This window comes from Bos mutus, chromosome 8 (genome assembly GCF_027580195.1).
Source record: "Bos mutus isolate GX-2022 chromosome 8, NWIPB_WYAK_1.1, whole genome shotgun sequence".
NCBI classification, from domain to species: Eukaryota; Metazoa; Chordata; class Mammalia; order Artiodactyla; family Bovidae; genus Bos; species Bos mutus.
In genome coordinates, this window is record NC_091624.1 from 79,738,536 (window position 1) to 79,882,714 (window position 144,179).

Sequence of the window (144,179 nt, forward strand, 5' to 3'; positions counted from 1 at the left end):
GGCTATGGTGATGGCTCCACTCCCTAGACATGACTCAGTAATATTGCCTTGCTTTCATAGCTGGCCGGCTTTCCTCCACAGGCATTTGCCACCATGATCTCCTCCCTCACATCCCCTCAATCTGTCTCTCTGCAGTCAACAGCAGCCCTCACCCTGGGATTGCTCCACAGTCCCTAAACTCCAGCTCCCAGCTGCTGCACCTTCCAGGGTACCAGCCTTCCTGTCTGAGACATATATGGCTGCAGCAAGAACTGTCTGATTCTCATTCCATTTAGGCTGCCACAGATCAGCTGTTTCACTCTCAGCCTTAAATGTTTCTCCTCTGACTCAGGCAATTGCCCAGTGTGGGGTTTGGACCCCTGCTTCAGTTCCCATATCCACTGAAGGCAGGTTCAGTCCTACTAAGACTGCTGTTTTTCCCCAGTTCCTTCATCCCACCGAGTTTTTCATGGATCTATATATTCTTTTCCACTGGTCAGGTACTCCTGTATGTTCTCAGCTGGTGTTTTGCATGCACTTCTCTGTCTGAAGGTGCATTCCTGATGTATCTGTGGAGAGAGATGTACTCCACATTAACCTACTCCTCAGCCATCTTGTTCCATCACCTGTTTTCATTTTTATTTGTCTCTAGGTTTTGTATTTTTCTTCTTTGATTTCTTCAAGTTAAGTAGCATATTAGTCTCCAAGTGTTTACGGCTTTTGCAGGCACTTTTTAAAACTGTAGCTGATTTCTAGTCTCATATTTCTGTGATCAGAATAGATGTTTCATGATTGCAATTGTTTTAAACATACTGAGCTTTGTTTTGTGGCCCTGTATGTGATCTATCCTGGAAAATGTTGACATGCACTAGAAAAAAAGAGTCTACTGGAAGGACTGATGCTAAAGCTGAAATTCCAATACTTTACCCAACTCATGCAGAGAGTTGACTCATTGGAAAAGACCCTGATGATGGGAGGGATTGGGGCAGGATGAGAAGGGGACGACAGAGGATGAGATGGCTGGATGGCATCACCGACTCGAAGGACGTGAGTCTGAGTGAACTCCGGGAGTTGGTGATGGACAGGGAGGCCTGGCGTGCTGTGATTCATGGGGTTGCAAAGAGTTGGACATGACTGAGCGACTGAAATTATTGACTGCCTGACTTTCATATATATATGTCTTGCCTTGAGAACCCCATGAACAGTATGAAAAGGCAAAATGATAGGATACTGAAAAAGAAACTCCCCAGGTCAGTAGGTGCCCAATATGCTACTGGAGATCAGTGGAGAAATAACTCCAGAAAGAATGAAGGGATGGAGCCAAAGCAAAAACAATACCCAGCTGTGGATGTGACTGGTGATAGAAGCAAGGTCCAATGCTGTAAAGAGCAATATTGCATAGGAACCTGGAATATCAGGTCCATGAATCAAGGCAAATTGGAAGTGGTCAAACAAGAGATGGCAAGAGTGAATGTCAGCATTCTAGGAATCAGCAAACTGAAATGGACTGGAATGGGTGAATTTAACTCAGATGACCATTATATCTACTACTGTGGGCAGGAATCCCTCAGAAGAAATGGAGTGGCCATCATGGTCAACAAGAGTCCGTAATGCAGTACTTGGATGCAATCTCAAAATTGACAAAATGATCTCTGATCGTTTCCAAGGCAAACCATTCAAAATCACAGTAATCCAAGTCTATGCCCCAACCAGTAACGCTGAAGAAGCTAACAGTTCTATGAAGACCTACAAGACCTTTTAGAACTAACAACAAAAAGCATGTCCTTTTCATTATAGGGGAGTGGAATGCAAAAGTAGGAAGTCAAGAAACACCTGGAGTAACAGGCAAATTTGGCCTTGGAATACGGAATGAAGCAGGGCAAAGACTAATAGAGTTTTGCCAAGAAAACGCGCTGGTCATAGCAAACACCCTCTTCCAACAACACAAGAGAAGACTCTACACATGGACATCACCAGGTGGTCAACATCGAAATCAGACTGATTATATTCTTTGCAGCCAAAGATGGAGAAGCTCTATACAGTCAGCAAAAACAAGACCAGGAACTGACTGTGGCTCAGACCATGAACTCCTTATTGCCAAATTCAGACTTAAATTGAAGAAAGTTGGGAAAACCACTAGACCATTCAGGTATGACCTAAATCAAATCCCTTATGATTATACAGTGGAAGTGAGAAATAGATTTAAGGGCCTAGATCTGATAGATAGAGTGCCTGATGAACTATGGAATGAGGTTCGTGACATTGTACAGGAGACAGGGATCAAGACCATTCCTATAGAAAAGAAATGCAAAAAAGCAAAATGGCTGGCTGGGGAGGCCTTACAAATAACTGTGAAAAGAAGAGAAGTGAAAAGCAAAGCAGAAAAGGAAAAACATAAACATCTGGATGCAGAGTTCCAAAGAATAGCAAGAAGAAATAAGAAAGCTTTCTTCAGCGATCAGTGCAAAGAAATAGAGGAAAACAACAGAATGGGAAAGACTAGGGATCTCTTCAAGAAAATCAGAGATACCAAAGGAACATTTCATGCAAAGATGGGCTCGATAAAGGACAAAAATGGTATGGACTTAACAGAAGCAGAAGATATTAAGAAGAGATGGCAAGAATACACAGAAGAACTGTACAAAAAAGGTCTTCATGACCTAGATAATCACGATGGTGTGATCAATCACCTAGAGCCAGACATCCTGGAATGTGAAGTCAAATGGGCCTTAGAAAGCATCACTACGAACAAAGCTAGTGGAGGTGATGGAATTCCAGTTGAGCTATTCCAAATCCTGAAAGATGATGCTGTGAAAGTGCTGCACTCACTATGCCAGCAAATTTGGAAAACTCAGCAGTGGCCACAGGACTGGAAAAGGTCAGTTTTCATTCCAGTCCCAAAGAAAGGCAATGCCAAAGAATGCTCAAACTACCGCACAATTGCACTCATCTCACATGCTAGTAAAGTAATGCTCAAAATTCTCCAAGCCAGGCTTCAGCAATATGTGAACCGTGAACTTCCAGATGTTCAAGCTGGTTTCAGAAAAGGCAGAGGAACCAGAGATCAAATTGCCAACATCCGCTGGATCATGGAAAAAGCAAGAGAGTTCCAGAAAAACATCTGTTTCTGCTTTAGTGACTATGCCAAAGCCTTTGACTGTGTGGATCACAATAAACTGTGGAAAATTCTTAAAGAGATGGGATTACCGGACAACTTGATCTGCCTCTTGAGAAATTTGTATGCAGGTCAGGAAGCAACAGTTAGAACTGGACATGGAACAACAGACTGGTCCAAATAGGAAAAGGCGTACGTCAAGGCTTTATATTGTCACTCTGTTTATTTAACTTATATGCACAGTACATCATGAGAAACGCTGGACTGAAAGACACACAAACTGGAATCAAGATTGCCAGGAGAAATATCAATAACCTCAGATATGCAGATGACACCACCCTTATGGCAGAAAGTGAAGAGGAACTGAATGAAAAGCCTCTTGATGAAAGTGAAAGTGGAGAGTGAAAAAGTTGGCTTAAAGCTCAACATTCAGAAAATGAAGATCATGGCATCCGGTCCCATCACTTCATGGGAAATAGATGGGGAAACAGTGGAAACAGTGTCAGACTTTATTTTTCTGGGCTCCAAAATCACTACAGATGGTGACTGCAGCCATGAAATTAAAAGACGCTTACTCCTTGGAAGGAAAGTTATGACCAACCTAGATAGCATATTCAAAAGCAAAGACATTACTTTGCCAACAAAGGTTTGTCTAGTCAAGGCTATGGTTTTTCCTGTGGTCATGTATGGATGTGAGAGTAGGACTGTATAGAAGGCTGAGCGCTGAAGAATTGATGCTTTTGAACTGTGGTGTTGGAGAAGACTCTTGAGAGTCCCTTGGATTGCAAGGAGATGCAACCAGTCCATTCTGAAGGAGATCAGCCCTGGGATTTCTTTGGAAGGAATGATGCTAAAGCTGAAACTCCAATACTTTGGCCACCTCATGCGAAGAGTTGACTCATTGGAAAAGACTCTGATGCTGGGAGGGATTGGTGGCAGGAGGAGAAGAGGACGACAGAGGATGAGATGGCTGGATGGCATCACTGACTTATGAACGTGAGTCTGAGTGAACTCCAGGAGTTGGTGATGGACAGGGAGGCCTGGCGTGCTGCGATTGATGGTGTCGCAAAGAGTCGGACACGACTGAGCGACTGATCTGATCTGATAGGTATATGTATATGTATATATAATGTCTGTTTTTTCTAGTTTATCATGTAAGGCCAGTGTTTCTTATTGATTTTTTTGTTTTCTGGATAATCTGTCCACTGAGTAAGTGGGTTGGGGTGCTAAATTCTCCTACTATTTGGTTACTGCCAATTTTTTTCCCTTTGTCTATATTTAGTTGCTCCTATATTGGTTGCATATATATTTATGATGGTTGTATATTCTTGGCTTGATTCCTTTATCATTATGTAAAATATTTTTTTATCTCATTACACTCCTTGTTTTAAAGTCTGTTTTGTTTGATGTAAGTATTGCTCCCCTGACTTTATTTTCAATTCCATGTGCATGAAATACACTTTTTTCATCCTCTCACTTTCAGTGTCTTTAGATCTGAAGTGACTCTATTGTATAGAATATATATATATATATATGTTTTATTTTTATATCATTCAGCCACTCTGTTTTTTGATTGGAGCACTTTGTCCATTTACTTCTAAAGTAATTATTGATAGGATGTACTTATTGCCCTTTTAATTGTCTTGGGATTGCTTTTATAGTTCCTTTTCTTCCTTTTTTTTTCTTTGCTCTTCTCCCTTATTTCACTATATTTAATGTTATGCTCCAATTCCTTTCTCTTTTTTGTGTGCATGTATTATTTTTGATTACTGTGATGTTTATATATAGCAATATCTCTCTCTATATATTAATATACATATACATATATAATTACTTTGGAATATTGACCTCTTAAGTTTAGATACATTTTATCAACCCTGCATTATTACTCCTCCCCCTGAAGTTACTGTTTTTACTTCATATTTTACATCTTTTTGTGTATCCCTTAACAACTTATTTTGCATATAGATAGTTTTTGTCTTTAAACCTTCCTCCTTATTTTATCAGTTTTCTTTACCTAACCACAGTTCAGCTGGAAACCTTACAAACTTGTGAATTGTATATAAAAGCCACCCAGTACTTACTCCCACCTCACTGGGCAACATATATCTCCTAATAGCATTGTTTCTGTCTCAGATCACACTTTTATATGTTACCAAATCAATCCTACTTTGAATATGAAATCTTCAGTAGTGATTTCTGAACATTTTTCAGCTAAATTTTATTATCCGATAAGATCTTTCAAGCTTAACACTAAAACCTGTATGATTGTAGCTGGAAATTGCATTGGAGGAAAAAAAAATCAAAAATATTGCCCTGGGAAATTAGTCCTTCACCTTGATGCCTAAGCCTTTTTTGCCTTTTTTTCCAAATAGTTTTTCCAACAGTATTTTTCCATAGCATATTCATTTTTAAAGTGTATATTTTTTGAGAGCTTTCAGTATTTGAGCTGTTGTCACACTTGATTTAAAATCATGTTTTCAGTAGCCTTAGGGAAACACCATTTCCCACCATTCTAATTGACATGTTTTTTGAGAGTATATTTATGCACTAAACCAAACATCCCATTACACAGTTTAAATGTGTCATTAAAAGATGTATGTCCTTAATAAATGAAGTATAATATCCATGGAGAGGGTGGTAAAGAAGAAAGAAAATATTTTAAAATTTGTGATTTGGTATTTCCTAGACTTGCTGCTTATGTGTTTTCTCAATATTTTTAGTGGAAATATTGCTAGAATATAGAAATAATATAGTTGTTGAGGGGGGCTCAAAGGAGATGGGAGAAAGGAAGAGACATTTACCTAGGACTGATGTAATGATAACAAAAACATAAATCATGTTTTCATTCAATAGCCTGAGAATTTGCTCTGCCTGTCAAGGTATTGTCAATATGTTTGTGATATGATTCTCTAAAATGCAAAAGATAAGCAGTCTATTTACTTTTTGAAAACTTGAAGTTTAAGAATATAATGTCATTTAGAGTTTGGGGAATTATTTATACCATTTGTTCACAATTAGTCTTCAATAGGAAGTGTCATTCTGATGGGGTAAAGGAAAATAAAAAGTTGTCCATTTTATTACCATTTACTATAGGAATGAATTGCTGACATTAAAAATATCTCTCCCATGTCACATAATAATAACCTAAGTTGGTATTGCCAAAAGATGCTAATGGTAAAATTTTAAATTTGTTAGTAAGAAGTAGCTTGTTTTTACTTCCTTTTAATATTATTTCATTATATCTGTGTTAAATATATTTCATTACATGTAAGTACAAAAATTTTGAAACGGCAAGGTTCATTTCTTAAAGAGAACCATCAGGAATCCAAAAAATTTGGAACAGTGTTGTATAAAATAAATTAAGACATTTTTGGCCTCATGATTCATCAGAATCATTTACTTCTTGAATCTACTTAATGTTTTATCCTAATCTGTTGAATTAAAAAGTCTTTGGATGCTTCACGAGTTTTCATGTTACTGTTGCTAAGTTTATAGTTCTTCAAAATTGGGCAATATAATGGAATAGTTTTAAAACTAGGAAAGCAAAATAATGTTTTATGTATAAAAGTATTTTCTTTTATATTTTAAAAGAAATATTTAAATATTTCTCAAGCATATATTTTAAAATTAATTGGGATGTGTGTGCACATCAAATATCTTTAGTTGAAGAACATATCTCCTATATGTCTAGGCAAATTTTAAGGAATTAAAGAAGTTAAAAAAATTTTTTTTAATTAATAAATGCACCCAATATGAGATCATATCAATATGCAAAGCACATACTAACAAATCTAAAAGACTAAATTGATAGCAGTACAACAATAGTAGAAAACTACCCTATGTTCAATTATAAATAGAACATTCAAGCAAATGTGAATAGCACTATATAAACCTAACAAATACAAGTAGAACTTTGCACCCAACAACAGAATAAGACCTATTCTCTTCAGTCACACATGGAATGGTCTCAAGGCTAGATCACTTGTTAAGTCACAAAAAAGTCTTAACAAATTTATTAGAATATAGGCTTTGACATTTATCCACCTAACACCAAGCCTAAAATTTACTTGTTCCAGTTACCAACTTATTTGAGGAAGCAATGATTCAAAAATTTCAAAATTTATGAGAAATTCACCATAATTTGAAGAAACTAAACAATATGTAATTTAGTGATTTTTAAATTTTTCATTTAAAATTTAATATTCAATTGAATATTGAATAATACAATATTGAATACAATTACAAAAAGTATGATATTTAATACAAATACATGTAAATCATATAATGATTTTTTGTCAGTGTTAGGCATCCTGTGAAAATTTCTGTGTATTTCTACAAAATTGTTGTTATTTTACTCATTATTCAGTACTATATCTCACAGTAGGAGACACGTTATGCTCAATTTATATCCAAATGATTATTGAAATACAGAAGCTTTGAATGCACTCTATATTTGCACATCATTTGGGGAGTCCTGTTCTTTCCTATCTGTATAACTAAGAGCTGCCACTGTTACACTGTAGATACCACTCTACAAATATTAGAGAAGGTTGTATGAGAATACATAACAACTGTAGCCAGGACTGAATCTGTCCTGTGGGGTATTTTTTCCTAATCCACAGAGAGACTAGTGACACAACTCAGAATGTCATCAACAAAACTGAGATGGAAAAGGGATGTGCATAGTTCAAGGTACTGTCTACCAGTTCAACTGGCCAATTTCTGTCTTAAAATTAGATACATTGCTCCTAAAGGAAGGCAAATGCTTGCTATATGAGAGCCATCATAGATAATATTTCATCTATCTGTTTGGTAATAATTATAACTTTGAGTTTGGGAAAGTTTGGAGTAGTTTTCAAAGTAGAAAGCATTTAGATTATGTGGTATATTTTTTACAAAGTGATTTCTGTTTTAATATCTTAATCCCAGATTTCAAATTTAATTGGGATGCTCATAGAAACAAATATTTTATGCAACTGTGCTTTTAGTGCTTGTATCTCTGTTAGATACGTTTCTTGAAGAAACTTAATGTGATATAATGAGCCAGAACTAATTCCATAAGCAAGACAAATTCTCTTAACTTGTATGATATTTAATAACCAAAATTAGCATCATGAACTCATGCACTTCCCAACTGTAATGTTTTTCTTAAAAATAGATTTACAGTATTTTAAGCAGATAGTGAAACATATCCAACATATCTGATAAAGTATGTATTTTAATGTGAACAATCAATGAGTAATAAATATGATAATCTTATAAATACTTTAACTTCATTGCCTTCCATCTATATGTAATAGAACATGAATTCATAATAGCATCTGAAAATATATGCATTTAGTCAAATCACTACACTGTAAAAGTTAGTGAGCTGAAACCCAGAGAAGCTATGATCTGTAACACTCCTAGGCAGTGGAATTCTAATACTGGAATACAGGTTTCTTGGCCAAATCATTTTATACAGTGCTCACAAATTGCATGGAAGGTAATTTTCATTGACTAAATCTCCTATGATATGCATTTTAAAGTTACATTTATTTATATTTAGTAAGATTTTCTTTAGTAAGCTTTATTAAATCATGGTGATAGAGTGAAAAAATTATTTGTCCTAATAGAGAAATGGTGCATATGAATACCAAAATAAGGTTTGGAAAATATCTTGATAGGCTTTTATAAAGTAGGCATAATAATTGATGTTTTCTTGGGGAGAAAATTTAACAATTCAAATACTACTTTACCTGATTCAGGACTCCTTAAATACTTTACTCCATTATTTCTGATGTGTTTTGTTTTTCAGGTGTTTAAAATCTAGGTAGCCAACTTCATGGCCATAAAGCTTTCATATATTGTGATGTTTGAAATATCTTACATATCTCCTTTTTCTTTACTAATTTTGATGGGTGTTTTTAGCAGTTTAATTTATTGATATTGACCAAATAATCTATTTTTTAAAATCTCCCCCATATGACTTTGTTGTGAATGTTTCATTTCTGAAAAATAAATTATTTCATCATATAAAAGTGTTTGCATGTTTTAAAATTTTGGAAATTAAAATGTGATTCTGCTTTTTTTCCTAATTTCTATTTTCAGTTTTGTGCACTTAATCATTTTATTGCATCCCCAGTACAATTTTAAGACTTAAAGAATTTCCTCTGGAACTTCTCTGGTCTTTTTGGCTTCCATATTTTTGTTGAAAACTCAGCCATCAATTCTATTATTGTTAATATGAAAAGAATATATCTTTGTTATTCAGTTGCCAAGTTGCGTCCAACACTTCGTGATCCTATGGACTACAGGATACGAGGCTTCCCTGTCCCTCATCATGTACCATAGTTAACCTGAGTTCATGTCCATTGCATCAGTGATGCCATGCAACCATCTCATCCTCTGTCATCCTCTTCTCCTCCTGCCTCAATCTTTCCCAGCATCAGGGTCTTTTCCATTGTGTTGGCTCTTCACCTCAGGTGGCCATATTGTTGGAGCTTCAGCTTCAGCATCAATCCTTCCAATTAATATTCAGAGTTGATTTCCTTTAAGATTGACTGGTTTTATCTCCTCACTGTCCAGGGGACTCACAAGAGTCTTATCCAGCACCACAGTTTGAAAGCATCAATTCTTCAACACTCTGCCTTCTTTATGGTTCAGCTCTCACAACTGTACATGAGTACTGGAAAGACCATAGTTTTGACTATATCACTTTATTGGCAAAGTGATGTCTTTGCTTTTTAATATACTGTCTATGTTTGTCATTGATTTCCTGCTAAGAAGCAATTGTCTTCTAATTTCATGGCTGCAGTCATCATCTACAGTGATTTTAAGACCACAAGAAGAGGAAATCTGTCACTACTTCTACCTTTTCCCCTTATATTTACTGTGAAATGATGAGACTGGATGCCATGAACTTAGTTAATTATTTTTTTTTAATATTTAGATTTAATCCAGCTTTTTCACTCCCCTCCTTCATCCTCATCAGCAGCTTCTTTAGTTTCCTTTTGGTTTCTGCCATTACAGTAGTGTCATACACATATCTGGGTTTGTTGATAATTTCTCACAGGAATATCAACATCCACACTCCTGGCAGTGTCTTTACCACCTACATTCTTTGATGACTTAAAAGATTTTGAATACACTTTTAGTATATAAATATATACTTATAGTAAATGCCATCATGTTAGTATTATAGACATTGGACCACATTCTATTTATGCCAAGCATCAATGTATTTCTTTATATGCATATGAATATTACAACTTCTATAACATATTACTTCAGATATATAATACTAAACATTATATTGTGCTGACACTACATATTAATTAATTTCTCCAACACACCATTTTCTGCAATTTAATCATAGGGAGTGTGTGTGTGTGTGTGAGACTGATTTGCTCAAGGTTTATTGAATTTATGAAATTTGTGGGTTTCTCTCTTCTATACATTTATAAAATTATATAAAATTTTCTTGTACTCTTTTCAAGCAACTGTTTTGCTTCATTCTGTATATTCTTTCTTTACACATATTACAAATTCTGACAGTATGCCATCTGTCTTTCAATCTTTGCTGTTTTTTTTTTTCTATTCTTAACTCTTTGTGCTTAAATTTCAATTATATTAATCTATTTAATTCTATTTTGCAATATCTGAGATTTAATTAAAACCACTCAATAAAATGGTGGTCTTAAGTACTGTTTTATAACTCAGGAATGTCGAGCTTCTATTCTATTCAAATTCTTAACCAAATTCTTCATTTTAACAATTCAGTCTTCCTATACTTTATTCAGTTCAGTTCAGTCACTCAGTCATGTCCAACTCTTTGCGAACCCATGAACTGCAGCACGCCAGGCCTCCCTGTCCATCAAAAACTCATGGAGTTTACCCAAACTCATGTCCATTGAGTCGGTGATGCCATCCAATTAAGTTATCCTCTGTCGTCCTCTTCTCCTCCTGCCTTCTAATCTTTCCCAACATCAGGGTCTTTTCAAATGAGTTAGCTCTTCGCATCAGGTGGCCAAAATATTGGAGTTTCAGTTTCAACATCAGTCCTTCCAATGAACACCCAGGTCTGATTTCCTTTACGATGAACTGGTTGGATCTCCTTGCAGTCCAAGGGACTCTCAGTAGTCTTCTCCAACACCACAGTTCAAAAGCATCGGTTCTTAGGTGCTCAGATTTCTTTATAGTCAACTCTCACATCCATACAGGATTAATGGAAAAACCATAGCCTTGACTAGATGGACCTTTGTTGACAAAGCAATTTTTAATATGCTCTTCAGGTTGGTCAAAACTTTCCTTCCAAGGAGTAAGCATCTTTTTATTTCATGGCTGCAATCACCATCTGCAATGATTTTGGAGCCCAGAAAAATAGTCAGCCACAATTTCCCCATCTATTTGCCATGAAGTGATGGGACCAGATGCCATGATCTTAGTTTTTTGAATGTTGAGCTTTAGGCCAACTTTTTCACTATCCTCTTTCACTTTCATCAAGAGGCTCTTTAGTTCTCTTCACTTTCTCCCATAAGGGTGGTGTCGTCTGCGTATCTGAGGTTATTGATATTTCTCCCAGCAATCATGATTCCAGCTTGTGCTTCCTCCAGGCAAGCATTTCTCATGATGTACTCAGCATATAAGTTAAATAAGCACGGTGACAATATACAGCCTTGATGTACTCCTTTTCCTATTTGGAACCAGTCTGTTGTTCCATGTCCAGTGCTGATTGTTGCTTCCTGATCTGCATACAGGTTTCTCAAGAGGCAGGTCAGGTGGTCTGGTATTCCCATCTCTTTCAGAATTTTCTACAATTTATTGTGATCCACACAGTCAAAGGCTTTGGCCTAGTCAATAAAGCAGAAATAGATGTTTCTTCTGGAACTCTCTTTTTTTTTTTTTGATAATCCAGCGGATGTTGGCAATTTGATCTCTGGTTGCTCTGCCTTTTCTAAAACCAGCTTGAACATCTGGAAGTTCACGGTTCACGTATTGCTGAAGCTTGGAGTGTTGGCTTGAAGTATTTTGAGCTTGGAGTACTGGCTCGGAGTATTTTGAGCATTACTTTACTAGCGTATGAGATGAGTGCAATTGTGCTGTAGTTTGTTGAAGACTATTGAGATTCCCTTGGACTGCAAGGAGATCCAACCAGTCCATTCTAAAGGAGATCAGCCCTGGCTGTTCTTTGGAAGGAATGATGCTAAAGCTGAAACTCCAGTACTTTGGCCACCTCATGAGAAGAGTTGACTCATTGGAAAAGACTCTGATGCTGGAAGGGATTGAGGGCAGGAGGAAAAGGGGATGATGGAGGATGAGATGGCTGGAGGGCATCACCGACTTGATGGATGTGAGTTTGAGTGAACTCTGGGAGATGGTGATGGACAGGGAGGCCTGGCGTGCTGCAATTCATGGGGTTACAAAGAATCGGACACGATTGGGCGACTGAACTGAAATGAACTGAACTTGAGCATTCTTGGCATTGCCTTTCTTTCTTTTTTTTTTTCTTTTTAATAAATTTTAACTTTACAATATTGTATTGGTTTTGCCATATATCAAAATGAATCCTCCACAGGTATACATGTGTTCCCCATCCTGAACCCTCCTCCCTCCTCCCTCCCCATACCATCCCTCTGGGTCGTCTCAGTGCACCAGCACCTTTCTTTGGGATTGGAATGAAAACTGACCTTTTCCAGTCCTGTGGCCACTGCTCAGTTTTCCAAATTTGCTGGCATATTCAGTGCAGCACTTTACAGCATCATCTTTCAGGATTTGAAATAGCTCACTGGAATTCCATCACATCCACTAGCTTTGTTCGTAGTAATGATTCCTAAGGCCCACTTAACTTCACATTCCAGGATGTCTGGCTCTAGGTGAGTGAGCACACCATCGTGAATATCTAGGTCGTGAAGATCTATTTTGTACAATCCTTCTGTGTATTCTTGCCACCTCTTCTTAATATCTTCTGCTTCTGTCAGGTCCATACCATTTCTGTCCTTTATTAAGCCCATCTTTGCATGAAAAGATCCCTTGGTATCTCTAATTTTCTTGAAGAGATCTCTAGTCTTTCCATTCTATTGTTTTCCTCTATCTCTTTGCATTGATCGCTGAGGAAGGCTTTCTTAATCTCTCCTTGCTATTCTTTGGAACTCTGCATTCAGATGCTTATATCTTTTCTTTTCTCCTTTGTTTTTCGCTTCTTTTTTCACAGCTATTTGTAAGGCCTCCTCAGACAGCCATTTTGCTTTTTTGTATTTCATTTTCTTGGGGATGGTCTTGATCCCTGTCTCCTGTACAATGTCATGAACCTCCATCCAGAGTTCATCAGGCACTCTATCAGGTTTGCTCCTGCTGCTGCTGCTAAGTCACTTCAGTCGTGTCCGACTCTGTGCAGCCCCATAGACTGCAGCCCACCAGGCTCCGCCGTCCCTGGGATTCTCCAGGCAAGAACATTGGAGTTGGTTGCCATTTCCTTCTCCAGTGCATAAAAGTGAAAAGTGAAATTGAAGTTGCTCAGTCGTATCTGACTCTTCCCGACCCCATGGACTGCAGCCCACCAGGCTCCTCTATCCATGGGATTTTCCAGGCAAGAGTACTGGAGTGGAGTGCCATTGCCTTCTCCCTATCAGATCTAGTCCCTTAAATTTATTTCTCACTTCCACTGTATAATCATAAGGGATTTGATTTAGGTCATACCTGAATGGTTTAGTGGGTTTCCCCACTTTCTTCCATTTAAGTCTGACTTTGGCAATAATGAGTTCATGATCTGAGCCACAGTCAGCTCCCGATCTTGTTTTTGCTGACTGTATAGAGCATCTCCATTTTTGGCTGCAAAGAATATAATCAATCTGATTTTGGTGTTGGCCATCTGGTGATATCCATGTGTAGAGTCTTCTCTTGTGTTGTTTGAAGAGGGTATTTCCTATGACCAGTGCATTCCCTCTTCTCTTTACCCTGCTTCATTCTTTACTCCAAGACCAAATTTGCCTGTTACTCCAGGTGTTTCTTGACTTCCTACTTTTGCACTCCAGTCCCTTATAAAAAGGACACCTTTTTTGGGTGCTAGTTCTAAAAGGTCTTGTAGGTCTTCATAGAACTGTTCAGCTTCAGCTTCTTCAGTGTCACTGATTGGGGCATAGACTTGGATTACCATGATATTGAATGATTTGTCTTGGGGATATGAAAACCTTAATTAAATTATACATTGTAGTATCTGGGACTTGAATTCTAAACTCTGTCTGCTTTACATTTTAGCTGTCCACCTCCTTTTATAAAGGAGTTTCCTTGATGTTTCTCTCTCAACATATGAAGAGTTTGGACATTTTTAGATGTAGAAAATGACTTCTATGCACAATTTGAGGCTCCCACCATGGAATTCCTCCTTCAAAGCCTCAGCCTCCACATCAAATTTCTCCTCTTATTCCTCATTCCAAGAGGTCCGTATATTCTTTTTAGAGCTTTATTCTCGGATGTTCCTATGAACTGACTGAATTATACCTCCACACAAAAGTACCTATTGTTTCAAGAATCATATATCCTTCAGTTGCTGTTCACTACTGCCTTTTCAAATTTTTAGCTTTTATTTTGTTTTATAGTAGAAAGCTTAATTCAAAAGATAAGCTATCTCATAACTAGAACTGGAATTCCCCAACAAACCTGCCCCTTTATTGTATCAGTGTCCCACCCAAATAAGCAAAAACAACCAACTCTCTAAGTAAGAAGGAATGTAAAGTATATTAGAAACAGTTGGGAAATTTGTTAGGAACTAGGTGTGTTTGCACAACCAGAAACATTTCATGACAAGGCAAAAACTAAACTTTGAATTAAAGGTAAAAAATACTGTAATTAAATGACAAGCATCATTCCCTGGAAGACAAAAATCAGACATTCCTCAGATAATGTCCATTCTTTTTTATTCAATAACAAAGGATATTTTGGAAGAGTTCATTGAAAAGAATCTGACTGTGTAAGTTGATTTGTCCTACATTTGTAGTTATCCAACTCTAAGCATTTCAACCAGTAATTGATGCTATCATAGAAAACAATCAAGCATTAGACAGTTGGTTATATGGTGTTCTTTAAGTAGACACTCATAGATTTGCTGATTTTGCAACTAAAAGAGGGGAATATAATAAATTATACTTGTGTTTCTAGTACCTGGAAATTTTGAACATCACTTTGGATTAGAGATAATGGAAAGAATAGGGTAGACAAACTTCTAACCCAAACTTAGTAAAGGAATTATCAGAAGTATAAATAGTAGGTATTCTAAGAATAGATCAGTTCATAACTAATCTCAGCATTCTCACATTTCTTTTTTCTTGTAAAGTTGTATAAAAGGAAAGGGGAAATGAAGAGTGCTTTTATTTGGGGACAAGTAAGTTTATTTATTTAGATGATTAGGAAGGATGAAGTATCTTGTCCTCAAAACATCAAATATTAAAATTTGTTTATTTTTTAAGATCTCATAAAATGTGTATGGAAACATTTTGATAAATGATAGAGTGAATTTATTTTCACCTTATTTCACAGAATTTCTACATGCAGTAGTGGTCTTATATGTTAAATATCCCTGCTGTTGGGAAAGGCTTAACTGATACATGTAGCTGTGTGTGAGGATTTTCTTGCCCCAGATCTTTCCTCCTCATACTTCAACAGTAGCATTCCTGCTATAAGATCATTGTACAATCACAAAAAAAAAAAAAAAAAAAAAAAAGCCTAATTTAAATCTCCTGGTTCATAGTAAATGGTTAATTAATTCTAATAAGATACCTGAAAACATTATCAAAAAAATCCATACCAACATCTGAAGAATTCATAGTGTAATCCATAAATGATAGTGTGGCAATGTTGTTTGTTTGATTTAAAGTTAAAATTTGTTGAGTAATACTAAACCGGTCTCACTTGTTCTGTATTTCCGAACTGAGAATAATATGTAAAACAGTGCTATCCCATCAGTAAAATAGAGAACTAAAAGGTATGTAAATATCTCAACAAAATATTGAATGTCCTGTCCTAGCATTTTGATGTAGGTTTAAGTCTGTCTGGATCTAATATCTGGTTTCTTCTTGGACTATCAATATTTAATAACCTGAAACTAAAGGGAAAATGGTAAATGTAGAAAATATTATCTTGGTGTGTTCAGTATATTATGCTCTCTTTAGTTAGATCACATGTTTATCTCTTCATATGTGGGGAAAAAGTACACTGAAGAGCATTAGCCATTTCTGTCAACAGAAATAAAATGTCCTTAAGTTGCCAGGACTAACTTCATTGATATCCACAATTGCTGGAAGCATTACCCCAGATCTCAGTATATTTTTAGTTTTCCCTTTCTTCTTTTTCTTTATTTAAGCCAAGCATCATTAATTTTATGGCTAAGGGCAGAATATTATCTCAGTGAATTGCAGTATTTTAAAAATTCCATGTAATTGAAGATTGTACTACTTGCTAAAAAGTATACTGAACTTATTTAAAAGTACTTTTGATGCTTTTTACTATGTTATAATATTTAATAAAAAGGGAAATTTAGCATATTTAGTAAAAAAGAAAATTTTATACTTAAAACACAGTTGTTAGCTTTATGAATGCATGATTATCTTTCAACTAACATAAAAACCTGTCTTATGTTCTTATATATTTTGTCTATCATTACACACTGATTAATTTAAATATAACCTTGAATTTCAGTCATTAGAAATTTAGCAAATCAGGATTAGTTTGGGTGTGTCTATATATGTATTTACTTATAAACCTACTTGTGTCAACACATGTAAATGTACATACTGTGAGATTTTATACAAATTTTCAAATGTATGAGAGAAGACAGAAAGGTATAAGGGGCAAAGCATAGATTTTTGGAATTAGATTGCTTAAAGCCATCATTTCATAACTTACTAATAAATTACTAGCAAGTTATTTAGTACACCTCCACTGAATCATCAAAAAAACAAGAGAGTTCCGGAAAACATCTATTTCTGCTTTATTGACTATGCCAAAGCCTTTGACTGTGTGGATCACAATCAGCTGTGGAAAATTCTGAAAGAGATGGGAATACTTGACCACCTGACCTGCCTCTTGAGAAATCTGTATGCAGGTCAGGAAGCAACAGTTAGAACTGGACATGGAACAACAGACTGGTTCCAAATAGGAAAAGGAGTATGTCAAGGCTGTATATTGTCACCCTGCTTATTTAACTTATATGCAGAGTACATCATGAGAAACGCTGGACTAGAAGAAGCACAAGCTGGAATCAAGATTGCCAGGAGAAATATCAATAACCTCAGATATGCAGATGATACCACCCTTATGGCAGAAAATCATGGGAAATAGATGGGGAAACAGTGGAAACAGTATCAGACTTTATTTTTGGAGGCTCCAAAATCACTGCAGATGGTGACTGTAGCCATGAAAGTAAAGGACGCTTACTCCTTGGAAGAAAAGTTATGACCAACCTAGATAGCATATTGAAAAGCAGAGACATTAGTTTGCCATCAAATGTCCGTCAAGTCAAAGCTATGGTTTTTCCAGTGGTCATGTATGGATCCGAGAGTTGGACTCTGAAGAAAGCTGAGCGCCAAAGAATTGATGCTTTTGAACTGTGGTGTTGGAGAAGACTCTTGAGAGTCCCTTAGACTCCAAGGAGATCCAACCAGTCCATCCTAAAGGAGATCAGCCCTGGGATTTCTTTGGAAGGAATGATGCTAAAGCTGAAACTCCAGTACTTTGGCCACCTCATGCGAAGAGTTGACTCATTGGAAAAACTCTGATGCTGGGAGGGATTGGGGGCAGGAGGAGAAGGGGACGACAGAGGATGAGATGGCTGGATGGCATCACCGACTCGATGGACGTGAGTTTGAGTCAACTCTGGGAGTTGGTGATGGACAGGGAGGCCTGGCGTGCTGCAATTCATGGGGTCGCAAAGAGTCGGACATGACTGAGCCACTGAACTAAACTAACTAAGCCATATTTTTAAAGCATTGCTATGAAGAGCAAATGATATATTACATGCAAATTGCATTATGTATAAAATAAAATACTTTGATATCAAAGTTACTGATTTTGAAAAATATTTATAACATATATAATAGTTACACTTTACTTTCATTATGCTCTCTAACCCATTTCCTGACTTTGCAATTTTTCTGGTTAGAAAGCTAGCACAGTTATTTTTTCTATATATAGCTAAGTTATTCTCTAGCCAGCAGGCAAAAAGAGTTAGTGGCACATTGTGTCCAGAGAGTTTATTATACCAGTCTTTTAAATGAGAAAAATTTTAGCTAGAAAGAATTGACATACAATAAGAGTGAACATTTTCTTACATCCTTGCTGGCATGGTGACTGTAAAATTTTATTTTGAGCGTATATATCTTATAAATTATTGATATGTAAAGAAACAGCAAGTTAATGGCTTGACTGGAGCCATCAGTTGAGGTAGGTAAATAGATGATAGGTATGTAGATAGATACATAGAAAGAATGTTTTGTCAATATTTTCACTCCCATTATCATGGATTTTCCTTGCAAGCCATCTCGTAAGCAAGTTACTTGCTAGAACAATTCTCATTTTCCAGGTGGGAAAGTCACTTAGAAATGTAAATGGAATTCCCAGAACTTCATCACCACTTGATTCTGAAGTGGTGACAATTTTTTAATTGGATAAAATAGTATTTCCATTCTAAATAAAGTAAAAGTTTTTTTTTTTTTTAATAATACAAAATGTGTCATCCCATGGCTTCCCAAAAGGCTATCCAAAGGACAAATATTTTACATAAATGAATCACACTTATAAATACAAAAGATCTAGCTTCTCTCTCCCATTCTTTGCCCCTCATAGAATGTACCAAGGAGCCTCTGGGTACAGTAGGGGGTTGCTTTTACAGACAAGTCAAATCACACTCCAGTTTACAGTTGTATTGAAAGAGTAGGCTTCTGGATTAAAACCAAACACTGAATACAGAAAATCAAATCGGAAAATGCCTTCTTTCCATAATGCTAAAAATACTACTTTATCTGAGTTTTCTGATAACTGCTTTTTAGAAATGTTGGCTAAGTTTAATTAAGTCATGTTATAACTAAAGCAGCTGATGTAACTATTGATGTCAGAATAAATAAAATATCAAATTATATTTTTATTGGGAAAACAAAGTTACACTTCTATAATCACCCCCACTTTACTACCCATTCATATGTGTTCATTTTATGATTAGGGCAACCATTTAAAAGTTAACGGGTGCAGTGTTAGCTACCTGCTGCTTCCACATATTTATAAGCTAACATACACAACTTACACTCCTAAATATTGGAGTAACATCTTATAGAAATACCCAAATGAACCTTTTGGCCCACATGATAACATAAGATTTAGGGCCCTGAGCAGGCTAAATGTAACAGTATTAATATATTTTTTAAAGTGTTTTAAGTCACACTATGATTAGTTAACAAAGGCATTTACTGTGTTAATGAAGGGGAAATTACTTGTACTGAATTAGTTGATATTTTTTCTAATTATGGCACTGCAGGTGTTTGTATCTACAGATTGTTCTGATAAAGTAATTAGGTCTAGCAAGTGTGTGAATTACATTTGGTTAAATTAGTTTATTACCAGATAGGAATTTAATGAAGTGGAAATGTATCTTTCCAGGTTATGCACTAGTCATCAGAGGTTACAATGACCATTTACTATGATGTTAGGAAGTAAGTTCAAATTAGGTAGCAGAATTGACTTAGGACAAAATTTCATTCTTGAAGAGACTTTTATTTTTCTTTTGAGAAATATAAATCAAACAATAAGCGGTACAAATTTCTAGTTTTTCTCTACCACCCAGTCACTTAATCCGATGATCTTTCTTAACACCTGTAGAGTGTAATCAGACACATGTTAACTCTCTGTGTTCAGGTAAAGTATTAAACCATTATCTTGATGCAGTTACTAATTTAGCTACAAGGAAAATTTAGTCAGTTTCCCTGGAAGCCAAAACAAGACACAAAAAGACTTCAGCCAGTGATGAACTGCCTAATACACAGATACACAAAACTAAGTCTGGTCTACAATTCTGATTTCTCTAACAGTCCACATTAATTATATGAGGTAAAAGCAGGTTATATTTTTCCTTTTTCTCATGTAAAAGTAGCACACGTATTCATCATGATTCCATTTTCCCCTGCCTATCAGGAAAACCAGATCTAAATTTCATACTTACTTAAAGTTCCCCTTAAAATCATTTCTCCCACAAATATAGGTCACACACCAAGATCCAGGAATTAAGAAAAGCTAAAATTAACACAAAAATGAACATGTGCACACAGCATTCAAAGTCTAAGTTCGTGAGTAGACACAGTGTTCTGCTTCCTACCATCCTCTAATCCCCGTTTTTATGATTGAGATTTTGCTTTTCCCCCTATTTTGCTTTATACGATTAGTCTTTATTACATGCTTTAAAATAATCATATTTAGATGGTGATTGCAGCCATGAAACTAAAAGACGCTTGCTCCTTGGAAGAAAAGTTATGACCAACCTAGATATCATATTAAAAAGCAGAGACATTACTTTGCCACAAAGGTCCATCTAGTCAAGGGTATGGTTTTTCCAGTAGTCATGTATGGATGTGAGAGTTGGACTATAAAGAAAGTAGAGCACCGAAGGATTGATGCTTTTGAATCGTGGTGTTGGAGAAGACTCTTGAGAGTCCCTTGGACTGCAAGGAGATCCAACCAGTCCATCCTAAGGGAGATCAGTCCTGGGTGTTCATTGGAAGGACTGATGTTGAAGCTGAAACTCCAATACTTTGGCCACCTGATGTGAAGAACTGACTCATTTGAAAAGACCCTGATTCTGGGAAAGATTGTGGGCAGGAAAAGGGGACGTCAGAGGATGAGATGATTCAATGGCATCACCGACTCAATGGATATGGATTTGGGTAGTCTCTGGCAGTTGGTGATGGACAGGGAGGCCTGGTGTGCTGCGGTTCATGGGGTCACAAAGAGTTGGACGCAACTGAGCAACTGAAGTGAACACTACCTAATCAATACAGTATTAAGTCATGTACTAACTTTTGTTAACTGTTTACAATGTTGCATTGGTTTCTGCCACACAATGTAAATCAGCTATAAGTATACATATATCCCTTCCTTCCAATCCCACACCCTATCCACCCACTCTGAGTTGTCACATAGCACCTGCTTGACCTTCCTGTGTTTTACCGTAACTGCCTACTAGCTGTCTGTTTTCCACATGGTAATATATATGTTTCAATGCTGCTCTCTCAATTCATCACATCCTCTCCTTCCCCCACTGTGTCCACAGATCTGTTCTCTATATCAGTGTTTCTATTCCTACCCTACCAACAGGTTCATCAACACTGCTTTTCTAGATTCCATATATATGTGTTAATATATGTTTTTCTCTTTCTGACTTATTTCATCTGTATAACAGGCTCTAGGTTCATCCACATCAATTCAGCTGACTCATATTTGTTCCTTTCTATGGCTGAGTAATATTAATTGTATATATGTTCCACAACTTCTTTATCCATTCATTTGTCAAGGGACATCTAGATTGCTTCCATATCCTAGCTTTTGTAAATAGTGCTGCAGTGAACATTAGGGTACCTGTGTCTTTTTGAATTCTGATTTTCTCAGGGTCTATGCCAAGTAGTGGGATCTCTGGGCCATATGGTAGACTTATTCCTAGTTTTTAAAGAAATCTTCGTAGTGTTTTCCATAGTGGCTGTATCAATTTGCATTCCCATGCACAGTGCAAGAGGGTTCCCTTTTTACCACATTCTTTCCAGCACTTGTTATTTGTAGGTTTTTGATGATGGTCATTCTGACTGGTATGAGGTGATACCTCATTGAAGTTTTGATTTGTGTTTCTCTAATAATGAGTGGTGTGAACACTTTTTCATGTATTTATTGGCCATCTGTATGTCTTATTTGGAAAAATGTCTGTTTAGTTCTTCTGCCCAGTTTTTGATTTTTTTTTTTTTTAATACTGAGCTGCATGAGCCTCTTGTATATTTTGGAGATTACTCCTTCATGCCTTTTGCTCTTTATTCGATGGTTTTAAGATATACATCCATGCATTTTATTATTCACCCCCTATATTCTAAGTATGTGAACTACAACTGAATTTTTACCTCTAGTGCATGTGTGTTTTTTTTTTTAAACATTCAAGTCCTAATCCATAAGGGAAATATAGGCCATCAGTGAATCATGTGTTCTTTGACACAAGAACCTTTTACAGACTTTTCTTCTACATTAAAATGGCTGTATTAACTTGAATGTCCTCATAAAAAGATTGATAATATAGGAAAGCTACCAATTAAATGACACTAAACAAAGCAGCTGGTTACACATTATCAGAAATCTTGTTAACCTTAAAGGAGTGTTAAATCTTCAGTAAAATCAGAAGGAAAACATAGAAGAAATATGCTCATTAGGACTGCATAATGCTCTAGCCTGAAAAGTCTACATGAGGGGACTTTCCTTATATTTATAAAATGCTTAAAGGGATCATTAAGAAAGGATTTCTCCTAAACAGTAAAATCAATTAAAGTAGCTTGGTACAAGGCTGAAACTCATTAGTGCATAAGCTATTTCTTTTTTGCTGGTGTTTTATAGAGGAATTTTTGCTACCTCATCAACACTATGAACTTGAATGAGACCAATTATGGATGTAAAGCTACCATAAAAGTAACTTATTAACAATATGCATAGGATCACCCATCAGTATATGTTATTTACTCTAAAAATGCTTTCAAAGTTATTCTCATTCGATCTACTCAGCAACTCTTAAAGGTAACTGGGTTTGTATTGGAAACAGAGAGAATTACAACAAAATGATTGAATGACATATCTAAGGTAATGAGATATTGGAGGTTGAACTGCAATAAAATCTCATGTGTTTTCAGTTCTAAATCCATGACTTTCTTGGCAAAGTGTACATACATTCCATCTAGACAAAATAAATTCTGTTTTCATAAATTTTTACATTTTTTAAAATGTGTGTTTCTCTCTGTGCAAGTACTTAAAATCAAACAAAAACACAAGACAAAAACCTGGAGTTCAGAGTCTAAGAAAAATTCTAATTTTACTTCTGAAACTGTTACTGTTATCACCTGAAATTTGTTTTGCAGTTTGTTTTACTTCTCTCACTTTTATTTATGAAGTAGACATGACAAGAAAAACATGTAACAATATTATCTTATAGTAGTACAGTGCTTTAAACATGGGAAAAATGATCATTCCCCTATGCACATAATTCTTTGTAGACTAACTTTAGCTTTTAAAAAAGTTCTCATTTATGGCTTCTTACAATTACTGCTGCTGCTGCTAAGTCATTTCAGTTGTGTCCGACTCTGTGCGACCCCAGATACGGCAGCCCACCAGGCCCCGCCGTCCCTGGCATTCTCCAGGCAAGAATGCTGGAGTGGGTTGCCATTTCCTTCTCCAACGCATGAAAGTGAAACGTGAAAGCGAAGTCATTCAGTCGTGTCCGACTCTTGGCAACCCCATGGACTGCAGCCTACCAGGCTCCTCTGTCCATGGGATTTTCCAGGCAAGAGTACTGGAGTGGGGTGCCATTGCCTTCTCTGTCTTACAATTACAATCCCTTCTTATTGGTAAGGTGAATAGCAGTCAACTGACACCTACATATATACTAAATAAATGAATATGAATTAAGCCGTCTCCATAATATCCCTTGCTCCACATCATATTTAATCTTATCCATTTGTTGTTTAGTCACAAACTTGAGTCAGACTCTTTGTGACTTGATGGACTGTAGCCCCCCAGGCTCCTGTGTCCATGGGATTTCCCAGACAAAAATACTTAAGTGGGTTGCCATTTCCTTCTCCAGGGGATCTTCCTGACCCAAGGATCGAACCCACATCTCCTGCACTGGCAGGCAGATTCTTTACCACTGTGCCACGTGGGAGGTGCCAGGCTTTTCCATAGATACCTCCCAATATTGAAGACAGGGACTGAGTAACCCAGTAGAGAGAGAAGCCAGACACAATGCTCTGAAAAATATTATGAGAGAAAAATATTAGGATATCAGATTGAGTATATATGAGAAATAATGCTGGATTATTTTCATAATTCATCTTCATCACAGTGGTGCTGCAACTAATTAATAGTTAATGAAATACATGCAAATTATTAATGAAACACTTTCTGATTTAAAAGCAATTCTGAGAAAATTAAGACATTTGCAAACACTGTTAAATGAGACATGTAGTTCTAAATGTAATAGATAGCCAATAAATCCTGGCATTTGTATTCTTCGGGGATTAATAATCATGAGAGGGAAGAGTCAAGTAAAACTATTTTTTTCAAGTTCTTAATAAGAATTCTGCATGTTGTTGCTGCTTTCAATTCAGTTCAGTCGCTCAGTCATGTCCGACTCTTTGCGACCCCCATGAATCACAGCATGCCAGGCCTCCCTGTCCATCACCAACTCCCAGAGTTCACTCAAACTCATGTCCATCGAGTCGGTGATGCCATCCAGCCATCTCATCCTCTGTCGTCCCCTTCTCCTCCTGCCTGCAATCCCTCCCAGCATCAGAGTCTTTTCCAATGAGTCAACTCTTCGCATCAGATGGCCAAAGTATTAGAGTTTCAGCTTCAGCATCAGTCCTTCCAATGAACACCCAGGACTGATCTCCTTTAGGATGGACTGTATCTCCTTGCAGTCCAAGGGACTCTCCACAATCTTCTCCAACACCGTTGGAAAAATTAAAAAAAAAAAAGCATCAATCCTTCAGTGCTCAGCTTTTTTCACAGTCCAACTCTCACATCCATACATGACCACCAGAAAAACCATAGCCTTGATTAGACAGATCGCTGTTGGCACTCTAATGAATCTGCTTTTGAATATGTTATCTAGGTTGGTCATAACTTTCCTTCCAAGAAATAAGCGTCTTTTAATTTTATGGCTGCAATCACCATCTGCAATGATTTTGGAGCCCCCAAAAATAAAGTCAGCCACTGTTTCCACTGTTTCCCCATCTATTTCCCATGAAGTGATGGGACCTGATGCCATGATCCTAGTTTTCTGAATGTTGAGCTTTAAGCCAACGTTTTGACTCTTCTCTTTCACTTTCATCAAGAGGCTTTTTAGTTCCTCTTCACTTTCTGCCAGAAGGGTGGTGTCATCTGCATATCTGTGGTTATTGGTACCTTTCCCGGCAATCTTGATTCCAGCTTGTGCTTCTTCCATCCCAGCATTTCTTGTGATGTACTCTGCATGTAAGTTAATAAGCAGGGTGACAATATACAGCCTTGACGTACTCCTTTTCCTATTTGGAACCAATCTGTTGTTCCATGTCCAGTTCTAACTGTTGCTTCCTGACCTGCATACAGGTTTCTCAAGAGGCAGGTCAGGTGGTCTAGTATTCCCATCTCTTTCAGAATTTTCCACAGTTTATTGTGATCCACACAGTAAAAGGCTTTGGCATAGTCAATAAAACAGAAACAGATATTTCTGAAACTCTCTTGCTTTTTCTATGATCCAGTGGATGTTGGCAATTTGAACTCTGTTTCCTCTGTCTTTTCTAAAACCAATTTGAACATCAGGAAGTTCATGGTTCACATATTGCTGAAGCCTGGCTTGGAGAATTTTGAGCATTACTTTACTAGCATGTGAGATGAGTGCAATTGTGCGGTAGTTTGGCATTCTTTGCCATTGCCTTTCTTTGGGATTGGAATAAAAACTGACCTTTTCCAGTCCTGGGGCCACTGCTGAGTTTTCCAAATTGCTGACATATTGAGTGCAACACTTGCACAACATCATCTTTCAGGATTTGAAATAGCTCAACTGGAATTCCATCACCTCCACTAGCTTTGTTCATAGTGAAGCTTTCTAAGGCCCACTTGACTTCACATTCCAGGATGTCTGGCTCTAGGTCAGTGATCACACCATCGTAGTTATCTGGTCATGAAGATCTTTTTTGTACAGTTCTTCTGTGTATTCTTGCCATCTCTTCTTCATATTGATATTGATTCTGCTTCTGTTAGGTCCATACCATATCTGTCCTTTATCGAGCCCATCTTTGCATATGTTCCCTTGGTATCTCTAATTTTCTTGAAGAGATCTCTAGTCTTTCCCATTCTGGTGTTTTCCTCTATTTCTTTGCATTGATCGCTGAGAAAGGCTTTCTTATCTCTCCTTGCTATTCTTTGGAACTCTGCATTCAGATGCTTATATCTTTCCTTTTCTCCTTTGCTTTTCACTTCTCTTCTTTTCACAGCTATTTGTAAGGCCTCATCAGACAGCCATTTTGCTTTTTTGCATTTCTTTTTCTTGGGGACGGTCTTAATCCCTGTCTCCTGTACAATGTCACGAACCTCCATCCATTGTTCATCAGGCACTCTATCAGATGTAATCCCTTGAATCTATTTGTCACTTCCCCTGTATAGTCATAAGGGATTTGATTTAGGTCATACCTGAATGGTCTAGTGGGTTTCCCTACTTTCTTCAATTTAAGTCTGAATTTTGCAATAAGGAGTTCATGATCTGAGTTGCTGCTTTAGTACCTTTAATTGTACAAAATTGCCTATTCATATATGCAAACAGTGACTCATCATAAACTTTTAAAAAATGAAGTATTTTTAGAACATTTTTAGCTTCACAGCAAGTTTGACTGGCAGGTACATTCCCCATTTACCCTCTGCCTCATAGGTTAGCCTTCACCATTATCAATATCCCTTGTCAGAGTAGTATAATTTTTTTATATTGAACCTACATTGTACGTCCTTATCACCTAAGTCTTAGTTGACATTAGGGTTCATTCTTGGTATTGTATATTCCATGGGTTTGTACAAATGTATAATGACATGTATCCAGCACTATATTATCTTACAGAGTGTTTAAGGTCCTTAAAAATTATCTGTTAGTTTACCCTATCCCCAAACCTTGGAAACCACTGATCTTTTCATTGTCTCCATAGTTTTGCCTTTTCCAGTTAGGCAAATAACTGGACTCAAGATTATCTAGGCATTTCAAATTGGTTTCCTTCACTTACTAATACACATTTAAGGTGGTTATTTATCTTTCAATGGCTTAGTAGATTATTATTAAGTGGTAAAAAGAAGCTATTTATTACCTACCTAAAAATATCCTGGTGACTTCCACATTTTGGCAATTGTGTATAAAGCAGAAATAAACTTCCATGTGCAGGTTTCAGTATGGACATATGCTCTCAACCCCTATGCATAAATGCCAAGGGGTTCAATTGTAGAATCTCAAGAGAATGTTTTTATTTTTTAAAAAGTTGCCCATCTCTCTTCCAAAGTGACTGTAACATTCTGCATGCCCATGAGCAGTGAGTGAGAGTTCTCAATGCTCTGTATCCCTGTCAACATTTGGTGGCATTAGTATTCTAGTTTTGGCCATTGTCATAGATGCATAGTAGTATCTCACTCTTTTAGTTTGCCTTTCCCTGAAAACATATTCTGTGGAGATATTTTCATATGCTTGTTGGTCATCTGTATATCTTTGGTGAAGTGTCTGTTTAGCCATTTTGCCCATGCTTTAATTGGATTGTTTGTTTCTTTTTTTTTTTTTTTCATTCATTTATTGGTTTTTTATAACATAGTCAATGAAATCACCACAAAGGTACCATCAAACCTAACAAAAACTATAGTGTCTGTCCGTTGTTTTCTTATCATTGAGCTTTATAAGTTATTTTGGTATACTTTGGATAGTAGGTGTTTATCAGATGTGTATTTCACAGATATTTTCCATAATTTTATGGCTTATCTTTAGATTCTTTTGACAGTGTATTTTGTAGAGCAGAAATTTTTATTTTAGTGAAATCAAACTTTGAATTCTTTCATGGATTGGTCTCAGTTCAGTTCAGTTGCTCAGTCATGCCCAACTCTTTGTGACCCCATGGACTGCAGCACACCAGGCTTCCCTGTCCATCACCAACTCCCAGAGCTTGCTTAAACTCATGTCCATCGAGTCAGTAATGGCATCCAACCGTCTCATCCTCCATCATCCCCTCTCCTACTGCCTTCAATCTTTCCTAGCATCAGGGTCTTTTCCAATGAGTCAGTTCTTCACATCAGGTGGCAGAAGTATTGGAGTTTCAGCTTCAGCATCAGTCCTTCCAATGAATATTAAGGACTGGTTTCCTTTAGGATGGACTGGTTGGATCTCCTTGCAGTGCAAGGGACTCTCAAGAGTCTTCTCCAACACCACAGTTCAAAAGCATTAATTCTTCAGCACTCAGGTTATAGTCCAACTCTCACATCCATACATGACTACTGGAAAAACTATAACTTTGACTAGACGGACCTTTGTTGGCAAAGTAATATCTCTGCTTTATGCTTTCTAGGTTGGTCATAGCTTTTCTTCCAAGGAACAAGTGTCTTTTAATTTCATGGCTTCAGTCATCATCTGCAGTGATTTTGAAGCCCAAGAAAATAAAGTCTGTCACTGTTTCCAGTGTTTCTCCATTTGCCAGAGAGTGATAGGACCAGATGCCATGATCTTAGTTTTTTGAATGTTGAGTTTTAAGCCAGCTTTTTCACTCTCCTCTTTCACTTTCACCAACAGGCTCTTAGTTCCTCTTAACTTTCTGCTATAAGTGTTGTGTCATCTGACTATCTGAGGTTATCGATATTTCTCCCAGCAATTTTGATTCCAACTTGAGCTTCATCCAGGCTGGCATTTCATGTGATGTACTTTGCATATCATTTAAATAAGCAGGATGACAATATACAGCCTTGATGTACTCCTTTCCCAGTTTGGAACCAGTCTGTTATCCCATGTCCGATTCTAACTGTTGCTTCTTGACCTGCATACAGACTTCTCAGGAGGCAAGTCAGGTGGTCTGGTATTCCCATCTCTTTCAGAATTTTCCACAGTTTGTTGTGATCTACACAGTCAAAGGCTTTGGCATAATCAATAAAGCAGAAATAGATGTTTTTCTGGAACTCTCATTTTTTTATGTGGCTTGGTCTACAATTCAGTATTGTTAACCCTTGTGAATGGTATAAAGAGGTATAGCCTATGTCTGGAATCATTCCTTTCTTTGTGGTTGCTCAATTTTTCTAGCACCATTTGTTGAAAAAACTGCATTTGCTCCATTTTATTTCTTTTGTATCTTTGTCACAGATTAGTTGACTACCATTACGCTATACATCTTAAACTTACACAGTGATATGTCAATTATATCTCAATAAAACTGGAAGAAAATCTTAAATGAATTCACAATACTTGAAGTGAATCTATTTCTGCTCAATAATTTATTTATTCTTTCAGCAATAGCAAACTTCCTTGATCACAGCAGTTTTATAGTAACTTTTGAAATTGAGTAGTATCAGTCCTCCAATTTTATTATCCTCTTTCAGAATTTGTTGCGTATTAACACTTTTTACCTCTCCATATATATGTTAGGATCAGTTTTCTGTTATCCATGAAATACTTTCTGGGAATTTGGTTGGAAGTGAATCCATAGATAAAGAGGGGAGGAACTGACATATTGATAACGTCTTCCTGTTCACGAACATATATGTCTCTATTTATTTAACTCTTCATTTCAACAGACTTTGTAGTTCTTCTCATATAGATCTTGTGCATATTTGTTTGATTTACCCATATGCATTCTATTTAATGCCAATTGGAGTGCCAATTTAAGTGGCACTGCATTTTTAATTTGAAATTCCACTTGATCACTGATAGTATGAAGTGACTGAATTATCTGTATTAAACTTATATCCTGCAGTCTTGCTAGCATTGCTTACTAGTTTTGTAGTTTCTCTGTTGATTCTTGTATTCTATGTAAATAAACATGTTTTCTAAATTAAAAGCATTTTCTTTCTTCCATCGCGATGTCTATATCTTTCATTTCTTATTACTGGATTAGCTAGACTCCAGCATGATGTTGGAAAGCCATGAGAGAGAATTTCCTTGCTTAGTTCTCAAAGTTAATAGGAAATTTTGAGCTTATCACCATTAACTATGATGTAAACTGAAGAATTTTTTAATAAATATTGTAGATATTCAAGTTTAGAAATGTCTCCTCTGTTCCTAGTTTGAGAAGTTGTATTTTGCATGAGCATTGGATTTTTTCAAATGCTTCTATATCTGTACATATCATCATGTGCTTTTCCTTCTTTAGCTTATTGATGTAATGGATTATAGTGATTTCTTTTTCTTTTGAATGTTGAACTAGCCTTGGAAACTTGGTATAAGTCCTGCTTGGTTGTGGTGTATGATTTTTTTTTAAATTATTTTAGATTTGATTTACTAACTTTTTTTTTGAGATTTTTTGCATCTGTATTTATAAGAGGTATCGTCCTGTACTTACTGATCTTGTTTTTATCTTTGTTTTTTTTTTATGTATAAGATTAGTGCTGGCTTCATCAGATGAGATATAAAGTATTCCCTCTGCTTCTATCCTCAGAAAAACTTTATAGAAAACTGATAATTCATTTTTAAATGGTTGGTAAAATTCACCAGTGAGCCAGTCTGGGCCTGGTGCTTTCTGTTTTGGAAGGTTATTAGTTACTGACCCAATTTATTTAATAGATAGAGTCCTATTGAGCCTGCCTATTTCTTTTTCTGTGAGTTTTATAAGATTGTGTTTTTCAAGGAATTGATCCATTTAAACTAGGTTGTCAAATATGTGAGTATAGAATTGTTCATAGTATTCCTTTTTACCCTGTAATTCAAATTTAATTCTGTTGGACCTGTTATGTCTATCTCTATTTTTGTTTCTGATATCACCTAATACTGTTATTAATTTTATTAAAAATTCTTAAGAACTCACCCTTGCTTCATTGATATTTCTCTATTCACCTTCTGTTTTTAATTTCATTGATTTCTGCTCTAATTCTTATAAATTATTTCTTATTTTGGATTTAATTTGATCTTTTTCTAGTTCTAAGATGAAACTTAGGTGATTGATTTTTAGATCTTATCTCATATACACATTCAGTGTCATAAACGTTTATGTAAACTCTGCTTCCACTATATTTTTTAAATTTTTATAAGTTGTACTTTCATTTTTACTTAGCTAAATTTTTAAAATTTCTCTAAATATTTCTTCTTTTAACCATATGTTACTAGAAATGTACTGTGTAATCTTCAAGTATTTGAGATTTTTCAGTGCATCTTTTTGTAATTGATCTAGTTTTAATTTCATGGTTGTCTAAGAGCAGACATTTTATGATTTTTTTTAAAGGTGCTAAGGTGTGCTTTGTGGTTCATAATGTGCTGTCTTGGTTAATGATCCATGTGAACTTAAGAGTGTCTATTATACTGTTGGATGAAGTAGCCCATAGACATCCATTATGACGGTGTTATTGAGTTAAACTATGTCCCTACTGACACTCTGCCTGAAGAATCTGTCCATTTTTAATAGGTGGTGTTAAGTTTCCACTGTAATAATAAGATTCATCTCTTTGTCTTTGAGGTTCTAAATATCAAGTTTTTGCCTCACATATTTTGACACTTGTTTGCTGCATATAAAAAATAAATGTGTGCACCATTATTTTCTGATAAATTTTGTTTCTTAAAAGTTGGCTATATCTTAATATAGCTACTCCCACTTTCTTTTGATTAGTGTTAAGACCATCTCTACTCTGCTTTCCATTTACTTTTTTGGGTGAGCGGGGAGGGAGCACACCAAAACATGTGAGATCTTAGTTCCCTGACCAGGGATAGAACCCATGCCTCTTGCAGTGAAAGAGCAGAGTCCTAACCACTGGACCACCAAGGTATCCCCTCAAATATTTCTATTTTTTCTTTCTCTCTTTTCATAAGATTCCTTTTATTTGAATGTTACACCATTTGTAATGTCCCATTCCTCTCCAATATGCTAGTCTTTTTCAATCTCTTTTGTCTTTTTCACTTTTGAAGGTTTCTGTTGAGATGTGCTCAAGGTCAGAATACTTACCTCTGCTGTGTCCAGTCTGATAAAAAGACCCACAAAGGCATTTGCCATTTTTGTTGCAGGTATTTGTCATTTTTGAATATCTAGCATTTCATTTTGGTTCTTTCTTATGATTATCATCTCTTAGAGCCCTTATTATTATAGTTGTCCTAAATTCCTGGTCTGATAATAGCAATGTCCACACCATGTCAGATTCTAATGCTTGGTCTCCTCAAATTGCAGTGTTGCCTTTTGGTATGGTTTGTAATTATTTCTTGAAAGCTATACATGATGTACCATATAAAATGTAATGTGGTTTAGTAATGTAATATTGAGCTGTAAGAATGGAAAATACCCTATTTTCTTGTGATTAGGTTTCAGGCTTTTAGTGAATTTCTGCTATGGACTATACACTTCACATGTGCTTAAGAGTTCGTTCTTTTCTTCAGTAGGATAGGATGCTAGAGGAGGCTGACATTGAATACTTCTGTTTTCTATGTGGAAGGTTGCCTGCCTGTAGTTGGATATCTCCCTTCTGAATTAGTTAGGATCTGATAATACTCAGTGGGTTAGGCACAGGTTTGTTACTTTCTCGTGAAGGCTGATTTATTAAGAACAGAATGCCTTGGAGTATTTAAAATTATTTCCTTTCTCCTCTGTATACTGGACACATGAGAGGATTTTTTGCATATCCACTGTGGGAACCTGGTTAGAGCTACATGAGGTAAAAGTCAAAGTGTGGAGAATGCCCAGTAATTTGGTACTGCTGAATATTTTAACTTTTAGAGCAGTCCACTCTGATCACCGAGCTATTTGTCAATTTTTGTTCTGGTGTCCTGCTGATGAGCTGTTTCTTTTATGGTAAGTTGTGATTCTCTGTATTTGCCTGTCTTTCCAATTTTGTGGGCAGTTGTTTGCCCTGTGACCTCACATCTCTTAAGAATCTAAGGACAGTTGTTGATTTTTAGTTTGTTCAGCTTATTTGTTGTTAGAATAGCTTGGCAACTTCTAGGCTTGCTTCATAAACTTTTAAACTATTAAATTGTATTAAAATACATATATAAATGACCATGGGAGCCAGAGGACCAAAGCTCAGAGCTCTGGTTTATCACCTTATTCAGCATTTTGATTATATTTGAGAAATGAGTATAATCTGAGAGGTAGGAAATAATTTGAAAGTATTAGAGGACCATGATCATACATTGTACTTCCCTTCCTATTTCACCTGTAACATATTAGTATTTAAAACAGAGAATTTAAGGACTTCTGGGAAATAAGTATATATTGAAATGAGCCTCTTACACACATATATATAAGAAAAGGCAAATTTTATAGAAATTTAAACACTCAAAATCTTAGTAAAAAGCCTTTTCTTTGGATGTTTAAGTTTCCCATCTTACCTTATTAAAAGTGATTGTGCTTTTAAAAAACAGTGGAGATGGCTAGAATAGCACCAGAAGACTTGAAATGTGAACTCTTAATAAATGCTTTCCTCTTCTAAAGTCAACAAATTTTTTTACAGATAGGCTATTTGGACAGAAATACTAAAAGAATGCTTTTCAGAGTTGGAAGGGCCACCCCATATTCAAAGCTTAAACAGCAAGAAATTTCCACTGATTGTCTTCTTAACATATCCTCCTCAAAGGAGAAGAGTGTGTAACTTGATTGATCTTTAGTAAAATGTGGTTGCCTTCTACTAATTTGTTTTAAAGAAGGATCCAGGACATCATTTTTTCTACCTACTTCACTCAAATATACTATTTTCTATATCTTGTTCTCAGCTCCTGGACTAGAAATAATTTTCCTGTCTTTATTAATCACAATATTCCAGAGTCCATGGGTGGCAAATTTGGCAATTCAAAGGCAAGATTTATGGTCAAGATTTAGAAAAAGTAAAAGGCTCTATCTGCCTTATTCAACTGTGCTTTAAGCAATGCCTCTTCATTTGAAATTTGTTTTTAAATGAATTAATAAAGATAATAATTTCCCAATTAATTATATGTACTTTATAGCAAAAATTGAGTGGTCCAGAGGTGACTTTTCAGAACACCTGACATGTATAGTTGGATGAACTCTGTGAAAGACTAGGAAAATGATTCATAAAATTTGCTTTAATCTTAAGATAATATTCAAATGTATATTTATTATATTTGTAATTAGATTTTATCTAACATTTTATGTAATTTACCTAATTAGATTTAATCTGGGACTTCCCTGGTGGCGCAGATGGTAAAGCATCTGTCTACAATATGGGAGACCTGGGTTCGATCCCTGGGTTGGGAAGATTCCCTGGAGAAGGAAATGGCAACCCACTCCAGTACTCTTGCCTAGAAAATTCCATGGATGGAGGAGCCTGGTGTCCATGGGGTCGCAAAGAGTCAGACACGACTGAGTGACTTCACTTTCACTTTCAGATTTAATCTAAATATATATTTATTGCAGTTGTTTGTAATTAGATAATATGAAGGGTATGGCACATGCTTGCATGTGATTTTTCAATGCAAAGTTGATACTGATGGCTTAAATAGACAATTTTAATAATTCAATTGATAAACTACACTTAAGTTTGAATTTTATCTTTTTTCCTCCTCCCTACTTATAAGTTTCTTGACATTTCTAGTGGAATTTTATACACATCTGATACTCACTATTTGTCTTAATACACACTATGTCTCCACTTTATTCTGACTGCCTTTAAATAGGATGCATATGAGAAATGTCAAATATGCCTTCAGATATATCTCCAGATATTTTGTGTTATTTTAAATTCCTGAAGTGATATTTCCCTTTTATGTCACAGTTCAAATGGTCTCAAAGAATACAATTCAAGATAGAAATGCTTTCAGTCTTTGTCACCGGTGTGTGTGTTTATGTGTGTGTGTGCGTGTGTTTAGTTACTCAGTCATGTCAGACTCTTTGCGACCCCATGGACTGTAGCCTACCAGGCTCCTCTGTCCATGGAGATTCTCCAGGCTAAAATACTAGAGTAGGTTGCCATGCGTTCCTCCAGGCAATCTTCCCAACCCTGGTATCAAACCCAGGTCTCCAGCACTGCAGGCAGATTCTTTACCATCTGAGCCATTAGGGAAGCCCAAGAATCCTGGAGTGGATAGCCTATCCCTTCTCCGAGGGAGCTTCCCAACTCAAGAATTGAACCAGGATCTCCTGCATTGCAGATGGGTACTTTATCAGCTGAGCTACCTGGGAAGCCCACCATTACAGTCCCAGAAAAAAAAAAAATCATGTAAACTGTTTCTCATTCAAAATATTCGTGATTATGTGTCATTGACATGAAAGTTATTATTCACAGGTTTCTCTAGACCTGACAAATTTTGTTGTTAAAAATGTTGGACACAACAGACTTCATCAGACTAAAATATTAATAACTTAAGATGAGAAAATTGAAAAAGTAGCCCACACATAGTCATGTGATTCCAAGATATTTTTTAGTTTTTAAATTAAAGGAAAGATGAAACATGAGAGAAGGAGGGAGGAAATGAATATATCACGTCTATTGGAGTTAATTAAGAACAGGTGCTACATCAAGCTGTGGTATAATTATTTGTGTTTTCTTTCCCCCCAAAATTAGTAAGTATATTTTTCACTGAACCAGAAAGGACTGAGCTGAAAATAATATCCTGAATTTTGTTGGAAATTACTTAAAATGTCATTAAGAAATATTCACACAAATAGAGAGGGTGCATAGGCATGATAAAAATCACAAAGAATAAAACTACTGAAATAAAGCCAGGCATGACAATTTTTTTTTTCTTTTTTTTAATTTCAGATATACACATGCTCCCCATCCTGAACCCTCCGCCCTCCCCCCTCCCCATACCATCCCTCTGGGCCTTCCCAGCGCACCAGCCCCAAGCATCCAGCATTGTGCACTGAACCTGGACTGGCATCTCGTTTCATACATGACATTTCACATGTTTCAATGCCATTCTCCCAAATCTTCCCACCCTCTCCCACAGAGTCCATAAGACTGTTCTATACATCAGTGTCTCTTTTGCTGTCTCGTATACAGGGTTATCATTACCATCTTTCTAAATTCCATATATATGCGTTAGTATACTGTATTTATGTTTTTCCTTCTGGCTTACTTCACTCTGTATAATAGGCTCCAGTTTCATCCACCTCATTAGAACTGATTCAAATGTATTCTTTTTAATGGCTGAGTAATACTCCATTGTGTATATGTACCACAGCTTCCTCATCCATTCATCTGCTGATGGACATCTAGGTTGCTTCCATGTCCTGGCTATTATAAACAGTGCTGCGATGAACATTGGGGTACACGTGTCTCTTTCCCTTCTGGTTTCCTCAGTGTGTATGCCCAGCAGTGGGATTGCTGGATCATAAGGCAGTTCTATTTCCAGTTTTTAAGGAATCTCACACTGTTCTCCATAGTGGCTGTACTAGTTTGCATTCCCACCAACAGTGTAAGAGGGTTCCCTTTTCTCCACACCCTCTCCAGCATTTATTATTTGTAGACTTTTGGATCGCAGCCATTCTGACTGGTGTGAAATGGTACCTCATAGTGGTTTTGATTTGCATTTCTCTGATAAAGAGTGATGTTGAGCATCTTTTCAAGTGTTTGTTAGCCATCTGTATGTCTTCTTTGGAGAAATGTCTATTTAGATCTTTGGCCCATTTTTTGATTGGGTCGTTTATTTTTCTGGAGTTGAGCTGTAGGAGTTGCTTATATATTTTTGAGATTAGTTGTTTGTCGGTTGCTTCATTTGCTATTATTTTCTCCCATTCTGAAGGCTGTCTTTTCACCTTGCTAATAGTTTCCTTTGATGTGCAGAAGCTTTTAAGTTTAATTAGGTCCCATTTGTTTATTTTTGCTTTTATTTCCAATATTCTGGGAGGTGGGTCATAGAGGATCCTGCTGTGATGTATGTCGGAGAGTGTTTTGCCTATGTTCTCCTCTAGGAGTTTTATAGTTTCTGGTCTTATGTTGAGATCTTTAATCCATTTTGAGTTTATTTTTGTATATGGTGTTAGAAAGTGTTCTAGTTTCATTCTTTTACAAGTGGTTGACCAGATTTCCCAGCACCACTTGTTAAAGAGATTGTCTTTAATCCAGAATTTTATTAAAAAAATATTGTATCTTTAAATTGAAAAATAGTGAGATTTGTGTGTAAATGATGAAAACTGAATCCAGAGTGATAGCTAACTGAGAAAAATAAGTGACAATAACTTCTTGATGATTCTATAAGGCTCAGTAAGGAAACTCCCATGTTTTTACATTTTATTTATTTATGTTTATTTTGGCTGTATCAGGTCTTTGTTGCTGCGTGTGCTTTTCTGTAGTTGTAGAGAGTGGGGGCTACTGTTCGTTCCAGTGGGGAGGGTTTCTTGTTGCAGTAGCTTCTTCTGTTGCAGACGTCAGGCTCCAGAGTGCAGAGGGCTCCAGTGGTTGCAGCACATGGGCTCAGTAGTTGAGGTTCTGGGCTTTACAGCACAGTCTCAGTTGTTGTGGTTCATGGGCTTAGCTGGTCCGTGGCATGTGGGATTCTCCTGGACCAGGGATTGAACCCATGTTTCCAGCACTGGCAGGTGGATTCTTCACCAGTGAACCACTAGGGAAGCCCTAAACTCCCATATAAAAAAAAAAAAAAGTTTGAAATTTTTGCTTTCTGAGTGTTAACCTAAAAAAGAGATGCAGCACTATCTTATAAGAAGGGGAACTTCTAAATCATCCTAAATTGATCATAATCACTGAAACAAAAGGAAAAGTTGTCAGAAGGAAAACTGGGAGAAACAGAACATCAGACTGGTTCTGCAGGATCTATAGGTACATTGCACATATTTTCCTTCCTGGAAGAGTAGACCTCACATATGGGACAGATTATCTATATTACATAATGATTGTCTGCTATCTTGACTGACTTCTATTAAAAATACAGTTAACCCTTGAACAACATGGGAGTTAGGGACCCTGAACCTCCATGAAGTTGAAAATTTGTGTATAATTTATTGTTGGCCCTTTCAGTATACAGTTCCTCTTTAATTGAAGTTCTGCATCCTAAACTCAAGCAAGCAAAGATTGTGCAGTAATAAAGTATTCAATAGTGGGGGGAAAATCTGCTTATAAGTGGATCCATGTGACTTAAATGTGTTGTTCAAAGGTCAACTGTGTAATTCATCAAATTTCTTTATTTTGGCTAACAAAATCAAGTCTCCCATGATCTGATCAGCATCAGTGTACATATAAGAAAAATGCTGGCATTTTTTCCCAGTCTACTGATCTTTATTTTTCTTTTTCAGCTTTCAGTTCAGTCCAGTCACTCAGTCGTGTACGACTCTTTGCGACCCCATGAATCGCAGCACGCCAGGCCTCCCTGTCCATCACCGTCTGCTGGAGGTCACTCAAACTCATGTTCATTGAGTCGGTGATGCCATCCAGCCATCTCATCCTCTGTAGTCCCCTTCTTCTCCTGCCCCCAATCCCTCCCAGCATCAGAGCCTTTTCCAATGAGTCAACTCTTTGCATGAGGTGGCCAAAGTACTGGAGTTTCAGCTTTAGCATCATTCCTTCCAAAGAAATCCCAGGGCTGATCTCCTTCAGAATGGACTGGTTGGATCTCCTTGCAGTCCAAGGGACTCTCAAGAGTCTTCTCCAACACCACAGTTCAAAAACATCAATTCTTCAGTGCTCAGCTTTCTTCACAGTCCAACTCTCACATCCGTACATGACCACTGGAAAAACCATAGCCTTGACTAGACGGACCTTTGTTGGCAAAGTAATGTCTTTGCTTTTGAATATGCTATCTAGGTTGGACATAACTTTCCTTCCAAGGAGTAAGCGTCTTTTAATTTCATGGCTGCAGTCACCATCTGCAGTGATTTTGGAGCCCAAAAAATAAAGTCAGCCACTGTTTCCACTGTTTCCCCATCTATTTCCCATGAAGTGATGGGACCAGATGCCATGATCTTCATTTTCTGAAAGTTGAGGTTCAAGTTTTACTGAGGTATAATTGACATACAAATTTGTGTAAGTCTAATGTATACAGCTTGATGATATGATAGACCTACATGTTGCAAAATTATTACCACACTAAGGCATTTGTTTGCTAAAAAATATTTAAGATCTAATTTCTTAGCAAATTTCAAATATAAAACACAGCATTGTTAACTATCTTGGCCATAAGAAAAGGAAAAAATACAAACTTGTGACAAAATGAAACTATTTAGAATACTCATGAAGGTAAGTTGAGGTAATAGAAGACGAGCTCTTTACACTTTATGGCTTTATCAACATTTATTATAATCATAATGTTTGACTCACAAATCAACAAAGATGTAACATACATCTTATAATTGATATAGATGTGTTTCCTCATGTTACTTCAAGTTAACTTTTATTGTGCCAAAAGCATAGAGACATTAAGTTTTACCATTGCTTTTGCTTCCCTTCTATATACACCTATATCACAAAGGTTAACTCTTAAACACTTCTTTTGGTAAATATCTTTTAATCACTAGATAACACATGTATGCTTTAAATACTTTATATTTTAGATTTAGGAATTTTTCTAGGCACTTGCCCCAGCTAAAGATGAAACTGTAACACTCTTCATTGACTAAAATTCAACATATATATACAACTGCAATCCTGTTAAAATAATTATGAATGAAACCAAAACATGCACAGAAGAACCTTGGCACAGACAAAGGAATATCTATGTCTGTGAAAGCTTATTTGGTATAAATATCATTGAATTTATGAAATAAAATGCTAAAGTCAAATTTGAAACAAAAATAATTGTGTTTTAAATAATTTAAAATGTCCTTTGGAAAAATTATTTACATTAATACATTAGGTATTTAGGTATTTGGTAGGTGTGCTGCGCTTAGTCACTCACTAGTGTCTGACTCTTTGCAACACCATAGACTGTAGCCTGCCAGGCAGGCTTCTCTGTCCATGGGGATTCTCCATTAAGAATACTAGAGGGGGTTGCAATTCCCTTCTCTAGGGGATCCTCCCCACCCAGGAATCAAACCAGAGTCTCCTGCATTGCAGGTAGTTTCTTTACAAACTGAGCCACCAGGGAAGCCCAAGAATACTGGAGTGGGTAGCCTAACACTTCTCCAGGGGATCTTCCTGACCAGTACTTGAACTGGGGTCTCCTGCATTGCAGGCAGATTCTTTATTAGCTGAGCTACCAGGGAGGCCCATATGGTACATAAACTTTATCAAATATGAAAAATATCTCATAATGTCTAGCTTTCATTAATCAGACTCGATAATAATTTTATTGTGTCAACTACTCATCTTTATCTAGTAAACACACACATATATATAAAATATATATAAAATTTACATATTTTTGATGCAATGCATTTATGACCAAAGCTTGATAAAATGAATAATCAGACTTGGCTAACGTCACAATTTTAAACACTATACTAAATTTACATCTGTCACTCTCTGTGACATATGAAATTATCTGAAAAGAATGTTTCTTGATTTTGGAATAGCAAAACTGACAAATTTTTATTCTTTGTAAATAAAAACTTATGAATATATTTGTAGGAGACTTTCTCCTTCTCAAGAAAACTATCTGTTCTTAGTCTCTCATAGAATACTTCTCTTTAGCGTTTCCTTTTTCAAAGGTTTTCCAAAGAAACTCCTTTTAAAATCTAAGTGTATGCATTTTTCCCTTGTTTCTTTATTGAATGTAATAGTTTTTCCCCACTTTAAAAAATGTATTTGGTATTACCTTTTCAGCATCTTGCCTCTGCAGCATAAAGTCAACATTTAGTATTTAATGCAAGCATAATCTCATTAATGTTGATAGTAAGGTTACTTGAATAATTATTTTTCAGTCCTTAACAAGCCAAGAGTTATAGGTACAATTTGTAATTTATTCAAATAACTTGGTTACATTCTTTTTCACCTACAGTGGATTTGACCATTTTAAGATAAATTTGTTAGTTTTATAATAAGATTATAAAAATTAAAATTTCTTCTCTAGCTTTCAATCATAACTGTAGAAACTAAAGAAAGTCCTCTATATATTGCTATATATAAAATAATATTCCTGTTTTTTTTTTTTATGGTTACTTATACTCTTGATAAGAGTGAAAAAGGAGAGTGAAAAACTTGGCTTAAAGCTCAACATTCAGAAAACTAAGATCATGGTATTATCTGATCCCATGGGAAATAGATGGGGAAACAGTGTCAGACTTTATTTTGGGGGGCTCCAAAATCACTGCAGATGGTGATTGAAGCCATCAAATTAAAAGACGCTTACTCCTGGGAAGGAAAGTTATGACCAACCTAGACAGCATATTAAAAAGCAGAGACATTACCTTGCCAACAAAAGTCCATCTAGTCAAGGCTATGGTTTTTCTGGTGGTCATGTATGGATGTGAGAGTTGGACTGTGAAGAAAGCTGAGTGCCAAAGCATTGATGCTTTTCAACTGTGGTGTTGGAGAAGAGTCTTGAGAGTCCTTGGACTGCAAGGAGATCCAACCAGTTCATCCTAAAGGAGATCGGTCCTGGGTGTTCATTGGAAAGACTGATGCTAAAGCTGAAACTCCAATACTTTGGCCACCTCATGCGAAGTGTTGACTCATTGGAAAAGACTCTGATGCTGGGAGGGATTGGGGCAGGAGGAGAAGGGGATGACAGAGGATGAGATGGCTGGATGGCATCACCGACTCGATGGACATGAGTTTGAGTGACCTCCGGGAGTTGGTGATCGACAGGGAAGCCTGGCGTGCTGCGATTCATGGGGTCACAAAGAGTCAGACACGACTGAGTGACTGAACTGAACTGAACTAAGGACAGTAGGAAATTGAAATTTAGAAGAAAAATACACTTAAGTTAGACTTCTTTAGATTCGATTTGGAAAATGCAACATGATTTATATTTTTTGTATTTCAGCACAGTTTAGTAAAGGACATGTATTTTTTAACTATACTTGTTGTATTATGATTGCAACTTATGTTACCATGGAAATTAATTTAACTACTTGGGACTTATTTTCTTTATCTGCTGTAAAAAATAAAAATACAAGGAAACTAATCTCAAGAGGTGGAAAGATATAAAAAGGTATCTAACTCCTAGAATCACCTTGCAATTGTGACAGTTAAATGGATTAATCCACACACAACACTTCAGTTTAGTCACTCAGTTGCGTCTGACTCTTTGACCCCATGAACCTTAGCATGCCAGGCCTCCTTATCCATCACCAACTGTCGGAGTTCACCCAAACCCATGTCCATCGAGTCAGTGATGCCATCCAACCATCTCATCCTCTTTTGCCCCCTTCTCCTCCTTCCCTCAATCCTTCCCATCATCAGGGCCTTTTCAAATGAGTCAGCTCTTCACATCAAGTTACCAAAGTATTGGAGCTTCAGCTTCAACATCAGTCCTTCCAATGAACATCCAGGACTGATCTCCCTTAGAATGGACTGGTTGGATCTCCTTGCAGTCCAAGGGACTCTCAAGAGTCTTCTCCAACACTACAGTTCAAAAGCATCAATTCTTTGGTGCTCAGCTTTCTTCACAATCCAACTCTCACATCCATACATGACCACTGGAAAAACCATAGCCTTGACTAGACGGACCTTTGTTGGCAAAGTAATGTCTCTGCTTTTCAATATGCTATCTAGGTTGGTCATAACTTTCCTTCCAAGGAGTAAGCATCTTTTAATTTCATGGCTGCAGTCACCATCTGCAGTGATTTTGGAGCCCCCCAAAATAAAGTCTCTCACTGTTTCCATTTTTCCCCATCTATTTCCCATGAAGTGATGGGACCAGATGCCATGATCTTAGTTTTCTGAAAGTTGAGCTTTAAGTCAATTTTTTCACTCTCCTCTTCCACTTTCACCAAGAGGCTCTTTAGTTCTTCTTCACTTTCTGCCATAAGGGTGGTGTCATCTGCATATCTGTGGTTATTGATATTTCTCCCGGCAATCTTAATTCCAGCTTGTGCTTCCTCCAGCCCAGCGTTTCTCATGATGTAGTCTGCATATAAGTTAAATAAGCACAGTGACAATATACAGCCTTGTCATACTCCTTTTCCTATTTGGAAGCAGTCTGTTGTTCCATGTCCAGTGCTAATTGTTGCTTCCTGACCTGCATACAGGTTTCTCAAGAGGCAGGTCAGGTGGTCTGGTATTCCCATCTCCTTCAGAATTTTCCACAGTTAGAAGTTGGCATATTGAAGTACTTAGTGTTAGATGACATTATTGTCATTGTGTTGTCATTTTTAAATTATTGAATTCAAGAAAATTGTGTTTTATTCTCTCAATTTATCCTGAATTAGTAAATAAGTTAATGTTAGACCAGACAGTTTATAAATACATTACCTCGCACACCAAAATGTTCCATCAACTTGTACATTTAACATAAGCTTTTATTAAAAAAAAAAAAAAAGCATCTGTTTGAGTGTAGGATTTTGGCCATATTATGTCACAGTACCTACAATTCTACAACTAAAACATTTATTTTAAGTTTTGACAAGTTTTGCTTTCAGCATTATATTTAAAACTGTCACTAGTAAAAATCACGGAGAAGGCAATGGCACCCCAGTCCAGTACTCTTGCCTGGAAAATCCCATGGATGGAAGAGCCTGGTAGGCTGTAGTCCATGGGGTCGCTAAGAGTTGGACACGACTGAGCGACTTCACTTTCACTTTTCACTTTAATGCATTGGAGAAGGAAATGGCACCCCACTCCAGTACTCTTGCCTGGAGAATCCCAGGGATGGGGGAGCCTGGTGGGCTGCCATCTATGGGGTCACACAGAGTCAGACACAACTGAAGCAACTTAGCAGCAGTAGCAGCAGCAGTAAAAATCAATACCCTAATTTATACGTGTGCTAAGTCACTTCAATCATGTCCAACTCTTTGCAACTCTTTGGAACATAGCCCACCAGGATCCTCTGTCCATAAGATTCTCCAGGAAGAATACTGGAGTAGGTTACCATACCTTCCTCCAGGGGATCTTCCTGACCCAGGGATTGAACCCACATCTCTTCCATCTCCTATAGTGGCAGCTGGGTTTTTTACCACTGGTGCCACCTGACATTAAAAACTTTATATGACAATAGCTTTAATCATTTTCTAGTACAATTTTTATGTAAAAGATCTCCTTCCATTTCATGTATATATAGAGAAAACTACGAAAAGGGCAAATAACCTACAGTTCACTAAGGCATTATCTTATTGTTTTGTTTGCTACATCTGCAACAGATATTATAGTAAATGATTCAATTATATTTTTTTCAGAAACAGGCATTATCATTAAAACAAAATCTTTAGTAAACTAAAATAACATTGCTAGTGGCAATGTTACATTTAAAATTTTAGTTTTTCAATGACAAAATGAAAAGAGGTATGAGGTTTTTTAATTTCTAATTTACTATATATTATAGGGCATGTATTGATATTTAAATTTAGAATATTTAAAAAGTAAAACTGAAAATTTATCTTATCCTAATGTTTAGGTATAATCTTTCAGTTTTCTTAATAAGTGATATTTACATGTCTCTTAAAATTCATAGCAAAATAGAGATGCTTAGAATGAAATTAAAAAGTCTTCCTTCCTCTAACATCCTTTCCTCAAATGTGAGCCTATTAAATTTCTTGTATTCACTCTTTAAAAATATATTAATGTTCATGTAAATATTTTATTTCCTATGTCAATATTGTCATTTAATGATAGTATTTTACATATAAAAATAATTCTATTTCTCATGCCGTCAAATACCCACTTTATTATATTGTATGAATGTATCATAACCTTTTAAACCAGTTCACTATAAAATCAAGTAATTTCCATTGCATGTTTGTATTTAAATTTTTGATACATATTTTCAACAAAAGGAAATCTTCATGATAAGAATGATACTGAAGTTTTCTTATCCTTATAGTTTTATGACTATTTTATAATAAAATGAATATAAACAAATTATATTTTAGAGAAACAGCTAGCAAATCATAATTTCTGCCATATAAAACTGTGAAACAATATTTTATTCAGCCTTTTCTATGCTGAGATCTATAATTTAGGAATCTGATGAATTATGACCACAAGTGTGGGAACATTTTTCACTCCATGGTTTACTATCACAATATGAATCCAAAACAAAATAGGCATCACTTTTGACAGATTCTCCACTTTCACATCTAAGGTCTTAGTCTTCTGTCACTCAGAAGAGCCAAGGTCAAAGAGATCCATGGTAGTTCACCTTGGATACAGACTTGACCATCAAAATGCAAGCTGTAATACAAAGCGGAACATTTGTCAAAGGTTGGTGAACATGTGTCCCACATTCACATTTAAATCTGCATGCAGAGCACATAAGAATTGGTGAAATTTTAAAAAGTGATTTGCCAAAGAGAAAAATTATGGTAATTAGTTTAAGAGTGAGAGTTACTCATTTAGAAAATTTGAAACATCAGTGATCCAGATGATAGAAATGGGACATCAGCACACATTTCCAAAATTATAGTTTTAATAAAATAAATTTTAAAATGCTTCACCTTATTCTCAAGCAACTTTTTAAGATTGTTCTTTTTGTCTACAACTGAAGATAAAATATCCAAATGGAAAAAAAAAAAATTAAAGCTTCATCAGGAAAAGGTTTAATTCAGTAATGCATAGTTCCTTGTGATGGAGAAAATGTCAGTGTAGTCAGGGTGAGTGTTGAAGTATGTAAAACACAGGAGTGCTAAAACTTGTATCAGCATAATTGATATTGACTTTAACATATGAAATAAGTAAACTCAGAAATCAGAGCATAAGCACAGACCCATTCTGGGAGACTTTTATTTTCTAAGTATCTGTATGACTATAAATAACATTTATTCATTTTCTTAACTGGAAAAAAGTAATTTCATTTTTCGCAAAACTCTTTGCAAGTAAAATTAATAGTCTTTCACCTAAATATTAATGAAGTAACAAAACAATTTTAACAGTGGAAAAAAAGCAATGAATATACACTATAAATTAAAGTGAACTATACAATCCGTGGAATTCTCCAGGCCAGAACACTGGAATGGGTAGCTTTTCCCCAGGGAATCTTCCCAATCCAAGGATCAAACCCAGGTCTCCAGCATTGCAGGCAGATTCTTTACCAGTTAAGCCACAAGGGAAGCCCAAGAATGGTGGAGTGGGTAGCCTGTCCCTTCTCCAGTGAATCTTCCTGACTCAGGAATGGACTCAGGGTCTTCTGATTGCAGGTAGATTCTTTACCAGCTGAGCTATGAGGGAAGCCCCTTAGAGTTGATAATTAGGGACAAATACATAGTAAAGTTTGAATTTAATTTCATACAAAACAAATATTTTCACAGAGTTACTGTATTTTGGAATGTATTATTTTGGTTCTCAAATTTTACTAACCATTTTATATAACTCTTTTGATATGGAATATATATTTCAGGAACAGCAAAGTTCTTATTAATATTTAACTGGATCAGCTAATAGTAAGCATTGGAAAGGTAACAGCCCTCTCATTTTTACCAAGAACTTGCTAACTGAAATAAAGTTTAAATAGTGTATTTTTTTTTTTTTTTTTGGAAAATGGGAAACTTTCCTAAAAATATGGAAAAATGGAAGAATAAAAATTCCTTGTTTTTTAAAAATCACGTCAAATCACTGACAGCACGTTTAGCATCCTCTTGTAGAAGAAATTCTCATTTAAAAATTACTTGGTGTCTAAGGAGAGTTATGTTGTACAATATACTAAAATTTTACAGACCAATCATATTTTGCCAAAAGATGAACATCCCTAATTCTAAATATTCCTAATACTAAGTATTAAATTTTAAGAAATGTAAGCAACTGGCTATATTCATATTATTATAGCATATTTTCTCTTATTCAGGTTTTAATTATGTCCTGTACATGTAAGTTTAAGACATATTGCAAACCAGCTATATAATACAAGAAATGGTAACAAAGCTTTCATCAACTGAGAAAAAAACTTAGAGCTTTACATGCTCAGCTGTGTCTAAGTAAGCCAATTATAGCCAAATTGAAAGCATTTTAAATATAATGCATGATATAACTTGAAAGACTATGTGCAGAAATAACGTTTATATTAAAATCTGAGATTTGTTCAGTGTTTAAACTTGGTGAACTGTAGAAATGCAAGGTGGAAGGAAATCTGTGCTTTCAGCAATTTTTCTTATGTCAAATTGATCTTCTTGTCTAATACTTTGCTTTTGTCAATATAACTAGAACACTTACTGTAAATTGAACTCATTCTAAATTTCTGAAGCTGAAGAAGAGAATGTTAAAAATATTATTTTTTCCTGTTCACTGGTGCTTTACTCTAGATTATTTACAAGTTTGCTTGTCTCACTGCAAATGGGTCATCTTTTCCACCCAATTTCAACTACATTGACAAGTAATGAGCCTTCTAAATCTATTAATGGTTTTTCTCTTACCAAAGCTTCAGTACACAGGATTAAGTATTATGAATCTCAGTTTGCAATGGGTCATTCTCAGAAAAAGAGAGTAGCTTTTAATAAATGAAACAAAGATGAATATTTTTAATGATAAAAGTTACAATTGACAAAGAAGATAGACATCATAAAACATCACATGCTTAGCAACAAGGAAACAAAGATACATAAAGCAAAAATCAGAAGCAATATAAGGGAAAAGAAAAAATATATAATCATAGTGAGACATATTAACATTTATTTGAGGATATCAAGTGAAAAAAAAAAGAATAGAAGCATCTTGAATTGATGCCATTAATAATTTAAATATAATAGATTTCTATTAATTATATATCCTACAAAAATATATTTAAAATTTTGGATCTCAAATGTTATTAGATGTCCATAGGACACTTAGAAAAACTGGCAAAAGATAAACATTACTAAATTTCTTTTTGTGATTCAGTTATACATAAACACATATTGTTTTTGAAATTATTTTCCATTCTAGGTTTTTACAAGATACTGATCATCCTTGTGCTAAACAGTAAGCCTTTGTTGCTTGTTGGGTATCTATTTTTTTAAATTAGAAATCTAGCATTCTACTTATATGAAGTCAAACAAATAGAATCAGAATGTCATAATTTTTTTAGGCAAAAATTCCTAAGTTTTCTAAAATATATGTATTACACATATTTATATATGTACAAGAGATTTTCTACTATGCTTGATAAAGGCTTGAGAAAGAACATCAAAAAATAAACTGGATGAAATGGGAGCACTGAATGTGAAACTGAAAGAGTGAAACAAACTAGATAAAAGTAAAAGATGCTCATATAGTCCAGTTGTTTTTAAACATGGCTGGTCATTGGAATCATATCTTGAGTTCTGATGAAACAAAAGCAATACCTGGGCATTTTTATTTAAAAAAAAAAATTCCAAGATAATTCTGATATGCATCTGGGGATTTTAAAAAGTGATAACAGGTTTTTCTATTAAGTGATAGTTTTAGAGATGTAGAATTCTTTTTCTGTTGACCAATCATGATACAATGGTATTAAGTGAGTAATAGTTACATAATCACAATAATGAAAGGTTTATCAGTTTTCACAATCAATAGCCAGAGGAAGCCATAATGGAAACATGACTGGAATAAGATAAAATATATGGGAACAATATAAAATAATTGCATTTAGTTTGGGTGAATCAAGCAGAGTGATGTGGTAAATGGAAGTGTATACATGCACATTTAATCTGCTCAGCCAGTCTATGTCTTTTCCTTGGTGCATTTAATCCATTTACATTTAAGCTAATCATCGATATGTATGATACTATTACTGTTCTCTCGGTTGTTTTGGGTTTATTTTCTGTAGTTAGGTCTTTCTCTTTCTTCCTGCCTAGAGAATTTCATTTAGCATTTGTTGTAAAGCTGGTTTGATGGTGCTGAATTCTCTTAACATTTGCTTTTCTGGAAAGATTTTGATTGCTCCATCAGATCTGAAGGAGTGTCATCTGGGGAGAGTATTCTCGGTCCTAGGTTCTTCCCTTTCATCAATTTAAATATATCACGCCATTCCCTTCTGGCTTGTAGAGTTTCTGTTGAGAAATCTGCTGATAGCCAGATGGGAGTTCCCTTGTATGTTATTTGTCATTTTCCCCTTGTTGCTTTTAATATTTTATCTCTGTCTTTATTTTTGTCAGCTTGATTATTATTTTTCTTGGTGTGATCCTCCTTTGGATTAAAAAGTAATTTTAATATGAGTAAATGTATAGTATTTGAAGGTACCTAAGAGTTAATACTTGGAGAAGGCAATGGCACCCCACTCCAGTACTCTTGCCTGGAAAGTCCCATGGATGGAGGAGCCTGGTGGGCTGCAGTCCATGGGGTCACTAGGAGTCAGACCTGACTGAACAACTTCACTTTGACTTTTCACTTTCATGCATTGGAGGAGGAAATGGCAACCCACTCCAGTGTTCTTGCCTGGAGAATCCCATGGACAGAGGAGCCTGGTGGGCTGCTGTCTATGAGGAGCCTGGTGGGCTGCTGTCTATGGGGTCCCACAGAGTCAGACATGACTAAAGCGACTTAGCAGCAGCAGCAGCAAGAGTTAATACTAGACCTTTCAGGTATGACCTAAATCAAATCCTAACTATTATACAATGGAGGTGAGAAATAGATTTAAGGGACTAGATCTGATAGATAGAGTGCCTGATGAACTATGGATGGACGTTCGTGACATTGTACAGGAGACAGGGATCAAGACCATCCCCCAGAAAAAGAAGTGCAAAAAAGCAAAATGGCTATCTGGGGAGGCCTTACAAATAGCTGTCAAAAGAAGAGAAGCTAAAAGCAAAGGAAAAAAGGAAAGTATAAGCATCTGAATGCAGAGTTCCAAAGAATAGCAAGGAGAGATAAGAAAGCCTTCCTCAGTGATCATTACAAAGAAATAGAGGAAAACACCAGAATGGGAAAGACTAGAGATCTTTTCAAGAAAATTAGAGATACCAAGGGAACATTTAATGCAAAGATGGGCTCAAGAAAGGACAGAAATGATATGGACCCAACAGAAGCAGAATATATTAAAAAGAGGTGGCAAAAATACACAAAGAACTATGGAAAAAAGATCATCATGACCCAGATAATCATGATGGTGTGATCACTCACCTAGTACCAGACATCCTGGAATGTGAAGTCATTAGGAAGCATTGCTATGAACAAAGCTAGTGGAGGTGATGGAATTCCAGCTGAGCTATTTCAAATCCTAAAAGATGATGCTGTGAAAGTGCTGCACTCATATGCCTACAAATTTGGAAAACCCAGCAGTGGCCATGGAACTGGAAAAGGTCAGTTTTCATTCCAATCCCTAAGAAAGGCAATGGCAAAGAATGCTCAAACTACCACACAATTGGACTCATTTCACATGCTAGCAAAGTAATGCTCAAATATTTTCAAGCCAGGCTTCAGCAATATGTGAACCATGAACATCCAGGGTTCAAACTGGTTTTAGAAAAGGCAGAGGAACCAGAGATCAGTGCCAACATCCGCTGAGTCATCAAAAAAGCAAGAGTTCCAGAAAAACATCTATTTATGTTTATTGACTATGCCAAAGCCTTTGACTGTGTGGATCACAACAAACTGTGGAAAATTTTTCAAAAGATGGGAATACCAGACCATGTGATCTGCCTCTTGAGAAATCCATATGCAGGTCAAGAAACAACAGTTAGAACTGGACATGGAACAACAGACTGGTTCCAAATAGGAAAAGGAGTATGTCAAGGCTGTATATTGTCACCCTGCTTATTTACCTTATATGCAGAGTACATCATGAGAAATTCTGGGCTGGATGAAGCATAAGCTGGAATCAAGATTGCCGGGAGAAATATCAATAACCACAGATATACAGATGATACCACCCTTATGGCAGAAAGTGAAGAAGAACTAATGAGCCTCTTGATGAAAGTGAAAGGAGAGTGAAAAAGTTGGCTTAAAGCTCAACATTCAGAAAACAAAGTCTTGGCATCTGGTCCCATCACTTCATGGCAAATAGATGGTGAAGCAGTGTAAACAGTGGCAAACTTTATTTTCTTGGGCTCCAAAATCACTGCAGATGGTGATTGCAGCCATGAAATAAAAAGATGCTTGCTCCTTTGAAGAAAAGTTATGACAAAACTAGACAGCCTATTAAAGAGCAGAGACATTACTTTGCCTTCCGTCTAGTCAAGACTTTGGTTTTTCCAGTAGTCATGTATGGATGTGAGAGTTGGACTATAAAGAAAGCTAAGTCCAGAGGAATTTCTTTTGAACTTGTGTTGGAGTTGTTGGAGAAGACTCTTGAAAGTCCCTTGGCCTGCAAGGAGATCCAACCAACCATGCTAAAGGAGATCAGTCCTGGATGTTCACTGGAAAGACTGGTGTTGAAGCTGAAACTCAATACTTTGGTCACCTGATGCAAAGAGTTGACTTATTTGAAAAGATCCTGATGTTGAGAAGGATTGAGGGCAGGAGGAGAAGGGGATGACAGAAGATAAGATGGTTGTATGGCATCACCAACTTAATGGACATGAGTTTGAGTAAACTCCAGGAGTTGGTGATGGACAGGGAGGCCTGGTATGCTGCAGTCCATGGGGTTGCAAAGAGTCAGACCCTGCTAAGCAACTGAACTGAACTGAAGAGTTAATAATTCTTCCAAAGTTCAGCATTTTTTTTTCATTGTTAACTTTGGTGAAATAATTTACCCTTCAAAACATCTAGTATCATATCAAAATTCCTCAGTATTAGTTCCATAATCAACATTTAAGTCTTTCCACATTTCTCATTATATCCAAAATTATTTTGTATAGACTATGTTCTTTAGTGACTTGTCAATTACCCAGTGTTGTTATCTTTACAAGTAAGTTCTCTCTCCCTCACTACTGTGAAGCTTTTGACATATCCTTGTCACTTCTTTCTTCCTTTTTAAGCTCCACTCAGGTTTCTCCCTTTAGTTTCTTTTTCATATCTCAAGTTTTTCCTGACATCCATAATTATTATTTTCCAAATTTTAAACACTTTATTTTTAATTGGAGAATCATTGCTTTACAATATTGTGTTGGTTTCTGCCATGCATCAGCATGAATTAGCCATAGATATACTGATCAGCCATAGGTATAGTTCCTTCCACCTACCAGCCCATCCCACCCCTCTAGGTTGTCACAGAGCACCAGGTTTGAGCTCCCTGTGTCATACAGCAAATTCCTACTGGCTATCTGTTTAACTTATGGTGGTGTATATGTTTCAATGCTACTGTCTCAATTTGTCCCTCCCTCTCCTTTCCCCATCGTGTCCACATGTCCGTTCTCTATGTCTGCATCTCCATTGCTGCTCTGCAAATAGATTCATCAGTACCCATTTTCTAGATTCCATATATATGTGTTAATATACATTATTTGTTTTTCCTCTGTCTGAGTTACTTCACTCTGCATAATAGGCTCTAAGTTCATCTACCTCGTTAGAACCAACTCAAATGTGTTTCTTTTTGTAGCTGAGTAATATTCCGTTGTATATGTGTACCACAGTGTCTGTTTCCATTCCTCTCTCTAAGGACATCTACGTTGCTTGCCTGTCCTAGCTATTGTAAATAGTGCTGCAGTGAACAGTGGAGTACATGTGTCTTTTTCAATTATGGTTTCTTCAGGGTATATGCCCAGTAGTGCTATTATTCATCTGCATGTGGAATTCCTATAGACCGTCTTTTTCTGAACTAAATTTAATTTCTACATAATATTTTATGATATACTAATATTTTCCAACCATCAAAATTGTGGGAATATTTGTCTTATTATTTTTTCGTGTTTTAAAACCTCAGAAGTACTCTATAAAAGTATTCATGGAATGGAGATGTGAATTGATTTATTTGATATTCTTCCTTAATTTATTTGAGAGTGGGAGAGCATCTTTGTAATACTTATTTTTAGAAATAAACAACAGTAAATTTCATATTTTAGGAGTTCTCAACTATGAGGTGCAGCTAGTTCAAAGAGTCAGAACTTACTCTTATGTCTTAGTTAACATTCATTTGAATCCATGTGAAGATGGCAGAAGAATAGGACAGGGAGACCACTTTCTCCCCAACAAATTCATCAAAAGAACATTTAAACGCTGAGTAAATTCCACAAAACAACTTCTAAATGCCAGAAGAGGACATCAGGCACCCAGAAAATCAGCCCATTGTCTTCTAAATGAGATGGAGAAGTCTTGAGGCTACTGTAAAAATAAGACTGAAAACCAGAAGCAGGAGGCTTAAGTCCAAATCCTGAGAACACCAGAGAACTCCTGACTCCAGGGAACATTAATCAATAGGAGCTCATCAAATGCCTCAATACCAACACTGAAACCAAGTACCACCCAAGGGCCAACAAGTTCCAGAGCAAGACATACGATGCAAATTCTCCAGCAACATAGTAACACAGCCCTGAGCTTCAATATACAGGCTGCCCAAAGTCACTCCAAACCCAGTGAGATCTTATAACTCATTACTGGACACTTGATTGCACTCCAGAGAGAAGAAATCCAGCTCCACCAATCAGAACACGGACACAAGCTTCCTTAACCAGGAAACCTTGAAAAGCCACTTGTACAACCCCACCCACAGTGAAGAAACTCCACAACAAAGAGAACTCCACAAACTGCCAGAATACAGAAAGGCCACCCAAACACAGCAATATAAACAGGATGAAGAGACAGAGGAATTCTGAAAGGTTGTTGTTGAATCACACGAATACACTGGCATTCTCGGCCCCCGGAGAAGAATTCAATCCAGGGCCAGAGACGAGGCTTGATCGCTCAGAGCTTTTGTGTAATAAAGTTTTATTAAAGTATAAAGGAGGTAGAGAAAGCTTCTGACATAGGCATCAGAAGGGGGCAGAAAGAGTACCCACTTGCTAGTGGTAACAATGAAGTTATATAATCCAAAGAATATCTGGAGGTTGTAAAGACCTCATCAGACCTATTCTCATAATTTACATTTTAAGATAACACTGTCCTCAGGCAAGATACATCCTGGTAAAGCCCAGGTCTACTCCCATAATTTACATTTTAAGATAACAGAAGGTTGAATCCAAAGACTGTCCTTAGGCAGGATACATTATTGTTATATAATCCTAAGGAATGTAGAGAAGGAAAAAAAAAGTTTGTCCTTTCTTCCTCCTTGATAATTCCAGACCCCTCTCTCCTTGGGGACCCCTAGACTCCCTATCAACCTGCCTAGGAAATGACTCTCTCAATTCCCAGTAGGTAAAGGAACAGGATAAAAGCCCACCAAACCAAACAAAAGAGGAAGAGATAGGGAATCTACTTGATAAAGAATTCCGAATAATGATAGTGAAAATGATCCAAAAGCTTGAAACCAAAATGGAATCACAGATAAATAGCCTGGAGACAAGGATTGAGAAGATGCAAGAAAGGTTTAACAAGGACCTAGAAGAAATAAAAAAGAGTCAGTATATAATGAATAATGCAATAAATGAGATTAAAAACACTCTGGAGGGAACAAATAGTAGAATAATGGAGGCAGAAGGTAGGATTAGTCAAGAAGAAGATAGAATAGTAGAAATAAATGAATCAGAGAGGAAAAAAGAAAAACGAATTAAAAGAAATGAGGACAATCTCAGAGACCTCCAGGACAATGTTAAACACCCCAACATTCGAATAATAGGAGTTACAGAAGAAGAAGACAATACAAAAGACCATAAGAAAATACTTGAGGAGATAATAGTTGAAAACTTCCCTAAAATGGGGAAGGAAATAATCACCCAAGTCCAAGAAACCCAGAGAGTCCCAAACAAGATAAACCCAAGGCAAAACACCCCAAGACACATATTAATCAAATTAACAAAGATCAAACACAAAGAACAAATATTAAAAGCAGCAAGGGAAAAAACAAATAATACACAAGGGGATTCCCATAAATATAACAGCTGATCTTTCAATAGAAACTCTTCAGGCCAGGAGGGAATGGTAGGACATACTTAAAGTGATGAAAGAAAATAACCTACAGCCCAGATTACTATACGCAGCAAGGATCTCATTCAAATATGAAAGAGAAATCAAAAGCTTTACAGACAAGCAAAAGCTGAGAGAATTCAGCACCACCAAACCAGCTCTCCAACAAATGCTAAAGGATATTCTCTAGACAGGAAACACAAAAAGGGTGTATAAACTTGAACCTAAAACAATAAAGTAAATGGCAACAGGATCATACTTATCAATAATTACCTTAAACGTAAATGGGGTTAATGCCCCAACCAAAAGACAAAGACTGGCTGAATGGATACAAAAACAAGACCCCTATATATGTTGTCTACAAGAGACCCACCTCAAAAAAGGGGACACATACAAACTGAAAGTGAAGGGCTGGAAAAAGATATTCCACACAAATAGAGACCAAAAGAAAGCAGGAGTAGCAATACTCATATCCAATGAAATAGACTTTAAAACAAAGGCTGTGAAAAGAGACAAAGGAGGAAACTATATAATGATCAAAGGATGAATCCAAGAAGAAGATATAACAATTATAAATATATATGCACCCAACACGGGAGCACCACAGTATGTAAGGCAAATGCTAACAAGTATGAAAGGGGAAATTAACAATAACACAATAATAGTGGGAGACTTTAATACCCCACTAACACCTATGGATAGATCAACTAAACAGAAAATTAGCAAGGAAACACAAACTTTAAATGATACAATGGACCAGTTAGACCTAACTGATATCTATAGGATATTTCACCCCAAAACAATGAATTTCACCTTTTTCTCAATCACTCACAGAACCTTCTGCAGGATAGATCACATCCTGGGCCATAAATCTAGCCTTGGTAAATTCAAAAAAATTGAAATCATTCCAAGCATCTTTTTTGACCACAATGCAGTAAGTTTAGATCTCAATTACAGGAGAAAAACTATTAAAAATTCCAACATATGGAGGCTGAACAACACAATGCTGAATAACCAACAAATCACAGAAGAAATAAAAAAAGAAATCAAAATATGCATAGAAACAAATGAAAACACAACAACCCCAAACCTGTGGGACATTGTAAAAGCAGTGCTAAGGGGAAGGTTCATTGAAATACAGGCATACCTCAATAAACAAGAAAAAAGTCAAATAAATAACCTAACTCTACACCTAAAGCAACTAGAAAAGGAAGAAATGAAGAACCCCAGGGTTAGTAGAAGGAAAGAAATCTTAAAAATTAGGGCAGAAATAAATGCAAAAGAAACAAAAGAGACCATAGCAAAAATCAACAAAGCCAAAAGCTGGTTCTTTGAGAGAATAAATAAAATTGACAAACCATTAGCCAGACTCATCAAGAAGCAAAGGGAGAAAAATCAAATCAATAAAATTAGAAATGAAAATGGAAAGATCACAACAGACAACACAGAAATACAAAGGATCATAAGAGACTACTATCAGCAATTATATGCCAATAAAATGGACAAAATCTTAGACAAGTACAACTTTCCAAAACTGAACCAGGAAGAGATAAAAATCTTAACAGACCCATCACAAGCACAGAAATTTAAACTGTAAACAGAAACCTTCCAGCAAACAAAAGCTGAGGTCCAGATGGCTTCACAGCTGAATTCTACCAAAAATTTAGAGAAGAGCTAACACCTATCCTACTCAAACTCTTCCAGAAAATTTCAGATGAAGGTAAACTTCCAAACTCATTCTATGAGGCCACCATTACCCTAATACCAAAACCTGACAAAGATGCCACCAAAAAAGAAAACTACAGACCAATATCACTGATGAACATAGATGCAAAAATCTGTAACAAAATTCTAGCAATCAGAATCCAACAACACATTAAAAAGATCATACACCATGACCAAGTGGGCTTTATCCAAGGGATGCAAGGATTCTTCAATATCTGCAAGTCAATCAATGTAATACACCACATCAACCAATTGAAAAATAAAAGCCATATGATTATCTCAATAGATGCAGAGAAAGCCTGTGACAAAATTCAACATCCGTTTATGATAAGAACTCTCCAGAAAGCAGGAATAGAAGGAACATACCTCAACATAATAAAAGCTATATACGACAAACCCACAGCAAACATTATCCTCAATGGTGAAAAATTGAAAGCATTTCCCCTAAAGTCACAAACAAGACAAGGGTGCCCACTGTCACCACTACTATTCAACATAGTTTTGGAAGTTTTGGCCACAGCAATCAGAGCAGAAAAAGAAAGAAAAGGAATCCAAATCAGAAAAGAAGAAGTAAAACTCTCACTGTTTACAGATGACATGATCCTCTACATAGAAAACCCTATAGACTCCACCAGAAAATTACTAGAACTAATCAATGATTATAGTAAAGTTGCAGGATATATAATCAACACACAGAAATCCCTTGCATTCCTATACACTAATAATGAGAAAACAGAAAGAGAAATTAAGGAAACAATTCCATTCACCATTGCAACAAAAAGAATAAAATACTTAGGAATATATCTACCTAAAGAAACTAAAGACCTATATATAGAAAACTATAAAACACTGGTGAAAGAAATCAAAGAGGACACTAATAGATGGAGAAATATATCATGTTCATGGATTGGAAGAATCAACATAGTGAAAATGACTATACTGCCCAAAGCAATCTATAGATTCAATGCAATCCCTATCAAGCTACCAACAGTATTTTTCACAGAGCTAGAACAAATAATTTCACAATTTGTATGGAAATACAAACAACCTCGAATAACCAAAGCAATCTTGAGAAAGAAGAATGGAACTGGAGGAATCAACCTGCCTGACTTCAGGCTCTACTACAAAGCCACAGTCATCAAGACAGTATGGTACTGGCACAAGAACAGAAATATAGATCAATGGAACAAAATGGAAAGCCCAGAGATAAATCCACACAGCTATGGACACCTTATCTTTGACAAAGGAGGCAAGAATATACAATGGAGAAAAGACAATCTCTTTAACAAGTGGTGCTGGGAAAACTGGTCAACCAGTTGTAAAACCATTGTAAAAGAATGAAACTAGAACACTTTCTAACACCATACACAAAAATAAACTCAAAATGGATGAAAGATCAAAATGTAAGACCAGAAACTATAAAACTCCTAGAGGAAAACATAGGCAATACACTTTCCATCCTAAAAACAGCAGGATCCTCTATGACCCACCTCCCAGAATATTGGAAATAAAATCAAAAATAAACAAATGGGACCTAATTAAACTTAAAAGCTTCTGCACAACAAAGGAAACTATAAGCAAGGTGAAAAGACAGCCTTCAGAATGGGAGAAAATAATAGCAAATGAAGCAACTGACAAAGGACTAATCTCAAAAATATGCAAGCAACTCCTGCAGCTCAATTCCAGAAAAATAAATGACCCAATAAAAAATGGGCCAAAGAACTAATCAGACATTTCTCCAAAGAAGACACACAGATGGCTAACAAACACATGAAAATATGCTCAACATCACTCATTATCACAGAAATGCAAATCAAAACCACTATGAGGTACCATTTCATGCCAGTCAGAATGGCTGCTATCCAAAAGTCTACAATCAATAAATGCTGGAGAGGGTGTGGAGAAAAGGGAACCCTCTTACACTGCTGGTGGGAATGCAAACTAGTACTGCCATTATGGAGAACAGTGTGGAGATTCCTTAAAAAACTGGAAATAGAACTGCCTTATGACCCAGCAATCCCACTGCTGGGCATACACACTGAGGAAACTAGAATTGAAAGAGACACGTGTACCCCAATGTTCATCACAGCACTGTTTATAATAGCCAGGACATGGAAGCAACCTAGATGTCCATCAGCAGATGAATGGATAAGAAAGCAGTGGTACATATACACAATGGAGTACTACTCAGCCATTAAAAAGAATACATTTGAATCAGTTCTAATGAGGTGGATGAAACTGGAGCCTATTATACAGAGTGAAGTAAGCCAGAAAGAAAAACACCAATACAGTATACTAATGCATATATATAGAATTTAGAAAGACGGTTATGATAACCCTGTATGCGAGACAATAAAAGAGACACAGATGTATAGAACAGTCTTTTGGACTCTGTGGGAGAGGGCAAGGGTGGGATGATTTGGGAGATTGGCCTTGAAACATGTATAATATTGTATGTGAAACGGATCACCAGTCCAGGTTCAGTGCATGATACAGGATGCTTGGGGCTGGTGCACTGGGATGACCCAGAGGGATGGTATGGGGAGGGAGGTGGGAGAGGGGTTCAGGATGGGGAACACGTGTATACCCGTGGTGGATTCATGTTGATGTATGGCAAAACCAGTACAATATTGTAAAGTAATTAGCCTCCAATTAGAATAAATAAGTTTATAATAAAAATAATAAAAAATATTTTGAAGAAGAAGAAAAAAACATTCATTTAACAATTATTTATTTTGCCAACAGTTATAGGTTTAAGGTATATAAAGAAAAAGAAAATATTCCCTGTAAAGAAGATTATACAAAATATAATAATTTAGAAAGTAAAGAGACAAATACAAGAAAATGATCATTTTATACTTAAGCACAATGTACTTCCTTGGCATATAAAAATTAAAACTAACCAAAATGGGTTTTATTTTAGACAGAGGGGGAAAATACACTTCCAGGCTATGGAAGGACAGAAAAGACACAAATGAGATTTTCCTTTGGTAACTACATATATTCAGTGCTAAGAGACCCAGAATAGTTATGTATCTATCTTCCCAAATATATACATATGTGTATAATAAGTGATATAATCAAATTTCTAATCAAAATATATGTAATGCAGTATTATTTATCTTAAAAGGGTATCAAGTGTCTGAGATACAATAGATTTTAGAGATAATGCTAGGATAAATGCTATTATGTATAGAGAATTATAGCCATTAATTTGTAGTAACTTTTAATGGAGTTTAATCTATTAAAAACTGAATCACTATGCTCAATGAGGGTATTAAGTATATGTATTTCTGAATTGCTTTTAATTAGTTACATTTACATTTGAATATATTAAGTATTCTTGATTGACTCTTTTTCTCATTATAAAATGATCCTCTTTATGTCTGTTAGTACTTCTTATTTTAAATTCCAGATTATCTATAATTTATAAATCTAAACTGTCTGTCCTTTTTCTTCCAATCTTTTACTTTCAATGTGCCAGCATCTTTATACTTAAAATTCATTTCTTCTAAAGAATTTACAGCTTCTTCTTGCTTTTTTAATCCTGTTAGGTTATCTCTGCTTTTAATTGGAGATTTTATTTTACTTATATATAACATACTTCTTGGTAAGTTTGGTTTTGTATTTGCCACTGTATTATTTGCTTTTCATTTTTCTTTCTCTTCTTTCTTCCTTTTTCTTTCTTTTCTGTCTTCTTTAAAATCAAAGAAATTGTATTGTTATTCCATTCTATCTCCTCTGTGGACATAATTCAGTTATATTGCATTTTGTTACTTTAGGGATTTCTTTAGGGAACAATACTGTTAATGGGGTTCTCAGTGCAAGAATACTAAAGTTGGTATGCCATTCCCTTCTCCAAAAAGGAATGAATCGACTCATTGGAAAAGACCCGGATGGTGGGAAAGATTGAAGTCAGGAGGAGAAGGGGAAGACAGAGGATGAGATAGTTGGATGGCATCACTGACTCTATGGACATGAGTTTGAGTAAGCTCCGGGTGTTGGTGATGGACAGGGAAGCCTGGAGTGCTGCAGTCCATGGGGTCACAAAGAGCTGGACATGACTGAGCAACTGAACTGAACTTAGGGAACAAAATAGGCAGTCTTAATTTATCATTCTTTAACTTGAATTAATATTTACTGCTTTACTTATAAGAATCCTACAATAATCATTTCAAATAGATTACTTTCTTGATATCAAATATTTTACAAACATACTTGTTATTAATCCTCACAAATTCCCTTAAAGTCTCATTTGTAGTGCAAGTCTGGCATAGATTGTTCAGTAGCACTTCACAGATTGTACGTGTTTTTTTTTTTTTTTTTTTTGCAGTCTGAATTTCACAAGTCTATCGGTGCCATTTTCCCAGCATCAATTGCTCAATTCATGTCTCTTTCATATTTTGAAAATTCTCACAATATTTCAAACTATTTTATTGCCATATTGTTATAGTGATCTGTGATCTTTGAACTTTAATGTTACTACTGAGACTTGCTGAAGGCTCAGGTTGCCATTAACAATTTTTAGCTATAAAGTATTTCTAAATGAAGGTATATAGATTATTTTTAAACATAATGCTAATGCACACATAATAGACTACAGTGTAGTGTAAATATAACTTTTATATTCACTTAGAACCCAAAGGCTTTGTGTGACTCTCTGTATTGAAATACTCACTTTATTTTAATATGGTCTGGAACGAGACCTTCAATATCTCCAAGGTATTCATGTACCAGCGATGAATTTATCTCTTGTTTACATCTGAAAATGTATACTTCAACTTTACTGTTGAGTAACTTTTACTAAAAAAAAAAATTAACTTTACAGAAATAATGTGGAGATAATAGAAGCAGTTTCCATGAACTTCACCCAGTTTCCGTTTCATTTAAAAGAGTCACATTTGTATTATATACTTGTAATCATTAAAAAAAACAGTATTAATTATTAAGTAAAGTCAGTGTCTTATTCAGATTTTCTTAACATGCACTTAATGTCCTTTCTTGGCTCCAGAATCTCATCCAAAATGGCATATTAAATTTAATCATCGTGTATCCTTATGAAACTCCAGGCTTGACAACTCCAGCTGTCCAGACATTTCTTGTTTTCAGTGAACTTGGAAGTCTCAGAGTATTGGTCAAGTGTTTTGTAGAAAGTCTCTCAACTACAACTGAAGATATTTCTTTTTTTTTAGACTGGGGTTATACAAGAAACACTGCTGACTTAAAGTGCCATTTTAAGCACGTCATATCAAGAGCACACACTAGCAAGGTAAGTGATGACTGCTGATGTTGACCTTAATCACCTGCCCGAGTTAGTGTTTGTCAGGTTTCTCTGCTTTTAAGTTGTTCTTTATCAGCATTTTTCATACTGTACTATCTGAAAGGAGTTCTTTATCTGCAGCCCATACCTAAAGAGTGGGAAGTTAGACTTTACCTCCATGGTAGTGAATTATCTGCATAAAGTATTTGGAATCTTCATGCATGGAACATAGGTCTCTTACTCCTGCCCCATTTATTACTTTAGTCATCTAATTGTATCAATATGGACTCATGGTTACTTATTTTATACTTTGGTTAGTGCCGATACTATTTTATTTTTTTGTGGTTCCAAATGTTCCAGCTTTTTGCCATTGGGAGCTCTTTCAGCTGGTTTCCTGTAATCCTTTTTATTTAGACCCTCCACCCCCATCATTGTGTGTGTTTTGGGAGGAATTGTTTTGTTTTGATCTTTTAGCACTCTTTTACTTTCTGGAGCTACATGATGATTCAGGAACATCTGGTAGAGTTCCCGCTCAGCACTAGAATCAGCCATTTCTCAAGGAGCTCAGTTTCATTTTATTGGAGGATGATATTTGAAATGAGGATCTGGATGCTAATTGTGCTTGTCATTTCTGGAGTATAGTTTCTAAGGCATCTCAGCTGATTGAGCAAAGAAATACATGTGTATATGGTAACCCATAAATATACATATTTATGTATATTTCTCTATCAAATCATCTCTGTCCATATTAAGCTAGAGATAATTCATACTGATATCTCCAACTCTAACTCTTTACTATATGGATCATCCTACAGAGTCTACAAATAAATGCTGGAGAGGGTGTGTAGAAAAGGGAACCTTCCTACATTGTTGGTCGGAATGTAAATTGATTCAGTAATTATGGAAAGCAGCATGGATATTCCTTAAAAAACTAAAAATAGTTTCTGTTTGAACTAGAAATCCCAATCCTTGTCAAATAGCCAGAGAAAACTCTTAATTTGAAAAGATACATGCACCCCAGTTTCCATGGCAACACTATTTAAAATAGGCAAGACACGGAAGCAATATAAATGGTCATCAACAGATGAATGTATAAAGACCTGGCACATATATGCAATGGAATACTTCAGAGTCATATAAAAGAAAGAAATAATGCCATTTGTAGCAACATGGATAAACGCAGAGATTGTGATACCAGGTGAGTAAATAAATAAAACAAATACCATATGATATCATTTATGTTTGCAATGGAAAATTTGATACAAATTAACTTCTTTACCAGACCACCTGACCTGCCTCTTGAGAAACCTGTATACAGGCAGGTAAGGAAGCAACACTTAGAACCGGACATGGAACAACAGACTGGTTCCAAATAGGAAAAGGAGTATGTCAAGGCTGTATATTGTCACCCTGCTTATTTAACTTCTATGCAGAGTACATCATGAGAAACGCTGGACTGGAAGAAACACAAGCTGGAATCAAGATTGCCGGGAGAAATATCAATAACCTCAGATATGCAGATGACACTACCCTTATGGCAGAAAGTGAAGAGAACTAAAAAGCCTCTTGATGAAAGTGAAAGTGGAGAGTCAAAAAGTTGGCTTAAAGCTCAACATTCAGAAAATGAAGATCATGGAATCCAGTCCCATTACTTCATGGGAAATAGATGGGGAAACAGTGGAAACAGTGTCAGACTTTCTTTTTCTGGGCTCCAAAATCACTGCAGATGGTGACTGCAGCCATGAAATTAAAAGACGCTTACTCCTTGGAAGGAAAGTTATGACTAACCTAGATAGCATATTCAAAAGCAGAGACATTACTTTGCCAACAAATGTCCATCTAGTCAAAGCTATGGTTTTTCCTGTGGTCATGTATGGATGTGAGAGTTGGACTGTGAGGAAGGCTGAGCACCGAAGAATTGATGCTTTTGAACTGTGGTGTTGGAGAAGACTCTTGAGAGTCACTTGGACTGCAAGGAGATCCAACCAGTCCATTCTGAAGGAGATCAGCCCTGGGATTTCTTTGGAAGGAATGATGCTAAAGCTGAAACTCCAGTACTTTGGCCACCTCATGCAGAAGAGTTGACTCATTGGAAAAGACTCTGATGCTGGGAGGGATTGGGGGCAGGAGGAGAAGGGGACGACAGAGGATAAGATGGCTGGATGGCATCACTGACTCGATGGATGTGAGTCTGAGTAAACTCCAGGAGTTGGTGATGGACAGAGAGGCCTGGCGTGCTGCAGTTCATGGGGTCTCAAAGAGTCGGACACGACTGAGCAACTGAACAACTGAACTGAACTGAACTTCTTTACAAAACAGAAACAGATACAGAGACATAGAAAAAATTTTGATTACTAATGGGGAAAAGGGAATTGAGGGGATTAATTAGGAGTTTTGGATTAGAAGATATAAACTACTATATATAAAATAAAAAGTCACTACTATATAGCACAGAGGATTATTTTCAATATCTTATAATAACCTATACTGGAAAATAATATGAAAAAAAAAATATATATATATATATGTGTGTGTGTGTGTGTGTGTTGCCATTGTTTAATCACTAAGTCATGTCTGACTCTTTAAGACCCCATGGACTATAGCCCTTCAGGCTCTTCTGTCGATGGAATTTCCCAGGCAAGAATACTGGAGTGGGTTTCCATCTCCTTCCCCAGGGAATCTTCCCAACCCAGGGATTGAACCTGTGTCTCTTGCATTGGCAGTTGAATTTTTGACCACTGATCCATGAGGGAAGACCTCATGTGTATATATAACTATGATTTTTTTTTTTTTTTTTGTCAAAAGTCACCTGACAAAATTCAACATTCATTTATGATAAAAACTCAATACAAAGTGAACGTAGAGGCAACATAACCTCAACCTAAAAAAGGCCAAATGTAACAGGCTCACAGCTAACCATTCTTCATGTTGAAAAATAGCCTTTTCATCTAAGATCTGTAACAAAACAAAGATGCTCACTCCTGTCACTTTTATTCAACTTAGTATTGAAAATTTTAGTCTGAGCAATTAGGCAAGAAAAAGAAATAAAAGGCATAAAACTTGCCAAGGAAAAAGTATAAGTATTTGCAGATGATATATATATACAAAACCCTAAAGACTCCACAAAATATTACTATAACTAATAAACTCAATAAAGGAACAGGATACAAATGCAGGAGATGCAGTTTCAACTGGGTCAGAAATATCTCCTGGAGGAGGGCACCAGCAACCCCTCCAATATCCTTTTCTGGAGAATCCCACAGACAGAGGAACCTGGAACCTACAGTCTATAGGGTTGCAAGGAGTTTGACACAACTGAAGCGACTTAGCATGCATAGGCTGCAGAATCAGTGTATAAAAATCATACACTAGTAATGAACTCTTAGAGAAATTAACAACAACAACAACAACAACTGGAAATACATTTAACCAGGGATGTTATTTAAGAACTGAACACTGAAAACTATCAGATTTTATCTTCCTCACTGATTTTAACTAATTGCATTATAGTGTGCCTTTTAGTTTATTTTTGTGTGTGTGTTCATGATTACTTTAGCTTTTCAGTCTGTAGATTTTTACTTTTCATAAAGTTTGGGGGGAAAATTTGGTCATTTATTTGAACACTTTTCTGCATCTGCCCAACCTTCAGTTCTCTCCTTTTTTCCATCTTTTTCTGTGTTCCATTTTGGGTAACCTATTCCACTACCTTCAAGTCACTGATACTTTCTTATTTAATATTCAATTGTCATTAATCCCAATTAGAGTATTTTTTAAAACTCAAGCATTATAATTGAAATCTCTAAATGTTTGAATCGTTATCTATAATTGGCCTTCCCTTTTGGCTCAACTGGTAAAGAATCTGCCTGCAATGTGAGAGACCTGGGTTCGATCCCTAGTTGGGAAGATTCCCTGGAGAAGGGAAAGGTTACCTACTCCAGTATTCTGGCCTGGAGAATTCCATGGACTGAATAGTCCATGGAGTCGCAAAGAGTTGGACATGACTGACCAACTTTCACTATCACTTTGAAATCTTTATCCTTAATTACCATGTTGCTATTTAGCATGTCTAGTCTTTCCTCTAAATTTTCAACATCCAAAATAGTTTTAACAATGGCTTTAGTGTCAGTGGCTAGAGAAGGAAATGGCAACCCACTCCAGTATTCTTGCCTGGAGAATCCCATGGACAGAGGAGCCTAGTGGGCTACAGTCCAAGGGGTCCCAAAGAGTCCGACACCACTGAGCAACTTTACTTTCACTTTCACCTTAGTGTCAGTGGCTACTAATTCTCATATGTTCAGTTCTGGGTCATTTTCAAATGATGGAGTTTGTTTGTTTTATGAGTTGTCCTACTTGTATGATGCCTGATAATTTTGTTTTAGCTGTCAAATATTGTGAATTTTACTTTGTTGGACTCTGATTATTATTTCATTTGTTTAAATATTTTTGGAACTTTGTTCTGGGACTAAGTTGAATAAATTGAAAAAGTGCTGATTCTTCAGAGTTGCTTAAAAGCATTTTTAGGCTGGATCAATGCAGTGTTTGGTCTAGGGCTATTTTTTCTCTACTGTTTAACTAAACCCTTCTGAATACTTTACCCAATGTTAACAAATTGTGAGGAGGGTTTCTACTCTGGCTAGTGGTAAGTCACTGGGTTTGGTAAATTCCAGTTTTAGTTTTACCTCTAATTATCAGTTTGTTTTCCCCCTAACCTTGAGTAGTTGCCTTGTATATATGAGCTGATCAAGTATTCAACTGAATACTAAAAAGGGAATCTTCAAGGCTATCCAGAACTCTCTCTGGGGCCAATACTACACTTCTAGCTGCTTTAACCTTCATAAAAGCCCATTTCACAACTCATGCAGACTGTTGAACTTGCCTATGTTTGTCCTTTCTGTGCAACAATCAGAAAACTTTCTATAGGAAAGATATGAAAAGTGTTGGATTCATGTCCTTTTTTTTTTTTTTTTTTTAAACCTATCCAATGATTATAGCCCTTTGTTGTCTGATGTACAACTGGAGACCATTAATGCATATATCATGTCCATTAAAAAAGTTTTTTTCAGGCTGAAAGGCATCCTTACTGTTTAGGTTTTAAGCTCCATTACTCCATCTTGGTTTGATATTCCCCCTTACTTCATTATTCCTTTTCCTACCATCCTAGATTAACCTGATCTCTATTTAGAAAGTGTAATTGTAGGACAAATTATCTAATTCTCTCATATTGACCAAATATGATCTTTGTAATTTTGTAAGCTAAGGCAACCCTGCTGTGTCACCCATCCAAAGATGGATCAGTGTCTGAATATCTCATATGGCTTTCATCTTCACTGTTGTTAAAAGATGCTGAAGATTTGTTTTGTCATGCTAAAAACTGTTGTTTGTGGGCAGATTATTTAAAAGTACTGTACATAAATATGTGTGTGTGTGCACATGTGTGTGTACATGTATTCATGTCAAAAATGGCAACCCACTCCAGTACTCTTGCCTGGAAAATCCCATGGACGGAGGAGCCTGGTGGCCTGCAGTCCATGGGGTCCCTAGGAGTCGGACACGACTGAGCGACTTCACTTTCATGCATTGGAGAAGGAAATGGCAACCCACTCCAGTGTTCTTGCCTGGAGAATCCCAGGGACGGCGGAACCTGGTGGGCTGCTGTCTATGGGGTCGCACAGAGTCAGACACGACTGAAGTGACTTAGCAGCATATTAGCTGTATGTTGTGCTTTGGGAAGACTTTCTTATAATTGGATCAAATATAAATTATTTCAAGTGGTCCAGTAGGAGTCAGCAAACGTCTTAGTTCTAAGTTATATGTGGTAAATATTTTAGGCTTTGAGGATTATATGATCCCTGCAACTATTCAACTCACCTATTATAGTGAGAAAACAACCACAAATAATACAAGGAATGATTATGGCTATGGTCCAGTAAACTTTATAAAAACAACAGCTGGATCACATTTGGCCTCTTGGTCATAGTTTGATGTTAACTAACCAAAAGAATGTCTTGAATATTTATGGTAGACAGAATACCTTTTGTGCCCCCTTCAGATAGTAAATATTTTGAAAGTTTAAATTCATATAGGGACATTATTTCTTAAAATATACTTCAAAATAATTTCAGGTTCTTTAATGAAAGCAGGAAAAAAGGGTCATATTCAGAACCATATTAATTCCATATCTGAGGCTTTTGGACAATTGCAAGGAAATCATTTCTTTTAAAGAACAAAGGCCACTTGACAATTTTAAATTAGATTTTTTGTGCAATTTCTTGTTCACTCAGACAGATCCTGAGTGATGCTACTACTAAAAACTGTCCTATCTGCTTCCTTCTTTATTTGTTCCCTTTCAACTGTGTTTCCCTGGCATGTAGAGATAAAGTGTAGGAGATTTCTGACAAGTAATTCCTAACAAGTTGAGTAAACACACTTAACAAGATGTATTGAAACATTTTAGAATATCTCGAATATTTTTAATAACTTTTAAGTCTTGTTGGAGCCAGAATTAAAACCTGACATGTATCAATTAGATAGGATATCAGAATAAGCTTTTTAAAAGAACTTATTGAAAATTATGTAGTATTTATATGTGTGAATATTCTTATTGGTCAATTTCCTTAGTCCCCCAAGTAGTAGCTATTCATTTGACACCATTTTTCTTTTTTGGATATGACCAGTGTGGTACTGTTTGTCGCTGGGAGAATAAGTGATAATAAGACATATTTTAAGGCATTGTTACAGCATTCTTTAAAGAAATGGACTGACTTTTTTTTTTTTCCTGAATCCATTTCCAAAGCCTGTGATGCCATTACAGGTGTATATACTTGTTGCAACCTGCTGGACATCATTACCAGGGGAGAAAAGAATGAAAAATGATTCAAAAATAGCAAAGAAAAGCTGCAAGTAGTGATAAATTATTATTGATTTATATGGCAAAAATAATACAAGGATGTCTAATAGATAATTCTTTTTAAAATTAATTCATTTTTTATTGAAGAATACTTGCTTTACAAAACTTTGTTGTTTTCTGTCCAACATCAACATGAATCAGTCATAGGTACACCCACCTCCCCTCCCTCCTGAACCTCGCCTATTTCCTTCCCCATCCCATCCTTCTAAATTGTTATAGAGACCCTAGTTGAGCTCCCTGAATCATACAGAAGATTCCCATTGGCTATCTATTTTACATAAGGTATTGTAAGTTTCCATGTTATTCTCTCCGTACATCTCACCCTCTCTCTCTTTCTCTCTTCCTATGTCCATAGGTCTGTTCTCTATGTATGTATCTCCAATGCTGCCCTGCAAATAAACTCATCAGGACCATCTTTCTAGATTCCATATATAGGTATTAGTATATGATCTTTATATTTCTCTTTCTGACTTACTTCACTCTGTATAAAAGGCTTTAGGCTCATCCACCTCATTAGAACTGATTCAAATGCACTCTTTTTAAGGTTGAGTAATATTCCATTGTATACATGTACCATTGCTTCTTTATCCATTCATCTATCGATGGCCATCTAAGTTGCTTCCATGTTCTAGCTATTGTAAATAGCCCTGCAATTAACTTTGGGGTACATGTGTCTTTTTAAATTTTGGTTTCCTCGGGGTACATGCCTAGTAGTGGCACTGCTGGGTCATATCATGGTCTTATTCCCAGTTTTTTTAAGGAATCTCCATACCCGTTTTCCATAGTGGCTGTATCAATTTGCATTCCCACTACCAATGCAAGAGGATCCCCTTTTCTCCACACCCTCTTCAGGATTTATTATTGTTAGATTTTCTTTTTTATAATTTATTTTATTTTTAAACTTCACAATATTGTATTGGTTTTGCCAATGGCCATTCTGACTGGTGTAAGGTGATGCCTCATTGTAGTTTTGATTTGTATTTGCATAATGAGTGAACAGCATTCCCTGGTGGCTCAGACAGTAAAGCGTCTGCCAGCAGTGCAGGACACCCGGGTTCAATCCCTGGGTTGGGAAGATCCCCTGGAGAAGGAAATGGCGAGTGAAGTTGAGCATCTTTTCATGTGTTTGTTAGCCATATGTATGTCTTCTTTGAAGAAATGTCTGTTTAGGTCTTTTGCCCACTATTTGTTTGGGTTGTTTGTGGTATTGAGTTTTTCTGGTATTGAGTTTTGTGAGCTGCTTGTATATTCCGGAAATTGATTATTTGTCAGTTGTTTGCTTTTATTTTTTTCCGATTCTGAGGGCTGTTTTTTCACCTTGTTTGTAGTTTCCTTTGCTGTGCAAAACTTTTAAGTTTAACTATGCCCCACTTGTTTATTTTGTCTTTATTTCCATTACTCTAGGAGGTGGGTCATAGAGGATCTGGCTTTAATATATGTCAAGTGTTTTGCCTATGTTTTCCTCTGAGAGTTTTATAGTTTCTGGTCTTATAATTAGGTCTATAATCCATTTTGAGTTTATATTTGTGTAGGGTGTTAGGAAGTGTTCTAATTTCATTCTTTTACATGTAGCTGTCCAGTTTTCCCAGCACCACTTATTGAAGAGGCTATCTTTGCCCCATTATATATTCTTGCCACCTTAGTAAAAAAAAAAAAAAAAAAAAAGGTACCCATAGGTGTGTGGGTTTATCTCTGGGTTCTCTATCTTGTTCCATTGGTCTATATTTCTGTTTTTGTGCCAGTAGCATACTGTCTTGATGACTGTAGCTTTGTAGTATAGTCTGGAGTCTGGGAGCTTGATTCCCCCAGCTCCATTCTTCATTCTCAAGACAGCTTTGGCTATCTGTGGTCTTTTGTGTTTCCATACAAATTTTGAAATTTTTTTGTTCTAGTTTTGTGAAAAATGCCATTGGTAATTTGAATGGGATCACACTGAGTCTGTAGATTGCATTTGGTTGTATAGTCATTTTCACAAGATTGGTTCTTCCTACCCAGGAACATGGAATATCTCTCTATCTGTTTATGTCATCTTTGATTTCTTTTATCAGTGTCTTATAATTTTCTGTGTACAGTTCTTTTGTCTCCTTGGGTAATTTTATTCCTAGATATGTTATTCTTCTTGTTGCAATGGTGAATGGGATTGATTCCTTAATTTCTGTTTCTAATTTTTCATTGTTTCTATACAGGTATGCAAGTTTTTTCTGTGTATTGACATTGTATCCTGTGACTTTGCTAAATTCAATGATTAGCTCTAGTAATTTCCTGATAGTTTCTTTTGGGTTTTACATGTATAGTATCATGTCATCTGCAAACAGTCAATGTTTTACTTCTTTTCTGATCTGGATTCCTTTCATTTCTTTTTCTTCTCTAATTTCCATAGCTAGGACTCCCAAAACTATTTTGGATAATAGTGGTGAGAATGGACATCTTTGTCTTCTTCTTGTCTTAGAGGGAATGCTTTCAGTTTTTCACCACTGAGAATAATGTTTGCTGTGGGCTTATCATATATGGCCTTTACTATGTTAGGGCAGGTTCCTTCTGTGCACATTTTTTGAAGTGTTTTATCATAAATTGGTGCTGAATGTTGTCAAAGGCTTTTTCTACATCTGTTGAGATGATCATATGGTTTTTATCTTTCAATTTTTTAATTTAGTATATCACATTGATTTTGCATTTATTGAAGAATCCTTGCATCCCTGGAATAAACTCAACTTGATCATAGTGTATGCGCTTTTTAATGTGTTGTTGAATTCTGTTTGCTAAAAATCTGTTGAGAATTTTTGCATCTATATTCATAAGTGATACTGGCCTATAATTTTCTTTTTTTGTGTTGTCTTTGCCTGGTTTTATATCAGGGTGATTGTGGCCTCATATAATGAGTTTGGAAGTGTTCTTTCCTCTGAAATTTTTGGAAGGGTTTCAGAAACATAGGCTTTAGCTCTTCTCTAAATGTTTGATGGAATTCCCATGTGAATCCATCTGGCCCTGGGTTTTTGTTTTATGGGAAATTTTTGATCACAGTTTTGGTTTCCAGTGTTTGTAACTGGCTTGTTCATAATTTCTATTTCTTCCTTGTTCAGTCATGGGAGGTTGGAATTTTTCTAAGAATCTGTCCATTTTCTCTAGGTTGTCCACTTTACTAGCATATACTTGCTTATAATATTGTCTTATGATCCCTTGTACTTCTGTTTTTTGTTGTAACCTCTCATTTTTCATTTTTAATTTTGCTGATTTGTTTTATCTCCTTTTTTTTTTTTTTTCCCTGATGGGTCTGGCTAGAGGTCTGTCAATTTTGTTTATCTTCTCAAAGAACCAGCTTTAATTTTATTAATCTTTGATATTGTTTCTTTCATTTGTTTTTCATTTATATCTGCTCTGATCTTTATGATTTCTTTCCTTCTGCTGACTTTGGGGTTGTTTTGTTTTTCTTTTTCCAGCCAGTTTAGATGTAGAGTTAGGTTGTCTATGCGAGGCTTTTCTTATTTCTTGAGGTAGAATTGTATTTCTATAAACTTCTCTCTTAGAAATGCTTTTCCTGAATCCCATAAATTTTGGGTTGTTGTGTTTTCATTGTCATTTGTTTCTAGGAATCTTTTGATTTCCCTTATTTCTTCAGTAAAGTCTGCATTATTTAGTAATGTATTGTTTAATCTCCATGTGTTTGTGTTTTTTGCAGTTTTGTTCCTATAGTTGATATCTAGTCTCATAGCATTGTGATCAGAGAAGATACTTGATATGATTTCAATTTTATTAAATTTACTGAGGCTTGATTTGTGGCCCAAGATGTAGTCTATCCTGGAGAATGTTCCATGTGCACTTGAGAAAAAAGTGTATTCTTCTGCATTTGGATGGAAATTCCTGAAGATACCAATTAGGTCCATTTGGTCTAATGTTTTATTTAAGGTTTGTGTTTCCTTATTGATTCTCTGTTTTTATGATCTGTTCATTGGTATAAGTGGAGTGTTAAAAACCCCTACTATTATTATGTTACTGTCAATTTCTCCTTTTATGCCTGTTAGTATTTGCCTTATGTATTACTTTTACTATCATTATTCTGAATTCTCTTTCAAGTAGATTGCTTATTTCCTCTTCATTTATTTGGTCTTGTGAGTTTCTACTTTGTTCTTTCATTTGTGCTGTATTTCTGTCTTTTTTTAACATGCTCTGTTTGAAGTCTCCTAATTCCAGGCCTTAGGGTTGTATTCCTTCTTCATTTTGGTTTTTGCCTTTGGAGGGAAAGGTTTGTTGAGTGGTTTGTGCTGACTTCTTGTTGAGGTGGCTTGTGCCTGTATTCTAGTGGGAGGAGATCAAGCAGGTAATTACAGAAATAATGGGACATATACACACACTTCCACACACACAGTTATAACCAAAGTATTCTAAAGAAAAGAGTACAGGAGATTGATTTGGTGAACAAGGGAAACCAAACGTGATAATCAACCAATTAAATCAGAGCTCAGTTCAGTTCCGTTGCTCAGTCCTGTCCAACTCTTTGCAACCCCATGAATCACAGCATGCGATGCCTCGCTGTCCATCACCAACTCCCGGAGTTCACTCAAACTCATGTCCATCGAGTTGGTGATGCCATCCAGCCATCTCATAATCAGAGCTAGCTAATGCTCAGTCTTGAAAATTGAGCCTGAGTAGAGTGCCCACTGGGGAATACAGCAAAGAGAGTTCAACAATTTAACTTACATGGTGAAAAAAGAAAAAGTGGAAAAAAAAAAAAAAAAAAAAAGAGGAGAAGGGAGAAAAAAGAAAAGGGTGGAAAAGAGGGTAAAGAAAGAGAAAATGGAAAAGCAAAGATAAATAGACATATGTTAAAATGATTTATATATACTCAGGAATGGCTACAGCTGGTAAAGAACCATAAGAAAATCAGTCAAATATATCAAAAACAAATCAGAAGAACTACACACAGACAAAAAAAAGGGTGAAAAAAAAAAAAAAAAACTTAAAAAGAATTTTTCTTTCTAACAAGAAAAACAGGAAAACTCCCCAGCAGCACAAAAGGCTAATGTGAAGGCAGAAATATGTAAGGGGAATAAACAGTGTAAGGGGAATACAAAGTGTGATATGTAAGGGGAATAAACAGTGTGTTCTCAAGGTCATAGTTCTTTGTTGTGGAGACTGCCCCAATGGATTGGTTGGATTAGTGTCCTGTTATGTTTTCCTATTTGGGGGAGCTATGCCTATGTTCTGGTTTATGAAGCTAGGTCTCCTCTCTCTGAAATGCAGTGTTGTGTCCAGTAGTACATTTTGGGGTGTCTATGGGTTCAGTATGGCTCTGGGCAGTCCGTCTGGCTTTGGCATTTTTCAGTTCAGTCACTCAGTTGTGTCCGACTCTTTGTGACCCCATGAATCACAGCATGCCAGGCCTCCCTGTCCATCACCAACTCCCGGAGTTCACCCAGACTCACATCCATTGAGTCAATGATGCCATCCAGCCATCTCATTCTCTGTCGTCCCCTTCTCCTGCCCCCTATCCCTCCCAATATCAGAGGCTTTTCCAATGAGTCAACTCTTTGCATGAGGTGGCCAAAGTACTGGAGATTCAGCTTTAGCATCATTCCTTCCAAAGAAATCCCAGGGCTGATCTCCTTCAGAATGGACTGGTTGGATCTCCTTGCAGTCCAAGGGACTCTCAAGAGTCTTCTCCAACACCACAGTTCAAAAGCATCAATTCTTCAGCGCTCAGCCTTCTTCACAGTCCAACTCTCACATCCATACATGACCACTGGAAAAACCATAGCCTTGACTAGACGAACCTTTGTTGGCAAAGTAATGTCTCTGCTTTTGAATATGCTATCTAGGTTGGTCATAACTTTCCTTCCAAGGAATAAGCATCTTTTAATTTCATGGCTGCAGTCACCATCTGCAGTGATTTTGGAGCCCAGAAAAAGAAAGTCTAACACTGTTTCCACTGTTTCCCCATCTATTTCCATGAAGTGATGGGACCAGATGTCATGATCTTCATTTTCTGAATGTTGAGCTTTAAACCAACTTTTTCACTCTCCTCTTTCACTTTCATCAAGAGGCTTTTTAGTTCCTCTTCACTTTCTGCCATAAGGGTGGTGTCATCTGCATATCTGAGGTTATTGATATTTCTCCTGGCAATCTTGATTCCAGCTTGTGCTTCTTCCAGTCCAGCGTTTCTCATGATGTACTCTGCATAGAAGTTAAAGAAGCAGGGTGACAAAATACAGCCTTGACGTACTCCTTTTCCTATTTGGAACCAGTCTGTTGTTCCATGTCCAGTTTGAACTGTTGCTTCCTGACCTGCATACAAGTTTCTCAAGAGGCAGATTAGGTGGTCTGGTATTCCCATCTCTTGAAGAATTTTCCACAGTTTATTGTGATCCACACAGTAAAAGGCTTTGGCATAGTCAATAAAGCAGAAATAGATGTTTTTCTGGAACTCTCTTGCTTTTTCCATGATCCAGAGGATGTTGGCAATTTGATCTCTGGTTTCTCTGCCTTTTCTAAAACCAGCTTGAACATCTGGAAGTTCATGGTTCACATATTGCTGAAGCCTGGCTTGGAGAATTTTGAGCATTAATTTACTAGCATGTGAGATGAGTGCAACTGTGTGGTAGTTTGAGCATTCTTTGGCATTGCCTTTCTTTGGGATTGGAATGAAAATTGACCTTTTCCAGTCCTGTGGCCACTGCTGAATTTTCCAAATTTGCTGTCATATTGAGTGCAGCACTTTCACAGCATCATCTTTCAGGATTTGAAATAGCTCAACTGGAATCTCATCACCTCCACTAGCTTTGTTCATAGTGATGCTTTCTAAGGCCCATTTGACTTCACATTCCAGGATGTCTGGAATTTTTAGACATGTCTATTTCTGCAGCCATGTCAAAGTAGCCCTCTCAGCATATCTTCATGGCCACCAGCCCTCTACTTGTCCCTAGAATCTTTGCCAGTGCTTCTGTTTCTGGATCCCACCCTGCACTGCAGGAGGGAGGTTGCTAGGAAGAGGCTTGTGTGGATCTTTCCTCAACTCCAGGACCCTGCCCTCACTTGCGTGGGCTTCCCTCAGCCCCACGAGCTTGTGCTGTGTGTTGCAGGGCTTTTGCATTTATTTGCATATCACCAGCCCACACTCTATGTCACAGGGCTTGTGCGCACTTGTTTCATCTCTCCCTTCTGTCCCTCTGCATCATGGGGCTTGTGCGTACTTGCCTCAGCTCCTGGGGCCCGCCCTCTGCATTGTGGGACTTGTGTGCACTTGTCTCACCTCAGCAGGCCCACCCTCTATGTCATAGGGTTTGTGTGTTCTTCTTTCAGCTCCCTGGGTCTGCCCTATGCGACACACGTTTTGTGTACTCTGTGCCTCTCTCAGCATGCCGGCCTGCCCTCTGCATCACGGGGTTTCTGTGCGCTTCTTTTGGTTCCCTGAGCCCACCATCTGGTTGGGGCTATAGTCTGTGAGCTGTATGGGCTGAGAAGTGCAGCTTTCTCGACCCTCTAATTTCCTGCTTTGCCTGGTTTTCCAAGATTCTGAAGCACCCTCTTTAGGTCCACCTGTTAGGAAGCTCCCCAGTGCTCAGAAACTCTTCCTGCATCACAGCTGCCTCCCTCCCATGGGGCACAAGCTCACATCCAGAAGTTCTCCATCTTTTCCCTTTTTATGTCTCCATCCTCTCTCCTACCTCATTCCAGGAAGTTTAGCCTGCCCCTCTGGGGCTTGGGGTTTTCTCCTGTCACCTAGAGGTTCTTTGTAGGAGTTGTTTCATTGATGAGTTTTTTATGTATTTGTGGGGAGGCTGGTGATCTCTCCATCTAACTCCTCTGCCATCTTCTTCCACTCCCAACACTTCTTGACTTTATTTTAAAATTGTTGATACTTGGATTCTACATCAATTATGACATTGTCCATCATAATTCTTACTGCAGTATGGTATACTAGGCACTGGACTAGGCATGAAGAATACAAAGGCAAGCATATTCCCTGCACTTTTGACAAGTGAACTAAGATTAAAGTATAGACTACTATGTGCCACGACAGAGGAATACCCAGAATGCTGTGAAATATTAGAAAAGTGAATCAGATTGAAGGATCAGAAGAAGTTTGAGGGGTTTCCTTGTCTGAATTTTGAAAAAAAATAATCTGCTATGCAAACCAAGAGAAACTTGAGGCATGATAGAAAATATTTCATGTCAAAAGGCCCAAACATAATAGTGAACATGATCCATTAATAAAAGTGATTGAGTATGGTTGTAGTATGGAATGTAAGAGCAGTGCCGATGAGCATTAGCACTGAGAAGTAAAAGAAACTCTTGAATGTTTTACATAGAGGTTTAAAACTATTCATAAAGATATGCAAAACCACAAATGAATTTAAATAAAATGCTATGAATAATTTTGTTCTTTTAGAATATTTTCTTGGAAGTTTTGAAAACTGAACTTGAATGGTGAGGCTTTTAGAAGGATGTACTTTTTCAGCAGTACAAGCAAGTTATTACAAGAGCTTGAACTAAAACAGTGTTACTGAGAATAATGAAATGGGAATAGATTTCAAGGACATCTAGGAGGAAAATTAAATAGAACATAGAACACAGAGTTTGTGTTTAAAGGTATTAACAATAACAGTAACAATAACATCTAAGCATTTTCTGTTGCTGCATATTATAAGTATTTACTATTCATAAATACTATAATAGTATAAAGCAAGTAATATGTTGTTACACTCAGTAAGTTATTATTCAATTTTGGTATGGCTGACTATAACATACATACTTTTAAAGACTATGCAATATTCACTTTTTAATTGAGATATAGTTGATGTACAATATTATATAAGTTAGAGGAGTACAACATAGTGATTCACAATTTTTAAAGGCTATACTCTATTTGTAGTTATTATAGAATATCAATTATATTCCCTGTGTTATACAGTATATTCTTATAGCTTATTTACCATACACATAATAATTTGTATCTCTTTTTTTTTTAATTTGTATCTCTTAATCCCCTAATTCTATCTTATCCCTCCTCCTTTCCCTCTGTCACTGGAAGCCACTAGTTTGTTCTCTTTATATTTGAATCTGATTTCTTTTTTGTTATGCTTACTAGTTTGTTTTATTTACAGATTCCATAGGTAAGTGGAACCATACAATATTTATCTTTCTCTGTCTAATCTATTTCAATAACATAATATCCTTCAAGCCCACCCATGTTGTTAGAAATGGCAAAATTTCATTCTTCTTTATGGCTGAGTAAAATTCCATTGAAAAAATATATAATATATACATAGTATATAAATACATGTATATAATATTCCATTATATGTCTATATATTTATAATCACAATATATGCAAATACCATATGTGTGTGTGTGTGTTTTATAAATGTACACACATGACATTTTTATCCATTCACTAGTTGATGGCACCTTAGATTCCTAGCAATACTAAGTAATGCTGTTATGAACATTGGGGTGCATGTATCTTTGTGAACTAGTGTGTTTGTTTTGTTTGGATATATACTAGGGACTGGAATTGCTGAATCATGTGGTAATTCTACTTTTAGATTTTTGGGAAACTGCCATTCTGTTTTTCACAATGGCTGAACAAAGTTGCATTCCCAACAGCAGTGTATGATGGTTCCCTTTGCTTCACAACCTGACAACATTTTACATTTGTGGTCTTTTTGATGATAGCCACTCTGAGACATGTGAGGTGATATCTTATTGTGGTTTTAATTTGAATTTTTCTTATGATTAGAAATGTTGAGCATCTTTTCATGTGCCTGTTGGCTATATGTATATCTTCATTGGAAAAATGTCTTCCCCCATCAGATTATTAGTTTTTTGATGTTGAGTTATATAAGCTTCTCCATATTTTGGATGAAAGTGAAAGTTACTCAGTCATGACCAACTCTTTGCAACCCCATGGATTATACAGTCCATGGAATTCTCCAGGCCAGAACACTGGAGTGGGTAGCTTTTTCCCTTCTCCAGCGGATCTACCCAACCCAGAAAGAGGACCAGGGTCTCCTGTATTGCTGGTGGATTCTTTACCAACTGAGCTATTAGGGAAGCAAAAGTAATGAACTAAAATGACTGGAAAGGGTAAATTTAACTCAGATGACCATCATATCTACTACTGTGGGCAAGAATCCCTTAGAAGAAATGGAGCAGCCCTCATAGTCAACAAAAGAGTCTGAAATGGAGTAGTTGGATGCAATCTCAAAAATGACAAAATGATTTCTGTTCATTTCCAAGGCAAACCATTCAATATTACAGTAATCCAAGTCTATGCACCAAACAGTAATGCTGTAGAAGCTGAAGTTGAATGGTTCTATGAAGACCTACAAGGCCTTCTAGAACTAACACCCAAAAAAGATGTTCTGTTCCTTATAGGGGACTGTAATGCAAAAGTAGGAAGCCAAGTGGAGTAATAGGCAAATTTGGCCTTGAGTACAAAACGAAGCAGGGTAAGGGCTAAGAAATTTTGCCAAGAGAATGCACAGGTCATAGCAAATACCCTCTTCCAAAAACACAAGAGAAGACTTTACACATGGACATCACCCAATGGTTGATTCCAAAATCAGATTGATTATATTATTTGCAGCCAAAGATGGAGAAGCTCTATACAGCCAGTGAAAACAAAACCTGGAAGTTGACTGTGGCTCAGATCATGAACTCCTTATTGAAAAATTCAGACTTAAATTGAAGAAAATAGGGAAAACCACTAGACCATTCATCTATGACCTAAATCAAAGCACTTATGATTATAGTGGAAGTGACAAATAGATTTAAGGGATTAGATCTCGTAGACAGAGTGCCTGAAAATCAATGGATGGACATTTGTGACATTGTTAAGGAGGCAGGTATCAAGACCATCCCCAAGAAAAGAAATGCAAAAAGGCAAAATGGTTATCTGAGGAGGCCTTACAAATAGCTGAGAAAAGAAGAGAAGCTAAAGGCAAAGGAGAAAAGGAAACATACCCATTTGAATTCAGCATCCCAAAGAAGAGCAAGAAGAAATAAGAAAGCCTTCCTCAGTGACCATTGCAACGAAATAGAGGAAAACAATAGAATGGAAAAGACTAGAGATCTCCTCAAGAAAATTAGAGATACCAAGGGGACATTTCACGCAATATAGGCACAATAAAGGACAGAAATGTTATGGATCTAAGAGAAGCAGGAGATACTAAGAAGAGGTGTCATGAATACACAGACATATTATAGAAAAAATATCCACATGATCCAGATAACCAGGATGGTGTGATCACTCACCTAGAGCCAAATATCCTGGAATTTGAAGTTAAGTGGTCCTTATGAAGCATCACTATGAACAAAGCTAGTGGAGGTGATGGAATTCCAGTGGAGCTATTTCAAATCCTGAAAGATGATGCTGTGAAAGTGCTGCACTCAATATGCCAGCAAGTTTAAAAACTCAGCAGTGGCCACAGGACTAGAAAAGATCAATTTTCATTTCAATCCCAAATAAAGGCAATGGCAAAGAATGCTCAAACTACCACACATTTGCCTTCACCTCACATACTAGCAAAATAATGTGCAAAATTCACCAAGCTAGTTATCAACAGTAGATGAATGGTGAACTACCAGATGTTCAAGCTGGATTTTAAAAAGGCAGAGGAACCAGAGATCAAATTGCCAACATCCACTGGATCATAGACAAAGCAAGAGGGTTCCAGGAAAACATCTACTTCTTTATTGACTATGCCAAAGCCTTTGACTGTGTGGATCACAACAAACTATGGAAAATTCTTTAAGAGATGGGAATATCAGATCACCTGATCTGCCTCCTGAGAAATCATATGCAGGTCAGAAGCAACAGTTAGAACTGGACATGGAACAGCAGACTGGTTCCATATTGGGAAAGGAGTACGTCAAGGCTGCATATTATCACCCTGCTTATTTAACTTGTACGCAGAGTACATCATGTGAAATGTCAGGCTGGATGAAGCACAAGCTGGCATCAAGATTGCTGGGAGAAATATCAATAAACTAAGATATGTAGATGACACCACCTTTAAGGCAGAAAGCAATGAAGAACTGAAGAGCCTCTTGATGAAAGTGAAAGAGGAGAGCAGAAAAGTTGGCTTAAAGCTCAACATGCAAAAAAAAATAAGATAATGGCATCCGGTCCCATCACCTCATGGCAAATAGCTGGGGAAACAATAGAAAAAGTGAGAGACTATTTTTGGGGTTCCCAAATCCCTGCAGATGATGACTGCAGCCACGAAATTAAAAGACACTTGCTCCTTGGAAGAAAAGATATGACCAACCTAGAGAGCATATTCAAAATCAGAGACATTACTTTGCCAACAAAAGTCTGTCTAGTCAAAGCTATGTGTCCCCCCCGCCCCAGTAGTCATATATGGATGTGAGAGTTGGACTATAAAGAAAGTTGAGCACTGAAGAATTGATGCTTTTGACCTTTAGTGTTGATTCAAGTGCATTCTTTTTAACAGCTGAGTAATATTCTATTGTGTATATGTACCACAGCTTTCTTATCCATTTAGCTACTGATGGACATCTAGGTTGCATCCATATGCTGGCTATTGTAAACAGTGCTGTGATGAACATTGGGGTACACGTGTCTCTTTCAATTCTGGTTTCCTTGCTGTGTATGCCCAGTAGTGGGAATGCTGGGTCATATGACAGTTCTATTTCCAGTTTAGGGAATCTCCACACTGTTCTCCATAGTGGCTGTACTAGTTTGCATTGCCACCAACAGTGTAAGAGGGTTCCATTTTCTCCTCACCCTCTCTAGCATTTATTGTTTGTAGACTTTTTGATAGCAGCCATTCTGACCTGCATGAGATGGCACCTCATTATGGTTTTGATTTGTGTTTCTCTGATAATGAGTGATGTTGAGCATCTTTTCATGTGTTTGTTACCATCTGTATGTCTTCTTTGGAGAAATGGCTGTTTAGTTTTTTGGGCCATTTTTTGATGGGGTCATTTAGTTTTCTGGAATTGAACTACAGGAGCTGCTTGTATATTTTTGAGATTAATTCTTTGTCAGTTGCTTCATTTGCTATTATTTTCTCCCATTCTGAAGGCTGTCTTTTCACCTTGTTTATAGTTTCCTTCATTGTGAAAAAGCTTTTAAGTTTAATTATGTCCCATTTGTTTATTTTTGCTTTCATTTCCATTACTCTGGGAGGTTGGTCATAGAGGATCCTACTGTGATTTATGTCAGAGAGTGTTTTGCCTATGTTTTCCTCTAGCAGTTTTATAGTTTCTGTTTTACATTTAGATATTTAATCAATTTTGTGTTTATATTTGTGTATGGTGTTAGAAAGTGTTCTAGTCTCATTTTTTTACAAGTGGTTGACCAGTTTTCCCAGCACCACTTGTTAAAGAGATTGTATTTTCTCCATTGTATATTCTTGCCTCCTTTGTCAAAGATAAGGTGTCCATAGGTGCGTGGATTTATCTCTGGGCTTTCTATTTTGTTCCATTAATCTATATTTCTATCTTTGTGCCAGTACCATACTGTCTTGATGACTGTAGCTTTGTAGTAGAGCCTGAAGTCAGTCAGGTTGATTCCTACAGTTCCATTCTTTCTCAAGATTGCTTTGGCTGTTCGAGTTTTTTTTTTTGTATTTGTGAAATTAATTGTTCTAGTTCTCTGAAAAATACCGTTGGTAGCTTAATAGGGATTGCATTGAAAATATAGATTGCTTTGGGTAGTATACTCATTTTCACTATATTGATTATTCTGATCCATGAACATGGTATATTTCTCCATCTATTTGTGTCATCTTTATTTCTTTTATCAGTGTTTTATAGTTTTCTATATATAGGTCTTTTGTTTCTTTAGGTAGATTTATTCCTAAGTATTTTGTTCTTTTATTTGCAGTGGTGAATGGAATTATTTCCTTAATTTCTCTTTCTGTTTTCTTATTGTTAATGGTGGATGAAACTGGAGCCTATTAAACAAGTGAAGTAAGTCAGAAAGAAAAACACCAATACAATATATTAATGCATATATATGGAATTTAGAAAGATGGTAACGATGACCCTATATGCAAGAGAGCAAAAGAGACATGGATGTAAAGAACAGTCTTTTGGACTCTGTGGGAGAAGGTGAGGGTGGGATGATTTGAGAGGATAGCTTTGAAACATGTATTTTATCACATGTGAAATAGATTGCCAGTCTAGGTTCTATGATGAGACAGGGTGTTCAGGGCTGGTGAACTGGGATGACCCTGAGGGATGGGATGAGGAGAAAGGTGGGAGTAGGGCTCAGGATGGGGAGCACAATGTACACCCATGGCTGATTTATGTCAATGTATGGCAAAAACCACTATTATATCATAAAGTAATTAGCCTTCAATTAAAATAAATAAATTAATTTTAAAACATAAAGAAAAATAAATTTTTTAAATGTGAAAAAAATGTGATCTGTAGTATTAAAGAAGACTCTTGACAGTCCCTTGGACTGGAAGGAGATTAAACCTATCAATTGAAATCAGTCCTGAATATTCACTGGAAGGACTGATGCTGAGGCTGAAGCTCAAATACTTTGGCTATCTGATGTGAAGAACTAACTCATTGAAAAAGACCCTGATGCTGGGAAAGATTGAAGTAAGGAGATGAATGGGATGACAGAGGATGAAATGGTTGGATGGCATCACCGACCCGATGGACATGAGTCTGAGTAAGCTCTGGGAATTGGTGATGAACAGGGAATCATGGCATGCTGTAGTCCAGGGGATCACAAAGAGTCAGACATGACTGAGAAACTGAACAGAATTGAACTGATCATAATGAGTATTGTGGATACTGAAAAATCCTTGCATCTCTGGGATAAATCCCACTTGATCATGCTGCATGGGTTTTGTAATATAATATTGGATTGGTTTACTAATATTTTGTTAATTTTGGCATTTGTGTTTATCAGTGATTCTAGCCTGTAATGTGTGTATATGTGTGTTTGTGTGATATATTTTTTGATTTAGTATTGGGGTGATGTGGCCTTGTAGAATAAGTTTGGAGGTGTTTCTTACTCTGCAATTTTTTGGAATATTTTGGGAAGGAAAGATGTTAAATGTTCTCTACATATTTGGTGGATTTCACATATGAAGCCAACTGGTCCTTGACATTGGTTTGCTGGAAGTTTTCAAGTTATTGATTAAATTTCATTACTGCTAATTGCTGTCTTTATATTTTCTTCTTTTCCTGGTTCACTATTAGGAGACTGTACATTTCTAAGAATTTTCCCATTCTAGGTTGTCCATTTTATTGCCATATAGTTCTTCACAAAATTTATTTTTTAAAGAAATATTTGTTTTCTATGGGTAATGATATATGTACTTTTTGAATATTAACTCAATTTTAAATATATTGAGTCTAATACACATATACAATAATGACTAAGCACTATAAAATATGTGTAGATTTGTTGGACTGTATAAATTTTATAGCCCTCAGGCTATAGTTTCTACACAAATATTTAAAAGGGAGTAAGGACATGTGGAAAATAGATTATTTGTAGCTTGTCTGGAGAAACTACATGGGAATAACAGCACTAAAGGAAGGGAAATGGAGAAATCAAAACATAATTTCTTGGAAGCAATATAAATAAAAAGATTAATGAATGAATGACAGTATAATAGTTTCACCCCTGCTCAGTTTTTGGTAATAGATGAGCTGCATTTTCCACTGGCTTAAAACTCAACATTCAGAAAGCTAGACTGTGGGCATTTGGTCCCATCACTGCATGGCAAATGGATGGGGAAACAATGGAAACAGCGAGAAACTTTATTTTCTTGGGCTCCAAAATCATTGCAGATGGTGACTGCTGCCATGAAATCAAAAGATGCTTGCTCCTTGGAAGAAAAGCTATGACCAACTTAGACAGCATATTAAAAAGCAGAGACATTACTTTGCTGACAAAGGTCTGTCTAGTCAAACTATGGTTTTTCCAGTAGTCATGTATGGATGTGAAAGTTGGATTATAAAGAAAGCTGAGTGCTGAAGAATTGATATTTTTGAACTGTGGTATTGGAGAAGACTCTTGAGAGTCCCTTGGACACCAAGGAGATCCAACAAGCCAATCCTAAAGGAAATCAGTCCTGAATGTTCATTGGAAGGACTAATGATGAAGCTGAAACTCCAATACTTTGGCCACCTGATGTGAAGAACTAACTCATTGGAAAAGACGTTGATGCTGGGAAAGATTGAAGGCAGGAGGAGAAGGGGATGACAGAGGATGAGATGGTTGGATGGCATCACCAACTCAATGGACATGAGTTTGAGCAAGCTCTGGGAGTTGGTGATGGACAGAGAAGCCTGGTGTGCTGCAGTCCACGGGGTCACAAACAATTGGACACACCTGAGCGACTGAACTGAAGTGATTTTCCATTGGCCTTAGCAAGCAAATCATCTGTATCATTCATTGGGTGGTGAAAGCAGAAGCTGATTTGCAGAGATTTGAGGTAGGAAGGAGGCTATAGTAGTTACATAAACTGGGTCAGCAGAGACTGATACTGATGTGAGAAAATTGAGAGAGAGGCTTCTCAGTAGAAATGGATTGGCAAGTTTCTTGGAGGAACAGTAACAAAATAAGATAATAGGCTTAGGGAAGAATACTCAAAATTCACAAGTCTAAGTTCAGAGATATAATATTTCAAACCTCATGTAAACTAATAAAGTTTGAACACTCCCTCACACCATACACAAATGTCAATTCAAACTGGCTTAATGACTTCAATATAACATGTGACAATGTAAAACCCCTACAAGACAACATAAGAAAAGACTCTTTGACATAAATCACTGCAAAGTTTTCTCTGGTTAGTCTCCCAAGGCAAATGACATAAAAGCAAAAATAAACAAATAGGACCTAAGCAAACAAGTTTTTCACAGCAGAGGAAACCATAAAACAAGATGAAAAAACAATCTACAGACTGGGAGAAAATACTTTCAAATGTTGTGACGGACAAGGGCTTAACTTCGAAAACATACAAATGGCTCATACAATTAAATAACATGGAAAGAGAAAGCAAATAAAAAAAAATAGAAGAACAAAATATACATTTGTCCAGTGAAGATAGACAGATGGCCAGCATGCACAGGAAAAGATGATCAACATCACTATTCATTAGAAATTGCAAATCATAAGTACAATGAAGTATCACCTCACACTGGTCAGAATGGCCATGATCCAAAGGTCTAGAAGCAATACATGCTGGATAGGGTGTGGAGAAAAAAGAACCCTCATACATTGCTTGTAGGAATGTAAATTGGTGCAGCCTCTATGGAGAACAATGTGGAGGATCCTTAAGAAGCTAAACATAGAGTTACTGTGTTATCCAGCAATCCCACTCCTGGGCATATATCCAAAAAAGACAAAATCTTTAATTAAAGAAAGTACATGCATCCCAGTGTTCATAACAACACTATTCACAATAGCCAAGGCACAGAAGCAACTTAAATGTCCATCAACAGATAAATGGATAAAGAAGATGTTGTACATATATAGACAGAATATTACTGAGCCACAAATAAGGAATGAAATAATACCATTAAGTATTAAGTGAAGTAAGTCAGAGAAAGACAGGTTACATGATATCACTTAAAATGTAGAATTTTAAAAATAATACAAATGAACTTATGTACAAAAAGAGAAGCAGACTCGCAGATAGGAAACAAACTCATGGTTACTAAAGGTGAGGATATAAATTAGGCATATGATATTAACAGATACACACTACTATGTATAAAATTTATAAACAAGATGTACTGTATAGCACAGGGAACTATATTCACTATTTTATAATAACCAATAATGCAAGAGTATACACACACATATATATTTTTCCAAATCACTTTGCTGTACACATGAAACTTATAAATATTGTAAATCAACTATACTTTAATAAAAAATTCTTCAAATGTGTTAAGGATACATGATTTAGTTTTCTGAAACAGAGGGCAATATTATGCATGATTCCCCAACAAAATATTGTAAGTAATGGGTTATGTAGGGTAGGTATGTGTAATGAATTGTTCTTTTGAATGTCCTTTAAGTGGGACATATGAGTCTCATGAATCAAGCATGGTAGAATTTACTTACGTCTGAATTACTTTGAATTTTATACAATTTTATTACTTTCAAAATTTAAAAAGAATTTCTTAAAGAGAAGGAATGCTTCTATTTCTGTGTCTAGCTTGTTTATGAGCATTTATTGAGGAGAGTTATTTTTAAAACATGAAAAATTAATTGATATATAACTATGAAAAAAACAGATTAAAATATCTATAGGGCTCACGAAGAGTCAGACACAACTGAACGACTTCACTTTTCACTTTCATGCATTGGAGGAGGAAATGGCAACCCATTCCAGTGTTCTTGCCTGGAGGATCCCAGGGACGGCGGAGCCTGGTGGGCTGCCGTCTATGGGGTTGCACAGAGTCGGACACGACTGAAGCAACTTAGCAGCAGCAGCAACAGCAGGGCTAGAAAGTACCAACATTTTCTTTCATTCATCTTTGTTTCTCTGTGTTTAAATGTAGCTAGCAATGTGTTTTATGCACTTGGGTATAGCTAACTGAATTTCATAATTATACACATGTCCCCAGTGTAGCTTTTTACTAAGCAAGAAGGAAAAACTATTGGTTTTCCTTTCCATGTTTTTATATCATAGGCAATAGGGGAAGATCAATAAATCACTGGAAACTTTATGTATATCATATATATATACATAAATATTCAGCCAGCTGTCAGAGTCTGTGTAGCTGAGAACCACAAATGAGCTGACCTACTTTGAAAAAGCAAGAGAGTTTCAGAAAAACATCTATTTCTGCTTTATTGACTATGCCAAAGCTTTGACTGTGTGAATCACAATAAACTGTGGAAAATTCTGAAGGAGATGGGAATGCCAGACCACCTGACCTGCCTCTTGAGAAACCTATATGCAGGTCATGAAGCAACAGTTAGAACTGGACATGGAACAACAGACTGGTTCCAAATAGGAAAAGGAGTATGTCAAGGCTGTATATTTTCACTCTGCTTATTTAACTTATATGCAGAGTACATCATGAGAAATGCTGGGCTAGAGGAAACACAAGCCAGAGTCAAGATTGCCAGGAGAAATATCAAAAACCTCAGATATGCAGATGACACCACCCTTATGGCAGAAAGTGAAGAACTAAAGAGCCTCTTGATGAAAGTGAAAGAGGAGAGTGAAAAGTTGGCTTAAAGCTCAACATTCAGAAAACAAAGACCATGGCATACGGTCCCATCACTTCATGGGAAATAGATGGGGAAACAGCGGAAACAGTGGCTGACTTTATTTTTCTGGGCTCCAAAATCACTGCAGATGGTGATTGCAGACATGAAATTAAAAGACGCTTACTCCTTGGAAGGAAAGTTATGACCAACCTGGATAGCATATTCAAAAGCAGAGACATTACTTTGCCAACAAAGGTCTGTCTAGTCAAGGCTATGGTTTTTCCAGTGGTCATGTATGGATGTGAGAGTTGGACTATAAAGAAAGCTGAGCACCAAAGAATTGATGCCTTTGAACTATGGTGTTGGAGAAGACTCTTGAGAGTCCCTTGGACTACAAGGAGATCCATCCAGTCCATCCAAAAGGAGATATGTCCTGGGCGTTCATTGGAAGGACTGATGTTAAAGCTGAAACTCCAATACTTTGGCCACCTCATGCAAAGAGGTGACTCATTTGAAAAGACCCTAATTCTGGGAAAATTGAGGGCAGGTGGAGAAGGAGATGACAGAGGATGAAATGGTTGGATGGCATCACTGACTCAATGGACATAGGTTTGGGTAGATTCTGACAGTTGGTGATGGACAGGGAGGCCTGGTGTGCTGCAGTTCATGGGGTCTCAAAGAGTCAGACACAACTGAGCAACTGAGCTGACTTAAGGTTTGGTGTAGTGTTCCCTTTTCCATCTCAGTTAATTATACCTTTAGAGATGACTCAGGTTTGTTAATTAAAAAATGAGAAAGAAAATCCTGTTTCTTCCAGTAATTTTGATGACCTTGTATTTCTTGTGATTCTCCTTATTTTTTGATGTAAAAACTGTTTTCTTGTTTTGAAGAAATTTTTGTGTTTTTTTTTTTGTTTTTTTTTTTTTTTTTTCCCATTTATAACTACTGCATTTCTGTGTCAGAAAATAAAAGTCTTTCCAACTGGGGAATTGGCAATCAAGACTCTGCCAAGTTGATCAATGTCATTTTGCTCCCAGGAGATATGGTTTTCTCTCATTTCACAAATGTCAAATATGTACCAGAGAAGAAGATTATTTAAGTTAAAATATAGGAAGTATGTGAGGGTCAGAACAAGGGACATAGACTCTCTTCCATTATTATCGTTGGGCTAGTGTTTTAGTCCTTATGTGCTTCTGTATAACTATCTATAAAATGGGTATTGTGCCCGTCTCACATTTCTACCAAAGGGGTGATTCAGCTATTTCTTTTGAAATTAGTTGAGGTTCCCACAGTAAATATCTTATTTAATAATATATATGGGATATATATGAAATAATGAATAAATATGTAACTATATAAGTATATATGGGATATATTATTTCAGAGCATAATTTTTTTTGGTACTTAAAAAATATATAATTTCACAGAGATCGCAGTTTCTATCATGGATTATATGTGCTTGGCCCAGTGCTGTGAACAATGTAGAAAATAAAGAAAAATGTAGGAAGCATGTACATTGACAACTTTTAGATATATTTATAATTATTAACTTTCCTGTGATCAGAAATACTTTAAAAAATCAGAATATCTCTATAATAGTCAGGATAGAGTGAGCTATATGGTGTTAGTCCAATGAATCCCCCATATCTTTATGAATTAATAATATAAACATTTATTATTCCTTCATTTAATGTCACATACTCTCTTCTGTTGAATTGGCCTAATTTTGAACACCTGGGTGTCTAATCTGTCAAGAACAGTGGAAAGAAATATTAAAATCACTTTCATTTACTAAAGGCAGGAAGAAATACATTTTGTCTACTTTCTCATCTTGATAATTAAAGACAGGAACCTACTAAGATGCAAGGTGGTTCAAGAAGGCCGCTGTATACCTAGGAAAATAAACTCATTTGGTAAACTCGTGGCATTGTGTTAAATTCCTCTTAGAAGTATAGTTCTCAAAAATAAAGTTTCACTAAGAGAGGTTATCTCGGAGAAGGCAATGGCAACCCACTCCAGTACTCTTGCCTGGAAAATCCATGGACAGAGGAGCCTGGTAGGCTGCAGTCTATGGGGTCGCTAAGAGTCGGACATGACTGAGCGACTTCACTTTCACTTTTCACTTTCATGCATTGGAGAAGGAAATGGCAACCCACTCCAGTGTTCTTGCCTGGAGAATCCCAGGGACGGCAGAGCCTGTGGGCTGCCGTCTATGGGGTGGCACAGAGTCGGGCACAACTAAAGTGAGTTAGCAGCAGCAAGAGAGGTTATCTAAAAAGAACTGGTAAACACATACACACAACCACACACACACAGATATATCTATTGGTATTTTAATAATTTGAGGTCCATTAACCACTTAACACCAAAAATATTTCTTAATTGAAAACAACTGGAAAAAAAATCTTTAATATTTTAGCTTACTGACTAATGACTTAATACCTACATTAATGATTTTAGTTTAATTCAACTACCAAAGAATATATTTTCTTTGTATTATCAGTATTTATCTCTAGATACTTTTTTTTCTGTTTCCACAAAGATTGGAAGCTTAGAAACTACATTTCCTAGACACGTGTCCATCAGAGTTCTCTAAGTGATTTATGTTCTGTCCCCGAGAAGCATTAGTTTGAGATTTAGAATGTGAATTGGAATCTTTTTAGCTCCTTCATAAGCAGTGATGGCAGATAATGTGAGTTTCTCGGGGTTACACTTTACAGTGTTCTTGTCCCTTTGCCATTCACTTTAGAGTGAGACCCAATAAGAAAGTATGGAGAAGTTTCCTGAATATTCCTGATATAGAAGCCTCAAACAGTTTTTTGAAGAACTGTAATTGGGATTGTCAGGATAATGACTGTCTCTTTACACACACACACAGACACACAAGTTCATACTGTAATTCCCAGAACCTGTTAGTATGTTATTTTACATGATAAAAGGGACTGTGCAGTTGTGATAAAAATTAAGGAAATTAAGATGAGAGATAATACTGTAATATCCAGTGGGGGCTCCATCTAACCACACATGTCCTTAAAAACTGTGAACCTTTCTGGTCTGTAGTCCAAGTGAGATGTAAGTATGTTGAGGAGGTGGAATCAGAGATATCGTGCTGATGGCTTTGAAGACAGAAAAAGGGGGCCAGGAGCCAAGATATGTAGACAGCTTCTGGAAGCTAGAAAAGATAGATTCTCTCCTAAATCTCAAGAGAAGAGTGCATTCTTGCTGACATTATAGGCTGATGCCATCTGTGTTGTGATCCTGAGTTTCAGGACCATAAAACAACAAATTTGTATTTTTAAGCTACAGAATTTGTAGTAATTTGTTATAGCCACAACAGGAAACTAATAAAGGTAATTTCCTACATCCTAGATAAAAATAGATATTATCAATTTTTTATAAATGAAATAATTGCATACTACTGTTTGAATGTTCACTTTGTATATAAATTTGAGTCTGTATTCATATTTTAGTGGATATTCTACTGTTTAATAATTTTTCACATTTTATAATCTTGTCAATGTGTGAAAGTATGTGAATGGGAGCAGGGGAAGGTCTTCATAAAAGAAGAATCTAGGCAAAAATTAAGTGTCTTTCTTTTCCTTGGCCTGTTTTACTTGAGTCAAGAAGGTTCCATCATTCCTGGTGAACTTACTATCATCTTTTATGTGTGTGCATCCTCATTTCTCCAAATATTCCAAGCTAGATCCTTCATACACTACTTACTTTAGCTGAATGCAAGGAAACTTCTGCCATTTTAGCAACAGAATTAACATTAATAAATTGTATCATCAAATAAATCACCTTTCCCATTAACAATTAATTAAACTGCCAGCAGGCCTATTAGCATTTACTCATGGCTGACTTGTTCTTGGATAGCCTTTTATTCCAAGTCACTTATAAAGAGATGTTTTTGTTAGTTAATGCCCAGTGTAATTAGCTTCCATTGAAATATTGATTTTACATTAAGGAAGATAAATGCTAAAGTATTGGCAACTGAATGTTTTTATAAAGACTGACATTTTATAGATAGAAAAGATATTGTGCTGTTACTTTTGTGCAATTTCAATATGTACATTATTTTCTGTACACAGCATATACTTAGAGTGGTGTTCCCAAATATCTTGCTCGAAGAGGTCAGGTCAAAATCTCTACATCTGGATTAAACACACATGTAACCCTACCTATTTATACATCAGGAATATCACATACAATTTTCCCCCTAAGGAAATCTATACCTGGGAAACCTACAGAACTTTTTTTGGCATAGCACCAACTTCACAAACTTCAATTTTTCAACTTTATCTGGTAACTTCAAGTATATTTTAGTCTTGATTTTAATAATGGTTTTATGATGGTGAAAAAAGGCAAGAGGATATTGAAGTAATGACTTTGATAACATTCATTCTGTCCTTCAGGGCTTCCCTGGTGGCTCAGGCAGTAAAGAATCTGCCTGCAATGCGGGAGACTTGGGCTCAGTCACTGGATTGGGAAGATCCCCTGGAGAAGGGCATGGCAACCCACTCCAGGATTCTAGCCTGGAGAATCCCCATGGACAGAGGAGCCTGGAAGGCTACAGTCCATGGGGTCACAAAGAGTAGGACAGGACTGAGCAACTAAGCACACCACAGCACATTCTACCTTTTCCTTGTATGGTGTGTGTATGTATGTCTGTGTATGTATGTATGTGCATATATTTTCCTCTGTAGAGAAATTGTTATGAATGAAGATTGTGTTTTATTGATATTAGATTATTATTTTATAGAGATATTTAGTGAATAACACAAAATATTGTTACCAGAAAAGACAATTAATAATCAATATAGGTATTGTGGGCTTGTAGTCATTGTTTCTTAGAAAATGTGATGTGGAAAATGGAAATTTGCATGCCCAGAATCATATATTATGCAACTTTGAAAGTAATATTATATAATAGTGCTGTAATAAGTATTTTTCTCAGTCAAATTTTCCTGGGTATTTGGACATGATGCAAGATGCTTGCTTAAATAACATCCCCAGAGTCATCTTTGATCTTTTGCTCCATAAATCTACCTGCTTGTGAGACATCTCTTCTTGACTGAATAATAGGCATTTTAATTGTAGTTACAGTCACCTTATTATTTCCACATTCCAAAAACCTCATTTGCTTTTGTTTCCTATCACAGTGAAAAGCACCATAAAAATATGGCATCAATTCTAACACACTCTCTACCTCATCTTTGTGCATCCCTATTGTGATCCTTGGAAGCTCTGCCAATTTTGTGCCAGGCATGGACAGGGTAAACTTCACTCAATTCTATCCAAAAGGTTAGATTCTGCCTTTCCAATGCGATGAAAAGTGGTTCTCTAAGAGGTCTGGCTAACCTCCTCAGGATTATTCCTTGAAGCAAGGTGAGGATTCCAGTCGAAACCAAGACTTACAGAATGCTGACCCATCCCAAATTTTGGAATTATCTGCAAGTTGCTTGTCTGATTCTCAAAAGCAATACCTTCTCAGAACACTTAACACATCTCTTTCATTCAGTTCAAGCTTTTGGGAAAAATCTGTTCTTTCAGATTATTTTTGCTTCTCATGGTTGCTTATTAAGAATCATTCTATTACCACTACAGACCTTAAGGCAGATAATCAAAAAGTGTTACAATAAGATAAAAAGAACTGAGAGGAAAATATGAAATTTAATATCTGAAAATATGTTTGGCTGCAAGTGTGTGTGATTTTATTGCATGTGGTTTTTACATTTTTATTTTATATATACTAGTGTGTATATGTTAACCCCAACCTCCTAATATAGTCTTCCTCCTTCTTTCCCCTTTGGTAATCATAAATTTGTTTTCTATGGCTGTATGTTTATTTTTGTTTTGTAAAGATGTTCATTTGTAATTTTTTTTCCCCATAGGTAAGTGATATGATATTGTTTCCTCTGTCTTGCTACTTCATTTAATATGATAATCTCTAGATCCATCTATATTATTGAAAATAGTATTTTTAAATTATTTTATGGCTAATAGTTCACATATATAATATATGGCACATTACTTTTATCCATTGATCTCTTGAATGGATATTTAAGTTGCTTCCATGTCTTGGCTATTGTAAATAAGAGCTCTTATGAACACTGAGGGTATATAAACCTTCATTTTAATTTTATTGGAGTGTAATTGATTTATGATGCTGTGTTAGTTTCAGGTATAGTGATTCAGCAAAGTGATTCAGCTATGCATACACATATAGTGATTCTTTTTTAGATTCTTCTCTCATATAGGTTGTCACAAATATTCGGTAAAGATCCCTGTCCTAAACCATAGGTCCTTGATGTCTATTTATCTTATATACATAGCAGTGTGTGTATGTTTATCCCAAGCTCCTGATTTGTCCTTCCCTACCATGTTTCCCCTTTGGTAATCATAAGCTTGTTTTCCATATCTAAAAGTCTGTTTCTGATTTGCAAAATGGCTAATTTGTATTATTTTAAAAATTGGATTTACATATGAGTGATATCATATATTTGTCTTTCTCTGATTTATTTCTCATAGTATAATATTCTCTAGGTCCATCTCTGTTGCTGCAAATGGCATTATTTCATTTTCTTTTTATGGCTTAGTAATACTCATTGTATTTATGTGTCATATCACCTTTATTCATTCAACTGTTGATGGAAATTTAGGATGCTTCCATGTCTTATTGTAAATATACTGTAGTGAATGCTGGGGTTCATACATTCTTTTGTGTTAGGATTTCCTCTGGACATGTGCCCAGGAGTGGGTTTGCTGAATCATATGATAATTTTGATTTTAGTTTATTAAGGAACAACCATACTGTTCTCAATATTGGTTGTACCAATTTTCATTCCCACTAATAGTGTAGAGGGGTTCCCTTAACTCCACATCCTCTCCAGCATTTTTTGTTTGTAGACTTTGTGATGATGGCCATTCTGACTTGTGTGATTTGACTTCCATTTCTCTGATAATTTGTATGTTGAGCATCTTTTCATGTGCTTTTTAGCCATATGCATGTCCTCTATGGAGAAATGTGTATTTAGACCTTCTGCCTATTCTTTTTTTTATTCATTTTGGGTTTTTTGACATAGACATGCAAGAACTATTTGTATGTTTTTGAGATTAAACCTTTTGGGTAGCTTGATTTACAAGTATTTTCTCCCATTCTCTGGATTGCCTACTCATTTTGTACATAGAAGAACTATACAAACAAGGTCTTAGTGAACCATGATGGTGTGGTCATTCACCTAGAGCCAGACATCCTGGAGTGTGCAGTCAAGTGTAACATTACTACAAACAAAGCTAGTGGAGGTGATAGAATTCCAGCTGAGCTATTTCAAATCCTACAAGATGATTCTGTGAAAGTGCTGCACTCAATATGCTAGCAAATTTGGAAAACTCAGCAGTGGCTATTGGATTGGAAAAGGTCAATTTTCATTCCAGTCCCAAAGAAAGGCAATGTCAAAGAATGATCAGACTATCATACAGTTGCACTTATTTCAAATGCTAGTACAGTGATACTCAAAATAATTCAAGCTAAACTTCAATAGTACATGAACCAAGTACTTCCAGGTGTACAAGCTGAATTTAGAAAAGGCAGAGGAACCAGAGATCAAATTGCCAACATCCGTTGGATCATAGAAAAAGCAAGGGAATTCCAGAAAAACATTTTCTTCATTGACTATGCCAAAGACTTTGACTGAATGTATCACAACAAACTGTGGAAAATTCTTAAAGAGATGGGTATACCAGACCACCTTACCTGCCTCCTGAAAAACCTGTATGCAGGTCAAGAAACAACAGTTAGAACTGGACATGGAAAAATGGACTGGTTCAAAATTGGAAAAGGAGTATATCAAGCCTGTGTATTGTCACCCTGCTTATTTAACCTCTATGCAGAGTACATCATGCAAAATACTGGGCTGGATGAGTTACAAACTGGAATCAAGACTGCTGGGAGAAATATCAATAACCTTAGATATGAAGATGATACCACTCTAATGGCACAAAGTGAAGAGGAACTAAACAGCCTCTTGACAAGAGTGAAAGAAGAGGGGAAAAAGTTGGCCTAAAACTCAACATAAAAAAAAGTTAAGATCATAGCATCCAGACCCATCACTTCATGGAAAATAGATGGAGAAAAAAGTAGAACAGTGACAGAATCTTTTCTTGTGGACAGTGACTGCAGTCATGAAATTTAAAGACGCTTGCTCTTTGGAAGTAAAACTATGACACAACTAGACAGTATATTAAAAAACAGAGACATCACTTTGCTGAAAAAGGTCTGTCTAGTCAAAGCTATGGTTTTTCCAGTAGTCATGTATGGATGCAAGAGTTGGACCATAAAGAAGGCTGATGGGTGAGGAATTGATGCTTTTGCCTGTGGTGCTGGAGAAGACTCTTGAGCATCCCTTGTACAGTAAGGTTATCAAACCAGTTGATCCTAAAGGAAATCAACCCTGAATATTCATTGGAAGGACTGATACTGAAATTCCAATACTGTGGCCACCTGATATGAACAGCTGACTCAATGGAAAATACCCTGACACTGGGAAAGATTGAGAGCAGGAGGAAAAGTGGGTGACAGAGGATGAGATGGTCAGATGGCATAACTGAGTTAATGGACATGAGTTTGAGCAAACTCCAGGAGACATTGAAGGACAAGGAAGCCTGGCATGCTGCAGTTCATGGGGTCCCAAAGAGTCAGACATGACTTAGTGATTGAACAACAACATGGTTTCCTCTTCTGTGCAGAAACTTAGGTTTGATTGGGACCCATTGTGATTGAGGACAGGAGGAGACGGGGCAACAGAGGATAAGATGGTTGGATGGTATCACCAACTCAAAGGACATGAATTTTAGCAAACTATGGGTGATATTGAAGGACAGGCAAGCCTGACATGCTACAATTTATTGGGTTGCAAAGAGTTGGATATAACTTAGTGACTGAACTACAACAAAGTCCCTTTTTTTTTTTTTTTTCCATTTTCATAACTCTAAGTGTTGGATCAATGCAATTGCACTGAATCTGTAGATTGCCTCCAGCAGTACAACCATTTTGACAATAATGGTTCTTCCAATTCAAGAGCATGGTATCTTTTACCGTATGTCTCTGTCATCCTCACTTTCTTTCATCAGTGTGTTATTACTTGTTTTTGGAGTACAGGTCTTTTGTCTATTTGTCTGCTCAGTCACTTCAGCAGTGTCCAACTCTTAGCTACCCTATGGACTCTAGCCCACCAAATTCCTCAGTCCCTGGGATTTTCAGTCAAGAATACTGGAGTGGGTTGTCATGCCCTCCACAGGGTATCATCCAGACCAGGGTTTGAACCTGAATCTCCTGCACTGCAGGCAGGTTCTTTACTGCTAAGCCATCAGGAAAGCTCTTTATTTCCTTAAGTAGGTTTATTACTTAATATTTTATCCTTTTGCCATGATGGTAAATGGGGTTGCCTTCCTAATTTCTCTTTATGATATTTCTTTTTAGTGTATAGGAAGCATGATATTTCTGTGTATTAATTTTGTATCCTGCAACTTTGTTGAACTCATTTATGAGTTCTAGTAGTTATCTGGTAGTATCTTTAGGATTTTATATGTATGCTATATAGTCTATTGGTTTTCAAATGATAATGACATTTTCTTGTATTCATAATAACATTGTTTAGCCATAAATTTTATGTATATATATGTAAAATACACATGTATATATTAAAATACATAAAACTATGTATATATACATATATATTTGATATTATATGTAACATATACATGAATTATTGTTTTCAGTTACTATTTTATTTGGGTCATCCTACTAGTTTGGTTTAATTGACTTTCTTATGGCTTAATGGGTAAAGAATCTGCTTGTAATGCAGGAGACAGGAGATGAGGCTTCCATCCTTGGGTCAGGAAGATCAGCTGGAGAAAGAAATGGTAACCAACTCTTAATATTCTTGCCTGAAAAATCTCATGGACAGAGGAGTGTGGTGAGCTATAGTCCAAAGGGTCACAAAGAGTTGGACACAACTGAGCAACTAAGCAAGTATGCACACAGTAGTTTGATTTGAGGTTTTCCCTGGTGGCTCAGTGGTAAAGACTCTGCCTGTCAAGTGGGAGACCTGGGTTCATTCCCTGGGTGTGGAAGATGCTCTGGAGAAGGAAATGGGAACCTACTCCAGTATTCTTGCCTGGGAAATCCCATGGATAGAGGACCCTGGCAGGCTATAGTCCGTGGGGTCACAAAGAATCAGAAATGACTTAGCAACTGAGCACACAGGCACTAGTCTGACTTAGTGCTCAGCTTTACTGGATCTGCATTTTTTTGAAAGTGTTAGTTGTTCAGTTGTGTCTGATTCTTTGCAACCCCATGGACTGTAGCCCACCAAGTTCCTCTGTCCATGGAATTCTCCAGGCAAGAATACTGGAGTGAGTTGCCATTCCCTTCTCTGGGGAATCTTCCCAACCCAGGGATTGAATGCAGGGTCTACTGCATTGCAAGCAGTTTCTTTACCATCTGAGCCAAATAGCCTTGGCTAAGTTTTTTTAGGTGTGGGGACAATCTTTGCTCCTGTGTCAAGTACCTCATGACAATTTAGCACATTATTTTGACACTGCTGATGACCCAAGGTGAAAACATTCCTTAGAAACATTATTGTTGTCTTTGGAGAAGACAGGTTTTCTTTGGGACATAAACTGAATCCCAAATTAATACATATTAATTAGCATGGCTTTATATTAACAAAATGTTTGTATGTGTCATTCTCTTCATAAGCATATTCTTTTTTAATTTCTTCTTTTCTCTTCTGCCTTTCTCCATCAATTCATCTATTTCTTAAATTTTTAGTATTAAGTAGAGTATCTTAGAGAATAAAATCTGAAACTATCATACATTTTTTCAAATTAATGACATCATTGCTGATCCCAAGTAAGCATCCATATGGAAACACAGTCAATATCAATGAGCGGAAGTAGGCTGACTAAAAGATAGTGAGATCAGTCTAAGGAATCTGTGTTCTAATATGTGCAAATCTAGTCAAGATGGTGAAATTAAATTTCCTATTTACAGGAATACCATGGTATCCATAGATAAGCATCTTAGTTAAAAGTTTCATTTCCTTTCTACCATTTATTACCTCTGACCTTTTCATGCCCAAAGCAGAGCTTTACAAATCTTTTAAAAGTGTATTCTCTCAGAACAGCCAGAAGTTTCAGTCTACTAGAATCATTTGTTGTGCAGTTGGTCTACAATGGCAAATAACTATTATACTTTGTTTTTCAATGTGAATTCTCTGTTTGTTTCCTCATTAAGCAGAGTACCTCTATTGCTCCCTGCATCTAGATTGATCATGGTGAATTTCTTTGATCACTGCAACATGGTTAGAAAGAATATTGTGTCACCTCCACGTTAAGGCCTCAGGAGGCTTTGCAGATTCTTCCTTGACCTTCTTGGAACCTAGCTGCAACTAGGTACCCCAGCCAATGGCACCACGCAACATCCATACTTGTTATGGAGATGGCATGTGATCAGCCATCACCAGTGAAACTGCCAACGGTAGGTGTGAGACTTACTGACTCCTTGGAAAGCAGTGAAGAGACATCTTAGTTGAGAATTGACCAACTCTTAAAATTATAGATCTGAGAGGAAATGAACAGATTAATTTGGGGGTGATTTTTAAGTGTATATATTAAACCTATATATTTGGGGTAATTTTTAAAATACATATATAGAGAGAGAAGAGATCTGATACAATGCCTTTTACACATTCAGAGTGAGATAGAATGGAGGTTTTTTAAAATTTTTCTAAAATTTGTTATATAAATATATATTACTTTAATAGATATATGATAATTATTTTTTTAGTATTTTATAAATAAAAAAGCTTTAATTTAAATTATATAATTTGTATTTAATAGCTGTTGAATTTGCATTGGTAATAACATTATTAAATATAGAGTTCAGAATTATTGTTATGTAAATAAAATGTGACTTGTCAACACTTGTGGGTATTATGTTGCCTATAGTACATGTTAACTTTTTTTTCATGAGGAATACTGAGTGGATTCACATATGATAATTCTTGAAGACTCAATTTTTTTTCTTATATGGATTAGCATTTAATTTTATTTGACATGTTAACATATATAATTTTATAATTTCACTAGTTATTTCATCAATTTTTGATTGAATATTCCAATTTTTAAAGTAAGTTTATTTTTAGAGCAGTTTTAGTTCCCCACAAAATTGAGCAGAAGGCTCACATATACCCCCTGTCCCTAAACTGCACCCACTATGTGTATCCTGTCACAAGAGTGGTGCATTTGTTTCAGCTGATGAACCTACATTGACACATCATTGTCACCCCAAACCTGTAGTTCATATTAGGTTTCATTCTTGGTGGTGTATTTTCTGTGGATTTGGACAAATGTGTTAACCTGTATCCACCATTATAGTTTTAGACAGAGTCAGTTCGCTGTCATAAAGAGCCTTTATGTTCTATTAATTTTTCCCTTGACGTTGTCCACAGTCTTTTTATTTGCTCCAATAGTTTAGCTTTGCTAAAATGCTATCTAGTTAAGATCATATAGTATGTAGCCTTTTCCAGATTGCTATTTTCACTTAGTAATAATCATTTAAGATTCCTCCCCATCTTTTTATAGCTTGATAGCTCATTTCTTTTCAGCACAAGATAATATTCCATTATATTGATCTACCACAATTTACCAACCCTACTAATATCATTTTGTTTGCTTCCAAGCTTTGTAATTATGAATACAACTGTAATAAACATGTATATAGTTTTTTCTGGAAGTAAGTTTTCATCTCCTTTGGAAAAATGCTCAGTGTGATTGCTGGATCATATAGTAAGAACATGATTACCTGGTAAGAAACTTCCAAACTGCCCTCCAAAGTGGCCATGCCATTTTGCATTCCCACCAGCAATGAATCAGAGTTCTGTTACTGTACATTCATGATACATTTGGTAGTGTCAGTGTTCTGGATTTTGGCCTTTCTAATAGATGTGTAGTAGTATCTCATTGTTTTATTTTGCATTCCCCTAATTACAGTGATGTGCAAAATCTTTTCATATGCCCATTTGCCATATGTTTACCTTCTTTGGTAAAGTCTCTATTTGGCCCATTCTTTAATTGGATTGTTTTCTTAGTTTTAACTTTGAAACATTCTGTGTATTGTTTAGATAAAAGTCCTTCATATGTCTTAAAAATAAATTTTCCCAGTTTGTGACTTTTCTTCTCATTCTCTTGACATTGTTGGTTGCAAATCAGAAGTTTCTAGTTGAATGAAGTATACAGTTTAGCAGTTATTTCTTAATGTATCATGCTTTTGGCATTGTATCTAGAAGATCATTACCAAACCCCAAGTTATCTAGATTTTCTCCTATGTTATCTCCAAGGAGTTTATAGTTTTTATGTTTTTCATTGTGATCTGAGACTTAGTTTGAATTGTTTTGATAAATTCTAGATTTTTTTTTTTTTTTTTTTTTTTGGTAAGTGAATGTCCAGTTGTTGCCAGTGCTATTTGTTGAAAATACTACCTTCTCTCCATTAAATTGTCATTATCTTTTTTCAAAGATCAGTTATCTATATTATGAGGGTCTATTTCTGGTTCCTCTCTTCTATTCTATTGATCTGTCTATTTTTTTCCCCAACATCACATTGTATTGAATACTATAGCTTTCTAGTGAGTCTTGAAGCCAGGTAGTATCAGTTCTTTGACTATTCTTTTGCTTCAATTTTGTGTTTCCTTTCTCGTCTTTTGCCTTTCTCTGTAAACTTTAGAATTAATTTGTTGATATCCACAAATTTAACTTGAGAGATTTTGATTGAGATTGCATTAAATCTGTAAATATATTTAAATCTGTAAATCAATAGATATCCTGTCAGTATTGTTATCCTGTCCATAGACATGGAATATTTCTTCATATGTTTCCCATTTAAGTTCTTTAATCAGAGTGCTGTAGTACTTCTCATACATATCTTGTACACATTTTCTTAGAACTTCATTTAATTTTTAGATATTGTGTTTTTTTTTATTTCAATTCTGTCTGTCCACTGATAGTCCCCACATGCAAGAGCAGGAAAGGACCTCAAGAGGTTCATGTGTTCATATGTTCATGCTGTACAGACTAGGAAATTGAGGTCCAGCAAAGGTAAGGTGCCACATCAAAGCTTGACTTGAGATCAGGAGCAGAGAAACAGGCCCTACATCTATCTTTCTTTTTCTCTCTTAAGTGTGTGTATGGTATTAACACTACCAATGAAATGATACAATGTTCAGTTCAGTTCAGTCACTCAGTCATGTCCGACTCCTTGAGACACCATGAATTGCAGCACGCCAGGCCTCCCTGTCCATCACCAAATCCCGGAGTTCACTCAAACTCATGTCCATCGAGTCGGTGATGCCATCCAGCCATCTTATCATCTGTCATCCCCTTCTCCTCCTGCCCTCAATCCCTCCCAGCATCAGAGTCTTTCCAATGAGTCAACTCTTTGCATGAGGTGGCCAAAGGACTGGAGTTTCAGCTTTAGCATCAGTCGTTCCAAAGAGATCCCAGGGCTGATCTCCTTCAAAATGGACTGGTTGGATCTCCTTGCAGTCCAAGGGACTCTCAAGAGTCTTCTCCAACACCACAGTTCAAAAGCATCAATTCTTCGGCGCTCAGCCTTCTTCACAGTCCAACTCTCACATCCATACATGACCACAGGAAAAACCATAGCCTTGACTAGATGAACCTTTGTTGGCAAAGTAATGTTTCTGCTTTTGAATATGCTATCTAGGTTGGTCATAACTTTCCTTCCAAGCAGTAAGCGTCTTTTAATTTCATGGCTGCAGTCACCATCTGTAGTGATTTTGGAGCCCCAAAAAACAAAGTCTGACACTGTTTCCACTGCTTCCCCATCTATTTCGCATGAAGTGGTGGGACCAGATGCCATGATCTTCGTTTTCTGAATGTTGAGCTTTAAGCCAACTTTTTCACTCTCTTCTTTCACTTTCATCAAGAGGCTTTTTAGTTCCTCTTCACTTTCTGCCATAAGGGTGGTGTCATCTGCATATCTGAGGTTATTGATATTTCTCCCAGCATACAGTGTTACATCTACATAATTTTTATGAGAAGTTTTCTGAGAAAATTTACATTATTTTATATATCAAATAACACTTTCATAATACATATTTTATCAGAAAATTATTTATATATATTTATGTATATACTACTTCAGTAGTATAAATATTTTATAGTATCAAAATAATCCTAAATCCTCCCTCCCTCCTGTCCCATGTATTATTGCTATCATTTATTTCATTATACATAACTATATATATGTTTTCAGGCTTTTACATTTTGTTAGGATGGAATGGAGACTTCCAAACTCCTTACATGCCAGACTGGAAACCATAAATTTTTTCACTGTAACTCTACTGAGTTAGTTGATCTAACAGTTTTTTTTTTTTTTTTTTTTTGTGGGGGGAGGGCTTAAGGTTTTCTGTATAGAATAGTATGTCATCTGCAAAGAGTGACAGTTTTACTTCTTCCTTGCAATTTGGATGGCTTTTGTTTCTTTTTCTTGCCTACTTGCTCTGGCTAGAACTGTTAGGACTATACTGAATAAAAGTGGCAAGAGTGGGTATCCTTGTCTTGCATCTGATATTTTAGGAAGTTTTCACCTTGGAGTACTGTTTTAGCTGTGACTTTATCATATGTAGCCTCTATTATGGTAAGTTAAATTCCCTTTATACTGATTTTGTTGAGTTTTTTTTTTTTTTTAACAGAAATGGGTGCTGAAATTTGTCAGGTACTTTTTTACATGTATTGAGATAATCATATAATTACTGTCCCTCATTTTGTAAATCTGGTAAATCAGGTTGATCAAGTGGTGAGTGTAAACCTATCTACCAATCCCTGGTGTAAATCCCACCTAATCAAATTTAAAGAAATTGAAATCATGTCAGGCATCTTTTCTGACCACAAAGCTATGAGATTATATTTCAAACCATGTGACAGTGTGTGATGTTGTTGGAAACAACATGATTTCATTTTCTCTTTTGTAATATTAAGAGTGGATTTATAATCCACAGAGACTGAGTCCAATATAAAAAACTGCAAAGAGCCCTTGATATTAGATTTCTAAATAATAAATTTTTAGGCATCAGAATAGGGTTGACAGAAAGAGTAGTAACTCTCATTATTCACTTTAAAGGTGACACCAGGATTATAACATTGTATTTTGAATAGAGAATTTTATATTTATGCATTTAAGCTTCAAAATTTTTATGCAGTAATAGCACTGACACAGCCATTGGCATCTTCTCTAAAGAACCTCAGATAGTTCTGTTGACTCTTCATGGTATATGATCCCTTCAATATCATTGAAGTTGGTTTGTTAATATCTTATTGAGAACTTTTGGCTATATGTTCATCTGGCATATTGACCTGTAATTATCTTTTCTTGTGGCACTTTTGTCTGGTATTGGTATCAGGGTAACATTCTATTCTATTTTTTGGAAGAATTTAACAAAGATAGGTGTTAATTCTTTAAGTATTTGGTGGAATTCAACAGTGAAGCCATTTAGTCCTGGATTTTTATTTTGGGGGATATTTTTGGTTGTTGATCTAATGTCTTCACTAGTAATCTGTTCAGAATTTCTGTTTCTTTATATTTAGTCTTGGAAAGGTGGATGTTTCTGGACATTTATTCAATTCTTGATTTTCCGATTTTCAGCTGTAAAATTGTTCATAATAGTGTCATGATCTTTTGTATTCCTGTGGTATCAGTTATAACCTCCCTCTTACATTTCATTTTTTAAAATTTAGTATTTTATTTTATATAAGTTTAAAAAATTATACTCAGTTTATAATTATTACAAAATATCGGCTGTACTCCCTGTGTTATATAACATATCCTTGTCGTGTATTTTACATCCAGTAGTTTGTACTTCCCACTTCCCTACTATTGTATTGCTCACCCTCACCCAAGTTACCACTAGTTTGTCCCCTATATCTGTGAGTCTTCTTTTTTTTACATACACTGACTGACTGACTGAGTCACTAAGTCGGGTCCAACTCTATTGGACCCCATTGATAAAGCCTACCAGGCTCTTCTGTCCTTGAGATTCCCCAGGCAAGAATACCGGAGTGGCTTGCCATTTCCTTCTCTAGGGGACCTTCCTGACCCAGGGATCAAACTTGGGTCTCCTGCATTGCAGGCAGATTCTTTGCAGACTGAGTTATGAGGGAAGCCCAATTTATTGTATTTTTTATATTCTATATATAAATGATACACAGTGTTTTTCTCTCTTTGACTTATTCCACTTAGCAAAATGCTCACCAGTGCCCTGCTTCATGCATTGAACTTAGACTGGCCATCTATTTCACATAAGGTAATACACATGTTTCAATGCTATTCTCTCAAATCATCCCACCCTCGCCTTCTCCCAAGTCCAAAAGTCTGTTCTTTATATCTGTGTCTCTTTAGCTATCTCACATATAGGGTCATCACTGCCATCTTTCTAAATTCCACATATATGCATTAATATACCGTATTGGTGTTTTCCTTTCTGACTTAATTCATTCTATATAATAGGCTCCAGTTTCATCCACCTCATTAGAACTGATTCAGTGTGTTGTTCTTTAATAGCTGAGTAGTGTTCCACATTTGGAGAAGGCAATGGGACCCCGCTCCAGTACTCTTGCCTGGAAAATCCCATGGATGGAGGAGCCTGGTAGGCTGCAATCCATGGGTTGCTAAGAGTTGGACACAACTGAGCGACTTCACTTTCACTTTTCACTTTCATGCATTGGAGAAGGAAATGGCAACCCACTCCAGTGTTCTTGCCTGGAGAATCCCAGGGACAGGGAAGCCTGGTGGGCTGCCGTCTATGGGGTCACACAGAGTTGGACACGACTGAAGTGACTTAGCAGCAGCAGCAGCAGTAGCAGTGTTCCACACTGTGTATATGTACCACAGCTTTCATATCCATTTGTCTGTCGATGGACATCTAAGTTGTTTCCATGTCCTAGCTATTGTAAACAGTGTTGCAATAAACATTGGGGTACATGTGTCCCTTTCAATTCTGGTTTCCTCACTGTGTATGCCCAGCAGTGGGATTGCTGGGTTGTATGGCAGTTCTATTTCCAGGTTTTTAAGGAATCTCCACATTGTTCTCCATAGTGGCTGTACATGTTTGCATTCCCCAAAACAGTGTAAGAGGGCTCCCTTTTCTCCACACCCTCTCCAGCATTTATTGTTTGTAGACATTTTGATAGCAGTCATTCTGACTGACCTAAGATGGTACCTCATTGTGCTTTTGATTTGCATTTCTCTGATAATGAGTGATGTTGAGCATCTTTTCATGTGTTTGTTAGCTATCTGTATGTCTTCTTTGGAGAAATGCCTGTTTAGTTATTTAGACCATTTTTTTTTTTTTTCTGGAATTGAGCTACAGGAGCTGCTTGTATATTTTTTATATTAATTCTTTGACAGTTGCTTCATTTGCTATTATTTTCTCCCATTCTGAAGGCTGTCTTTTCACCTTGCTTATAGGTTCCTTCATTGTGCAAAACCTTTAAGTTTAGTCAGGTCCCATTTGTTTATTTTTGCTTTTATTTCCATTACCCTGGGAGGTGGGTCATAGAGGATCCTCCTGTGATTTATGTCAGAGAGTGTTTTGCCTATGTTCTCCTCTAGGAGTTTTATAGTTTCTGGTCTTACATTTAGATCTTTAATCCATTTTGAGTTTATTTTTGTGTATGGTATTAGAAAGTGTTCTAGTTTCATTCTTTTACAAGTGGTTGACCAGTTTTCAAGCACCACTTGTTAAAGAGATTGTCTTTTCTCCATTGTATAGTCTTGCCTCCTTTGTCAAAGATAAGGTGTCCATAGGTGCATGGATTTATCTCTGGGCTGTCCTTGTCTGTAGCTTTGTAGTATAGCCTGAAGTCAGGCAGGTTGATTCCTCCAGTTCCATTCTTCTTTCTCAAGATTGCTTTGGTTATGCAAGGTGTTTTGTATTTCTATACAAATTGTGAAATTACTTGTTCTAGTTCTGTGAAAGATACTGTTGGTAGCTTTATATGGATTTCATTGAATCTATAGATTGCTTTGGGTAGTATACTATATTGATTTTTCTGATCCATGAACATGGTATATTTCTCCATCTATTTGTGTCATCTTTGATTTCTTTCATCAGTTTTCTATAGTTTTCTATATACAGGCCTTTGATTCTTTAGGTAGATTTATTCCTAAGTATTTTATTAATTTCATTGCCATGGTGAATGGAATAGTTTCCTTGATTTCTCTTTCTGTTTTCTCATTGTTAGTGTATAGAAATGCAATAGATTTCTGTGTAAGAATTTTGTAACCTGCAATGTTACCAAATTCACTGATAAACTCTAGTAGTTTTCTAATAGCATGTTTAGGATTTTCTATGTATAGTATTGTGTCATAAGCAAACAGTGACAGTTTAACTTCTTTTCCAATTTTGGATTCCTTGTATTTCTTTTTATTCTGATTGCTAAACCTAGAAATTACAGAAATATGTTGGAAAAAATGTGGCAAGTATGGGCATCCTTGTCTAGTCACTGATCTTAGAGGAAATGATTTCAGCTTTTCACCATTTAGTAGGATGTTAGCTATAGGTTTATTGCATATGGACTTTATTATGTTGAGGAATGTCTTTTCTCTGCTGACTTTGTGGAGAGTTTATATCATGAATGGGCGCTGAGTTTTGTGGAAAGCTTTTTCTGCATCTATTGAGATGATCATATGGTTTTTACTCTTCAATTTGTTAATGTGGTATATCACACTGATTGATTTGCATATACAGAAAAATCCTTGCTTGCTTGGAATAAATCCCACTTGACTATGGTATATGATCCAGTAATGTATTACTGGATTCAGACTGCTAGTATTTCATTAAGGATGTTTCTGTCTATGTTCATAAGCAATATGGACCTGTAATTTTCTCTTTCTTTTCTTTTTTGTGGTATCTTTGTCTGGTTTAGGTATCAAGGTGGTGGTGGCCTCATAGAGTGAGTTTGGGAGTTTTCCTTCCTCTTCAGTTTTTGAAACAATTTCAGGACAAATGTTAACTTCCTTTAAATGTCTGATAGAAGTTGCCTGAGAAGGCATCAGATCCTGAATTTTGTTAGGAGTTTTTTACTTATAGTTTCAGTTTCAATGCTTTTTATTTGTCTGTTCATATCTTCTATTTCTTCCTGGTTGAGTCTTGGGAGATTGTACCTTTCTTAGAATTTGTCCATTTCTTTCAGGTTGTCCATTTTATTGATTGGCATATGATTGCTTGCAGTAGTCTTTTATGATCCCTTGTATTTCTGTAGTGCCAGTTGTAACTTCTCCTTTTTCACTTGTACTTTTATTGAGTACACTCTCTTTTTTTCTTGATGAGTCTGAATAAAAGTTTATCAATGTTATTTATCTTTTCAAAGAACTAGCTTTTGGTTTCATTGACCTTTGCTATTGTTTTGCTTTTATTTTAGTTACTTCTACTCTAATCTTTATGATTTCTTTTCTTCTACTAACTTTGGGTTTTGCTTATTCTCCTTTCTCTATTTGCTTTAGGTGTAAGGTTAGGCAATTTATTTGAGTTTTTTTTTTTTTCCTGAGGTAATTTTGTATTGTTATAAACTTGCTTCTTAGAACTGCTTGTACTGCATAGGTTTTGGATACTTGTGATTTCATTGTCATTTGTTTCTGACTTTTTTTTTTTTTTCTTTTGATATCTTCAGTGATCCACTGTTTAGGCTCCATGTGTCTTGAGTTTTTAGGGTTTTTTTCCCTTATGGTTTATTTCTAATCTCATAGCATTGTGGTCAGAAAACATGCTTAATAAGATTTCAGTTTTCTTAAATTATCCAAGTCTCATTTTGTGGCCCAGCATTTGGTCAATCCTGGAGAATGTTATATGTGAACTTGAGAAGAATATATATTCTGCTGCTTTTAGATGGAGTGTTCTATAACCATCAATTAGACTATCTGGTCTAAGGTTTCATTTAATGCCTGTGTTTCCTTATTGATTTTCTGTCTGGATGATCTACTGATGAAAGTGGGGTGTTAGAGTCCCCCACTATTACTGTGTTACTATTGATTTCTCCCTTTATTGTTGTTAGTATTTGCTTTAAATATTGAGATGCTCCTATGTTTAGGACATACATATTTGCAATTGTTATATCTTCTTCTTAGATTATCCCTTGATTATTAATTATGTAGTGTCTTCATAGCCTCTTATAACAGTCTTTATTTTAAAGCCTATTTTATCTGATATGAGTATTGGTTCTCCAAGTTTATTTTGATTTCCATTTTCATGGAATATGTTTTTCCATTCTCTGTCATTCCTTTTTTTTTTTTTCCTGTATTCTTTATTTTTTTAATTTTTATTTTATTTTTCATAATTGTATTGTTTTCAAATATCACCACCAAACCAGCTGTCATTCCTTTTTTATGTGTCATGAATTTACTTTAGATCTTTGATTTGTGGTTACAATGAGACTTAGATAAAGCAGTCCATTTTATGTTAATAGCACTTAACTTCTTTTGTATATAAAAGCTCCATACTTTTACTCATCCACTTATATAATTTTATATAATTACCTTTTTATGCTGCATTTTCATTAACAGATAATGTTTGCTATAGATTTAATGCTTTTGTCCTTTATCATGTATAGTTAACTGGATAGCACACCAACCTAATATAGTTACATTTTTCTAATATTATTTTCATCTTTATTAGATTGTGGTGTACCTTCATATGTTTTCATGTTTCAGATTAGCATCTTTTCATTTCAACTTGATGAACTCCTCTCTGTTTCTCTGAGTGAAGTCTAGTAGCAGGGCACTCCCTCTGGTTTTGTTTTGGAAAGTTCTCTTTCTTCTTAATATCTGAAGAATGACTTTGTTAGATATAGTTTCTTGGCTGGCAAGTTTTGTCTTTTAATACTTTTAATATGTTATTCTAGGCCCCTCAGCAAGTTCTCCCTCTCCTGTGCATCTAAAGACCTCTCTATCCCACTCTGATTATATGTCAGATTCTTCCCTCAGGCAGCCTGGACTCCTACAATACTCTCTCAACATGGGTATCTATGTCATTTTTCACTTTCTAGTTTCCCTTTTCCCTGATTGTGGCAAGTGAGGGTAGGGAAGTTTCAGTAAGTTCCTTATATCCACAATCTCTGTGGTATGATTTGCAGAAGCACTTTTATTCAGTTAAGATGTTCAATAGATGTTAATTAAAAAAACAGAGAAAAGAGGAAGGACACGCTGAATGCTGATGTAACCCACCAATAAAACAATAACATCTTAATTTTAATAACATACAGAAACTGTAAATTTCTCCTCTTCCCACTTTGTGTTTTTGTAGTGTTTGCTTCTTTTTATATTATTTATCCATTAATGAAATTGTATCTTTCTTAATAGGATCAAAAGTGTTTTATGCACTACCATTAGTGTGTTTCATTATTCTCTGTCTGTATATTTACCATTACTGGAATAATTTATACTTTCAGATGGTTTGCATTGCTGTTTACTATGTTTTCTTGTCAATTTAAGAAATCAGTTTAACTTTGACTTCCCAGTCTATCCTGCTGATATCATTCTACTTTATTTCTGTCTAGTTGTCCTACCTATATTACTTATAATGTAGTATTAAAGTCTCCAAATACTTTTATAGAATTGTTTCTCTCTTCAATTCTGGAAGGTTTTGTTTTACATATTTTTTGGTGGATTTCCTGAATGGATTGTCATTCTATGCGGTTCTCGATGGTTCCTTCTGTTTGTCTCTATTCAGCAAGGCAAAAATTGCTACTCTTAAAAAAGAGCAACCCATTTTCCTTTTGAAATTTACATTATTGGTTCAGTTATTGCCCTTTCCAAGTATTAAGGTATCATTGTCTATATATAGATAATTTCTACCTTGCCCTTGATGGCATTTATGATGGTTAAGAGTATCAGTTCAAATTGGTTCTGGCACTTGCTTGCCCTATGGCATTTAGTAATACAGTTCCTCATGTTAGCAGTTTACTTTTGTTATAATAGGACCTCAATGTCTAGCATACGAAGTTATTTATAGGATCAAAAATATTTAGTACAAGAAATGTGTACTGTAGTGACTAAGCTTTAGTAACACAAAATTATTTGAAAACTATCTATTACTGTAATAAACATAAACATGATATCCAATATATGATTTTGTAATTTATAATTAACATAGTATTAAAATGCATACTCAACAGTATCATTACATAATTAAGGAAGCAGTAATATAAACATGTCTTTAAACTTTAGGTCATAAAAATCAATTTTATTTACTAACATTATTGTACTTTTTATGTCATCAAATCCTATCATAAACATTAAATATATTATTAGAAAGTCAGAAAGTACATACATCCTTTTCTTTGGAAATTTGTATCTCCTATTTTTGCCATGATAGGCTGCAGATCTTTGAAAGAGTAATAGGTACAGGAAAGAAAATTTGAGAACCACTCTTTTTTTTTTTTTTTTTTCACTGAACACCAACATTTTAATAGCAGAGTATAAGTGGTCTTTGAGATACCCAATATAATGCTAGAGGAGGCAACAAGATATACGGTTGAATATAAATTAAAATCATAATTGTACATACATACATATCAGAGGTGCTGAAATTAAAAAGACTACTAGGTGGTAGTGAAGACATAAAACAATGGTGGACATTGGCATGAACATATTAGGTTGGTGCAAACATAAATGCAGTTTCAGATCATGAATTTTAAATCATTATAACTAGGCTCAAACATATATTTATTAATCAAAATAGGAACCATTATAATCAATACATTTTTGCCAATGAGAAATAAGTTAGTTTATTCCTGTAGCATAAAAATCTGGGCTTCGGGATTTGACAAACTTTTGGAAAGCATTTTCTGCCTCCTGCTGGTTGTGGAAGCGTTTTTCCCTGCAAAAGTTGTCAAGATGCTTCAAGAAGTGGTAGTCCGTTGGCAAGAAATCAGGTGAATATGGTGGATGCAGCAAAATATCATAACTTCCAAACATTTTGGAAGCACTGGTTGTATGCTGTGCAGTTAGGTGTTGTTATGGAGAAGAATTGGGCCCTTTCTGTTGATCAATGCCAATTGCAGGTGCTTCAGTTTTCAGTGCATCTCATCAATTTGCTGAGCATACTTCTCAGATGTAATAGTTTCACTAGGATTCAGAAAGCTGTAGTGGATTAGACCAGCAGCAGACCACCAGTGACCATGACCTTTTCTTGGGGCAAATTTGGCTTTGGAAAGTGCTTTGGAGCTTCTTGTTGGTCCAACCACTGAGCTGGTCATCACTGGCTGTCATATAAAATCAACTTTTCATTACACGTCACAATCCGATTGAGAAATGGTTCATTGTTGTTGAGTACAGTAAGAAAACACTTAAAACGATGATTTTTTTTTTTACTTTCAGTCAACTTACAAGGTACTCACTTAACGAGCTTTTCCACCTTTTCAATTTGCTTCAAATCCTGAACAACCATAGAATGGCCAACATTGAGTTCTTCCACAACTTCTTGTGTAGTTGTAAGAGGATCAGCTTCAATGATCCTTTCAGCTAGTTGTCAGCTTCTGATGGCCGGCCATGTGCTCCTCATCTTCAAGGCTCTCATCTCCTTTGTTAAACTTCTTGAACCACCACTGCACTATATGTTTATTAGCAGTTCCTGAGAAAAATGCATTGTTGATGCTGCAAGTTATCTCTGCTACTTCATCACCATTCTGAACTCATATAAGAAAAATCACTCGAATTTCCTTTTTGTCTAACACCATTTCCCTAGTTTTCAGGAGTTTCTTTTTGCCACTGACTAAGTTCAGCAGTCAAACATTTCACTTGCATAATTAATAGTGACAGATTTCAAAAATGCAATAGGGAGGCCTCCCTGGTGGTCCAGTGGTTAAGACTCCACCTTGCAATGTATGGAATGCTGGTTTAAACCCTGAGCATTTGAATCAGTGAGTGTCTCAGTTCCAATAAGTGATCATTTGTTTTGACATTCTTCCATATCTTTCCACATTTCTTCACATTTTTTAATAAGTTCTTCTTCAGCATCGGCAACATCTTCCACATCTGTAGTACTATCTGGATCTAGATCTTGCTGATTCAATGACATGTGCCTTATGATTTTTGTTAACCTTGTTAAGAAAAACTCCTCCGTACCACAGACCTCAGATCGCCTCAGCCTCAAGAACCACTCTTTAGAAACATTCCCTAAGGTGGGATATTGTTGAGTGTCAGTCCTGCTTCAGCTGTCACCAATTCTGTGGGTTAGAAAACCAGTTCAACCTCTTTAAATCTATCTTGTATCATTTCTAAATAAGAAAAAGTTACTGTTAAACCTCACAGGGTTGTGTAATCAACTTAATTAGGAAAATACATTGTGTGCTTTGATACAAATACTATTACTTTTAAAAAATCAACTTGAGGTACTTGGATTCAAAATACAGTATGGTAGAAAAGGAAATGGCAACCCACTCTAGTATTCTTGCCTGAGAAATCCCATGGATAGAGGAGCCCAGTGGGCTACAGTCCATGGGTTAGCAAAAGAGTCAGACACTACTTAGCAACTAAACAACAACAAATACTAAACAAAGGCCTGACTCTCAATAAAAAGGAATCATTGTTACAGTGGTTGTTATAATTTTGATGTTGCTCTTATTGTTCTTGTTCAGTCGCTCAGTCACATCCTACTCTTTGCAACCCCATGGACTGCACCATGCCAGGCCTTCCTGTCCCTCTCCATCTCCCAAAGTTTGCCCAAGTTCATATCCATTGCATCAGTGATGCCATCCAGCTGTCTCGTCCTCTGACACCCTCTACTCCTTTTGCCCACTATCTTTACCAGCATCAGAGTCTTTTCCAATGATTTGGCTGTTCACATCAGGTGACCAAAATACTGGAGCTTCAGCATCAGGCCTTCCAATGAGTTATTCAGGGTTGATTTTCTTTAAGATTGACTGGTTTTATCTCCTTGCAATCCAAGGGAATCTCAGGAGTCCTCCAACACCACAGTGAAGAAGCATCAATTCTTAAGCACTCTGGCCTTCTTTATGATCTATCTCTCACAACTGTCCATGACCACTGGGAAGACCATAGCCTTGACTACATGGAGCTTTATTTGCTACCAGTTAACACTTTTTACTGTGAGTTAGTTTATGTCCTTAATATTTGATAACTGGCTAGGCATGTCACTTTAGTCATACATTCCTAGGCAATGTCCATTGTCTTGTACTTACTCCTCACTGTATGTCACTAATGTAAAATTCAAAGCTATACATTGTTCTCATATATTTAAGGGCAAAATAATTTGGAGTTATCAGCTTAAGGACCCTCAATTCTCATAGCTTCATTTTAGTTATATTGACTGATGGTGACAATAACCTTTGTAGAATTTATAGAATGTGGCTCAGGTTCATTATTTTTTTCTCTTTCAACATGCAGCTCTTGAAAGCTAATCTAAAATGTTCATGTTTATCTCCACTAGTGCTGTTTTCTCTTGGATATTCTTTATTTGGAATCCTGGATAGAGATAATAATAGATTTCTGCTTGAAGTTAAAATGATTCTCTTTTCAGCCTTTTGTGTGAGGTTTTTGCTTCTCAACACAAACTACAAGAATGTATTTGTGAAATGTATGTCATAATTTGGAAAGCACAACTCAGTGAACGTATTGCAGGTATATCTAGAGACTGTCTTCTTGTCCTAAGTGGCAGTGCTAAATTTTAGGATGAGCAATTATTGCGCTCTCATGAAAAGTGAAAGTGCTAAAGTGTCCTCAAGATCTCAGGAGGAGTGATTTCACTTATAATAAAAGGAAATTGCATCCACTATCATTATCACATGCTTTGCTACAAGTCCAGTAAAAAACAATGTGGATTTGATTCTAAAGAAAAATTTTAAATATCTGAAAAACAAAAACAGCACCCTCGTTATTTTTTCATGAATCAAAATGAAATGATGCCTTTTTAAAAGTCACCCTCTGAGCGTTTTTAGGCATGGGTCATATTAAATGTATTAGACTACATCAGGTACACCTTGGTCCATTCTGCTCTGTCAGTGATATCTGATGATCATTGTGCAATCACTGGCCTTTCACAATAGTAAGATTGTAGATTAAAAAAATACTTCGTATCCTAGTACAAGAATAATAATTGCTCTATCTCTAGAGTGTCAATCCCCAATGCCTCTGTGGTCAGTGCCTTCTGAAGAGTAACTGCATTGTGCTCATAGATGTATTGCTAAGTTTTAAATTTAGTAGACAGACTCCTGACATTGCTGCACTATAAATAGGTCATAGACTATTGGCTCAGAGAAAAGAAAAGTTTAAGTAATGAAGATCTATAATAAACTGTACTCAGAGTAATACAGTACTCTAGTAATGCTCATGTTAGGTAGTCATGTGAAATGTAAGCCAGAGTAACTCTGTTAAAAGATTTCAGCTCTCAGTAACTTAACTTCATCCTGATTCCAAAAAAAGGGTGCTCCTATTGAAATGATTCGCCATTTCTGAGGTTTGTGGCATTTACGGTGCTCATAAAACTGCACAACCATAAAATCAAAGAAGTTTTATAAAATCAGCCTCAAGGAACAATTTAAAATCAGCTGGTTAAATGAAACTGCCTTGGCAATTTTTTTAGGACACATGAAAGGAGGTTAAATGGAGGTTCACTTTCTCCTAACTCCCCAAGTATCACGATTTTATAAATCATTCCTACCTATTGGTCCTCAGCTTTTATTCTCCTCTATATTAGTCTTCTAAGGGAAGCAATTTATTTGAAAAATACATTGTAAAAGCTCATTTTTGCCTAAATCCTTTACAGTTGCTACTTTGCCAGTAGTCAGGTTGACTTTATTCCAATAAACCAGACTTTTTTATTTTTGTTGAGATTGTGTTATAGGGTTTTGTGTAAAGTGAAATATTCCCTATATCTATTAGCATCATTGGAAAAAAATTTTACCTGAAAAGATAAATTCCATAATGCAAATCTACATCCATGTCACAAACGATAAGATATTCCAACCTAAGACATATATTATGAAAGGGGAAAAGAAAAATGTGAAATGTTTTATAATAAATAAAACTGAATATATTCAAGTGACTATAGGCAATCATTGTAAACTGTATATAAAAACATAATTTTGGGAAAATACAGAATTGAATGCTAGATTAAATTATTTAGTATGATGTCAAATTAGTTTAAATGTGTTTTAAAGTTTGTAAATTTGGTATTGATGATTTCATGTTTGTAGGAATTTAAAAATTACTTACTTGCATTTCTAACAATTTCCCAGTATCATAGGTAAGGGAAACATTATTTTTAAAAAACTAAGCAGGAAATCCTATTTTAATAAAAAACTAGAAGAAAAACTATTAAGTATAAAATGTTACATTATCTTTGAAACTGTCAAAATGTTACCTATGCTCACTAACCACAGCATAGGATTAAGAAATTAAGATTTATGGGTGTTGCTTTTATAATTTATTTGAAATTGTTTCTTTTTTGGTGATTATATCATGCCACAGTGATTCTGTACAAATATTAACAATTACATTTAGTTGCAAAAATATTTCTATTGGTCATTCAAACTAGTTAATAGATGATTCTATAGTATTAATACAACTTTTCTGGTTACACTCATACACACACACACACACACACACACACACAACCTACCTATCTAATGGGAAAACCTGATAAGTTTTACATAAATACTGTACATAGCCAGTGTTGAGGAAATGTTGCCTGAGGTTATATAACTATGAATTTACTGTACAAATATCACATAGTTTTATAGAAATGTGTTGTTTTACTTATTGGCAGTGGCAATTTTTCCAGTAGATTAGACTTTGAATTTGTCATGAAAATCTTACCCTGAAAGAAAATTCAAATAACTAGAAAATAACCTATTGCACGTGAGGTATTTGATTTGGAACCTACTGTTGTATGATTCAGGATTAGACAGTGATTTTAAAAAATTCATTTTTTTCAGATGAACAGCTATTCATGGAAGAAAGACTTTGTCATTAGATTTTTCAGATATAAAAAATACCATAAATGGAATTAAATAAAATGAAATGCTAGAGTGAAACCATCCATTTTTTCGCTAAAATATACCTATAAAGTGGCTTAATACTATTTCAAAATTTATTCTAATCAAGATTCATTTTCTTCTTAATGAACTTTGATGACACTACAGCTGATATGAATAGAACAGAGTTTATGTAGATAAACTTTACTTAGATGTAGTAACTTCAAACTTGTCACTTGCAATGTTAGGAAAGAAATTTTAAGTTAAAAGCATAGTTAATGGTATTTAAAATGTTTGAATGCTTTATTATTTTACCTGGTATGTATTTATTTAATTTCAAAAACACTTATTGGTGTTTGAGGATATACATTACTAACATTATTATGTATTACTATTTTCATTAATGTTTCATTATTTTCACAATTGCACTAATGAGGAAGCCAATGAGGCATAGACAAGTAACATGTTGCTATTACAAACCATATTCTAAACTTGGCCCTGGGTATTGTGGCTTCAAAAAATGTGGCTTTCCTTTCTATATGCTTTGAATTCTTAATTATTCATAGTGTAATAAAGGGTTCATCAGTGTCTCTTTTAGTTAAAAATAAAATGTATCTGATATTTCACGTATCTGATCAGATCAGATCAGATCAGTCGCTCAGTCGTGTCCGAGACTGTTTGCGACCCCATGAATCGCAGCACGCCAGGCCTCCCTGTCCATCACCAACTCCCGGAGTTCACTGAGACTCATGTCCATCGAGTCAGTGATGCCATCCAGCCATCTCATCCTCTGTCGTCACCTTCTCCTCCTGCCCCCAATCCCTCCCAGCATCAGAGTCTTTTCCAATGAGTCACCTCTTCGCATGAGGTGGCCAAAGTACTGGAAAGGTAGGTCAATTCTTTCTCTCACCTCTAGGAAAGGCACCACACGATACTCCTTAAGATATTCCCTAGTACAGTAACTAAAACCGAGAATGGAATTAATCCTTGTTGAATGAATTGTGACATCCCATTAGTTGGATTAGCAAATAGAATTGTTTCATCATAGTTCCTTTTCCCTATGTTGTTACTCATTCAGCTAGATAGCAGGAACTAAATATTGAGCACAGACACAAATTTAAGATAGAACACTGACTCAGCTATTCTGCATGACAGCTATGACTAACATAAATATAAGGAGGTTCCTCAATAATCACCAGCTTACAGGATATGTGCTACAGTTATGGGGTTAGCTCTCCTCCTCAAGAAAATTGTTATCCCTCTTCTGAAACCCTATTGTGATATCCATTAAATTTAGTTGTTTGCATCCTTTGAAACTGCTTGTTTGCTATTCTCTTACTAGCTTATTTTTAAAGGAAGAAGGGGGATGTATGCATCAAGAAACTAACAGGGTGTTGGATTTTTGAGAACTCTGCATTCGAAGATATACTTCAAATGTACGGGATACAATTTTCCCACTGAAACAGTATTTGTAAACCTGAGTTTAGTAGAAATTGTTTTCTGCAATGTTAATACAATGGCAAGTTCTCTGGTCAGAGAAGTTTACAGAATTATGTCTGTAAGTATTTTTATCAAATAATGCACAATAACCTTTTAAAAGATTCTGGGAAGTTAAGACACAGAAAATTAAGTTGAATACCATTTTGTTTAGTCCAATTCCAGTTCTTTTACCTCTATATTAATTTCTTTGTTTTATTTTCCAGTTTTGAATTATATTGCATGTAATATTTTCCACTGTTTTATATTTGCTTGTATTCTGACTGTTTTATGTTTATAAAAGTGAAAGTGAAGTTGCTCAGTCGTGTCCCACTCTTTGTGAACCCATGATTGCAGCCTAAGAGGCTCCTCTGTCCATGGGATTTTCTAGGCAAGAATACTGGAGTGGGTTGCCATTTCCTTCTCCAGGAGATCTTCCCAACCCAGGGATTGAACCTGGATCTCCCCACATTGTAGGCAGATGCTTTACTGTCTGAGCCACCAGGGAAGTCTGTTTATGTTTGTACAACATATTAATTGATTAGGGAAAATTGCTTTATATATATGAGTCTTTCTTTTCTAGGTTACTTTTTACATTACTCTTCACATAGTAGCTATCTAATAGAGGATTACAGGATTAATGTCTGCTCAAAGTGCTACTCCACTTTGATTAGCTTTATATTTAGTTTTGCTTGGAAATGTCTCATGAAATAGAGGTTAAACCAATCAAATGTATGAAAAAACAATTCCTTCTTAAAAAAAAAAAAGTGGCCTATAGTTCATCACTGAGTTGCTAAATTATTTTTGATTTAGCTGTGGGAAAGCATGCATTTTTTAACTAGTTGGGTTCACTGCCTGAAATTTGATAGGACCTTTTAGTCTTCTCAGGGCTTTAATAGTATTCATGGAAAAGCATACTCAGTATTTTGATTGTGATATTTCCCCTGCCAGGTAAGTATCAGACTGCATATTTTAAAGCTGATAAGATGTCAGCTTCGTTAGTGACTCACTTTCTCTTTTGTCCTTTGCTATTTTATGTTCTCTGCCTTGGAGCCAATGTAGAAAAACCAAATCATAAGAAGCTATTAAGAAAACAGTTGGTAACCTCATGAAAAAGTTAAAATTAATGTTGTCTTTGTTCTGATTTTTTAATAGCTACTTAATATTTTTCTCAGTGTCTAATTTCTATCTCAACATTTACATCACAGAAAAATTGCATATTGATAATAGTATTCAGCAGATTCTTTCAGCTCCTTTAACATTTTACCATTTAGGCTCTTCTAACACTGGGATGAAATGAACTTTAGAGAATAGACATTGTGAATAGGCTGATGGACAGCCTCTGCTCACTACCACCAATTTGAAGTTTTCTAAAAGTCTGTTTGGAAGAAATAGATCTCTTGGACCAGTGTTGTCTGAAATTTTTATATTCCCATAATTTTAAGTTCTTCAATAAAATGAAAATATATTGTCGTGAAGTTACAGTATGGATCAATTTTATAGAAGCATGTAGTGACCAACAACACATGAGCAGGACCCTGTGGAATGAATGTTGATGCTCTACAGCAGTGGTCCCCAGCCTTTTTGGCACCAGGGATGGTTTGGGGGAATATAGTTTTTCCGTGGACTGGCAGGGATGTAGAGTAGTGGGGAGGGGGTGGTTTTTCAGTGGTGCAAGCACATCACATTTATTGTGTGCTTTACGATTATTACATCAGTTCCATCTCAGATCATCAGGCATTAGATGGCAGAAGTTGGGGACCACTGCATACAGAATTTCTTTCCCAGGCAAGGTCCATGTGGGACACAATTTAGAAAGCACTGATGAGGGATGGTGATGGAATTAGAGTACTACATGTCATAGTCAGGCTGTCTCTCTCCTCTCTCACATGCTCAGGTGTAAATATTTTGATGACCACTAGATCTTGGGCACTGAGGATTTTCCAGTCATGCTATAGGCTCTTTTTGCAATTTCAAAGGCTTGTGATATGCAGATGTGTAATTTTTCTCAGGCACAAGTTTAAATAGCAAATTTTACACCTGATAGGGATAAGTACTAGGTAAAAGTGTCATTAGCCAGATTGGGTTGAATTTTTCCTTAATTTCTAAAAGACATTAAAACTTCTAAAGATATTTTTCAAATGTCTTTATGTTTTTCCTACACACACAGATAAACAATAGCTTTTGAGTTATATTCAAGGAAGAATTAGTTTCTTCATCAATTACTGAGACACTGCTGCTGCTGCTGCTGCTAAGTCACTGCAGTCGTGTCCAATCTGTGCAACCCCATAGACGGCAGCCCACCAGGCTTCCCATCCCTGGGATTCTCCAGGCAAAAAGACTGGAGTGGGTTGCCATTTCCTTCTCCAACTGAGACACTAGTAAATGTCAATATTTTATTATGCATAGAGGTGAACAAACAGGAAAATACACATCATTAGAACAGAGGAAGAGCCCAGCATTCTGTTTACAGATTAAATAAACTTGTGTAATCTGGTACACCATGTCACACAGAACCACATCACATCACAACCCCCACAAAGGTAAGTAGATAGGTTGGTAGACTCACAGTTCTCTCACATCACCCTGAAGGAAGGTAGATAGGTAGACTCAGTTCTCAACATCCCTCCCTAAGGTAGGTCAGTAGGTAGAGAGTTAAGTAGACACAGTTCTCTCACTTTGTATGTGGGGTGGAGTGGGGGGGCATGTGAGAGAAATGTGAGTCTACCTACATACCTACCAAACTTCAAGAAGGATTGAGAGAACTCTGAGTCTACATACCCACCCTCCTACCTTCAAGGGATACATGAAAGAAACGTGAGTATACCTAGAATGCACTTACATAACTACATTCAGGGGGGAATGAGAGAGCGTACCTTGCTATCTGTCTTCAGGGGGATATGAGAGAACTGTGAGTCTACCTATCTTCCTACCAACCTTCAAGGGGGATGTGAGAGAGCCATGCCTCTACCTACCTATCTTTGGGGGGATACAAAAGAACTGTGAGTCTATCTACCAAACTACCTACCAACCTTCAAGAGGGATGTGAGAGAACTGTGAGTCACATACCTACCTCTCTACCTTTCATGGGGATGTAAGAAAACTGAGTCTACCTACCTACCTACCAAACTTCTAGGGGGATGTGAGGGAACTGTGTCTTACCTACCTACCTTCACAGTTCACTCACATCCCCCTCGAAGGTAGGTAGACTCACAGGTCTCTCACATGCTCTTTTGGGGGATGTGAGAGACCTGAGTGTCTTCCTACCTACCTACCTTTGAGTGGGAAGTGAAAGAACTGGGATTCTATCTACCTACCTACATATCTTCCCTCAGGGTATGTGAGAGAACTGGGTCTACCTACCCATATACCTATCTTTCTTCAAGGGGAATGTGAGAGAACTCTTGAGTCTACCTACCTATCTATCCACCTTCACAGTTAACTCACATACCCCTTGAAGCTTGGAGGGTAGGTCGGTAGACTCAGTTCTCTCACATCCCCCTCAAAGGTTGGTAGGTAAGTAGACTCAGCAGTGTCTCACATCCTATTTAGGGTAATGTGAGAGAACTGTGAGTCTACTTGCCTACCTACCAACCTTCTAGAGGAATATGAGAGAACTATGATTTTACCTACCTACCTCTGAGGTGATGTGAAAGAATGGTGAGTCTACCTACTTACCTACCAACTTCCTTCTGGGCAATCTGAGAATATTGCGAGTCTGCATTCCTACCTGTCAACCTTTTTGGGGGATGTCTGCATATCTACATTCAGGGAGGATTAGTGGACTGTAAATCTACCTACCTACTTTCCCTCACGTTCAAGTGGGATGTGAGAGACCTGTGAGTTTACCTGCTTACCTCCCTATTTTCAGACAGGATGTGAGAGAATTGTTCGTCAACCTACCCACCTATTTACTGAAATGTTGCTGCTGAACCATGAAAGACATTGGGATTCTTGGCCTCCAGGGGGAAGAATTCAATCTAGGGTCAGAGGTGAGGCTTGATTGCTCAGAGCTTTTATGTAATAAAGTTTTATTAAAATATAAAAAGAGATAGAGAAAGCTTCTGACATAGAGATTAGAAGAGGGCAGAAAGAGTGCCCCCTCACTAGTGTTAGCAATGGAGTTATATACTTTTAATTAGTTATTACAGTGAATCAAAAGAGTGTCTGGAGGTTGTAAAGACCTTACTAAGTGAAGTCGCTCAGTCATGTCCTACTCTTTGCTACCCCATGGACTGTAGCATACCAGGCTCCTCCCTCCATGGGATTCTCCAGGCAAGAGTACTGGAGTGGGTTGCCATTTCCTTCTCCAGGGGATCTTCCCAACCCAGGGATCAAACCCGGGTCTCCCACATTCCAGGCAGACACTTTTAACCTCTGAGCCACCAGGGAATCCCTCAAAGACCTTACTAAACCCACTCACATAATTTACATTTTAAGATAACAGGATTAGCCAGAAGTTTTTTATCCAGAGACTGTCCTTGAGCAGGATATATTATTGTTATATAATCCTAAGGAATGTAGAGGAAAAATAAGTTTGTCCTTTTCTTCCTCCTTGAGAATCCCAGACCCCTCTCTCCTTAGGGGCCTCTGGACTTAGTTAGCATCAACCTGCCTAGGAATTGACTCTCTCACCACCTACCCTATCTACCTCACTGGTGGGAGATGTGAGAGAACAGTGATTCCACCTACCTCCTTACCTAGTTTCATTTTTCTCTCACATTTCCCTTGAAATTTGGTAGGGAGGTAGGCTCACAGTTCTCACATCTCCCCAACGACCGGTAGGCAGGTCGATAGCTAGACTCACCATTCTCTCGGATCATAGTGTGTCTACATTCCTACCTACCAACCTTCAAGGGTGACATGAACAAACTGTGAATATCACCCCTTCCTGAATATAGGTGCAAAAAATTTCCAACAAATATGATAAAAGTAATTTGTGAATACATTAAAAAGGTTAAGTGCAATGAATAAGTATGATTTATACCTCAGATATAAGAATGGTTCAAAATATTCCAATGAATACATAAACCACATTACTACAGTGAAGATGAAAATCACATGATCCTCTCAATAAATGCAGAAAAGCCATTTGACAAAATACAATACTTTCATTATGAAAACCCTTGACAGACTAGGTATAAGAAGGAACATCCCTCCACATAATAAAGGCCATATACTGAAGAAAAAAGAAGAAAAAAAAAAAGCTAACATTATACTCAGTGGGGACAGAATTGAACGTTTTTTCTCTTAGGTCAGGAACAAGACAAAGATGCCTACTCCCACTACTCATATTCAGTGTATGAATAGAAGTCCTAGCTAGAGCAATTAAGCAGGACAAAGAACTAAAAGACATCCAAATAGAAAAAGTTTAATTGTACCTATTTGCAAATGACATGGTATATAAACCCCAAAGATTGAACCAAAAAACTGTTGGATCTAGGCAATGATGTTAGTAAATTTTTAAGGTACAAAATGAACATACAGCAATCAGATGGATTTATATACACAAAGTATTTGGAGAAAAAACTATCCTCTTCAGAATAGCATTAAAAATTAACTTAGATATACATCTATCCAAAAAGGTTAAAGACTGGTGCACTGAAAACTGTAAGTCACAGACTAAAGAAACTGAAGAAAGATATCCCATGTTCTTGATTCTGAAAAATTAATATTGGTAAATTGTCCAAAATATTCCTTCTAAAGATAATGTAATAATCTCCATCAAAGTACCAAAGGAATCCTTCACAGATATAGAAGAAACAACTCTAAAACTTGCAAGAAATCACAAAAGACCTCAGATAGAGCAATCAGGAGAATATAAACAATATGGAAATCACTCATCCTGATTTCAAAGTACACTACAAAAAACTACTACTAAAAAACACTATGGTATAGACATAAAAATAGCCACATAGACATATGCAATTGAATAGACTGCTCAGATGCTACTAGTTTTTCACAAAAGAAAATGATAACACTCCAGTATTCTTGCCTAGAGAATTCCATGGACAGAGGAGCCTGGCGGGCTATTGTCCATGGGGTCGCAGAGTCACACATGACTGAGCCACTAATATTTTCACTTTCAAAAACAGCCACTAGGCAAATAATCATTTTAACAAGTGATATGGAAAAGCTCCATAAATCCAGGAAGAAAAATGAAATTTGATGACTATCTCACACGACTAAGGAAATGTGTAGAAGATGGTGCTTGACATTTTTTGGCAATGATTTTCTGGATATAACTCTAAAAGCACACACAACAGCAAAAATCACCAAGGGAAACTGCCTCAAAATTAGAGCTTACCCTAAGCAATAAAACGAAACAAAATAAAATGGCAAAGTACAGAATGGAAAAAAAAAATCTTGCAAACTATACTGAATAATGGTTAATTTATAAAATACTTCAACTCATACATAGTAGAACCCTAAAATGTGAATATCAACTTACTCATGGATTTTTTTTTTCATTAGTACATACTATACTATGGAAGGGAAAAGGGAAAAACAGTGAAAGATTTCCTCTTCTTGGGCTCTCAAATCACTATGGATGGTGACTGCAGCCATGAAATGAGATGACTGCTCCTGGAAGAAAACCTATGACAAATCTAGACAGGTTTTAAAAAGTAGAGACATCACTTTACTGACAAAGGTCTGTATAGTCAAAGATCTGGTTTTTCCAGTAGCTATGTATGGAAGTCAGAGTTGGACCATAAATAAGGCTGAGCAGCAAAGAATTGATGCTTTCCAACTGTGGTACTGGAGAAGACTCTTGAGAGTCCCTTGGACTGCAAGGAGATCCAACCAGTCCATCCTAAAGGAGATTGGTCCTGGACGTTCATTGTAAGGACTGATGTTGAAGCTGAAACTCCAATACTTTGGCCATATGAAGAACTGACTCATTGGAAAAGCCCCTGATGCTGGGAAAGACTGGAGGTGGGAGGAAAAGGCAGCAGCAGAAGATGAGATGGTTGGATGGCATCACTGACTGAATGGATGTGACTTTGAGCACACTCAAGGAGATAGTGAAGAACAAGGATGACTTGCATGCTGCAGTTCATGGGATTCCAAACAGTGAAACACAATTTAGCAGCTGAACAAAATCAATTCCATTTCTAGGTATAAGCAAAGGAACTAAAAACAGGATTTCAAAGACATATATGCACTCTCATGTTTCTGCAGCATTAGTCCCAATAACCAAGATATAGAATCAACCTAAATGCCCACCACCAGCTAAAGAATGAAGATGGTATGCGTGTGTGTGTGTGTGTTTCCACCTGCCATTTGCAACAACTTGGATGGATCCTTAGCACACTGTGTTAAGAGAGATAATTCAGAGACACAGAGAGACAACTGCTATGTGATACCGATAATATGTGTAATCTAAAAAAGTCAAACTTCCAAAAACAGATGCTATTGGTGGGGTGTGTAAAACAGATGATGTTTCAGGGTACAAACTTGAAATGAGTAGTAAGTAAGCTATAGAGATCTAAGGCACAGTATAATGAATAAAGACAACAAATCTGCAGAGAGACTAAAATTTAATTGGTATGACTATTCAAAAAAGAATAATAATGTAATCTGAGAAAGGTGTTAAATTGCCTAGAATGGCCATATTACATTGTATAAATATATGAACTTAATATATTGTACACCCTAAATTAATACACTTATATGTCATATATGGGCTTCCCTGGTGGCTCAGCTCATAAAGAATCCTCCTGCAATGTGGGAGACCTGGATTCAATCCCCGGGTTGGGAAGATCCCCTAGAGGAGGGAACGGCTACCTACTCCAGTATTCTGGCCTGGAGAATTCCATGGACTGTGTAGTCCATTGGGTCACACAGAGTCAGACACAACTGAGTGACTTTGATTTAAATTTTTATGTCAAATATATTCAATAAAAATAGCTATAGTTACAATTGGATTCCAAGGAGATCTAAAGGAAATCAGTCCTGAATATTTATTGGCAGGACTGATGCTGAAGCTGAAACTCCAATACTTTGGCTACCTGATGTGAAGAACTGACTCACTGGAAAAAATCCGGATGCTGGGAAAGATTGAAGGGAGGAGGAGAAGGGGATGACAGAGGATGAGATGGTTGGATGGCATTACCACTCAATGGACATGAATTTGAGCAAGCTCCAGGACTTGGTGATGGACAAAGTCTGGCATGCTGCAATCCATGGGGTCACAAAGAGATACGACTGAATGAGTGAACTGAACTGACAATTTATTAATGGATATGGAGTATAAAAAGATGTAAACTATGACCTAAAAAACTTAAAAAGGAGGGATTAAACAGTTTTAATTGCAACCGAAATTGTTATCAGAATAAACAGATTGCTGCTATACAACATTTTTCTAATGCTCATAGAAACCATAAAAGAATCCCTATAGTGGATTCACAAAACATAAATAAAAGGTAGTTGAAGCATACCACAATAGAAAATCATAAATAAAGGGAATGAGAGGAAGAAGAATCTACATATAGCCTGAAAACAGTTAATATGGTGATATTGGTAAGGACTTAGCTATCAATAATTACTCCAAATGTAAATTGCTTGAATTCTCCCATCACAATACATGGAGTAGCTAGAGAGATTAAAAACAGAATAGTAAGACCAGAAACTATAAAACTCTTAGAGGAGAACATAGGCAAAACACTCTCCAACATACATCACAGCAGGATCCTCTATGACCCACCTCCCAGAATATTGGAAATAAAAGCAAAAATAAACAAATGGGACCTAATTAAACTTAAAAGCTTCTGCACATCAAAGGAAACTATTAGCAAGGTGAAAAGGCAGCCTTCAGAATGGGAGAAAATAATAGCAAATGAAGAAACTGACAAACAACTAATCTCAAAAATATACAAGCAAGTCCTACAGCTCAACTCCAGAAAAATAAACGACCCAATCAAAAAATGGGCCAAAGAACTAAATAGACATTTCTCCAAAGAAGACATACAGATGGCTAACAAACACATGAAAAGATGCTCAACATCACTCATTATCAGAGAAATGCAAGTCAAAACCACAATGAGGTACCATTTCATGCCAGTCAGAATGGCTGCGATCCAAAAGTCTACAAGCAATAAATGCTGGAGAGGGTGTGGAGAAAAGGGAACTCTCTTACACTGTTGGTGGGAATGCAAACTAGTACAGCCACTATGGAGAACAGTGTGGAGATTCCTTAAAAAACTGGAAATAGAACTGCCTTATGATCCAGCAATCCCATTGTTGGGCACACACACTGAGGAAACCAGAAGGGGAAGAGACACATGTACCCCAATGTTCATTGCAACACTGTTTATAATAGCCAGGACATGGAAGCAACCTAGATGCCCATCAGCAGATGAATGGATAAGAAAGCAGTGGTACATATACACAATGGAGTACTACTCAGCCATTAAAAAGTTCTAATGAACTATAGCCACTGAATCAGTTCTAATGAGAGGGATGAAACTGGAACCTATTATACAGAGTGAAGTAAGCCAGAAAGAAAAACACCAATACAGTATACTAACACATATATATGGAATTTAGAAAGATGGTAACAATAACCCTGTGTACGAGACAGCAAAAGAGACACTGATGTATAGAACAGTCTTATGGACTCTGTGGGAGAGGGAGAGGGTGGGGAGATTTGGGAGAATGGCATTGAAACATGTATAATATCATGTATGAAACGAGTCGCCAGTCCAGGTTCGATGCACGATACTGGATGCTTGGGGCTGGTGCACTGGGACGACCCAGAGGGAGGGTATGGGGAGGGAGGAGGGAGGAGGGTTCAGGATGGGGAACACAGGTATACCTGTGGCGGATTCATTTCGATATTTGGCAAAACTAATACAATATTGTAAAGTTTAAAAATAAAATAAAAAAAACCAGAATAGACCCTATTCATTCAGCTTTAAGTCTGAACACTTATAGGTTCCAAATGAATCCATAACAAAGACAGCATGTGCCAGTAAAAACCAAGAGTAGGAATAGCTATACTTTCAACAGACATGACTTTAAAAATAGCAGGAGACAAATAAGGTCACTGAATACTTGTAAAGAGATCAGTTCAACCAGACAATATATCATGTTACATATCACTCAACATTGCAGCACATAAATATATTGAACAACAACAACAAAAATACTTCTGAAGGGAGAAAGAGCACCCACAATAATAGTATGGGACTTTAAACTGCTCAGGCTTCCCTGATAGCTCAGTTGGTAAAGAATCTGCCTGCAATGCAGGAGACGCTGGTTCAATTCCTTGGCCAGGAAGTTCCACTGGAGAAGGGATAGGTTACCCACTCCAGTATTCTTGGGCTTCCCTTGTGACTCAGCTGGTAAAGAATCCACCTGCAATGTGGGAGACCTGGGTTTGATCCCTGGGTTGGGAAGATCCCCTGGAAAAGGGTAAGGCTAGCCACTCCAGTATTCTGGCCTGGAGAATTTCATGGACTGTATAGTATATGCAGAGTACATCATGAGAAACGCTGGACTGGAAGAAACACAAGCTGGAATCAAGATTGCCGGAAGAAATATCAATAACCTCAGATATGCAGATGATACCACCCTTATGGCAGAAAGTGAAGAGGAACTAAAAAGCCTCTTGATGAAAGTGAAAGTGGAGAGTGAAAAAGTTGGCTTAAAGCTCAACATTCAGAAAACGAAGATTATGGCATCCGGTCCCATCACTTCATGGGAAATAGATGGGGAAACAGTGGAAACAGTGTCAGACTTTATTTTTTGGGCTCCAAAATCACTGCAGATGGTGACTGCAGCCATGAAATTAAAAGACGCTTACTCCTTGGAAGGAAAGTTATGACCAACCTAGACAGCATATTCAAAAGCAGAGACATTACTTTGCCAATAAAGGTCCGTCTAGTCAAGGCTATGGTTTTTCCTGTGGTCATGTATGGATGTGAGAGTTGGACCGTGAAGAAGGCTGAGCACTGAAGAATTGATGCTTTTGAACTATGGTGTTGGAGAAGACTCTTGAGAGTCCCTTGGACTGCAAGGAGATCCAACCAGTCCATTCTGAAGGAGATCAGCCCTAGGATTTCTTTGGAAGGAATGATGCTAAAGCTGAAACTCCAGTACTTTGGTCACCTCATGCAAAGAGTTGACTCATTGGAAAAGACTCTGATGCTGGGAGGGATTGGGGGCAGGAAGAGAAGGGGATGACAGAGGATGAGATGGCTGGATGGCATCACTGACTCAATGGACATGAGTCTGGGTGAACTCTGGGAGTTGGTGATGGACAGGGAGGCCTGGCGTGCTGTGATTCATGGGGTCGCAAAGAGTCGGACAGGACTGAGCGACTGAACTGAACCGATAGTCCATGGGATCGCAAAGAGTCAGACATGACTGAACGACATTCACTTAATCAACCCACCTACCATAAGAGTAGGAAACTTTAAACTACTAAATCTACTAAAGTTTAATAGTAGGAAACTTCAAAACAGGTAAATCATTCAGACAGAAAATCAACAAGTAAATGTTTAACCTAAGATAGAGGTTATCAAGTGTGTCTAACAGACAAGAGATCATTTCATTCAATAGCAGGAAAAGGCACATTCCTCTCAGAGCACATGGAACGTTCTCCAGAATATATCATATGAAAGGTCACAAAACAAGTCTTAGCAAACATACAATGATTAAAATTATACCAAATATCTTTTCCTACCATAATGATATGAAGTTATAAGTCAATAATGAGAAAAGCAGGAAAATTCAGAAATATGTGGATTAAATACAATTCTGAATAACGAATATGTCCAAAAAAATAAATAAAATGGGAAATTAAAAATACTTTGACACTAACAAAAGCAGAAACACAACATATCAAAACACATGGGATGCTGCAAAATGAAATCTAAGAGAAATTTAAAGCAATACTGATTGAAAAGGAGTGTCTCAACTAAACAATCTGACTTTGTACCTCAAGGAGCTATAAAAACAAGAACAAAGTAAGATAGACCTCATCAGGAGGAAGAAAATAGAGCTTAGAGCAGAAATAGAGATCAAAACAAACAAACAAAAAAATCAAAATTAAAGCCAGAATTTTGAAAAGATAAGCAAATTTAATTAGCTTTGGGTAGCCTGAGGGGAAAAAACCCTCAAACTTATAGAAACCATAAAAGAGAGACATTGAAACTGATTACATAGAATACAAAGGTTAATAAGATACTATTATGAATAATTATGTACCAACAGTCTGATTACCCTCAAATGGATGAATTCCTTAACACATACAATGTTACAAGAGTAAATCATGAAGAAATAGCAAACACAAATAGACCTGTCATGACTAAGGAAATTGAATGAGTATTCAAAGGCCTCCCAAAACAGAAAAGCCAAGGACTGCATGGTTTTCCTGGTGATTCTACTAAACATTTAAAGAAGAAGTAATGCTGATTCTTCTTAAACTCTACCAAAAAAATGAGAACACTCCTAAATTCCTTTCACTGGAACAGCATTGCCCTGATTCCATAATCACATAATGACACTAGTATAAAATTATACTATAAACAAATAACCTGATCAATACATATGTAAAAATTCTCAATGAAATATTAGCAGACCAAATTCAACAGCATGTTAAAAGTATCATATGAACTGGACAGCTATATGTAAAAGAATGAAATTCGAACCCTTCCTAACACCATACACAAAGTAAAACTGAAAATGGATTAAAGACCTAAATGTAAGACCAGAAACTATAAAACTATTAGAAGAAAACATAGGCAGAACACTCAACGATATAAATAAAAGCAAGCTCCTCTATGACCCACCTCCTAGATTAACGGAAAATGGAATTGAAGTCGGTCAGTCATGTCTGACTCTTTGTGACCCCATGGAGTGTAGCCTACCAGGCTCCTCCACCCATGGAATTTCCAGACAGGAATACTGGAGTGGGTTGCCATTTCCTTCTCCAGGATATCTTCCCAACTCAGGGATTGAACCTGGGTTCCCCGCATTGTAGGCAGACGCTTTACTGTCTAAGCCACCAGGGAAGTCACAGAAATAAAAACAAAAGTAAACAAGTGGGACCTGATTAAACTTAAAAAAGATTTTGCACAGCAAAGGAAACTATAAGCAAGGTGAAAAGAAAACCCTCAGAGTTGGAGAAAATAACAGAAAATGAAACAACTGACAAAGGATTAATTTCCAAAATATATAAGCAGCTCATACAACTGAATACCAGAAAAACAAACAACCCAATAAAAAAGTGGGGAAAAGACCTAAACAAACATATCTCCAGAGAAGACATGCAGATGGCTAACAAACACATGAAAAGATGCTCAACATCAGTCACTATTAGAGAAATGCAAATAAAAACTACAATGAGGTATCACCTCACAGCGGTCAGAATGGCCCTCATCAAAAGTCTATAAACAATAAATTGTGGAAAGGGTGTGGAGAAAAGGGAACACTCTAGTACTGCTGGTGGGAATGTAAATTGATACAGCTACTATGGAAGACAGTATGGAAATTCCTTTAAAAATTGGGAATAAAACCATCATATGAGCCAGCAATTCCACTCCTAGGCATATACCCTAAGGAAACAAAAATTGAAAGAGATACATGCTTCTCATTGTTCCCTTCAGCACTATTTACAATAGCTAGAACACTGAAGCAACCTAGATGTCCATTGACAGATGAAAGGATAAAGAAATAGTGGTAGATATACACAATGGAATATTACTCAGCCTTAAAAAGGAATGGATTTCAGTTCTAATAAGGTGCTTGAAACTAGAACCTATTATACAGAGTGAAATGAGTTAGAAAGAGAAGAATAAACACTGTATTCTAACACATATATATGGAATCTAGAAAAATAGTACTGAAGAACTTATTTACAGGGCAGCAATGGAGAAACAGACATAGAAAATAGACATATGGACATGGGGAGAGGGGAGGGGAGGGTGAGATGTATGGAAAGAGTAACATGAAATTTTAAATTACCATATATAAAATAGATATCCAATGGGAATTTGCTGTGTGGCTCAGGAAACTCAAACAGGGGCTCTGTATCAACCTAGAGGGGTGGGATAGGAAGGGAGATAGGAGAGAGGTTCAAAAAGGATGGGATATATGTATACCTATGGCTGGCGGAGGAGGCCTTACAAATAGCTGTGAAAGAACAGAAGTGAAAAGCAAAGGAAAAAAAGGAAAGATATAAGCATCTGAATGCAGAGTTCCAAAGAACAGCAAGGAGAGATAAGAAAGGCTTCCTCAGTGATCAATGCAAAGAAATAGAGGAAAACAATAGAATGGGAAAAACTAGAGACTCTTCAAGAAAATTAGAGATACCAAGGGAACATTTCGTGCAAATGTGGGCACAATAAATGACAGAAATGATATGGATCTGACAGAAGCAGAAGATACTAAGAAGAGGTGGCAAGAATACACAGAAGCACTGTACAAAAAGTATCTTCAGAGAGCAGATAATCACGATGGTGTGATCACTCACCTAGAGCCAGACATCCTGGAATGTGAAGTCAAGTGGGCCTTAGGAAGCATCACTATGAACAAAGCTAGTGGAGGTGATGGAATTCCAGTTGAGCTATTTCAAATCCTAAAAGATAATGCTGTAAAAGTGCTGCATTCAATATGTCAGCAAATTTGGAAAACGTAGCAGTAGCCACAGGACTGGAAAAGGTCAGTTTTCATTCCAATCCCAAAGAAAGGAAATGCCAAAGGATGTTCCAATTACCACACAATTGCACTCATCTCACACTCTAGTTAAATAATGCTCAAAATTCTCCAAGCCAGGCTTCAGTAATATGTGAATCATGAACTTCCAGAATGTTCAAGCTGGTTTTAGAAAAGGCAGAGGAACCAGAGATCAAATTGCCAACATCTGCTGGATCATGGAAAAAGCAAGAGAGTTCCAGAAAAACATCTATTTTTGCTTTATTGACTATGCCAAAACCTTTAACTATGTGGATCACAATAAACTGTAGAAAATTCTAAAAGAGATGAGAATACCAGACCACCTGACCTGCCTCTTGAGAAACCTGTATGCAGGTCAGGAAGCAACAGTTAGAACTAGACATGGAACAACAGACTTGTTCCAAATAGGAAAAGGAGTATGTCAAGACGGTATACTGTCACCCTGCTTATTTAACTTATATGCAGAGTACATCATGAGAAATGCTGGGCTGGATGTAGCACAAGCTGGAATCAAGAGTTCTGGGTGAAATATCAATAACTTCAGATATGCAGATGATACCACCCTTATGGCAGGAAGTGAAGAGGAACTAAAGACCCCCTTGATGAAAGTGAGAGAGGAAAGTGAAAAAGCTCAACATTCAGAAAACTAAGATCACGGCATCCGGTGCCATCACTTCATGGAAAATAGATGGGGAAACAGTGGTTGACTTTATTTTGGGGGGCTCCATAAACACTGCAGATGGTGATTGCAACCATGAAATTAAAAGATGCTTACTCCTTAGAAGGAAAGTTATGACCAACCTAGGCAGCGTATTAAAAAGCGAAGACATTACTTTGCCAACAAAGGTCCGTCTAGTCAAGGCTATGGTTTTTCCAGTAGTCATGTATGGATGTGAGAGCTAGATTATAAAGAAAGCTGAGCACCAATGAATTGATGCTTTTGAACTGTGGTGTTGGAGAAGACTCTTGAGAGTCCCTTGGACTGCAAGGAGATCCAACCAATCCATCCTAAAGGAGATCAGTCCTGGGTGTTCATTGGAAGGAATGATGTTGAAGCTAAAACTCCAATATTTTGGCCACCTGATATGACAATCTGACTCATTTGAAAAGATCCTGTTGCTGGGAAAGATTGAGGGCAGGAGGAGAAGGGGAGGACAGAGCATGAGATGGTTGGATGGCATCACTGACTCAATGGACATAAGTTTGTCCGGGAGTTGGTGATGGACAGTGAGACCTGGAGTGCTGCAGTTGAAGGTGTCACAGAGTCGGACACAACTGAGTGACTGAACTGAACTGAACGAACTGAATGGCTGATTCATGTTGAGGTTTGACAGATAACAGCAAAGTTCTGTAAAGCAATTATCCTTCAATAAAAAAATTAATTAAAACTTATTGTTTAAAAAAAAACTATTATATGATCATGTGGATTTATCTCTGGGATGTGAAGTTGGTTCACATCACTAAAGAGAATTAATAATCATATGACTATCTCATTATGTGGCTTCCCTGGTAACTCAGATGGTAAAGCGTCTGTCTACATGCTGGAGACCGGGATTCAATCCCTGGGTCAGGAAGATCCCCTGGAGAAGGAAATGGCAACCCACTCCAGTATTCTTGCCTGGAAAATCCCATGGACTGAGGAGCCTGGTAGGCTACAGTCCATGGGATCGCAAAGAGTCGGACACGACTGAGTGACTTCACTATATTATTATAAACAGAATAAGCATCCAACAAATACATCTTTTATGATATATATATATATTAAAAATGGCATAAAATCAATGTATCTGAGTAATATAAGGCACATATATGACTTTCCCCCAGCTAACATCATACCCCACAATGAAAAATTGAAAGTTTTTCCTTTAAGATCAAGAGTAAGACATATCCCACTCTTACCATATCCATTAAATATAGTACTAGAAATTCTATCCAAAGCCATCAAGCAAGGAATAGAAATGAAGTCTATCCAAGTCAGAAAGAAAGAAAATGATATCTGTGGATGATATAATCTTATATATGGACAATCCTGAGGAGTTTACCAAAAAACTATTAGAAATAATCAATAAATTCTGTAAAGTTATAGGATGCAAAATTACACAAAATGAGCTGCATTTCTAAACAACAAGGAAACATCAGAAAAAGAATAATCTCATTCTATTGTGTTTTAATAACATTAAAAACAATAGAAAACACTTAGGAATACACTTAATCAAAGAGATGAACGGTCTATACACTGAAAACTAGAAAACTTTGATGAAAACATTGAAAACACAAATGAATGGAAGGATAGTGCTTGTTCAGGAATTGGAAAAATTAATATTGTTTAAAAAATCACACTATCCAAAGCATCTATAGATTGAGTGTAGTACCATCAAAATCCCAATGGTATTTTTCATAAAAATAGAAAAAAATATAAAGTTCATCTTAACCACAAAAGATATCTAATAGCCAAAACACTCCTGAGAAAGGGGAAAAAAAAAAAAGAAGGAGCAGCTCTCACACTTCATTTCACTATACTACAAATCTTCAATAATAAAAAAAAGAAAGTAAAATAATGCATAAAGATAGACATACACCAATGGAACAGAATCAAAAGCCCAAAATAAACCCATGCATATACAATTAACATACATTTCATAAAGGGGTCAGGAAGACTAAATGTAGAAGCTATAGTCTTTTCAATGAATATTTTTTAGGAAAACTGGAGAAACATAAAATTGGATGTCTATCTTACATGATTCACAAAACCATACTCATAATGGATTAAAGACATAAACATAAAACCATAAAATTCCTAGAATAAAATTAACAAAACTGATCTGAGACATTGTACTTGGCAATGATATTTGTATATGATACCAAAACAAAAGTCAATAAGTAGGACTACTGCAAATGGAAAAGTTTCTGCACAGCAAAAGAAACAATCAACAAAATGAAAAGTCAATATATTTAATAGGTGAAAATATTTATGAATCATATATCTGATGAGTTTAATCCTCAAAATATGTAAATAATTCACACAACTCAATAGCAGAAAAACAATACAAGTTAAAAAGGGATCGAGAAAATGAATACATATCTTTCCTAAGAAGATATACAAATACCCAACAGGTACATGAAAATATACTCAACATCTTTAATAAGAGATAAGCAAATCAAAACCACAATAATGTATTACCTCACACCTATTAGAATGACTATCATCAAAAAAACAAATGATAAGTATGGGCAAGATTGTGAAGAAAAAGGGACACATCCATTTTTGGTGGGAATGTATATGACCCCATGGACTATGGCCCAACAGGCTCCTCTCTCTATAGGGATTCTCCAGGCAAGAATATTGAAGGGTGCCGCTGTGCCCTCCTCTAGGGGATCTTCCTGACCCAGGGATTGAATCAAAATCTCTTAAATCTCCTGCAGTGGCAGGCAGGTTCCTTACTACTACCACTACCAGTAATGATGTATATTGGTACAACCCCTATTAAAATAGTATGGAGATGCCTCAAAAAATTAAAACTAGGACTACCATAAGATCTAGAAATCCCTCTTCTGTGTATAAATCCAAAGTAAATAAAAAGATGATCTCAAAGAGTTATCTGCACTCCCGTTATTATTGCATTCTTCACAATGGCCAAGATATAGAATCAATCTAAGTATCAATAAATAAAAGGATAAAAGAGAATAAAATACTATTCAGCCACAAGAACAAAGGAAATCCTTCTGTCTGTGTTAATTATTTTATAATATATACGTGTTACATTGAGGAACAGAAGAAAATGGCAGAGGAGTAAGACAGGGATATCACCAGCCTCCTCACAAATACATCAAAAACTCATCAAGATAATGGACCAATCCCCTCAAAGCAACCTCTAGACAACAGAAGACCCCAGGCCTCCAGAGAGGCAGGCTAAGCTCCCTGGAATGAAGTAGGACAGAGGATGGAGACATAAAAATGGAAGAGACAGAGAACTTCAGGATGGGAGCTTATGCACTGAGAGGGAGGGAGTCATGAAGGAGAAATAATTTCTGTCACTAGGAACCTCCATTACAGGCAGGACCAAGGGGGAGCTGTGGAATCTTAGTCAGGAAAAGCAGGGACCTAGAGGGCAGAATACAGAAGAAGCTGCACTTCTCAGTTCATAAGCAGCTCACAGTCCTTGGGCCCAACCAGACAGTGGGTTCAGAGAGTCAAGAGAAGCTTACAGAAGCCTCACAGCACATAAGGTGGCCCTGGGGTACTTACTGAAAGAGGCAAGGGTACAGGCCACTGGGTACAGCTAGTGGGCCTGGGGAACTGTAAGAAGTGCATACAAGCCCTCGGTGCAGAGGGCGGGCCCAGGGTGCCAAGAGAAGAGCACAAAAGCCCCAAGGTGAAGAGGGTTGGAACGGGAAGCCCAGAGAAGTGCACGAAAGTTTCTGTGATGCAGATGCAGAGGGCAGGGTCGGGGAGCTGAGAAAAGCACTACAAAAGCCCCACCTAGCAGATTTCAGTCTGCAGCACAAGGTGGGGCTGGGGGACAGAAACTCCAGCAAAAATTTCAGGGACAAGAAGGGGGCTGGCGACTCTGAGGATATGCTGAGAAGGCCACTTTGACATGGCTATAGAAATAGATGTGTCTACCACTGTCAAAGCCAATTTATACAATTGGTGATGACATAGAAAAAATAAAGAATAAGCAGAGATCAATAACATAATTACTGAAATTAAAAATACTCTAGAAGGAACCAATAGTAGAATAACTGAGGCAGAAGAACAGGTAAGTGAGCTGGAAGACAGAATGGTGGAAATAATGGCTGAAGAGCAGAATAAAGGAAAAAGAATGAAAGCATTGAGGATAGCCTCAGAATATTTGGGACAATATGGAACACACAAACATTCAAGTTATAAGGGTCCCAGAGATGTGATAGGAAATAGTCAATCAAGTCCAAGAAGCACAGAGAGTCCCTTACAGGATAAACCCAATAAATCCAAGGAGAGACATGTTGAGATACATACTAATTAAGCTAACAGAGATTAAAAAAAAGAAAGAATATTAAAAGCACCAAGGGAAAACCCATAAGATTAACATCAGATCCTCAGCAAAACTCTGCAGGCCAGAAGGAAATGGCAGGATATATTTAAAGTAGTGAATGAAGGAAAAAAAAAAAAAATCTACAACCAAGATTACTCTGCCCAGAAAGATCTCATTCAACATTGATGGAGAAATCAAAAACTTTACAGGTAAGCAAAAGTTAAGAGAATTTAGCACCACCAAAACACCTTTACAACAAATAATAAAGGGATTTATGTAGGCAGTAAACACAAGAGAAAGGAAACACCTACAAAAAAAATTAAGAAAATGGCAATAGGAGGATAAATATTAATAATTACTTTACATGTAAAGGGATTAAACAGACCAACCAAAAGATAAAGACTGGATGAATGGATACAAAACAAGATGCATATATATGCTGCTATAAGAGACCCACAGACCTAGAGACACATACAGACTGAAAATAAAAGGATGGAATAAGATATTCCATGCAAATGGAAATCAAAAGGAAACTGGATTGGAAATTCTTATTTCAGACAAATTAGACTTGAAATTAAAGACAATTATAAGAGATAAAGAAGGACACTGCATAATGATCAAGGGATCAATCCAAGAAGAAGACATCACAATTGTAAATATTATGCATCCAAAAAGGAGCACTTCAATACATAAGGCAAACACTAACAGACATAAGAGGGGAAACTGGCAGTAACACAGTAATAGGGAACTTTAACACCCCATTTAAACCAATGGACAGATCATCAGAACAGAAAATCAGTAGGAAACAAATCTTAAATGAAACATTAGATCAAGTGGACCTAATTGATATTTTTAGGACTTCCATCCAAATGCAGAAGAATATATTTTCTCACAAGTGCATATAGAACATTCTCCAGGATAGACCAAATCTTGGGCCACAAATCAAGCCTCAGTAAGTTTAAGAAAAGTGAAATCATATCAAGCATCTTCTTTGACCACAGCACTATGAAACTAGATATCAATTACAGGAAGGAAAAAAAAATCTGCAAAAAACACAAACACATGGAGATTAAACAATACATTCCTAAATAATGAAGAGGTTACTGAAGAAATAAGAAAATAAAAGATTTCTAGAAACAAATGACAATGAAAACACAACAACCCCAAACCTATGAGATGCAGCAAAAACAGTTCTAAGAGGAAAGTTTATAGCAATAGAATCCTATCTCAAGAAACAAGAAAAGCCTTGAATAGACAACCTAACTTTCCATCTAAAGCAGCTGGAATAAAAACAAAAAACAACCTCAAAGTCGTCAGAAGGAAAGAAATCATAAAGATCAGAGCAGAAATAATGAAAAAAAATGAAAGAAACAATAACAAAGATTAATAAAACTAAAAGGTGGTTCTTTGATATAAACAAAATTGACAAACAATTAGCCAGATTCATCAAGAAAAAAGGAAAGAAAAATCAAATCAACAAAGTCAGAAATGAAAAAGGAGAGTCTACAGCATAAAACACTGAAATACAAAGGGTCATAAGATAATATTATGAGCAACTATATTGCCTATAAAATGGACAACCTAGAGGAAATGGATAGATTCTTAGAAAAGTTCAACCTCCCACGACTGAACAAGCAAGAAATAGAAATTATGAACAAGCCAGTTACAAACACTGAAATCAAAAGTGATCAAAAATCTCCCAAAAAAACAAAAGTCTATGGTCAGATGGCTTCACAGGGGAATTCTATCAAACATTTACAAAAGAACTAATGCCTACCCTTCTGAAACTGTTTTTAAAAATTTCAGAGAAAAGAACACTTCCAAACTCATTCCATGAAGCCACATTCACCTGGATGCCAAAATGAGACAAAGAATATCATGAAAGCAGAAAAGTACAGGCCAATATCACTGATGAACATAGATGCAAAAATTCTCAACAGAATTCTGGCAAACAGAATTCAACAACACACTAAAAAGATCACACCATGATCAAGTTGGGTTTATTCCAGGGATGCAAGGATTCTTCAATATATACAAATCAATATTTGTGATACACCATATTAATAAACTGAAAGATAAAAACCATATGATAATCTCAACAGATGCAGAAAAAGCTTTCAACAAAATTCAGGACCCATTTATGATAAAAACTCTTCCAAAAAATGGGCATAAAGGAACCTACCTTAACATAATAAAGGCCATATACAACAAACCCACAGCAAACATTATTCTCAATGGTGAGAAACTGAAGGCATTCCCTCTAAGATCAGGAACAAGACAAGGATATCCACTCTCACCACTATTAGTCAGCATAGTTTTGGACTTCCTACCTATGGCAATCAAAGAAGATAAAGAAATAAAAGGAATCTAGGTTGGAAAGGAAGTAAAACTCTATTTGCAGATGACATGATACTATACATAGAAAACCCTAAAGATACTATCAGAAAATTACCAGAACGGACCAGTGAATTTAGTAAAGTCACAGGATACAAAATCTATACACAGAAATAGCTTTCATTCCTATATACTAACAATGAAAAATTAGAAATAGATATTAATGAATCAAACCCATTTACCATTGCAACTTAAGGAATAAAATACCTAGGAATAAACCTACCTAAGGAGACAAAAGAGTTATATACAAAAAACTATAAGAACTAATGAAAGAAGTCAAAGACAACATAAACAGATGGAAGGATATTCCATGCTCCTGGTTAGAAGAAATAATATTGTGACAATAATTCTACTACCAAAAGCAATCAACAGATTCAATGCAATCCCTATCAAATTACAATAGCATTTTTCACAGAACTAGAAAAAAAAAAATCCACAATTTTTATGGAAACACAAAGGACCCTGAATAGCCAAAACAATCTTAGGAAAGAAGAATGGAGCTGGAGGAATCAACTTACTTGATTTCAGACTATAGTACAAAGCTACAGTCATCAAAACAGTATGGTGCTGGCACAAGAAAAGAAGTATAGACCAAGGGAACAGGATAGAAAGCCCAGAGATAAACCCACACACATATGGGCACCTTCTCTTTGGCAAAGGAGGCAAGAATATACAATGGGAAAAAGATAGTCTCTTCAATAAGTGGTGCTGGAAGAACTGACAACTATGTGCAAAGAAATGAAATTAGAACACTACCTAACACCACACAGAAAGATAAGCTCAAAATGGATTAAATCTAAATGTAAGAACAGAAACTAAAACATTCTTATAAAAAAATATAAGCAGAACACTATATGACATAAATCACAGCAAGATCCTTTATGACCCATCTTCTAGAATAATGGAAATAAAAAAAAAAAAAATAAATGGGACCTAATTAAACTTAAAAGCTTTTGCACAGCAAAGGAAACTATAAAAAAAGGTGAAGATAACCCTCAGAATGGGAGAAAATAATACTAAATGAAATTGACAAAGAATTAATTTCAAAATACACAAGCAGCTAATACAACTCAATACTAGAAAAACAAACAACCCAATCAAAAAGTGGGCAAAAGACCTAAACACACATTTCTCCAAAGAATACATACACATGGCAAACAAATACATGAAAAAAAAAATGCTCAGAATTGCTTATTATTCAGTTCAGTTCAATTCAGTTCAGTTGCTCAGTCGTGTCCAACTTTTTCTGACCCCATGAATTGCAGCACTCCAGGCCTCCCTGTCCATCACCAACTCTGGGAGTTCACCCAAACTCTTGTCCATCAAGTCAGCGATGCCATCCAGCCATTTCATCCTCTGTCATCCCCTTCTCCTCCTGCCCCCAATCCCTCCTGGCATCAGAGTCTTTTCCAGTGAGTCAACTCTTCTCATGAGGTGGCCAAAGTAATGACAGAATGATCTCTGTTCATTTCCAAGACAAACCATTCAATATCACAGTAATCCAAGTCTATGCCCCAACCAGTAACACTGAAGAAGCTGAAGTTGAATGTTCTATGAAGACCTACAAGACCTTTTAGAACTAACAGCCAAAAAAGATGTCCTTTTCATTATGGGGGACTAGAATGCAAAAGTAGGAAGTCAAGAAACACCTGGGGTAACAGGCAAATTTGGCCTTGGAATATGGAATGAAGCAGGGCAAAGGCTAATAGAGTTTTACCAAGAGAACTCACTGGTCATAGCAAACACCCTCTTCCATCAACACAAGAGAAGACTCTACACATGGACATTGCCAGATGGTCAACACTGAAATCAGATTGATTATATTCTTTGCAGCCAAAGATGGAGAAGCTCTATACAGTCAGCAAAAACAAGACTGGGAGCTGACTGTGGCTCAGATCATGAACTCCTTATTGCCAAATTCAGACTTGCTCATTATTAGAGAAATGCAAATCAAAACTACAGTGAGGTATCACCTTACACTGGTCAGAATGCCCATTATCCAAAAGTCTACAAACAAGACATGAAGTTGAAAGTGAAAGATGCCCAGTCTTGTCCGACTCTTTGCACTCTCATGTACTCTATCCCACCAGGCTCCTCTCTCCATGGAATTCTCCAGGCCAGAATACTGAAGTGGCTTCAGTTCAGTTCAGTCACTCAGTCATGTCCAACTCTTTGAGACCCCATGAACCACAGCATGTCAGGCCTCCCTGTCCATCACCAACTCCCCTGAAGTGGGTAGTCATTCCTTTCTCCAGGGCATCTTCTCAACCCAGGCATTGAACCCAGGTCTCTCACACTGCAGAGATTCTTTACCATCTAAGCCACCAGATGAATTTACTGATGGCTAGTAAATATATGAAGAGGAGCTCAACATCATTCATTATTAGACAAATGCAAATCAAAACTACAATGAGATATTACTTTACCCCAGTAAGAATGGTCATAATAAAAAAATCCACAAACAAGTGCTGAAGAGAATGTGGAGAAAAGGAAACCCTGCTACACTGCTGGTGAGAAAGTAAACTGATACAGCCACTATGGAAGACAGTATGGAGAGTCCTTAAAAAACTAGGAATAAAACCTTTAACTTTATAACCCAGTAATACCACATCTAGGCATACAACCTGAAGAAGACATATACCCTGAAGAAACCAAAACTGAAAAAGACACATGTACCTCAAAGTTCATTGAAGCACTTTACAATAGCCAAGACATGGAAACAACCTAGATGTCCATCGACAGATGAATGGATAAAGGAGTCATGGTTCAGTTCAGTTCAGTTGCTCAGTCATGTCTGACTCTTTGTGACCCCATGAATCACAGCACACCAGGCCTCTCTGTCCATCACCAACTCCAGGAGTTCACCCAGACTCACGTCCATTGAGTCAGTGATGCCATCCAGCCATCTCATCCTTTGTTGTCCCCTTCTCCTTCTGCCCCCAATCCCTCCCAGCATCAGAGTCTTTTCCAATGAGTCACTCTTCGCATGAGGTGGCCAAAGGACTGGAGTTTCAGCTTTAGCATCATTCCTTCCAAAGAAATCCCAGGGCTGATCTCCTTCAGAATGGACTGGTTGGATCTCCTTGCAGACTAAGAGACTCTCCAGAGTCTTTTCCAACACCACAGTTCAAAAGCATCAATTCTTCAGCGTTCAGCCTTCTTCACAGTCCAACTCTCACATCCATACATGATCACAGGAAAAACCATAGCCTTGACTAGACAGACCTTTGTTGGCAAAGTAATGTCTCTGCTTTTGAATATGCTATCTAGGTTGGTCATAACTTTCCTTCCAAGGAGTAAGCGTCTTTTAATTTCATGGCTGCAGTTACCATCTGCAGTGATTTTGGAGCCCAAAAAAATAAAGTCTGACATGAGCTTTAAGCCAACTTTTTCACTCTCCACTTTCACTTTCATCAAGAGGTTTTTTAGTTCTTCTTCACTTTCTGCCATAAAGGTGGTGTCATCTGCATATCTGAGGTTGTTGATATTTCTCCCAGAAATCTTGATTCTAGCTTGTGCTTCTTCCAGCCCAGCATTTCTCATGATGTACTCTGCATAAAAGTTCAATAAGCAGGGTGACAATATATAGCCTTCACGTACTCCTTTTCCTATTTGGAACCA